General features: G+C 41.0%; 1 protein-coding gene and 1 non-coding gene across 2 annotated transcripts; one reads left to right on the top strand and one right to left on the bottom strand.

Moving 5' to 3' along the window:
- The first annotated feature begins 14,621 nt into the window (after window positions 1-14,621).
- Window positions 14,622-14,693, top strand: Trnae-uuc (transfer RNA glutamic acid (anticodon UUC)). Its single transcript has one exon. It is a non-coding gene; the product is annotated as a tRNA-Glu (tRNA).
- A 1,771-nt stretch (window positions 14,694-16,464) lies between these two features.
- LOC131285245 (nephrin-like) lies at window positions 16,465-101,167 on the bottom strand. The gene is made up of 23 exons (XM_058314099.1): window positions 101,146-101,167; window positions 100,073-100,234; window positions 99,516-99,695; window positions 63,022-63,174; window positions 55,076-55,249; window positions 49,791-50,081; window positions 49,548-49,715; window positions 49,324-49,455; window positions 45,230-45,366; window positions 39,911-40,064; window positions 39,671-39,808; window positions 37,502-37,666; window positions 37,154-37,297; window positions 36,691-36,825; window positions 30,093-30,173; window positions 26,295-26,495; window positions 24,085-24,675; window positions 23,207-23,455; window positions 19,140-19,288; window positions 18,939-19,066; window positions 17,984-18,021; window positions 17,160-17,218; window positions 16,465-17,043 (listed from the first exon to the last, which is right to left on the bottom strand). Exons 1-23 carry the CDS (start codon window positions 101,165-101,167, stop codon window positions 16,465-16,467), a joined length of 4,230 nt encoding a protein of 1,409 aa, XP_058170082.1.
- Window positions 101,168-144,179: the final 43,012 nt, after the last annotated feature.

Genomic DNA, 144,179 nt, shown 5'->3' on the forward strand with positions numbered 1-144,179 from the left:
GTCTTTTCGCAGCTTCACTTTTTCTTCTTCTCAGTCCTAAACGTGTCCGCACTTCACCGTCACCGTAGTTTCTTCACCTAGACTAGATCGTGCTTTCACCGACGGCCATGCTCGATGCACACTATTGGAAGCCTTTCCGTGGAAGCTTGTTTGGGTAGAGTTATGTAGTACAAAAAGAAAACTTTCGCGTTTTATGTGGTCAAGTTCGGGTTCGAATCGGGTCGGGTCGTAGCAGCTTGCAGCACGTTGTCGTGAACGCCGTCGTTGTATGATCCTGCAAGGGCGAAGAGATGGTATGGGATTAAAGTGTGTGAGCCAGACGATATGACGATTTCTCGTCACTTCGATCCATTCGATGAAAAACAAAGGAAAGCTTTCGAAGGTCACTCGGCGAACGTAGAAAGAAAGTAGCTGTATGTTTGTGTTGGGCAACTGAGGCTGAAAATAAAAGACAGAAGGAAGATTTATGTTAGTAATCCAGAATTTATTTGTCGTATATTAATTATGTTTCACTAAATTAATTTGTGCTAGTCAATGATTGATTACCAATTGTAGTCGCAGTCGAAAAGTTTCAAAAAAAAATGTTTACAGGACATAAAATGAATTTTATATCAAAAAGTTATTTATATTGAATTTCATTTAAATCCTCTAGTAAACCAAATCAAAGCTGGTGTTGTCCAAGTTATAACAATGCAAAACATGATTGTATTTGTAGGTTGTATTATTTTTGAAGAAATATAGAAATATTCCTTTAATTGATGCTTGTATTTATACATGTAGTAAAATAAGACGCAAAGAGTAGGAAATCACTTTAAATAATCAAATGATTGCACCGGTTACTTAAGTTATCACCAGATACAAAACACCATAACTTCCAGTATGGACCTCCTAAATATGGTCAGAAAGTACGAACTTCATACCTACAAACTAAATCAAGATATTTGTGGTTCTCTTCGCTGCACCTTCACTTTTGGGAGCAACTTTGTGCTAATCTTAATGATAAAACATTACTTTAAATGCTTATCGAAATTGAAGTAAACCCGTTTGGAGAATGTTTTTATCCGTTTAACCGCAGATGGCTTTCAAATAACTTTTTTTTTGGTTCAACACCTATGAGGACTAATAATCGATAATGATAATTTAAATGTGATTCTTTTTCATTTGTAAAACATTATAATTGTCATGCCTTTTTGAATAAACTAAAAGACAGATTGAGGCACTTGCTGTTTTACTTTAAATCGTCCTGTCGCTTCTTTGATTGAAACAAACTAATAATACACCACAAGTGTACGCCACATGGCAAACACAGGTAATTTTAAAAGTATTTGAGTTGATCAAATGCGTTTGAAAAAGTGCTGCCTCATTATTTGCGAGTTTATACCTCCCATATATTTCATGGTTCGCTAGCTTAGCTGTAACGAACATGCAGCGAATAATTTATCCCTGTGTTCAAAGCCATATTTTCCACTCGCCACATTTTCCATCACGAGCTGCTAAACAGAGCAACAGCTGTTGCGGCCAACCGTGCGGCCAAGTCGGCGAGGGGACGCAAAAAACGACCTCCCTAATCTTTTCCGGTGTTTGGGTATTCAACCCGGCTCCGGCGGTCCAATGAACCGAGCAACAGTTTTCCGGTGGTCCGTTTATGCGGAGGCTTTTCCAGGCTTTTCGCTAGCGCCTTGCTTTTGTTAGGGTTTTGTTGGCCTTTTTTTCGTTTCTTCCGTATTGGTTTGGAGGTGGTAGAAGCATCAGCAGCCGAAGCTCGCCGGTCGAAAAGAAAGCGATAGTTTAGGTACCATTCCACATGTGTCGATGGTGGGAAGGTCGTTTATTTCCGACAGATAACGGTGGAAATGCTTTCTTTCGCTTTTGGACATAAAATTCCACCGGTTGCGTTTATGCGAGACCCGGCGTTGAAGCCGTAAAAGCCACCCATAACCATCAGTTTGGCCGTTTCGATAAAGATGTAGGCGATGGCAGATGAGGCTGCTTGGTGCCGAGTTTCCAAAGTAGTGTTTTTTTTTTGGTAAAATGGTTCCATACATTGGAAGAATTGTTTGAATGTCTTTGCTTATATCGATTGTTCGGAATGATGATTGAAAACTACTGAACCCAACAGAATTCATTAAATCCGCTCTTTATCAATTATTTAAGGGTTGTAAAAGTAAACATATACCGAATATCCTTTTATCCTACAAAATTGTCGGAGAACCACATGGGGCGCCATTTTCTGTGATAAAAGTCCGCATTGTCCTGTAAACGCCCCTCGCAATGCGGTCAAGGTTGCAAACGACAATGCAAAGTTGCCTTCCTCGCAGAAAACGCTATCAAGATTTGGAGTATCCGCCGTTTTTTCCATTAGCGACGGTCTTTTCTCTTACGTCGTGCATGTCAAGGGACCGTAAGTTGTACAGTTTTTGTTTTTCATTTTGTTTTGGAGGAAGGTTTTCGTCTACAGCATGACAGGCACCCACAGCCGAGGAAAGCCCGAGGATAAGACTTTGGAAAATGTCACGCAATGTCTGTAACAGGAATGTATTGGATAATCGGAAGAAAAAACCTTTCAAATCTAATCATAACAATTCAATCTGAAGGGAAAAGTACTTGCGTTTGACTTTATGCAATCAGGTTGCTATTTTTATTTTCTCGAGTTTTTCTAAGGATTTGAGGCAACCGATAAAGTTGGTATTCCACTATATAGTAGTTTGAAATAGAGACGCACATAAATTCATCACATTTTAATTACGATTATGGTAGAGGTTGTCCAAATTCAAGCCACTTTAAATGCCAACCTTTACGTACACTTTACGAGGACAAAAGTCACGCCTAACAAAAGGCGAACAAAACTCAAACCATGGTTGATGAAAAATGCTTTTCAATCGATTTTACCCTCTGGTGCCGGCTAAAGGAAAGTTGCTCTGGGAAATGGTAGAGATAAAATGAAGGCTTCATCTCCCCTCCTTTCAATATCGTACCTCATGCCGACGGTTCCGTTGTGTTCTAATCCGATTATCCGGAAAATCGATGCTGCAAAGATGCGAGCGATGTCTGCTGGGGGTAGAATCGCTGCCATTTGTCGGTGGGTAGGGTTTTGCTTTGCTTTCAGCAAGGTTTAGAGCACGCTAAAGGGAAACAAAAGACGGCAATGCTCGCTTGCGAGAAAGGTAGCAGCAGAAAGTGACGAATTGTTTACATAGGCGTGTTTTAACATAGACCACTCAGCTGTTTATTGTGCGACTGTCTCTGAATTTGAATGCGATCTGATAAGTCTCGATGGAACCTTACTCAAACATGTTCGTTACTTCAATAATATTAACAACAAAACGATAAAGAGACACATCAGAAAGCATCTGTTTTGTGGTTGTTCTTTTGAAGGTAAGTAAACAATAATGTTTCTAACCGCAACCCTTGTAGATTGACGTGAGTTATGTTTTAAAGTCCTTTTTTGCGGTTAACTAATCTTTTCTGTGAAGAATTGTACCACCAAGGTCAAATAAGACGTTAAACAAAATAAATACCTTTCAGATAAAATATTTTATAAGCAAATCTTATGAGAAGTTTTGCAACTCCACGTTCAATTTCTGAATCTTAGTTAGTTAGTTAGGCTTCTCTACATTCATTCGAGGAAATTATGTGGCTTTCTTCTTCTGCCGTTTGCTTACCACAAACCAGACCCCACGTGAAATCGAACAGCTTCGTCAAGTAAAATCCGTTTTCAGCTATCGCCAGCGAGGCAAACGTATCAAGAGTCTCATCAAATGGAAGCAATTAGTGAGTCGTTCCATTTCCTTTCATTAGTTGGTGTTCCTTAGTAACAGGAAGCACGGTTTTGATTGCCCTTGAGTGCTTTCGGCTAGGAGTGGAACACAACGAGCACTGGGTGGAATGGATTGAGTTGTCTGATGGATAAACATTATTGTGAACTAAAAGTGACTATTTTATTAACTTTTAAGCGATCTGTTTCATGATTGTTTTGGTGATGATAATGTAAGTTTAGATTTATTACTATATTATATTGTGTGCTTAGCACCAAATTGGAGAATATTTCTTTTGAACAAAGTTATTTTAACTTCACTGAATGCTGAAATAGGCCTAAGATAAACCGGTGTAGTTTGAAAATTAAATTCAATAATTTCATATAGAAATAATCGATGCAAACCATCCATTAAATTACCAGTAACATTGCAGATTAATTTACTTCATCTGGAATCCGTAAAGCCCTTTGTTTACAATAATTTGTGAAATTGTTTCCATTATGCTGGAAACGTCATAAATTTCTCCTCGCCGCATCCTACGGCCAAACCGCCCTACCATCTGATCCAACGTAAAGGAAAACAATCACCGCATAAGTGTTGGTTCAATTAATTATTGTTCTCCGACACGGGACGTGCTTGAAATGCTTGCATATGGGAGCGGAAAATGCAAGGGTTCGGGAAATGGGAGAAAGTGAGCCGAAGTTGATAAACATAATGAACAGTGGGAAAATTTCCCTTTGAGGTCTTTGCGCACCAAAAAGTACACTCACATCGTTCCCATGCCGTTGTGGTTTGAAATTAGTTTTGGATGTCGGGTGAGGCGCAGAGCGTAATGAAAATGCTTTGAAATTTACCTTCCCATCCCAGCCCCGTTGGTGATGGGAAAGGTTTTTGCTCAAGGGGAGCATCAAGATAAAACGCGAGTAGGAAGTAGCATCGGATTGGTTTGCCAGATCGCACTAGTCTATCTCAATTTTGCCTCGCGGCGAGCGGAGAAAAGGAAGACGCTTATACGCTTTATTAACCGCCTGTGGATCTGTGATCAGCGAACCGAAAATATATTCTTGCAACATGAAACAAACCCCGGCTGTGGGGTGAGTTAGCAAAAGGAAGCCATTAAAAAGAAAATTTAAATTGTGAGCACGTATAAAAAATAGCGGTTTCAAAAGAAATACATTTATCCAATTTAAAATTTGTGCTAACGTGGAAAATAGAATAGTTTAAAATGTTAGAACTATAATAATTAAAATAATGATTTATTAGTGCCATTTTAGAGGGTTGTTTTTTAATCTTGGTCTATTCAAATAAAATCAATAAAATCCAAATTCTACTATCAAACCGTAGAAAACTGTTAGGGTTTAGCAAAAGAAAAGTTCCAAACTACACAAACTAAAAAACATGTCCAGAAAAAAAATGCTAAGAAAAGCGTGCGCCAGCAGCGAACAACAATGTTGAGCAAGACTAAAAGATTACTTCATCATACTGAACACGCTCAAACTGTTATGTTATACTCCAACACAAGCACAGCGTTAGCGCTGGTGCGTATATGAAACTACCTATCGGGTTCATCCGTTGGAAGTGGCTCTAGTTCACCGTTAAAAATAGCTCACCATCCCGTGTCGGCCACCGGGAGCTAGGTTTGGTCGACATGGCGACCAGTTGAGAGGAAACAGGTCGCGCGACAATGAACCGTGAAAGCTGAGATCGTGGCAACGTCCTCGAGGGTTGCGAATTATTTCACGAAACAGGGAAACAGCGCAGCGGTTGCAAGACATTACGAAATATCGAACGAGAACTGTGTGAAAATTTCATAACAAAAGTGAGTAACTATAATTAACGTGCGTTACAGTTGACATATCCGTGATTTGCTGCCAAAACTTGTGGTAAGTATGAATGAATGAGTCCTATTCCTCAATGAGTAAAGCGTTGCTCGGTAAAGGATGAGTAATTCATGCACACTTAAAGCTCCAAAAAATCTAGTGGCAAAGAACTCATTGTGTAGTTAATCGAGAAACAACCAATCACCATTTTGCGCAGTTTAATTTTAAAGTAAGGGTTTTTATCCCACATACTCGTAAACATCACATACTTGACTACATTAATCTTATACTTCACATCGATTGCATATGCTCATCATTGTCAGTGAAAAATACTGGCTTGTAGATATCAAGTCTTTAAAAAACTTATCCCTGCATCTTTGGTTAAGCAAGCTCCCCGGGCTGAATCCAATCCTGCCCGCGTAATACGAGTAGTAAGAATACCGAGAAGAACTTCCTTTTCGACATAACCCGTAAGACGGTGGTGACATGTGAAATGATTTGGCGGTCGTAAATAAATCTACCGCTAAGAATAGAGATGTGTTGTGGAAGCCACGGCGGTGCTGGGATACGGTGACGTTGACGACTATTGAAAAGTATGCGAAGAGCAGCGATGAGTGTTTGCCTTCTTTGTAGTCAGAAATTAGTTTATATCTTTCAATTAACTATGTAATTATATAGCAAAGGAAGTTAGTTAGGATTTATAATCAATTATTTATAAGCTGTAGATAATTTAATATCCCTTTCCGTAGAAAGCTACACAAGCTCAAGAAATTTGAAAAAAAAAAATTGTTAGAAAAATTTCGAATACAAGCCTTGTGAATATTCTAATAAATTTGTTTGTTACAAGATCTGAATGAACTTGGTAGATAATTCTGATCGATTCGATTAATTTGTTTTTAAAGCCAAAACGATAGGTTTAGGCACATGAATATGACCGAAAGCTTGATTTTGACTCACTTTGGTCGTAAACAACTAGAGCGTCAGATCAGCAGATGGATCCGGTATTGTCCATTGAAATCCAAAACATAAATTATCGATGATCGTAAAATAGGGGAGTGAAAAAGTTTTCAAACATTATTAGAACGGCTCCCAAACAAGGAATATACAGTTTGTTTTCAGTGGATATTTAACTGTGATAGTTAGATAATACATTACTTCTTGACGTTAGGTTTTTGAGACAATTTCATTTTCAATTGACGAGACTTGCTAGCATTTAATTCTTTAAATTTTCACACATCAAACGGGAAGAAATATTGAATGAAATGTTCAGAGGCACAATATTTTACAAACTATTTTCATACCATTATTTTTATTAAATCTTATCTTATCTACTGAACAATATGTGATGTATAAAAAAAAGCAACAATTTCATATAAAAAGAATCATACACATTGTTTCATAAACATATGTACAGAAAACAGTTAAAATACACCATGTCTATAATTTAATGTATCCTTTATCATTCGGCTTATGTAAATTTAGCATGTTCACAAAAAACAGTTTGAAAAAAAATTACCATAGATGATCACAATACTTAGATATAAAAATATTAAACTCTTCAAAGAATAAGACAACATAAATTTGCTGTAAATTTGCTGAACAAAATAATATTGTGAACAAAGAATCAATTAATATCTACTATTTTATTCAATGAGCAAACTACATGATACCATGGTGTGGTAGAACCAGCAATTGTCCTCACATGTTGACATATTTCAAAGAAAAATGCTTCGCGGTAATTGTCATTTTTTTCAGACTCAGTCAGCTTGTTTAGCATGTTTGGAAGAGTTCAAATGGAATCGTTCAAGAATTGATAAAAACTTTGTCTGTGTCTTTTCCTTTACTACTTAATGTATATCATTGAATATTTTGACGAGGGATTTCTAGAGTTTACATTTTAACAAATTTTATTGTTTCATATTGAAAGAATACTATTACTTACTTAAAGATAACTTTATTGTTGTTTATGTTGGAGCAACACTGCTTTGCATTGCTTCAAATGAAGAAAATCATGAAACTGCACAAAACATACAGCACTTTCTTTCACGTTCCACAATGAAGTTGAAATCTGAACGAGTAGGGCAACTACCAATCACATCAATCTTTTTCGTTTTCACTTGCTTCAATTCATGGATTTGCTGTACTTTCTACTTTTTGCAACACGCACGTATAATCTGTTGTATTTACACAAACAAATATACACAATCATACGTTAATGTACACCAACATACTATCTGGTTCTCATCAGCAATATCGCAAAAATGCGAGAGAACCAACCCTGTGTGTAGTATCAACATGAAGCCGAGGTTTCTCTTGGAGCTTTTTTTTCACACACATCACAGAACATTTCCATACACCGAAGGTAGCATTACCAACGTGGGCGCTCCCCAAATAAAAACAAACACCTGCACTCTTGCATACACGCATTTGGTGCATTTCTGCTTCAAACAAAATAACATCCAAACAGCAGAAACCGGAAACACATCGAAATACCCGGCAGGGACCGGTAGGACAAATACTACGACCAACAGGCGGCAAATGAGCGCCCGTTTCACAACCGATTCGGAACGAGCGAGCGACAATCTGCGCGCGCACATTCAACACATTTTCTCGAGTGGAATCACACCGTTGAGCAGCATCCAAGTACACTCTTCCCCTTCAAGAGAGCTTCAATGCCAACTTTGACCCGGCCCAACTGACGGGGCCACGCTGGGTTGGCTGAAGTTGCCGTTGCGGGCCGTTTTCGTTGCACTGCTGGCGATGACCGTATGCCGGGGCCCCCGCCGATGGTACGAAGAAGAAAAAACACGGCAGAAGATCGGCCGGTTCGCGCTCTCGTTGCTCGAGGTATTTTAAAAATAAAACTTTTCACTAGCCACTTTTTCGTCGGTCACTGCTTCACGCAGGGCAACATTACTTCACTTCAGCGACACTGCTGGTGGAATTGGTTTTTTTGCTTAAATTCTGGGACGGAAAAGCTGGGATTTCACTGCGGGATTGGTTTAATTATATCCACCCTTCCGATACCTGATGAGCTCAGGTCGGATGGATTTTTCACACCTCGCAAACTTTGCTGCTTATCAATTCTGCACGATTATCTAACGAAAATTGGACTCCTTTTTAGCTTCACTCGGCACTTTTCACGGTCAAAAAACGCTGCCCTGCTATCCTTCGGCCACGGCTCGCAGTGAATCTCAATTATTTATAGCACCGGACACTGTGCACTGCGTGCCCGAACTCTGACGAAATGGAGCTGGAGCGAAACAGTGACGACGGCGGACAAAACCCGTAATCCACGGTTCGGTTTTTGCGCCAGTCAGACTACCTGTGCCACACATCAGCTCCTAAACTGACAGATCCACAACCGTGCCTCGGCACACTGTACACGGGCAGAGAGAGAAGCTGCGGTGTTCACTCTTCCACGGCTCGACTACGAATGGGTGCGTTGGTTGGGGTCGATATTTTAAGATCGGCCGCGAGCCAGCGCCGCGAACACAGCGACGACCTGTCCGACGGGTACGGTGGACTACAAAAATATCACCCAGCAAAAAGGCCCCCGGGGGCAGCACGGATGCCGCCGCAATGATGGGTGCTTGTCGTCCGATGGACGTTTCTCCCTTTTCGCCGCCAGAAATTGACTCTGTTTGCCGCTGGTCGGAGTTTTCGATACGTTGGTTGGAAGGAATTTTCCTTCGAACGGGCCGGTTTGTAACGCTTGTGCAAATTGGTTGAGATGAAAATGTACCGGCCGTCTCCGAATTGAATTTTAATGCTGCCGTTTGAAGACGTGAAGAGAGCAGGTTGTTTTTCTTTTGTTGTCTGCTTTATACGAGGTTGAGTTTATAATTTGTTCAGAATGTGCATTAATTTGCGTAATAATTTGTAATTAACATACAATCCGACAATCTGTGACGTAACGAGCCCTGCTTTTCAAATGTTTACCGATATTGTTGTAGCCATGAAAAATTATATTTATTTTTTCCTTCTTAATCCTCCTTGTTACCTATGATTGTGAATATACATTTCTTTCTTTTTGGTATGTTGTCAAAACAACTTCTTTTAGGAGTCAAACATGCATTAGCTTATTTGTTTCTCGTGTGCATAATAAATATACCTTAGAGTTATTTATCATAATGATACTATGTTAAGTAAAATAAATATCCCCTGTCTGATAAAAACTCACGAAATATAAATAACTACGTATTTTGGTTATATTCTACTTTACTTGTATTTGTTCCGCAGTTGAAGGCCATACTCATCTTTAACTTGATTCAATAATTGAACAATTAAAAACTATCCAAGCAAAACAAATTAATGCAAATGGTTGTTGGTTAGTCAATAAAGGAAGTAATAAAATTTGAAAGTTTTTTTGAATAACGACCATAAAATAGAAACCAAAGTAGTTTTTGAAGAATGAGATTAAGTGTATAATATTGACCATGGCATCGTTAACATGAATTACAGTTAGCTTAAGTGGTTCAAATAAAATAAAGAAAATCTATTGAAACCACTTTTCCACTTTCATTTCAAATTTCAAAGAAACAATTTTTTTTTCATTTAAAGTATAAAAATATATGTTCTACTTTTATGGGGTTACTATCTCAAAAGCAATCATAAGATATATTAAATTTTCTTCTTAATCAATAAATATTTTGAATATTTTATTAAATTTCTAAACATGGATATCTACTATGAAATGCTTTTATGCTTGATTAACTCTTCTTCTTCTTCTTCTTCTTCTTCTTTTTTTCTCTTCTTTATCTTCTTCTTGGCATAACGACCTTGTTGGTCATGCCTGCTCCCTGAAGGGCTTGCGAGATTTGTTTTGTGTTTTGTACGTGGATAGTCAATCCTCTCGTACAGGGGAGGGTCTGGTCTCGGTTGGGATTCGAACCCACGCCGCTGAGATGGTGAGCATCGGCGCTCATGGGCCGATTTTCTAACCGGCGCTACCACCCGGCTGTCACGGACCTCCGGATTAATTCAAATATATAAAATTCGCGGGTCAAAATTGAATGTTTCTACACAAACTATGCTTTGAACACACGAAGAAGGGATTTTATTCCATATTTATAATTTTGTTACGATTAATCTATTAGATGGCTGGCTATTTATTAAAAAATAGATAGTGCCAAGGCTAAAAAAAAGCTTTCAAAATTGTATATACATGTTATAATAAATAAAAAAATATTATTTACACTACCTATACTTCGAAGGAAATTTTACGCTTTTTTCCACATGATTGAACTATACAAAGTAAACTTATTGTTTGCACACTTAATGGGTACCTAAGGTACAATTCGTTTCAGCTTTTGTAATATCTGAGCATCCATGGATTTTTTTATTCCCATATTTTTCGTGTCACCCTAGTCGATTCGATTAGAGTGGCAAGCAGAAAGCAACTTTTCAACAATCATTTTTCAGCTCCCACTCCACCTTCGCTTTGGGACTAGCGGGCCATCGCAGAGTTTCCGGGGAGCCATCCATTCCACCGTTTGGCCACCGTCAACTCAGTGAGATTCGTGAGCTAATTTTATTTATGCGCGCAAAAATATTCACGCACCTCCACGCATACACACGTCGACGAGCTCCGTATGTCTGAAGGGGGCAAAGCGGAGAGTAGTAATAGTCGCACGGAACGGATATTTTTCTTTTCACTCTTTTCTTTTATCGTGGGCCGATTTAGAACGGACGTTTGTACAGCAGACCAGCAACAGGAAGTGAGTTAAAAATGTAGTAAAAACGGATGAAAACTTTCGGCCAGCAGGCCATAGAAACGGTCATAGATCTCTTTTTTCTGATAACATTGTTACTTGTTGGACAACAAGCAAAACTTTAATTAAAACTAGTAGATAGAACCTAAATAGATATACATAAACACACGGACATACATCTACTACAACCTTGAAGTATTGCACATAAGCGATTCAATATTTTATATCACACGTATTTTATATTGGCACAGAAAAATAAAACATGAAAAATCATTGTACCGTTTGACTAAAGCACAATAAATGCTCCCGCCTAAAAAAAGATCACTCGCGGAAGAATAATGGCACACCCGTCGCGCACGGCGATTCGACCTCGACTGAGGCTTCAACTTGCAACTCTCGTGAGAACCACGATTCTTGTGTGCAGATTGCGGTATCGGCTGAGCAGGGTTGAGCCAAACCCTACAAAGAGGTAACGGTTTTCATTTATTTATGTTTCTTATGAGCACACTTTACTTTACCGTTGAGTAGCAAACAAACATATTGAGCGAAACTAGAAACAATCGTGTAAATTGCACACTCCTGCACAGTTTATCTCCATGCTTTACAATAGTTTTTAGCTGAGTTTTCCTTTGGGCCTCTATGATTCATGGGAAAACATCACCTTACAGTTTTATCATAACGAGCTGTTACTTGGGTTTTGCCTTTCACTACTACACTTCAGGCCAGGTTAGGTTGTGTGTAGCTCGGCTATCGGCTCGGTAACGTTCGGGCCGCTTGGTTGGGTTTCGTTACTGCAGGATTCGACCATAACAAACGCTTGTAGCACCTCAGCATGCCCGCCTGCACCAAGCCAAGCACTGAAACAGCTGGGTTGCGGTTAGGTTGACAGCATGCGCAACAGCTTCCGTCGCTTGCCGAGTAGTGGAGTACCGGCTAGAAAAGTTCACCAATACATGCATAAATGCCTGTTTTTTTCTCTTTGTTTTCCCGTCTGTTTTGCTAGGTAACGATGGGTGAGTATTTGCTACCAATGTTGTTTTTATACTTTTTCGAGCTTCCTGGTTCGAGCATATCACGGCTTCGCGAGAATGTAAAAACGAAATCTCCGACATGAGAAGGCCGTTCTGGTGATGGTGTGAGTTTAAGAAGCAATGTTTATGTGTCTGATGAACGTGCGTTGGGATGTTGCTTGGAAACGAAGTGAACATTGTCACGTTTATTACCAGAGTGCTGCATACAACTTTCCTAGAACAAGCTATCGATCAGCTGTTTATTCAGCCGCCAAGCTAATTTATTTTTAACACAAGCATGAGTAGCGTACGCTAACGATTTATACCGCAGTAAAAGTTTCGTTAGTCTTCGTGTTTGTTGAAATAAAAGAAAACACATTGTGCTTCACCAGTTTTTTCTCATTTCTCATGCAATGTGCTGATTGACGTGATGTTGCAATTGAATGATGAGATGATATGGTAAACATATGGCTTGAAATAGTGAATCAAAGCTACAAAAAAATCAAGGAGAGGTTTTGTTAAACACAAAAAACTATCGAATTAAACACTCCTTTTTGAAACACTTTTGACTGGCTTTCCCTTTTGACAAACCAGCATGAGCTAGAACGAATGTATCGTAAAACACCAGGCGTCTCCATAAATTTATTATGATTTTTATTCTTAAATATAGTCTTTACGTTTCGCCTTCCTAGGTGACACATAATATTTTTTCATCTTCCGGAGCAGTTGAAGTATGAGTTTATTAAGCCTTCGTTTCATGCTCTTGAACAACCATGTAAGAGATTTGCACCTGGTGGTAGTGGACGTGGTATCTATCGCCTTTTCTGGTTTCTCTAAATAAATTTTATTAAAAAGGATTGTACTAAAAATGAGTGCTAAAAACGCTTGGCAGTCAACGTAGTATTAAAATTTGTTAAAAACATTTGTTAAACCGACGGTTTTCGAAGGCCAAGCAAAGACTTAGCTTCCAAAATAACTTGTTTTTTCATATTACTATAGTTTTTATGTAGCATATTGATTTATTAATGGGTCAAAAACATTTTGGAACTAATTGCTGCTGTCACCCACTTTTGTGTGGCATGGCAGTCAACGTGTTAAATAAAAAAATGTATCCGCCAACGGATAGTAAATAATGTACGAGTTTTTAAGATATGAAACACCAGGCGCCTCCATTTTATTAGCGAGAATATAATTTGAATTGTTTGAATGTGTAAAAGCTGTTCTCATGAAGTAAAATGATTTGGAAAGTGTTTACTTTAATTTTTTTTATTAAGCTTGCGTATGGTCCATGTATTTTATCCTATGTTATGGTCATATTTATTTTGCGTCATAAACCACCAGGCGTCTCCATTTTGTTGGTAAAATACGTTACCCCAAATGCGGCTTTAAAAACTGCATCATTATTATCACTTACATTTTACATAGCAACATAGTCTTCGTTCAATTATACCCAAACGTCTGAACAATATGACTAGAAAAAAAGGCTTGTTTTGTTGGATAAGAGAAAGAGAAATCTGTAATCATCACATTGTTGAATTGTTTATTTATACATCACATTGCTGGCCACTAGGGCTACGCAAATACAGCTTAAGATTAACACAGATATAATAAAAACAAAAACTTAACTACACAGACCTAGGCAGATTGAAAACAGTCAGAATGGAGCTAGATTCGATATTGCAAGTCAGCCAAAAGATGAATGGGGTGTAGGAGTAAAGGGATGGGAAACCTCTAGGAGGGAAGTACATGTGCTGCAAGGAAAGAACGGAAGACAGAATGGGGTGCTAAAAATCGAAGTGGTCAGAGCAAGCATTGAACTGTCGCAGACACTGAAGCAAGGGATGACACAAACAAATCTTATTCCACCGGACAAGATTATTGTAACCATTAACCCCTTCACAGTTTTGCCCGAGCCTGACTCGAACGTAAGTCCTTATTTTTTCACACGTTTTGTTTCTATTTTCGTTGCGTGAAGCTTATTTCGAGTGCATTTACTTCAAAACATGTTGTTATGTGTTTGTAAATGTTTGTTCATTTGTGTGACACTAATCGATACAATTGAACTAAATTTTTGCTTACTGTTGCCATATTATTGTTGATCACAATTATGATAGAACAAAACTACTTGGATAATTTTTTGAAAGACCATCATTTAACGATTAAAACCCTAAATCTTTAAGGAAAATATTTTTTTTTCGGTTTTAGACCTAAACCCACACAAGAAACTAGTGTGAGATTTTTTGAGACATTTTCTCAACTTGCTGGGACAGTGAAGACAAGAACTAGGACAAAATGTTTTATACTTTGTTGTTAGTCATCGCATCCCATATGGTCTAGTGGCTAGGATATCTGGCTTTCACCCAGACGGCCCGGGTTCGATTCCCGGTATGGGAAGACCAATATTTTTGTTTTGCTTATTTGATTGAGTTTTGAGAAAACCAAATATTTCATCCCTTTCATTCACTTTAAAACGATCTTGATTTATTTATCTTCAAACGAAAACCAATACAATGATAATCCTCAAGTTTTTTTGACAGCAATTATGTATTTCTTTCATGATGAAATAGTGAAAAGATGTTCATATAAGGTTTATTATCTATCTAATTTGTTTTTATTTACATGTATGGTAAAAGAAGGTTGTATGCGTAGGTTGGTAATGATACTTAATTTGTTTGTTCGATTAAAACATGCTAGGCTGCGAAACAACCTCGCCCACTATAACCTGTTTTAAAAATACAATAGATTTGTTTTCCACGGATGAGATCATACGGTAGAGGTATGAAAATATGGTAGACCATGACAAAAGTATCTTTTACACCGTGTATACTATGTGCTTTTCAGAAGAGGATTTGAAAAGTAAGAATAGCAAAGACTACATCTGTCTTAAAAAAGAATCCGAGAAGATTTCTATTAAAAATTGGCAGTGTTATACCCCCACTATACTGTATTCAAATTCATTACAAAAACAAATCTTCCTGATAAATTATCTTACATCGATTTGTAGAGTAGCTGGCAAATGACTTTACTATTAAATTCGATAAAATGATCCAATGTTCATTGATTGGTTCTGCTTTGCGTGTTAACTTCTACGACTGCCATTATAACTCTCTTTGGCCAACAGTTTCATTACGCTTATTGTTGCTCCTTCGTTAATGTACACAATATTCTTTCGGCGTTAGCTATGCTTTGCTCTGGACTTGATAATAGCGTGCACGCGCTTTGTTCTTATTCTTGCCAGGTTATAGAGTATCTCTTAACCGAGGCCATTTTTGAAGAATCTGAGGTAAGTTGCATGAGAGCCAACGCCATGGGAGGTAAACATTATTACATGTGTTTTGGTAAAACTAAGCTAACATAACGGCTGACGAATAAATTCGATTTTGAATTATTGTCTAGTTGTCTATTCTAAACTAGGAGTTTCTAGAACTACGCTTTTTTGAACGTGTAAAGATAGCTGATATAAGACAGAGCAGTTCTATTTAGAGAGAATTTGCTAACAATATCTTGATTAATTGACTCATGTGTTTTCCATGTGAAGTACGTCCTTCAATCTTTGTGTTGAAAAGAAGCTTCACAACCTTCCATAAGAAGAATCAATCAATGCCGCTTCACTTCAGCCATAAATTGATCAAATGTGAATTGAGATTAGATTCAAAATTGGGTTTCACTCCATTTGCTCAATTATTGTACTAACATAAACTTTTCACTGTTGGATAAGTAAGCTTTAGGAAATTATAGTAAGTCAACCATATACTTCTACGAATGCTTTCCCACTCAATAGTTTTCAGAAAGCGATTAGTAAGAGGTAAATTCCTTAAGATAAATCTTACTCAATCGTTGTAAAATGTAGCCTAACAAGAGCCTGGTTTTGACAAAATTAAATGAGCCTTTGTTTTTAAACATGATACTTTGCACTCTTTGGAGTTTTTTGTGGCTATCAAATAAAACAATCGAAAAATCGTGGGACTTAAAGAAAGATTTAACGACTTAACACTATCGAATTCTAACGTTAGAAGAAAACTGTAAAAGGGCGTTGCTTGATTAACATTTCATTGGCATGTCGGAAATATAATATTGAATATTATATTCTCCCTGGGGCATAGCTTATGCATTGGAGCTTTACAAATAACTATTTCCAGTCGAGGACAGTCAAGTGTGGATTGCACTATACCAGATGACCATCAGCGTCAGTGTACCCAAGAGACACGTTGTACGACGCTAGGCTCGAGCTGGACGGAGGTTCATAGGCTCCAAGCAGCAGCCCGTTGCCCAAACTCGGGGCATCGTGTGGTGCCGGGATTAGGAGCCCATTCAATCCGCTAGGGTACTGGTCCAGCGGTGGTTGCTGTTGATACACGAGTGAGGGACTTTGCATGGGGAAGGTAACCTGCTGCTGGTGCGGATGATGGTGCTGGGTTGGCAGGAGAGCAAACGAAAGGCTCGTGCCGCTGGCCGAGCTGTTGCTGCGTTTGGGATCCTTCAGAATTCCCTGCGGTTGCTTCGGTGTTGACTGGGCGGCATGGGAAATGCTGCCATTAAGGTTGCTGGACGGATTCGAAACGTTTAAGCTTCCGTCGTGGGGAAGTCCGTGCGTGTGATTTCGGTTCAGGGTGTGATGCGTCACGTCCGGTGGTGGTACCATTGTGCGGGCGACTCGTCGTAGCGTTTCCGAGGCAGATTCCATGTGCGGCATGGATGGAAGTATTGGCAGTGGTGGCGTTCCAAGCTCGACCCCGGGATAGTCCTGCAAAGCATTTGAAAGAAATCGTTTGAAGCGATTGAAAGTGGGATTTGAACGCTAGAGAAGAGCTTTTTAGCAGCTAAAGCTCTGAAAAGTTTTTTGAAAGAGGCGTTACTCACCATCGGAGGATAAGAAAGGTACCGCTCGCTGTTCATGTTGTAGTACGAACCGTCGTTGGGTGGACCGGGGGATGCACAATGCACTAACAAGGATGAATTATGGAGAAGTACATAAAATAGAATATTTCGTACATGTTTTCATACTATCGTATTTTTCATACTATCATATGTTTTAGTGCTACAAGTGTTAATCATAATTAAAAAATTTGATGATTGATGTATTATTAAGAAAACTGTCGCTCAGTTCAAATTCAAAGGAAAGTGTTATATTTTATGAAATCGTGGAAACAAATAAAAATTTTAAAACTGATTTGGAATGCCAAAAATATTTTCATCTTCACCGTTGTATGTAGTGCACCCCGGATAAGATGACAGTGTTTGTACCGTAAAAGCACCAAACTTGGCACGGCTCCAAACATGGCGCTCTTTCTAACATTTTTTTCGTTATTAGACTATTTCCAAAACATTTCGACTTGGAATGTTTGCTGTCATATATTTGTTTATGTTTGTACAATACATCCGCATTAAAACATGTTATTGGTTTTTTGTTATCGAATGTATAAAATAAACAATTATTAGTGATTTTTTATCAGAAACTGTTAAATTGTAAGTCATTCCAATAAATCGTTTTATACAAATTTTGAAGCCACAATATTTTGCGCCAAATTTGGCTCACAGTGTTCCTAATTATTCACCGTGGAGACTATGACTGTTTGCACTGCTTGTAACGAATGGTAACAAATTTGCTAGAGATTATATTTTTGAATCATAGAAGGCTTTGATGAATGAAATTGTAAAGCGAAAGTCCGCTGCAAAAAAGCCAAATTTATTTTTTAATTGTTTTTGAAAAGTGTTTCTATCGCTTTCCAATTCTAATAGATCCAATTTGTTTTAAGTGCGCCAAGTAAGGAACATTGCAAAAACAATGCGCCAAGTTAGGAACAAAACGTGCCACTAAAAGAGTTTCTGAAACTTGAACAACTATTAAGTTAAGATTTTCTCACTTATTTTATTTATATTCTATGGTAATTAGGCTAGCTTTGTGCAAAAAATGATATGATTTAACCTAACATTGATTTTGTTATTTAACTTTTTATGCACAATTTCCTGAACTGCGCCAAGTATGGTACATCTACGGTAGTAGTTACCAATTACAATCCGGGGGTTCTATTTTTTCTCCGTTTATTATTTCAAAACTCAACGAATCGTTAATTCGAGGACAAAAAACGCAGCGTTACCAAAGGAGTGTGTCTGGGGAGAGTATGGTTCGTGTATTAGCTGAAGGAAATGCTTGGTGAAATATTTCATGTTATTTCGTGAAATGATTCACACCCTGGTGAAAAAAAGTTAAATCTGTTTTGTCAGGTAAAAGGATATTTCAGTATGATTCGTTCATTAATTAAATGGTTTTGAGTTCATAAATTAATCGTCACTAATCTTATTGCTCCTGATTTTTTTATTCATGCATCATTTTTACTCCAGTTCCTAAGAGATATTGTTTTAGAATGCGCAAAGATTTAAACTAAAAGTAGTTTGGAGATGAATAATTTTTGGCAAAAAACCTACCGAGTCTGATTTTGTTAAAAAGTATCAACAACATCATAAGATATTTTAACTAGAGTTGTTGATTATCCAAAGTATGAGTAAGATCAGTTTTTTCACTCATTTTTTTATGTGTTAGATTTTAATTCTAAACATGTCTATGCTTTCTAAAGAAAAACGTGAATTAAAAAAATTACAACAACCAAATGTTGGTCAACGCATCTTTGAACAAGTAACTTACCATCCCCGTTGCCTACGTTGGTTATGTAGCGCGGCATGGATCCATCCTGCTGATACATCGGCGGTGGCAAATCGACCCCATCAACCAAATAAGTCGATGCAGCCTTTTTCCGCGTCTCGTCCGGCTGATTGGTTACGAAAGAATAGTATGTCAATAGTTGAAACCTCCACAGAATGCAAAATAAACGTAGAACGTACCATAAAATCCGGTTGGCTGCCGTCGTTCGAGTACGCGTCACTCTTCTCCGAAACACTGGACAGCGTTTCACCGGTGACGGTGTCATTGTACGAGCTCGGTGCGTACATCTCAATCGTCGCCGTCTTGCTGCCATTGGTGTTGGACGCATCTATGACCGGAGCGAAAAGGGCAAACATTAATAACTGCCACTGGAATGGCCGACTCGGGCCGGTTTCCGGTTAATTTTCCCATCTACCAAATCATCGGTAACGATCGGCCGGTTATGCAGCCCGGTTTGACCGAGTGCGCTTCGGGTGGCCGGGACGTTAAGTGCCTTGGTTCATTTTTGTCCGCCAAATCATAAATCAATCTAACCAATCCCATTCATCGATGCCATTTTATGGATTGTGCGGAAAATTTCTACAGCCCCATGATGGATTATAAAAGATGGCTTTATCCGCGATTGCGAGCGAGCGAGACAATGAGAGGGAGAGGAACGGAAAGCACAGAGAAAGAAAAATAAAACAACAAGCAACACATAAACGTGATTATCTTGCACTCCTTGGGCACACAGATTAGCCCACAGAAGGTGGCTGATTTGGGTATTGTTTCACGCTGATGACATCGTCGATGAGAAGTTATAATCATGATTGATGTTACTGGTGACACCTGCGGTCGCCGGGCTTTGTTTCGCTGGTTCCGGTTCGGGACGAAATGTTTGTACATTGCAATCAATCCGGGCCCCCGGGTTGTTTCTACGACTGCCGATGGCTGATTTGCGGTGCGATTGCAGGGATTAGCCGACGGAGCAATCGACACATTATGAATTATTACACCGCAGCTGAGCTCAACTGGTCTTTGGAGTGCATTTTGTACGGCGTGTTAGGTGACGAGTCCTGTTAGCCTTTTCTAAGGTTAATTCAAACCGAGATTTGTATTAAAGATAATTAGCTTTACGACAGTGAAATGAATAAGATTGTGGTATGGTTTTTTTTCACACCACAGAAAGCTGATTGCTAACGAATCAACTCAAATAAATCAAACTTCTGGTTAAGTCCACCTTTAAAATCGTAAGAATGGGAACCGCACATCGACTTGTTCAATGGCCTTCAAATAGGAATAACTTGGCTTTATTTCAGAACCATGTAATGTTTCCTTTATTCTAGATAAAACTAAGAAGATTTGACGTTATATTAGGAATGCGAGTTTTCATGTGAAATGTTATTGAATGTGTTGAAAATAAAATATTATTTCCTGTGTTAAGAGTTTTTAAAGTCTTTAAATCATTTGAAGCGCATTTTGAGTGTGAAAATAATTTAGAGAACAAGTGAAACTGAACTAAAATCAACTGTGGCATGTAAGAAAGTCTATTTGTCAGGCCATTAATAAAAATAAAAATAGTTGAGAGGCTTAAATTGTCAGAAAATTACTTTACGTCAAATAATGATTATGCTATTGTTGCTGCTAATAACAGCAACGGATTTGTTATTCAGTTTTTGTTCGAATCATTAGAATGATGTGTAGTACTGAAGTGGTTTAAAAAAGCTTTTAATAAGTATTGCGAAACCATTGAAATAATATTTCTTCATGTGTTCAGCTAAGAACTGATCGGAAGAATTTTTCACATATGGAATATGACTCATCCCGGAATACAGCGTTTTATTTAAAAAAATGGGCTACCGATTCGAACACGCTTCTGGTAGCGTTTTTAAGCCGATGTTAGAAAACATTCGTTTGATCTATCGTCGAGCTGGTTGGTGGTGGAGTGCAGAACCCAAACCGGCCCATTTGCGCCGCTGCACGGCACAGGAAGGGTACGAGAAAAAGTGAGTTTACCTTTTGCCCGCTTTTTCATGATAAACCACGCGACCAGCCCGGCGTTCACGATCAGCAAACAGAGGCCGGCGAGGGCGATGCAGAATATCACGAAGCTGGGCAGTTCTGCCTTTTCGCTGAGCTCCGGCGGTACCGTTGCTTCCGATCCTGTGAGAGTTGGAATATGTTTTTCCATATATTTTTGTTGTTGTGTTTTGTTTTTTTGCATGTCGTTTTGTTCCGTGCGGTTTCCCGGTTACGCCAGAGTAGTGTTCGTTATATTGGTGTTGTTTTTTTTGGGCCGGGTTTTTACAAACGTTGCAATGCGTTCGGCATCGGGCAAGACGGTGGCGTTGAGTTTTCCGATGCGTAAATGTCCGGACGTCCGTGCGATGTCCACACGCGCGCGCGTTCGAGTGGCCAGAGCCCGCGCCGTGTTTTATCGTCGAGCCGGAATGCCGCAGAGCGCGTCAGCAAATGAAACGAAACAGAAATAAATGCAAACGGAAGGTAAAGTTAAACAAAGCTGAACGAATGTTTAATGAAACTGAGCGAAAACCCCGAAGCGAAACACAAAAAAAGGAATGTCGTAAGAAGCAGCTCTGAGCGTCGGCGGAACACGATGGAAGTTATATGTGTTTGTTGTGGCTGTTTGGTTCACGGAATGTTTCGTCAAAAGTTGTCAGTACAAGTGAAAAGCGACCATCATGGAATGCACGATGGTGGAAAATGCTTTGTCAATGCTTTATCTGGACAAGATTTTATGTCCAAACAGGTACAACATTGGTGAAACTCGCATTAGCAAACGACAGGTTCTGTTTAATGGTCCAGTTCTCTTCTTGCGAGGTTTTTTTTTCAAAGGTATATTGGAATATATTGGGTGCGTGACGAGTTTTTGCTGTAAATTTGAACAAATTTTTCCTCACGTTTGGGTACAAATATTTAGATAAATAGAACGATCATTATTTTAGGTATCAGTGAAAAATACCCAGTGATTGCTTAACGGATTAATCTTCGGATTCGTAACGATATCGAATTAAACGAGCAATCCGTTGGCCACCACCGAGGGTTGAAACATAAAGTATATAAGAATGAACATTTCACAAAGGTTTTTATAAAAAGGGCAAGACGAAAAGCAATCCGCCGTCTAGTAACTTTGAAAACAAGTTGATATCCACAATAGCGGTACAGTGACACCCAACAGGACATTCGGAACCGAATCGATAATTTCGATTCGTTATCTTTAAACTTTTTATACATAATATGTGCCAATAAAAATCAAGACATATCGGTTTCCTAAATACAATTCGATAATGAAGTTCAAAAACACACCATCCGAGTTTCGTTATCGTTTGGCATCGAGGTTTCTGGATGCCCTTGTAGGTTTAACGGTGGCTTTATAAGGTTTAAAATGTTTTTGTTCAAAGTTTATGAGTACACTCACGTAGTTAAACCTTGTATACTGATCTTTTTTACATGTTTTCCGGCGCATCATAAAATGACGGTGGCCAATCGATTGCTCCTGATCGATTGTAGATACCTATTGGAATAGCCTTTTCGAGTTTAGTCAATTTTATCTGAATATTGTGACATAAAGATGAAAAACAGTTCGTGCTAATTTAATGCAAAAATCGCTTCTTATCTTTTCTATAAACGAAAAAAAAATTGTTTATGTTATATCCGTGTTATAAATACTTTTTGTAGTCGTTATTTAAAATATAATTTGAGGCTTCCCATTCGAATAAAATCAATGAATTGTTGAAGGTTGAAAAGCATTTTAAATATAACGAAACGCCGGTAAGCTTTGTGAAAGGTAAATTTTGAAAAAAATCAAAAATCGCATTTGAGAAAACACTTCCTATCGGTCTATGACGCACAGCTTCACAAACAACAGGTTGTAGCGTTGTGCTGTTGTTCCATCCCGGTCCTGTCGGAAAGGATAAGTGAAAGCTAAACCCAAGAAAGCGGCGAGATATTAAAAAATAATTAACAACAAATCCATCCAACCGAAGAGAGGGAGCGGGAAACGGAGGGCGGATTGGATTTTAACGACGATCCGATGGACGATGAACTGGCGCAACGGGACGATGGACGATGGACTAACCAAGACACTCTACGCGAAAACGGCCCCCCCCCTCCCTCCCCCCCGCGCACCCGACCGCATCGGAGCCCACGAAAGCGTCGAAAAGAAAATCGTGCCGCCCTGATCAACGGGAAAACCGGAAACGAGCTGTAAGTCGGTTCGGGGAGCGTGCTCTCGGGAGCCACTAACCGTTACCGCCGCCATGATGCTTGCGGCCGGCGCAGGCCCGCAGCGTTCCGACCCGCGGACTGCCGCTCGGGCTGCTGCCGAGGCGCCGGTGCAGGCAGAAGACGAGCAGCAGGATGTTGAGCAGCACCAGGCAGATGCCAGCTGCGACGCCGAACCCGAGCAGCAGCAAACCGGAAGCGCCGATCGGTGACGAGGACGCCAGGAAGGACGAAAACTCCAGCGGCGGTTTGCCCGGATATGCGGGCGGGTCTGCTCGAAGGATATATTTAAGGACACAATTTAGGCCACGTTTCGCTGGTGCGTGTGTATGGGTGAGTGCTTGATGGAAGGAAAGGAATTAAGACAGAGGGCAGGCGCGTGCGGGAACGAACGACGGTGGAAATGAACTCCGCAAAGGTTCACAGTTTGTTTTTTTCTTATCGCAGGATAGTGAGTGAGTAAACCGTCATCCGCGGTAAACGGATTTGTATTGTCTCGCAGGGACGTACGTCCCGGTCGGTGGGAAGGGAGGGAAAAAAGGAAATCTTCAGCCTTCAGCCAACCACGGAGTGGACGATTGCGGGGTGGCGGTCGGCAACGACTTGGATTAATTTCAGTTTTAATTAAAAACCGTTGTAATTTGTGCGAGCTTCGGGAAGACGGTCGGTTGTGTTTCCTTCGTTTTCTCTTCTACTTTCGTTTTGTGATGATGTCCTAGATTTTTTGTCAGAGCCCGTTTGTGTTTGTGTGTGTGTGTGTGTGTTTGTTTGCAGGGTGAGTGTTGATTTTCCATCGCTCACAATTGGGACAGGTCAGACGACCATTTGCATGCTTCCGTTGTTGTACTCTCTCCTAGGGCTGAAACTGAGTTTCCATTAAATGAAAGCGAAGGGCATTACCTTTGGTTTGGGCGCGGGTTAGATCGGGCAGGTAGTTGCTCGCCCCGAGCACGTTGGCGGCCATCACCGAGAACAGGTAGTGCGTGTTGCTGCGCAGCCCGGTCAGCGTGAGCTGGTGTGCGTTCGGCGGGCTGTCCTCGTACCGGTAGCGCTCGCTGGCCGCCTCCCGGTACCGGACGCGGTAGCTCGCCCGGTGTCCACCGTCGAAGCCGGGCGCCCAGCCGAGCGTGACGCTGTCGTGCGTGACGTTTAGCACCGTCAGTGCGACCGGCGGTTCCGGGGCGGATTTGACGTCCAGCCGACCGACGCCGCTGCCGACACCGAGCTCATTTTCCGCCCGACACTCGTACTCGCCGTAGTCGGACGTCGCGATGCGCTCGATCAGCAGGACGGACTCGTGCGTAAGCGCGTCCGGCTGGCTCTGGATGACGTAGTACTTGGAGGTTTCGTTCGCGTGCAGCTCCTGGCCGGAGCGGATCCAGCGGAAGGTGGGCGCCGGGGCGGCCTGGGCGCGACACGGAAGTCGGGCTCGTTCGCCGGTTCCGGCCGCCGCGCGCAACATCGCCGGCGATTTGTCGATCTCGGGTGCAACTGCGTATTTCGATTGGTGGAATTTTTGTCCAATCGAGCACGGAGCGAGTGGAAAAGAGGAAAATTTAGTCCGATGCTACATGAGGATGTTGACGTTCGACGATCTAAAAACCCTTAGTTTCGTTTGATAAGTTCAAAGAATCGAAAACAACAGATTTAATCTGTCGATTCCGCTACTTTTCTTGCAACACAAAAAACTTTACCAATCCAATTGACTGCATACTGTACTAAAAAATACATTAAATATAGATCTGTTATGAACTCTATTGTAAGTAGTGCGTTTTAAAAGGCTTGATGCCTTAGGGGAATAGGGTTGGAAAAGAAGATTGTGGCATTTTCTGACGATCCACATGCGTGTAAGGCCTGTGTAATGTTGAGTACTCGACCTGATCCTGCACCTTTATCTTTCTTTTTTAAATCTTGTAGGACATTGATTACGGTTTCTACTCATGGTAAGTGTAATCTGGCAAATGGAACTTTTACCTCTTTTTCGATATTCGTCATAAAACTTAACGAAAAAATTACGTCAAAATTAAGCAAGTAGTGAGAAGCTCTAGAAAACACGCAAAAACCACAAGTCCAACCTGATCTGCAGACAAGGTGCAATTACTCTAAGCTTTATCAGTTCCTCGACTTGCGAACTTGCTTGGTTAAATGGGAAATGATCTATCAAGAACAACAAGTCATAGATGTACTTCTTTAACATCTGATCGTGCAAACTATTCATTAACATCTTACCGTTGAACTTAGGGGTAAAAACTTAAGTTTTGTTTTTAATACCGCGTACCGTAAAACTAGAAATAAATTTTGAAAAGATCTTCTAAAAAGATCAAGTGGAGATCTACTTTCAAAAGGTTGTTAACCAATTTTGTTATTGTTGTTATATGTAGTTGTTACACAGTAGAAACTAATCGGAGATATTTAACAAAACAAGCTTAAGTCAATTCTTTGAACTTATTGCATGGCTCTACGCAACGATAGTTGCTTTAGTTTAGTTTAGACTAATTTAAAAAATTATATGTAAAACCACTATCATACATCGTACTTTTTTGAAACTGGGAAAAATCAAGTGCCTATCTTATAAGTTACTTGTTAAATTTCAGTTTCAGAACTTGCAATTAAACTAATAGCTTAAATTGAAATCTATCAAGAAGTCTTAATTGTCTGGAGAGATCAACAAAATTGTTGAATTGCAAACTGTTTGTCCTTCAAGAAAGAGCACTACCATTCAAACATACTTGCTGAAGTTATGCTCTCCATTTATTTAAGGGTATAAGAAATCAAACAATTTCTCACTTTTAACTGGTTTCTATAACATTGATAAATAAATTGAATATTTTTAATATGTTTTTAAAATATATTACAGAAACAGACATAACAAGTCTCAAATTTACTGCAAAACAGTGACAAGAAGATCCCGGATGACTTTGTAGTAACTAAACAAAACAAATTATAGTTAAATAAATTTGAGGCACACTAAGTGTTGGAACATTTCCAAGTTAGTGGAATATTTTGTCAGAGTCTCCCATCTCCATTCCGTAGACCTATCAGTCCGGATGGAACCGGGCAAGAATAGCACTACATATAAACCCCGCTGGCACTTTCGTGCAGATACCTACATTTGACAATCAAAAGGACATCGCGGCTGGCCGGACCCGCGACACGATTATCGGCGATGCACCGGAAATGGCCCACATCCTCCCGCTGGGCGTCCCTCAGCACTAGCTGGCTGGTCCCGTTGGCGTAGGCTGTTGACGTTTTCGCCTTCAGGTCGTAGCCAGCGCGTTCCCAGCGTACGTGTTCCGGCGTTAATGGTTTTCCTGTGGGGTGTACACAAAAAAAAGAGAAACGGGTGGAAAAACACATCTTAGATCCGCTGCACTTACACAACACCGGTAAGGTGACCGATAAGAGCGACGAACGCTCAGGTTCGGCGTGTGGTTTGGATGTTTGTAGTTAGTGGCGGTTTGCAAGGCTACCTGCTTTTTTGGTTTAAGGTTATGTTAACCGTGGTCATGCCGGGACCACCATGTTGGGGACATTTAATCCCGCCACGACCACGAGTGTTTGTGCATTCCATTTGCGTTAGGAACTGTATTGTTCGCTGGCTGAAGGGCTTTTTTTTTATCCTCGATTGGCTTGGGGTTTGTTTTTACTTCTTCCGAGGCTAGAATTTGAGTTATTCGTGGGGGCAATTTCAGATCTTGCATGCATATCTTTTGGCGCCAGGATGGGCAGTTAAAAATAGGCCGGTCCTATGTACCGTCCGCGAACGTTACTACGCATTCCACGCAAGAGTCCAGCGCTACCGACGGAAGCTTCCACCATCACTCTATGATTTTTTTTTTTTTTGCTCGACTGCCCACTTCTGTCTGTTCTGAATGTATGTTTGAGTTTGCCATCAGTCCACATCCCAGGTTGGAAAAAAAAACCTTACTGACCCAGCGCAAACGTTAGCAAGGGTTAGCAAACCATGTCATATCTTCGCGGGCGTCGCCATTCCGAATGAAACGAAAACAGGCGCCGGCTATCGGTAGGAATGCAAATGGCCCTGTGAGTGTGAGTGCCAATGGCATGGCAGATGGGAACAAAAAACAAAAAACAAACTGTGCACTTCACCAAATCATGCAGCCCAGAGCAAAACGATGCGGTGTTGCGAACGCCATACACGACTCCAAAGAGTGCGAAGTCGAGTCTGCATCTGAACCGATAGATAACACACCCATACACAGTGCACTGTATGGAACATTGAAAAAAAGGGAAATGCTGATTCCACCATTTCGTGCACGCGATCCATTTCGTTGAATTGTTCTTCTCAATATGGCTGCCATATTGGCCTCACCGTACCGGGTGGGTTTCTTTGGCCATAGAAAGGGCCACGAAGAAGAAAAACGCAGGGTTCATCAACCAAGTGACGAAAACCAGGTTCGGAGAGTGAGAGATGGAGGAAAGTGGCCAGCAATCTAAAACAGCGCAACAGAAATGAACTTTTTCGTTCCTGTTGGCAGACAGCACTTCAAATGATGTTAGATGCAAGTCCATTAGATTGTGAACAGGATGAGAGTTAGGTTCCAAAATACGCCAGCTTTAAGGTTTAAAAATAAGGTTCAAAATTTCAAACTTGCCAAAATAGACAAAAGGAATATACAGGATTTGTGTCGAATTTTTAAGATAACTTTTATAAAATTATTTCTTGTGCTTGCTTAATAATACTGAGATTGTGTAAGGTATCTAAAAAATTATCAAAAATTAATAAACGTGACAATGTTATCTTAAGAGGTTTCTTCTTTTTATCGCACACCGAATTTTGAAACATAAAGGATATTAAAAGATCGATAAATGTGTAGGAATGTGAGAGAGAATGTGAAAGTTTTTTATATCGAGAGCATCCTAAACGTGTCAAACGAGACCTTCAATGTCGAAAACTTAAACTTCATTTGAAAATCGTCAAATCCAAGGCCGGTGGTGGTTTCTTACGCAGCATAAATAAAAAGAAAACCAACCGATTTTCAATCTGATAACTTACTGATAAAGTTCAAAAATACTATGTCGGTGTTTACCAACTCGGTACAGATGTTTAAAGATGCCTTGATGGGCTTTAGAACTTTTAAAACAACTTTACTGTCAGGTTTAACAACTCTTTTTGAAGTTAAAGGGACGCTGTACGATTGGTCTATCCATTTATATACCTTGTGTATAAATATTGAATCAAAAATAAACATCACTATTATTTTCATTGAAAATTTAACAAAATTTCATTTCATTGCAATTAATTTAAGATTTATATACGATTGTTTACCATTTAAATGTTTGTTTTTACATATGGCTTATTTCATGCAACATGATTAATAAATTTCATTTTTTACCTATTAACTAAACAAATTTCCAGTTACTTTAAAACTTAAAAAGATCTTTTGAAATGTATGAACAAGAAAAAGTACAATTTTCTGCAATAGTTTTGGTTTTGAAATAAGCAGGACACAATTTATATATGCGTTAATTCATATAAATCCATTATCCTCACACTATTCTAACAATGTTCCTCTGCTTCAATCAAATTTTTAAACTAATCCCTTTATTTACTTTGTTTCTATAATAAATTCACAAACTGCTTACGCGTTTGATGTGACAAGCCACTGTTTGCAAAATAATTTCCACATTGAAATTTTAAAAACTAATTGCAAAAAGTACTTTTAAGGCTTTTGACAACTCGGGCCCCAAACAGCTACTTGATTGGCTTACTCCATGATCCAGCTATGGATCTTTATGATAATTTTACCTTTACACTTGGCTCGGCGTGAAATAAAATGAAAGTGGCTGAACGATTGCTCTTCTGTTTCGACATCGTCACGTTTTTTTCTGTCTAGTTACATTTTTTGGTACCTAATGATCCGGTACTACGAACGGCTGACCACCGATCTAGAATATACCGTGTTTTGGTCACACAAACTCTCTTCGGAGAGAGGCCTTGGCCACTAGGGGATGTCGTGCCACATAAAAAAAAATTATCCAGATTTATCCTAATATTGTAATCAAAACATGAGGTATGATTTTCTTAAATTTATTGTGAAAATTTGTCACTGTCACTCTGTCGCTGTAAACTTATCAAGCAGAAAACCGTGTGTATTTTGTTGGAATACATCTTTTGGATGTTTTCTTGAATTTTGATTAACTGACGAGCAGAGCATCTAAAGAACACAATGAGCAAACAAAGCAATTTTATGAATTGATTGATTAGCAGCGCATCCTGTGTACATCGAGTAAGCAATTGTGTGCAGTTATATTTCATCGTACTGTTACCACCCGGCAAACCAACCGTAGTAAGTAGTGATGAGTCTTACGATTCTTTTCACGGATCGACCCGGAATCGAGTCCGTCCCTAGAAGAATCGATTCCGACCCGTAGGTGCAACGAGTTCGGGTCGACCCGAACCAACGGGTCGAACTCGCATATGGGCAGCTGCACCTACCGGTCGACCCGGAGTCGTTGCACCTACGGGTCGACCCGAACTCGTTGCACCTACGGGTCGACCCGAACCAACGGGTCGAACTCGCATATGGGCAGCTGCACCTACCGGTCGACCCGGAGTCGTTGCACCTACGGGTCGACCCGAACTCGTTGCACCTACGGGTCGACCCGAACCAACGGGTCGAACTCGCATATGGGCAGCTGCACCTACCGGTCGACCCGGAGTCGTTGCACCTACGGGTCGACCCGAACTCGTTGCACCCACGGGTCGACCCGGAGTCGTTGGAATCGAGAGTACGACTCGGAGCGCTCCGGGTCGGTTACGGATCGCTCCGACCCGATAGGTTCGGGTCGACCCGCTCATCACTAGTAGTAAGGCGTTACTGACGCAGCAAAAAATGGCAAACGGAAGCAACTCCAACGGGCAGGGCATTCCCACATTTACTTACCGTCGACGGTGCAGTTTAGTACTGCATCCTCGCCAGGGTTTACGATAACGTTCTCGGAGGCGGATTTTATCGTCGCAGCATCTGTGGATGACAGATAAAGATAAGACATAAAGTTTTGGCACCGAGTTGAGCATGGCTTCGATGTAATGTAGTTCGATAAAACTCCGTGAAAGCTGCAGAGCAGAGTTTTTCTCCTTTTGAAAGAAACATAATGTCTACTTCCCTGATAAAAAGACATGTTCAACTTAGACCTATTGTAAACAAAAGAATCAATAAATTATGTGGCATATGATGGTTTTGTTGTGTAATTGTTTATGAATTGTTTATGACAAATTTTCGGAATTCTGTAAAAAAGTTATCTGACTATAGGAAAATTCAATAGACTATAAGCTATGTCGTTAATTGAAGGGCAATTAATGAATTTTCTACTCTGCAAATACTTTAAAAGTACTTGCACCGTCTTGAAAACATAGCGCCGATATAATTCTTTTCAAAAGTCAGCTAACTCGCATCTTCTTAAGATGTACTTGGTACAACATTGTTCGATCGTTTTACAAATCGTATTAAAATTAATCAATCGTTCAGAAAACTACACTAAGCATCGTTTCGCACACTGAAAGAGCATAGAAGAGAACTTTCCGAGTGGTGGATCGCCACGTTCTTGTTTCATTTCCGGTGAACAAACTTTCCGCTGAAATGTGAAACTTTTATAAAATTGATCACTTCGTTGGCGGAGAAACGTGAAACGGAACAAGTTCGCCCGAAGAAAAAGAGGAAGCCAATGTGCACAGGATCAACTGTGGCTCCTCTAGGGCACTTGTAAGGTGAAGTCTTTTTGGTGTAGCAAGAAAAAAAAACCCCTTAAGCGAACGTATCGAGGGGACTTCGTTTGTGCATCGTCGTTTGTCTTTGATTCTTTCGGTTCGGATATCGCACTATACGGTGCATCCGACACCCAGCTGACACGATGTACTGTGTTTCGCGCAAAGACCATCGCAATCAGTCAGGAAGTGCATCGTCTGATTACGTCGAACTCGGCAGCGATTGAAAAGTTTCCCCTTTTTTGCAGGCACGGAAAGGTACGAAGTATTTTTCTTTGGCCAGTTCCTGCAAGAAACTCTGCCCGGGATACGTGCGAGGAGCCGGGTTGGCTCGTTGGGCGAAAGTTTTCGCGTGCCACACTGGCCGTAAGCAGTTCGAAGGCCGAAACCCAACCTTGGGCGACACAATATGTCGAAAAGTTGCTCCAGCTTGCTCGAGCGTCGAACATCGTCGTCGGATGTTAAATAGAGAACTTCCGGATAATTGAAATACGTTTGAGTTTTGACTTCCCCGACACCGACCGACCGATCGCGATGGGTTGCAATAAAATCTTATTTTATTGGAAGGTCGTATGTGCCACCTCCCCCTGGTATGATAATGGTTCTGGTACGTACGAGACAAATACACTTCCCTTACGGTACACCTTCCCGAGCAAGGGGCGAGGTGGAGTTCGTTTTGATGGACAACTTTTGACCTTTTATGGAAGACTCTGCCGAGATCCAGCGAGGGTAAGGGATAGAGAAAGGTCACCTTAAGAGCTAGGCACAACTTCCACAACCAGATTGCTTTCCCGGACCGTCTTCTGTACTTTAGTCCGAATGAAGTCACCAACGGGCGGGAAGGGTCGGGTCCGCATTACTTTCATTGTTTACGAGACACTGGTCCCGAGTGGTTTGGGGCATTGGAGGCTCTCCGAAATTCCAACGTTCCGGGACGTTTTCATTGTGCGCCATACGGAGCTGTGTGTTGGGAGGTAATATGGTTTTATTATAGCTATGGGTGTGTGTGTGTGCCGGTACAATGATGTCACACCACCCGCCGGGTGCCAATTCGGCCCTGGACTCCCGCTGGCTAAGTTATCCCCGAGCTGATGGCGCAACCCCCTTGCAACCTGGTACCTGCGCACCGGACCGGCCAGACTCATGAAGACACTCGTTGTTCTCCTGCCGACTAGCCGGTGGTTTATTGGTCCCCTCGATGACCCCTCCCCCGCCCGTAACAGCCGAGTGAAATTTCTATTCCAACTGCGAACACGTGGCACAGGGACCAAATCGTCTTGTCATTGACCGTGTACTACTAGCGCCCCCCCCCCCCCCCCCCCCCCCCTTTTTATAGGGGCTTTTATAACATATTAAGATAATTGTATTTACTTGGAAATCATCTTCAGCTCCTTTATTAACTGTTTACTTTTGAATGTAATTAACTTTTGTAGATGCATTATTTAATGAAATCTAAAAAACGACTTGACCTGAGTTAGCAATACAACTAATGATAAAATAATAGAGGAAAAAATATGCGGCCACAAGAGCGCTTAAAGTGAAAAAAGCATATATTTGAACTCTTTTTTTCCTTTTCTGATTACATTTTTAAATCAAGCGGAGAAACATGCTCGAAGCTTCAGAAATTTCGCTCTACAAACAAAACAAATGTGAAACTCCATTACATTGAACTTTTATACACGTCTTACAAAGAAATTTGTAACGTTATTGATTTCAAACATTCTGTCGAAGCTTCATTGTTCTTACCACCACTCAAAATGTTAAGTACTGAAAAACTTTTTCTTTTAAAACTTTTTTCTTCGTACTTACTTTATTAGCCACAATTAATTGTTATGATTTTGAGCATTTTTTGTTAAAGTCACATAACGTTCAATTTTCAGACCTGATTTGTCGAAAACAAGTTTTACAGAATTACAAAAATAAATAACAAAATAATCAATGCTTATACTGTCTCGAAAAAATATGAGAATTTCATTAAAATAATAAAGTGTTTCGTGATTTTCTGATTTGTGTTATAAAACTCTATAAAATTAATAGTTTACTACAGTTTAGTCAATTGTTTGAAACTATCTGTAACTTCTAACACTAATGCATCCTCATTTCATTTCAACATATACACAAACATTTATTGTCGATAAACAAAACAAGGGCAACTGAAATGAGCAATTGCTCGTTTAGCTTAAAATGCCATTGTCATTGAATATCTAAAGCAATCTGAAAAAGGACCTTTTTTTGTGCGGCTGTATTGTTTTGTAGGAAAACTCCACCCCATTCGAGCAAACACCTTCCGTGTTTTATGTTTTGGTCGTTTGACGAAATCTTTCCACGTGACTGCTTGTTCCACCCTTTTCCAGACACGTTTTTATCCACTGTGCACATCCCATCATTTCGATTGATTACCCATTGTCCCTTGCCGTGTGTTTTTATAAAAAGAATTTCCTTATCCCACCACAAGGCAAACGAACGGTAGAGCCGAAGGCGTTAACTTGACTAATTTAGGATACATTTCGGGGTGCGCACAATTGCGTTTGATGGGATTACGTTTTTGTCCGAACCGCAGACAAGTGGTTCTTGAAAGGGGGGGGCGAAAAAATTGAAGGATTCTCTGCCTTGTTATCGCCGACACGGTCGATAATGAAGATGACGACGGTAAAAACACTATGATTGATAGGATCACAACGAATCAAACAAGTGACGCTTGTCGTAGTGCGGTGTCAAAATTAACCCCATCAAGCGTCGGTTACGATTTGTAGGTGAGACCGCAAGTGAGCAGAAGGGAGGACGTGTGATGGAGTGTCGTTCGTTAGAAGTTGGAAGAAGCTTTAGAATAGGCACACGTCCCCCTTGCCCCCCTCTGCGTCGTTCTATTTACGTTTTATTAGAGAAACGCGTGCAGGCGACCGTCCGGTCGATTCGGCTTCGGAAAACGAACCACAATGATGGCGGTGACGAGTAGGAACACTTTTAATCCATTATTTACGCACCATTTACGCCGATTCCGACGGGTCATTACCGTTAACATAAACGTCAAGTTGACAACAGTTGACAGCGTTAGGCCTCCCAAAAGACCGAGCGCACCGAATGCTAATGGCTCACCCGGCCCGAGGGGGGAAGGATAGTTAGCCCTCGGGGGATCGGGGATCCGAAAGGGACGGGAAAGGTCCGGCACACCAGTTCAGTCATCAAAAGTTTCCATCTAATGCCGATTCTCGTGCACCACTCAAGCACCGCAGCGGGCTTTCAAATCAAATGGAAAAGGATAAATTTCCTCCCAACCCCCGGGCCGTCTCGCACTCTTCAATCTCCTCTTGGCGTGTGTGTTAACCACACGTGTTCCCACGCCTCGGAGGAAGGGAGCTTTGCGTTGCCTGATGTCTTCATTCCCTATTCCAAAATCACTTCCGAACGAGCGGTACAGTATCGCATCGGTACACTCGGAGTAAGGCGCCAGGGGTTTTACCATGAGTTTTAGCACACGGGGCGAGTCCTTTTCGGTGGTGTGTGCTACAGTGCGAGGCGCCGACCGCGGCACCGATAGCAGCACCTTCCGGTGATTGATGACCGGATATAAAACACTAATTTTATCAAATAAATCACACATTATATCTTCCGAGCGGGCGCTCGCTGGTCGGTGCGCAAAGTGGCAACGTCGGTGGCGTTACACCCCATTCCGAAACTATGCTGAACGTCGACACCGGCGGTTGTCCTGTCTTGCAAAGCCCCCCGACAGTGCGGCTATTCCCACGTTCAGGCCGTTCCGGAGCAGCTTACTGTAGAAGGCAGCGAAGGAGAACCATCCGAAGCACGCTACATTAGTTACTGTGCGCTCACTGCTTCAACTATTTTTGGTCGCGTTGTTCGGCGAATAGTTTTCGCTCCGACCGGCTGCTTAAGTGCCGTCGAAGGTAGTGGTCTGAAACGTGGCGTACGAGCGGAAGCCCAGCCTCAACCGTTTGCAACCGGTGCAACCTCGGCGAGGAGGCAAATAAAAAGCGTACCCGGACGGAATGAATACGTGTAGGGTAAATTTATGACTTATGCTAGCTGCCAAGTGCGTCGCCAGCCGTGCTGTGCTACTGAGTATAGCGTAGCCCGTTGGAAGTAAGCCATGCTTTTTTTTTTTTTTTATGAGGAATGCGTGCGGCGATGCGAGAGTTAGTCTCTTGGATGTCCTTTTTCCTTGGGAGGTTTTTTTGTACGCTCGGTTATTCTTCCCCAGGCGTGATGTATGTATCTCACGAGACAGTCGGAGATGAAAGGCGTTAGCTAGCTTATCAATTAGTTCAGCGTTTTGCTTTGTACTTTATACGTTTGAAACGTACGAGTGGATGCGAACGAGCGGTATGAGTATGTGCGAAGGATTTTGTAGGTCAAAAGCACGAATGTTACTACCTGGGTGTTTATCAAACAACTTTGCAAAGTGAAGCGGCAGAGGTTTTGAATATGCAATATCTGCTCATATGTACAATTAGTAAAACATTTGATTTATAGATGACTTTATGGAAAAAAATGAAAAAGAACGTTGAGTGTATAATTTTTAAAATAAAAAACAACAAGGAAGAACGCTGCGCTACGTGTTATTTACTAAACATGTATAGCTTTCGTTTCTTTACTTCTCTCCTGAAAACAGACGTTGTACAAACAAGTAACTGGATAACGCGAATTCCACAATTTTGAATGTTTACATTTCTTGAACAATACAGCTTAACAAAAAAACGTTTGAAGACATTACAAAGAAGTTTTCTTATCTTTGGGAAATATTAGTTATATTGTTATTCACGCTACGTGTTGGTGCCATACTGAAGTATTCGAGAAAGGTAATACTTCTGTTTTAGTTTTGCAATTGTATAAGTTTAACATTTTTTCCTTTTTCTGCACAAAGGTTTATGAGAAAACAGTCATCTATTATCATGTTTGTTGTCGTATGTCGAGATTACAAAACATGTTTGGTTGATATTTTGAATAAAAGCAACGCTATTTTCTTACACATTTCGAATGCTGAGCATCAACAATAAACCATCTTTTGATCGATTAAAATAATTTCGGAATCACGAATTATTGGATTGATATAAACCTAATATTTAGAAGCTTTTCTGCGTTCAGTTCAGTTCGGTTTTCTTTAAAAGGTTTTGTTGGTGCTGTTAAAATAGTTAATGGTCTGTAACAACTGCTGTTAAATAAGGTTGTGAAGGATAGTAATTTTTCTAGAAAAAAAAGTGTCCACTCATGATGAATACTTATGCCTTTCATATTTTAAGGTTTAAAATGCGGACAAATGAAAAACTATACCAACAAAAAAAATAGTAAACTAGTATTTAAAATTCGCTACTCAGCGATTGATAATTTATCAAACCAATGTGGCGTTGTTTTGAATAAAACGGAGTAAAAGTAGATCATTGGGTTTACCCATAGCGTGGAGCGCAGTAAGTAAAACATATGTTTATTAATTGTTTGCGCATGATGAAAAAGAGGTACGCTTCAACGATATGGTAGTTATCGTTAGGACATACTCCATATTTTGTAAAAGCCTTATTTCTTTTTATCGTCCACCATGATGCAGGACTAAGAAAAACAGGCCTCCCAAAGGGAAACCGTTGCTTCATATCTCGACTTCTTCCCTACATTTCAGGCGCAATTTGGCTGATGGCCAACGAGCGACGAAATCGTCGCACCGAACCGTAACGCTGCAATTTCAAGCTCACCCGAAGCAGCAGCAGTAACCAACCAACCAGGTCCTTCCCTCATCCATAAATAGTTTATCTATTGCGGTTACTTACACTTGACCTGCACGGTGATATTAATCATCGCTGACCCCTGGGAGTTGACGGCTTCGCACGTGTAGACGGCGGCATCGGATCGCTTCAGCTTGGTGATGTTCAGGATCGGTCCCTCGGAGACGATTCTCGGTACGCCTGCGGTTGTTGTGCGCACGATTGGTGTGTCGAGGTAGGGTTTTTAAGGGATGGGATTTGAGGTTCCGACGTACCACGGTTCGTGCCGACCCAGCCCAGATGGTTCCAGGAATTGCCGTTGAAAAATGTGGAATGCGAGGTAGGAAAAATAAACCGAACAGATTTAGGATTAATCCAACTGATTATCTTAATGGACCGGGGTGGGGTTCCACGAGTGCCGCATCGGATTGTGGCACCCGGATGAAGATGAACTGCAGAGTGCGATGCTGCGGAGTTCCCAGAAGACACTTCAGGGACGAGACGGACGGCGAATTGAGGTGGAACCTACCGGACTGCGTTATCGGAAGCCCATCCCTCGTCCAGGTGTAGGCAATGGCTGCTGGATTGCCTGTCGCGACCAGGGCAACGGTCAGAGCCTCGCCCTCCACACCGGTGACGTTTGTTGCCGCAGGAGGCAAAAACTGTGGCTCATCTGCAAGTAAAAACCGTTACGCGTTAGCATCCGCTCGTTTGGCCACCGGCTACACCGGGTTCTGCTCCGGTGATTGAATGTTCGGCAATTGAGTTTTCTCCTGCCAAACGGTGCCCGCAGGCTTCAGCTCTGGATCTGGTTTAGTCGGTTAGTTTTTTAGCTCTTTCCTTTCCTTTTTTTTGAGGGCTCCCATAGCATACGTACATAGGACTTGCAAATTGACAGCCACATTGATGCTCCGTTGTAATACCTCGTTCGTACTCTGGCATATGTACGCGTGGCCGTCCATATCCTTCGTGATGTTCAGCTTGAGCTCTTGCGAGGACACGGTGCCGCCCCATAAGCCGGGCTTCGACATATTGTTGGAACCTGCAGCAAAGCATACCGCAAACCGAAGGGAGCGAAACATGCAGAGAGAAGAGAGAATAAAAAAAAGTAGAGTCAGTAAGTATTTCGTAAGGTGGTTGGAAAACCCACTATTGAAAGTAAAACCCATATCCGGTTCGTCGGTCGTTGCGAGTTGCGATGTGATTTCACATGCATGTTCACTGAAAATGAGTTCTGTAAATTCTTGTCCAATTCCATTACCGTCACCGTACGGACGGTACATAATCCAGTACAGGTGAGCAAAAAAGAAATGGATCATGTTTTGAAAAAGGGTAGAGCGAGAGTCGAATGCACGCACGTCGGAATCTGTTGCATCGTTCTCTGATGGTAACGGGCTCTGCATTCACCAGTCATACTTAGGATTCTATGGATGAAGACTTCGGTTTCCATTAAGATGAAAGGCATTAATTTTGCCTTCGAGAGGATCAGCGTCCCTCGTGTTAGTGTTCCTTTTTATGACACATGATTGGAATCTGTTCAAATCCATCGAATTTTTCCATTTTAGATTATCCTTTGCAAGACAATATGCAACGCTGGCAAACAGTAATTGAACAAACAGAGAGGGATATTTGAAGTCTTTTCTTTTCAAAGCTTGAATACTGTCATTTAAACCTCAATTAAAAGTCATATTTCATTACAATATAGCGAAAAAAAACTTACACAAAAAAGCTTGCTTGATCGAAAAGCTCCCTTTTCTTTTTTTGTCGATTTGTGATTACACTCGATCCTATGAACATTTTTATTCTACCAGAAAAATTTGACAAAGAATCCTTCTTTGACAAAAAAACAAAGCAACGCTTAGTTCGCGTTGGTATCATTTATGTTCCGTCTTGATACTTTCATTAGAAAAATGTTATTTTTTATGATCTCTAGTATTTTAACTGGGCAAGTTGCATCAATTAAATGTTGACTACGCACAACCTTTAGGTCTAGTTTTATCTGAGTAAAAACATTAAATTTTGAAGTCAAATTGAAGTAAGTCATTTCACATTGCTGAATAGATTTTGAGACACTTTATATTCACAATGTGGTGGCATGCAATTCAACATCGATAAATCTATTTTTAAGTTAATTACCAACTACTTATCAATATTATTTTATTATTTTTTCGTATATAACGATTAAGGGGGTCGTTATCCACGGGTAGTAACTTTTTGATTCGATCATAGTTTGGAGGTTAAAACACGTGTAACATTGTTATAACTGATGAAAATAGGAAAATAATTATTTCATTTTTTTCATAAAAATTGAATAATGTTTGTTGGAGGGTCGTTATACACGAAAAATACGGTACTTGTTTCAACAGCTGAAAGAGAAAAGTTTTAATACTTTGTTGATAGAAGGCGAATGTTGATAGAAGATCTTTGTCTGCATTTGACTGAACAGTGGCGCACCGATGCACGGCTACCATTGTATATTTGAGCATTTCGTATTTTCAATAATTTCATTAACCATTTTCTTTGTTCGATTATTTCGTCGTTTAATATCTCATTGTTATTGATTTATATAACTTGGGTTAGATTACTTTCAATGAATTGACTTGGTTTAAAGAACTCGTGCATAAATGTGCCACTTTCGGTATATGACCATTGTTTAGGTGATTCTGAAGAAGATGAAAACAATATCAAACCAACTAAGCTTGATAACCAATTGCTTGGCTTTAGTTTTTCGTCTCCGAGCAGTAGAAATAATATTAAGATCATTTGCTAACTGTTTTCTAAATATTCATTCGCGCTAATCTAAGCTCTTTTTCTGCCATACCTAGTATTTGTTTTCATAGCCTAATCTGGACTAGAGTCGTTATAATACCGATCCAATCAAACGTAGTATCACCGGGCAATATCGACGTGCTGTGATGTGCTCGCGATCGGATCGAAATTTCACGCATATCGAGCTGGGAGTATGCAAAACCCCGCCATTAAGATGCGCATTGCTGCGAGAAAAAGAATTTCCCATTTCCCACACGTACACGTTCGGCCTGCTTACCTTCCAGGACGGTGCCTTCGTGCCGCCAGGAGATTTTCGCCGGCGGATTACTGGAGCTGGAGTCACATATCAGTGTGGCCTCGGTGCCGGGTCGCAGTTCATTCGGTTCGATCCGGATTTTGGCCGTCTCGGGAGCGACTGGGTGGGGGGAAAAGAAACGGACGAAGAAGAAAGGCAAGGAAACCCGTTATGAACTGCACAGCAAAGCTTGCGTCGAACCCAACCAATGGCTGTCCTTACAGTGCACGGTTAAAACTTTCGTCTCGAGCAGCGGAATCTCGGTGGCTGAGTTGTGGGCCTCGCACCGGTACCGGGCCTGGTTGTCGGTGACGTTTGCCAGTATCGACAGTTCGGCGGAAACCGATTGGTTCGCCGTTTTGCTTACGGATTTGATCTGAAAGTAATGCAAAAAGATCCCCGGAGGATAACGGTGAGAAAAGTGAACGACAGAAAGAATGTATCACACCGGCGCGAGCAGGAAACAACGGGCGGTACCTCCCGGGTCGGAGTTCATATAGGAGCTGGCGGTTCATAAAAATTCATGACGTTCACGAAGTGCGACTTTACATACACCTTTCTGCTGGAGGGAATACACTTAGAGAGGAATATCGATAAGGCAACGCACCGAGCGGGTAGGCTAAGAATGGAGTAGTTTTTGCCGGTTTCTTTCTTCAACGAACAGCAAACACATACATACGACAAGTAACCGAGTTACGGGACGGATAAGGGACCGGGGATGAGTTAAAAAATAAATAAACCAGTAAAAACTTTCCTCGCGAGAACGCTGAACCGGCTCCGGTGAGCAATGAATTTTGAATTAGTTATGAACATATGAGATGATATTAATAAAGGCCGTGGAGAAGGAGCTGGTGGAAATAATGCCGGGGCATGTCAAGCAAGCAGCGCGAGATGATAAGAAAAATGTATGACGGAGCAGAGCAGAAGTGATATGAAGTGGAGTAGGATGCTTGTTTTCCCTTTTTCAGTATTGAAAAGCACGCTAGCACACTACGGGAGAATTGAAAATTCGCGTAAGCCAACGATATCAACACTAGCAGTTGACAGCCTTTGCAATGTGTCAGTTTTTCACACGGTAGACACTGGGACGGTTAGAAAATTGTATATCAGAAAAGGCGTGATGTGACACGAGAATTTAGATCAATGATATGCATGTTTCATACTTTTCCAACATGCTACACGCCGTAAGTTGCATGAATGTCTGAGTTACATGTTGGAAAACGTCTTAAGGTTACAGCATCATGAAATGAGCAAAAATTAGACGTCTTAAAATATGCTCTATTTTTTCTAAGAATCTGCTATCTCCTGAGTATAGAACAAAAAACATTTTTTTAAACGAAAATACGAGACAACTTACTAATATGTAAATTTGTTTGCTTATGTTTATAAATGTTTGGTTATGCCTGAAGAAAATGATAAAAGGGACTGTATCTGAAATTTCATCTTAAATAACCTTGCGAGCTACCTCACTCTATACTTAATGTATTAATTTGTACTGCTTTTATATATCAATTTGTACTCAATAAGCTAACATTAAGATAGAGATAAAAAAAGAATCTCATGCACCGAATCAGAATTATGAAACAAAAGTAAAAACAGATATTTAGGAGTCATATGTTGATGCGTTATGTTAAAATATGAAATCTTAACGACGGTCTATGCTTCATTTATACAAAAGCTTTTTTTTAGAGTAACTAGAAATGCGAATTATAGATTAAAAATTGATGCCATAGAATAACAAATTATAATCGAAAAGTTTAAAAAATGTAATTGAGTTTGTGACATGGACCATTTAACTACGCACTGCATGATAGCTTTCCATTTATATCTCTCCCAATGACGGGGTACATGGTTATCCTGACACACACAACAAATTAATTCTAACTTATTTGCTCCTCAGGCATCATACGTACTATTTAGATTGTCAGATAATAATAGAAGAAGACTTAACCTCATATTAATAAAAACTGGGGTGGTTTATACGAAGCCTCAAATGTGATACAATGCAACGCCGTGTGCTTAACAAGCTCTTCGTTAACGCTGCCTTGGCCGTTTCCGGGCGGACAGACCATTGTTGCAAGAAATCGTCCGCTACATTGCCGGCTTCATTTTACGCCTCCTTATCCGCCATAAAAAAGAGGACACATTTTATTTTATCGTCACCGAAGCGAGCGGATGCGCGCTGTCCCGCTTCATCCCGCGCCCGGAGTTCAAGTGTCAGATTCCCTGGCGGACGTTGCCGGCAACTTTGCAGTTAGCAAATTTAATACCATTCAATCACACGCGCCCGGTTCACGCACACAAACACTCGGTATTAGGATGACTTTTTGGCTTTCAAGTAAAATGGAGTGGGGTGAAAAATGAAAAAAAAGACGAAGGAAAATAAACAATGGTGGGCCAAAATCGTACGCACCAGGGCTGCGGGGATGCGTCCGAGCAGACTCAGTAAAGCTCCGGCGAAGGACCTTGAAAGTCCTTCGAGCCCATCTTCCCCCGGAGGGCGAGCCTTACCCTGACGGCGCTAAATCTCGGAGAGTATATCGATTATGAATCGGTAGCGTCGGTACGTCGGTGTAGGAATAGCGCTTTCCACTTCCCAAGAAGCGACCCGAACGAAACCGTAAGTCTTTACGCACGAAAAGGATATCAAATTTTCGCTTTTATCAATCACGGACCGGGAGGGTTATTCCCATTCCCGATGGCGCCCGCTACCCTGCAGTTCCTCTCCCCGCCCGTAAAGCAGACCCAAGCGCCGTTATGCTGGCTCTTTAACCGTCGTAAAGCCACGGCGTGCCATGGGACAGCGGCAATGGGGGTTGGAGGAATATTCAAAGCCCCGACCGTGATGGTTTTCGGAAAAGCTTTACAGAAAGTAAAACCGTGACAACGCCCGGGCGTAAGCATTTCGGGTTCCCAAAGGAGTAGGAAGTGCTGAGGGAAAAAATGAGCCTTCTCAGCTCAGTCACTGTACCGACGTTTAAAAGGAGCGCGAAGGAGCGAGAAAGCGGGGAGCCGAAGAGGGAAGAAAAACAATCCGATAGCTTTTATGCGCCACACTTCCACGGGGGTGTGGGGTCGGTTGGGCCGCAGGCGTCTCGGGCGTCTTGTTACGATGCCTTTAAAACCATCAACACGCTCTCGTATATTGAAAGGCAATAATAACGAGATATTGTTTATTTTATTGTTATAAATATTTATGGATCAAATGATATAAATTAAAATTTAATGTCCTTCTGCCATCCGTTCCGTGCCCGGTTGGTTGCGTGGCTCGGGCCTTCCGGTGGCCCATCATCTTTTTCGCCGCTTCCTTTCCACGAAAAAGCCGATTCCGTGCCGGGGAGGAGCAGGGCAGGGTAAAACCCGAGGGTACCCACGGGTGGCTTAGTCTTATCTTATTATCGACGGCTTTCATGGATGTTTTCGTTCGAGTGCTCGAGAGGTTTTTTTTCTTCTTATTTATACAATCTTTCTGGGGTTTCTTTGCTCGCGAAATTTGTGTGGTCTATTGTTTGCGAATTGGCCATCTTGGTTGCGGGAGATAGCGGCACCATCCCAGCCAATTCCTATAAAGCATTCATATCTTTTGTGCAGCTGTGTAGCGCATACCGAAGCGTTCGGTTTAGTACCGTTTGCCTCCACCAGCGAGTTTTCTTTGTGGTTCGGGGTCGCCGCGGCTCGCATGATGCTGACCAGTTTGTTGCCTTTAGTCGGAAAATACGTGCGGCAAAGGTGAACCGATCAACGAACGACGAGCGGCGCACAGGAGAAAATCCAATAAAATTTGTCGGTTCCGCCGGACATCGTGCGCGCTACCGAGCAAGAAGCATTTTTCAACCATTTAAAACAAACGAAAGAAAAAGGCCGCGGGAGTTTTGACCGGTTCGGTTTAGCGTTCGAAACCGTTCGGTTGTTCCAAAGATTCCTTCCCGGTGTCTCACCCTCTTTCGAACAGATCATTCCTGCGGTTTCACTCTGGATGAGACTCTCGACCAGATGCCGGACATTGGGACATTCTTCGCCGGCGACCGGCACCCCTGGCGGACGCTCTGTCCTCTCCTGTCCTTCCCGCCCAACGTTTCCCTTTTTAAACCTTTTCTCGGGTGCCTTTTCATGCGGACCGTCAACAGAGTCCTTCCGGAGCAGGGACGGAAGATGCGAAGGAATTCAATTAAAGCGTTTATTATCGGGGATATTATTCTTTTTCGAGTGTGTGACTTTGATTGTCGCCGGGCATCGGCGGTCCTTCTGCTCCCTTTGGGGTTCGAACAAGAACATCGTCATCTGGTTCGGTCGTTCGGACGCTGTGCACAATATGGATCGAAGATGAGCATACCTTATGTGGTCCGAGAGGGAAATGTGTGCTTAGCTTTTTTTTTTTATTGTGGTTTTGCCGCAGTTCAGGCAATCTGATTGCTCTTACACTTTTATTTATAACGACACTTTTTACTATGCATATTGTGTTAGTGTCTGCGTACTCAATGACGTATGGTAGTAAGGATCAGATTCCCTTCGATTGTTGTGGTTATAGTAGAAAGAGAGAGAGCTATTTCTTTGATTTTTCAATCATATCTCTTTGCTTTGGTGAGAAATGTTCTACCGCAAATAGAAACTCGGCATATGAAATATTTCAGCAATTTGTTGTTTAATTTAATAATGTTTCCTTCTGTTTTGTTTCTGGTCAATGTAAATGATGTTGTACACTGAAAAACCCAAGCAATCCCCGTCGTTTGATGTTCAACTCCTAGGAATTTTTATTTAATATACAAAACCTTGATATTCACAAGTAAATACAGTCGACTCTCGATAATTCGAAGTTGGAGGGACCACGAAAAAAGTTCGATTTATCGAGAGTTCGAATTATTTATTTTGCAATCCGTCAGATTGTAAGCCTCGGGTTCTCAACGAATTCATTCTTTTTAGGATATTCAAAAAAAATATATGGATTGTGTGAACTAAACATCTTGTGAGTAAAATTATTTTTCAATGATTCGAAATAATTATTTCCCAGCCATGAAAGATTATCACAATATCAATATCACAATATCAATATCGTGAACATTGTGTGTAGTATGAAAGATATTTTAGTTTTTTATATTTCATGTGCTTTTATGGACTATTGAATCAAAACGTTCGAGCAAATTCATAAACTTTTGTTCAAACTAATTATTTTGATAAAAGAATTTTTCAGAACAAAATTACTTTGCATTATTTTAATTGATTTATCATTAGTTTTTAACGATCACCAGATTAGTAAACGAATAAGTATACACGCCAAAGAATCGCTTAGCACGTGTGGTATAAATGTATACGGCATTCATCTTGACCTGGAGTTTTCTATAATGTATGTTATTTCATATGTTAACGATTTGTTTTATTACATCAGAACATTTCAATGGGAATGGAGAATGAAGGAGAGCATGTAAAAACAGTCGGTAACACACGAAGTGACAAAACAAAAGCTGAGGCTGGAGAATGGTGCTAATAATTTTGATTCGTTGATATGATAAGGTATTTGATGTATCTAAAATTGTCATTACTTACTTTTTTATCATTTTTATACCATGTCAGCGTAGCTAATGGGTTTCCACCCGAGGAAACACACATGAGCTTCTGCTTTGATCCAGTCGGTATTATGGAACCTTCAGTGTATCCTGAAATTATCGGTGGACCAGGAGGGACTGTGAACAAAGAATGAAGTAAAAGTAGATTATGTGTCAACACTCCGATTTATAATTAAATAAACATAAGCTAATTGCATGTAGGTATTTATGTCAAACTGATGGAAATTACTGACTTCAGTAACATATTTATGGCTATCTTACTGTATAGATATTCTAAGAAAACATGTGAAGACATTATAAATGCAAAGGGGCGACCAGACAAATAAACTTTGATATGAGAAAATGTAGAAAAAGTATAAGTTGAACAAATAACCATACGCTACGATTGAAAAGACCACTTTCTCGATGCAAAAGGAAGACTTTGTGAGCTTACGGTTAAACTTAATGGAATGAAAGAAAGTTTGGGAGAAAAATAAACTTTGTAATGAACAGTTGCTTCGCTCGACGCTATGGTTCCATTTGGATTAATTATTGCCATTTTCTTTTGCAAGCGCTCACCGAGCGGCCTGTTTTATTCGTATTCAGGTTTTGATGGGAGTGCGATTAAATGATAACTAAAATTTTAATCAGCTTATCCGTTTTTTCATCACACCAACCGCGCGCACTATCGCGAGCCTGTACCAGGATGTGCCCATTATGCTGACACTGAAAGTCTGCGTCGGTGAGACTGTTAGCTGACTCTCCGTCTTGAGCCAATCACAGTTGCCGGTTTTACGGATTTAAGCAAATTGAAACCGAACTTCGGGCAGAACTATTTTAATTAAACAGGCAAACCGAACTGCACGGCAGTAAACTTTGGGAATTGAATTCCGTTTGGATGTCGTAGAAGCGAACGATCCACCAACGGGATATCGAATGCTGTATGAATTAATCGTGTGGATAGCGGCAAGCGGTAGATCCAACTGAAGGCAGTAAATGAGCTGATATAGCTTTCGTGGCAAGAGATTTGTGGTACGGGTTACCAGGCGCCTCCATCGTAGACGCTGCTTCGATAGGGTCGATTTCGTTTACTTTTGTAGATTGGGATAGTTTTCTACAGATTGCTTGAATCTTGAACATAAATCTTTCTCCATTCGAACAACGCTGTTATTTGATTTGTTTTTGTTACTCCAACACTTAGCGCCAAGTGCATTTATTGCATTTGGGAATGAATTGAAGGGTGGCCGGTAAACAGATCTTATTTATTAATTTCATATAGTATTGAATGTGATGTTAAAACTTTAAATGAAAAATAGCTTTTCAGATTCAAAAAAACTGAACCTAGAACGAGGTTTTGTAATACTATTAGAATAAACATGTACAACTGGTTGAACACATAGCTTCTGAAAGTAAAAATCAAGTTTGTAATTTGATTATCCACTTCAACTTACTTCAGGTAATTCAAATCATGTTGTATTATAAAAAAGGGCTACGTAAAAAAGCTACATTATCCGAAAATCCATGTAACCGTTCGGGATCTTTTACGAACAAGTAACTTTAGAATCATAACTATGAACAAGGGTTTTGCATGACCAATTTTGACATGAAAAATAAACCTAAAAGGCACCAGAAATTGCTATTAAACATACCAAAAAAGGGTGCTACCGGCAACGCGCTCACTTATTGATGTTTATTTGTGTGTTCAAACATTCCAAACCCGATACCCTGGAAATCCCGAAGCTATGGTTCAAAATTGTTTTCATATTTTACTCGTCAGTTAAGTAATGAATCCATTATTGGGCTTCAGTTTTCACTAGATCTATTGTAAAATGTATCTGATATGCCGGTCAGCGCTATAAAGGTGCTTAATATTGGAAAATTATCGAGTTGCAGAGCTAAAGGTCTGAAACGCAATCGTTTCCCATCGCTCCCTGTACATATTTATGCCATGGAAATGGAGATCGCCATTTTTGAAGAGGTTCTGTTCCAGGCATTTTCATTGTGTTGGAAGTACACATAAAATGCGGGTCGTAATGTTCATGGAAGCTGGGTTAATGAAAACTTCTCCGGTGTGTTCGGTAAAGGTATTCGATGAAGTGATCGACATTAATTAGAACAAGTGCTTCGCCAATAATCAAACCAGACCACTGAATGAAAGCTGATATAATTACCTTACAGGTATATTTACATTTACATTTACATTTGTTTAGTACAAACTGTTTGCCTCAGGAGCTATACATTACTAAACTTAATACTAGCTTGAAAGGGATTGAGGGGAAAGGGAGGGGATACGGGAACGGAATTGGGAGATGGGGATATTGAAGTCTAATATCACCGCTCACTGTATTGCGCATTATTGTACATCAGGTCAGGTGTAGATGAGAGTGGAATAATTTATGGTGCTTCATTTGTTCGTCAGACCAAATAGTATGCTTTAGGCCAGTTGAAGGTTTGAAGAATGATTTTCATATCATTTAAATCGATTATTAACTGAAATTTTCATTTAATAAAGAGCTTTTTCGTTCATCTTCATTGCTTACGTCTGAAGTTAGCGTATAGTCATATGTTTTGGTTGAATAAGTTAAAGATAGAGGAACGTCATAAATTAAAGCAAACAATAGAACTCTTTTTTTTCCTTATCGCAGCTCTTCTCATGAAATTAGGTCTCTTTTTGTCTGAAATAATCTTAAATTGTCGTGAAATATAACTGTATCATCATTCGAAAAAACCTAGCGTTGAAACATCAACTCAAAGGGTAGAAATTTCTTGCGCATCGTTTAACAAAATCGTTACATTTGCGTTCCTTGCTAGCTTAAGAAATTCATCAGACTCGGCAAAATAATCTTTATCGTTGATCGTTGCCTATAACTTCACTATCGACTCCGGAGAGAGTAAATTAAGCAGCGAAACGTAATGATGAAACGAACGACAGAGAAGGGATGGGACGTCTTAAGATTTGCCATAAAATCAAAATTCAAGAAGTCCGATACTTAGCCGAAATGATCCGTCGTTCGTCCGAAGCAGTGGGAAGGGATTGCTTCTGTCATGTTCTTCTTTCTGACTGAACATGCACAACGATAGTTAAAACTCTTTTCACCTGCTTTAGCTGGGGATTGGGGACTTTATACCTTCCGGCTAAGATTGTAGGTAATGTTCATCATCAGAATATTTTATAATCCTCATTTTTCCTGCCTTCGCTATTGTTTTAGGATTGGTTAGAATGTATCACCCGGGAACATCAGCATCGCACCTGGTAGCTGTCGGATTCTCAGAACACAAACGAGTTGATCTACATACAAATTAAAACCGTTGTCGTTTACATCCTGGTGCATTGGAATTTCTTTAAATATCTGGTGGTCCTCAAGCTTTAAGTTTTTAAAAATATTATGTGCTACGGAAAAATCATCTTTTGGTGATTTATCAATTGAAATTTAATTAATATGTTAGAAAAATTTCAAGTGGATTATGAACTCTTTTACACAAAAAATGACAAACTGAGTAAAATAGTAAAGAGTTTATATTGTGAACTTTAACTAAGGTTTGGTTCATTTAGAAATGGGGCATTTTCCATTACGTGTATCTTTTCTACCATTAATCCAATTGAAAAACTTTGTTTGAATAAATCGTAGGTCTTGATATAATATATTTTACAAAAAAAAATCACGCTTCAGGTTTTGTGAAGAAATTCTCGAACTTTTTTGTTGATACCACCCACCAACCGGCGTGCAACAGCTTCAGTCACTGTTCTAGCCAGTAAATTAAACCAATTCTTCATTTGTATTATGCCCTTAGTTACTACTCTTTTCTTCTTTCCTTTTGTTTCGTGTAGCAATATTCGGATTCTTTCCTAATAAGAACGCGCGTGTGGCTAGTGCTAAGTTACACTTTTTATGGAGCGCCACTGCCATTCAAACAAAGTGCCCTAAATTCTTTCTAAATTAACCAAGCCTTATCTGTTTGATCTTGAAAAGCGGAAAATTATATACTTTTGTGCTATGAATAAGCAATAACATAATTTTCAATCAGTTTGACAGACAGGGTTTTCAACTTCATGACGAAAATAGATTCAGAAAAAGAATTATTCAATTTACTTACGTAGTACGTTCACTGTGTGTGTTGATTGTACATTTTCTGGCAGTTGCATGTTGACTCCGTGGCAGATAGCAACCAATGATCTTTTGTTAGACTCCACGGTAGCAGTAATGTTGGACGTTGTCACCCAGCCTCCTGTATGTCGCGAAAATTGACTCATTGAGCACAGCTTTCTTATTATGATCGTCGATAATATCGTTTAATCCAACCATCAAATCTGATCTTACCTTCGGGACTGGGAACAATCTTGGAGGTGGCATTCGACATTTGTCTTCCATTAATCACCCATTTGATGTCCGCGGCCGGATTTGATGCAGTTGTTTGACATTGCAGCGCAACCGAGTCTCCGGTACGAGCCTCCGATGGTCCTGAGACGATGACTTGTGTTGGAGCAACTGTGAAATAAAATATTAAAAAAAAATATATAAACATACGTTTCCCTTTCATCGCATGGCATCGCGAAGACTTACAGAGCACATTAAGTGTAACTTCCGTCTTAAGAATTTTTGTCGCCATTATGTTGTTTGCCTCGCAGCGCAACCGAGCCTTGTTGTCGGTGGCCTCAGCCACGAACGCATACACGTTCTCCGATAGGCGATCCGTCGTCCGGTACGCCATCCGGGCTTGGTTGCCATTCTTGTACCAGATTAGTTGGGCCGGTGGATTACCACCCCGGCTTCGACACACCAGCTCTACATGTTGGCCACGACGAATAGCCTCACCGTGGATGTATCCTTCGATATACGGAGCACCAGGAGGATCTGTGTGAGGATAAGAGATTTATGAGGAAAAACTAGAATTAAACTTTGCATTCAATCAGTAGGAAAAATTATGACTCAACAGATGGAATGAACCTGAACATCATGATATCTATCACAAAACTGATAAGTTCAATTTGATATTTAATTAGCTTAATTTCCGGTAAACAAATAATAGAGGTTAGATTTTTTTCAATAATATCTCTCGATTTTTATCTGCTTAAAAAACCCAATAAACAACAATTGAGCATTTATCTACTTTTTTTTTTTTTTTTTAAGTGGCACGACATCCCCTAGTGGGACAAGGCCTCTCTCCGAAGAGAGTTTGTGTGACCGAAAGACGGTATATTATAGAACGGTGGTCAGCCGTTCGTAATACCGGAGGGTGCCAGACTCGAGATTCGATCCCACACCTGTGGTGTGGTGTTTCCTCGCGCTACCGCTGCGCCATGGGCACTCCCTTTTATCTACTTTAATCCTACTTAATTCGCGACAGTTATACGATTTTTCAATATTAGTAAACAAAGGTACAAATAAGCAAAAAATTATGCCGAAAAGCAGCAGTCTTTAATTTTTAATTTTGACGATGCTTAGGGTAAGTGCACCCATAGTGGAGCTAGTACCAATAGTGGTTGTAGTGGAATAAAATCCTAGCTCTACGCCGATATATATACAATGGAGTAATTTGTTCTTCTATGAAATGTTCTTTGATCTTCTGCGGAGTGTTAAAAAGATGAACCATCTGATTCCGTAATATAGAAGCTCCAAAATTCATATTTTCTAAACAGGTTGTCCCAACATGCTACATTCCTTAAGAATCTATAACGAATAGCATGATTTCCTTAAGGCTATAAATCACTGCAAAATCATTAAAACTATATGATTTTGCTTCTGACATACCCCAATATAGTTGATTTATACGAACTTAGTGCATTTTAGCATAATTTTATTATATTTTCATAGTTTTTACTATAGTGCCACTATAGGCACAAAAACTCAATTTGTTCCTATAGTAGCCATAGATTTTTTCACAAGTATATTTTAGTTTTATTCCGGTTTTGGCCAATATAATCAGGTAAATTTAGTGATTTTATTCTGTTTCTACAAAATAAAAAAACCGGAACTGGAGAGAAGGCTCAGCAGAAGAAGCAGAGAAAAGAAAAAAGAAAGCGGGCGCAGGATACACTATAAAGTATATACTACAGTTTAAGCTGTAATATTCAGAGCATTTTTTAATGAATTAAAATTGGACATATTTCGGTGAATCAATACAGTCTTTTCAATGACAACGCATTGGCCAAGGAGTATTTTACCGTTCTGTTTGAAATATGCTTCAAAACTAAGTAATAGTCAAAATATATTCAAGTTTTTCGTACTACCACTACTATAGGAACACGATACCACAACTATAAGAACCATACCACCATAATAGGAGTAACCGACTAGGAAGAAAAATACGCTTTTTTTCGGGTATTTTGTATGGTTTACGGTGAAAATAGATGTTTTTCAGAAGAAAATTCATGTTTCGATCATAATTGATTCAAATATGTAGAATATAGTGTTCTTAACACTCATAAATTACACCTAATTGGTATTTATATTACTAAGTGCACCACTATTGGTACAGTTACCCTATGTGTGTTCGATTTCGTTGTAGTGTGACGGACCAGTATACTGTTATTTTTTTTAACAAGGGCTCGTTTCTCCTAATTTGAATAGCCATGAGCTGAAGCTGGGGGCATGATGTATATGCAGAATATGCAGAAAAGGTAGACATTGATTCACCAATATAATGAAAGTACGAGGGCCAGATTTATGAAAAGACGATGCTTGGAAAAGGATGCGGCGTCCTTTGTATTCTATTCATCCTTTCTTATCCTCACATCCCACAGTTGTCTTCAAACGTTTCTTTGACCTTACCCAAACATTTTCACGCAAGTGATACCCACCCTTTCGTGGGTTGGTGAAATTAATTTCTTATCATATTGTGTTTGACTTTCGTGGCTGAAATTTACATGTTCGCTGTATTTTGTCAGCATTTTGCGCGCGTGTGAGATTCGTGTGTGCTCTTGTCATTAGGGAAGGGAATGGGAAGGTCTTGTCGCCGGGCTCCAGCGGATCCGTCGGGTACGTTCCGGGAAAGTTTTCTTCGCTGCGCATAAATAATGCCAGAAATGCTAATTTTCTTAGATAATGTGCGCGATGTGCGGCACCCGCCATTACGGAGGTGTACCGGGTGGCGATAAGTAGATTGAATTTTAATGCCAACATTGTCGTCATTTTCCGTGCACTGCGCTATCGTTAATGTGCAGTTTTTCGCTCTCTCAGTTTCGGGCTCGCGTGCTCTGCGGCAAAACCGCAAGTTCGAGATAAGATGAGGTGCGGCCTTCACCTTTTTGAAGCCCGAGCGCCAAGGCACGTAGCGCCGGGTCATGTTTATCGCTTCGTTTCGGTGCAGGATGGACCAGGATCGGAGTTTCGGTCTGCTGGCGAGCGCGACTCGCGATAGATCTTGCGCTTTGTGCAGAAATGGCTAAAATGTAGCATAAAATTGCTTTCTTGGCGTTTTGCGTTCTCCGCCTTACATGCTGGGGCTGCTGCATATGATGAAAAATCGAAGCGGATAGCTATTGAAATGCCAGCCGCGAAGTGCTGGCCTAACGGACGGGGCACTTGCAAACCATAATCCGTTTAATGTGATGTCATTTCCCGGCTGCCAGCTGCAAGGATGCCCTGTCGCGTCGTGAAGTTTCCCGACAGCTAATCCCGGGAGTGCATTTTAGAGGACGTTTTTCGTGTGCATTCTGGGTAGAATACATACATCAAGGGTTGTGAGAATATGTGCCCTCCGCATGCTACACAAAACGGGTGCCGAACCGAAAGGAAGGGTTGAATGTGAGAGACGAGAGGAAGAATAAACAAGCATTACGTGTCACCCCGAGGTACGTTCGGGGGCTTGGTGATGGAGGTATTTTGATGGATACTTTCATATTTTACGTGTGGGAAAACAGAAAATCGTCTATTAAAATGGATGCATTTTCGATAAGAAAGATGCATGTAAACGGTACGCTACAGATATTTTCCGTTTCTACAAAATCAGCTTCTAAAATTGATATGCCAAATTCTACCAAAAAAGGGTTGAAAATGTTCAAATTTATGGTTATATTTTCTCGCTTAAAAAAGATTTTAGAAATATGTGTTACCACAGATTCCTCGGTGTTTTATTCACATGATTCTCACAAATTTGAAACAACTTTAAACTTTTTCAAACCGTTTTTAATGTTATGCAAAGTAGTTTTCTATTATCCTCACTGCATGGCAAAATTTTTGCAATATTGATTGCTTCCTTAGTCAAATTTATATTTTAAAGCACCTTCTTTTCAAGCAATAAAAGTTCCCTGTGTTTGGAACGAATTTAATAATACTCAAAAACATTTTATCGACCCCCCTTTTAACATTTATTTTTAACCCCCCTTTTTTATGTTCGATTATCGATAAACGATTTTAACAGGTTGTGATTATACAGCTGAATTGATTCAAACGATTCAAGTTATGAAGTTTACAAGCATCTTCCACCATGTGTCAAATTATTGTGTTTTTACATTTTACTTTACTTTTTATGGTGCATCTGGAAAAATCATTTTCTCTAAAACTACTGGCATTCATTCATGTTAAATCAAAAATGCACAAAATGAAAAATTCATTGATGATAATATATTAAATTTATGTAAAACATTTTTTATTAAACGATTTTTGTATTACAATAATAATAATAGTAACAAAGAATGTTATAATGAAACAAAGTTATTGAACAAGTTTAAATCGTCAACCAGCATTATTACATATACTTTTATATATCTCTTTAAGCCATTTTAACGTACATCACCTCTAAACTTTACCAGAGGAATTCTATACTATTTGCCAGAGGAAAACATTATGGTGGAGCTACAAATCTGCGTCCCTAGCAAGTGATCCAACGATGATGCTGTTGACTCTTGAAATATTACACTTCTTCCTTTCCTTACTTAATACCGAGCAAGGATTCCTCCGTTGTGAACCCTTTGTTGTGCTGTTATTGCGAATAGTTGGAATTTTCTTACCATGTCGTCTTGGCATCGGACGCGGTGCAGCTTCGCATTTACACTCACTCGTGTCCCACGCCATGGGTTACGTTTTCATTTTCATCATCTAAACGCGACGCTATTTGAGCCTTCGCACTTGTCCAGTTGTTTTCCAGAAATCGGCGCGCCTCGCATTACTCGAAATGAAAAGTTATTTTGCTACGTTGTAATGGAAGCTGGCGCCTTTCTTCACGAGTTCGCCATTTTATTTGCTTCGTACCCCCCTCTTTCGACAAACTCCCTCTCTAGCCTAGCTCCATCGATGGTATTAACATTCTTCCCGCGCACCGAACTCCGAGCAATGACAGGCACGCTCTGCCCTCGGGAGGTGAAAAGTTTCCCCGATTCGTTCCTTCCGGGTTGTTCACTGTTGCTCGGTTTCCTTTCGCTTCCGGTCGGAAGGGGGATTGCTTATTGCTGCGGTCTGCAGTTTTAAAATCATACCCACGCGCTCCGACTACAAAGATTTCCAAACCCACAGTCCAGCAACAACAGGCCCCTCCGGGCGATCCTCTATTGATTGAGAAATCATACACTCCGCGCAATTTTCAATTGGCCTTGGCTTGGTCGACACCGAGTCATCGATGGGAAGGAACCATAGGCGAGGGGGTAAGTAAAATGAAACCAAAAAACACAGGAATCCCTTCACTCGCCATGCTCTATTGGCTGCGAGGTACGTGACTAGGAACCCATTCCCGCGGTACCAATCAAACGAGCTCGGCTCTTTCGTCTCACTTGCCCCTTCTCCAAGGCACCTCGGCCGATGAGCGTATAAGTAGCCATTAGTACACTTCCAGCGGTGCGGAAAAAGGGTTTCAAGAACGATCCCACTCAGCCGCAACGAACGGAAAGAAGAAGCAGGTCGGAGGTACTTACACAGCACTGACAGTTGGACGGTCGCTTGCATTGGACGGTCCTCCAGGATCGCTTGGTGTCGGGCCTGACACGTATAATCGACGTAGTCATCGTCGGCTGTCGGTCGGAGTCGCAGCTTGGAAGTGACCGTGTATCTCCGCTCGTCGGTTTCGGTGATCTTGGTGTCGATGGTTTCTGTGGCAAAGAGGAAGAGCAAGAAGAAGAAAAAAATAATAAGAAAGACAAAACATTATAGAGTACAACTGACAAGTTGGTTTCGAAAAACTGGGACATTTTGCTGCTCACTTGAGCACGCGTCAGAATCATTGACTTGAATCTGTAAAGCCGATATGTACATTTTCTCAGGAAATATGGATGCCTCCAATCAACACATGCTTAACACACTGTTTAAGGGTTACTTTTACGACTATCATAAAGCAACCAAGAAGTATTTAAAGAGCATTAAGTTAAAGCACCAAATAGATAAACATGAAATTGTATTCTATTTTGAACTAGCTTGACGCCCCGGCGTTGCTCGGTGACGAAGGGGTTGAGAAAAGAAGTTAAGTTAGCAATTGTAAAATTTAGATGATTTTATCAAAAAACAGTGATCAAACAAACCTTCAACAACATCTGTAGTATTTAAACTTAATGTGTGAAAAGTTTCAGAAGCGACGGTTCAGGATTGGTCGAGTTTTTAGTGTACACAGAACTCCATACATAAAAAAAGCTAAAATATGTAGTAGATTTCCTTTAAAGTAGGAACCCTATTATAATATGACCATACACCTCAAATGAAGAAAAACTGCTAGTCTAGTAAAACTGACTTTTAATTGACTGGTATTTTCTTTAGATCCTATCTGACATGACGTGCTTTAGGCAATTGAGGGAAAAATATTTGTCCATTAAGGGAATGATGCTCTCGAAAAGACTCAAGAGAAGTAAAAACATCCAAAAATGTATGACCCTTGTTTGCAGAAGGTACCGATAACAGGTAGTCTTTAAAAACTAACATTCAATTAAGCTCGCCCGAACATTCCATCCCGATAGAGCCGGGATCAAAAGAGCCTGATTGTTCAAAAATTGAACGTGCCCTTGCCACGACCCCGCATGATGCACACGTGCCGTTTCCGGAAAGAAAATAGCTCGGTAGTATTTCACCGAAACGCTGAAGCAGCACGGCATGCCTTTCTTGCTTTACTGTCGGTTTCATTCTTTCCGCTTCCAGCTTTCGATGTTTTTCTTCTCCAGCACAGAGCTTAAAAATTGGAACATTGTTGCAACGACCATGGGGATGGCCATGAAAGCCCCAACATCGACTTATTTGTTCAGTAATATCGTCATCATCGAGCCCGCATGCCGGCCCGCTCTGCTTGTTACAGTTATTGATTTTTATTGTCAGAACACCAGCAGGGTTACCGCACTGCTCCGTGAAAGGGCGTCTCTGGTGTCCGTTTTGGAACCGCCGGCCCTGGGGTAAGGATGTTGCTGCAGCTGTCTGTCTTGGTCATCCGGTTCCTATCATCATTGTTTAACAAACGCAACTACTATCAACTACGGATCCTTCGAGAGCATGAGCGAAGGGACAAGACTGCCGGGCGTGGGGCAGAATCACTGATAAAAAGCTCATTTTCCTTATCCCAAATCTCGGCGATGGCCGACGATGCTGGGATGAAACGTACGGGCAATCTGCTTTTGTTCTTCCATCACGGCAAGCTTCCATGTAACGGCAGGCTGCAGTGCACGTATGTTATGGTAGCATCATCAAGTGCTCTTTCCTGCTGCAGATGGTGATAATTTTAAGTGCTGTTTATTTTAGACCAACCAACCCTCAGGATCGGGTGAATCGGTTGGGTTAGTGGTTGCTTGTACTACCAGCGTAATATTACTTCCGTCACTGCTCGTTCCATCAGAGGGCAACGAGCATGTCGTTGGAGCTTGGCATTGGAGTAACGAACACTTGCGTTAAACTGGATAACACAACGATGATACATGTCGATCACGTTTTCGAGTCGTATGTTTACCTACGCGGAGTCAGTTGGTCCGGTCTGCGCTATTCAGTTTTTGCAATCTTTGCGGAGTTTGTAAAATAGTCGAATAGCCTGCAAAATTTGACGTAGTGTGAGTCATGTTCAGAGCATATTTTGCATGAGATGAAAGATATGGTTCGGTTGAAAACCCCATCTTTTTTGCGTTTTCAGACAAATTATGCAGCGTTTGTTATGAATTCCATTATCTCAAGAACAGCCACCATTCGTTTTGAAATCATCGTTTGGTTTCTAAGTTGTCGTAACTCGTTATTCATTATTATTGCACAGTTCAATTTACTTTTCAATTCACCACTTTATTTATATTAAATACAAAATTTTCTCCTAAATGTGTTTATATATTATTAAAAAGATAAGAAAAGACAAGTTTTAAAAACAAGTGTTGCGCCTTATGCACCTTTAGGCTAGATTCATTCATATGAATCTTTGACCTAAGAGTAATCCAGATAGATTCCCAAATCTTTTGACATTCGAATCATGAATCTTTAGAAACCTTAACGAATCTTCATGTTTTGGTCATTGTTGTGACTCCAGTGACAAAAACGGATGTCGATTCCTGTTCCCAAATCAACAAATAGCACCGCATACTAAGTACTTAACAGTAAATTATATGGCATTTGCAGACAACGTGTTAAGGACGCATATAAGGTCTCTGTTAAAGATGTCTCCGATTCTCATCATCTTCAGCACTGCCTCACTCGTTTCAGCGCGTGGTGTTCAGCTAATGGGTTGCGAATTAATGTTAAGAAGTGTTCTGTGATAAGCTTTTCGCCTAAGAAGTCTCCTATAAGTTTTAATTATCATGCTGAAGGCTTCTCGATCCCACGTTTGGAGGTTGTCAGGGACCTAGGTGTTCTGCTAGACAGTAAATTGACGCTCTCTGACCATTTAAACTCTACGATTGCCAAAGCTCTACGTCAATTAGGTTTTAGTTTTCGTTTTTCTAAGAGCTTTAAGTCCGCGTTTACGTTAAAATCCCTGTATTGTTCGTTGGTAAGACCAATTTTTTAGTTTGCGTGTACTGTCTGGTCACCAGTTCAAATTACGTGGATTAATAAATTGGAAAATGTTCAGAAGAGGCCCACACGTGTCTTGTTTTATTGTTTACCATGATCAAATCGTATGTGCCGTCCTCCTTAGAAGACTCGCTGTTTATTGTTTGGTCCCGATTCTCTCGGAAGTGGGAGAAAAGTTTCCCAATGTCTTCTTGTTTAGAAACTTTTCTCAGGTTCGGTTGACGCTCCTGATCTCTTAGAAAAAAATAATCTCCATGCACCGTCGAGAATCTAGAGAAGCGCAAACGCTTTACAGCCGGAGTTTCGCCGAACTGTACCCAGGACCCGGTTTTCCAAATGTGCCTGCTTTATAATGAATGTAGTGCGTTGTTAGATTTAAATATGTCGCTAGGTGAGGCAAGGTCCACAATCAGAAACCTATTTTCCAATGCTTAATGTGAATAGTTAGGAATAAGCGTTATGTAGGCCAGCGGCCAGATAACCTTGTATTAAATAGTAATAATAAATAATAAATATCCCAAAAGCTATAAATTAAATTAGTCTTCTTCCGCTTGGCATAATGATTGCCTTGGTCATGCCAGCCTGCTAAGAGTTAGAATTTAAACCCACGCCATCGAGGGCGCTCGTGGGCCGATTTTCTAATCGCTCGGCTGTCACCGACCCTCTCCTCAAAGTAATGTTGTTAAAATGTTTTACAAAGACTTAGAATATTATGATAATAAGCATATTTTAGGTAGCATTGAAGTTTCAAGAAAATATTCAGAACTTAATTTAAAATGGTTTTGAAAGCAAGACGTATTGGCAATGTTAATATAAATACAAATAAATATTAAACCAAGCTCCATTTAACACCACCCCACTGAGTATGCAAATTGTATGTTTAAGAACCGAGAACGTGACCTCAAAAAAGTTGGAACACAAAGCATTTGCTCAACCCACAACTTGTCGGTGTGGTTTGTTCGATCATAGCTTAATGAGACGGCGTTTCACTTTTGATAAATCTTTTGCGGTATTTCAAGTTTTGTAATTGGCCGTAAAACCTCAAAACTCTTTCATCGGACCGGAAGTTTCGGTCGATACCGGATAGCGATTGATGAACGCAACTCGGTCGACCCAAAGCAAAGCCGGGAAGCTTCACTGGACATAAACGTGACTCGCATCAGAGATCAGTTGAACCGACCGTGCTTCGCTTGGTTGTGCCACAACGACGGGCCGTATTTAATTGTTCTGGAAGTGGATTCTTTTGATCAACATCATAAAACGTTGTGTGCTTGACAGGGAGAGAGAAAGGTTAAAGCGACATGCTCCCCGGAAGTACTGAGAATCGAAGTATCCTTTGATTCCAGCGGTGACTAGAAAGTAAGTACCGGTTGGGGGCATAATTGTAATTGGGTTTGGTTAATAATATTGCCTACCCAAATTTAATTTGCGATATTTTTTATAAGCGTTATGGGCGCTTATAGACGGCTTTATAGACGAAGCTGATATTACAATAAGTATAATAAAAATCATCTTTCGTAAAACATTATGTGCATGACCCTCTTCAAATTGAACTGTTTCAGTACATTTCAGACAATTGGTGAGCATAGGAGTTGTCAAATCCTAAAAAACTACCAAGTAAACTATAAATACCACTAATAAGAGCATATATTCTTATTACCAAAATTGTATGTATTTTAAAAAAATTGAGTTCTTTAAAAATAACATTTATCATATAAATTAGCTATTGAGCGATTTTGAACAGCAGGATGTTTTGATAACTCTGTCAATGCTCTGGGTTTTAGATCAGAAATTTATCGTTCAAGCATCAAATGAAAAATTCTTTACCATTTTTTCCACCGACCTTTGACTTCTTTGTCTTTCGGACTCCAACGAACAGTACTCTACAAAAGCCCCATCACTTTGCGGACCTCGATTTTGTCTTTCAACGCCCGGACACTAAAGGCATTTCCATTTTGTCTTTATGTATTCTGATGGGACTACTCTTAATTTGTGCGTCAATATCGACTTTCATGGCCGGCGAAACAAGTGGCACCGCTGCGGAATGTCACCAAAGACAATCGAGATCTTGTGTTTGTGTGTGTATATACATGTGTGTGTGTGTGTGTTGGTATATTCTCGCTGTACTGACCCAGTCACAACCACGAGGGCGGGGTCATGTTCGAAGGGGGTCTTCAGCTAGCCATTTTTTGTCGTCTTCTTCTTCTTCTTCTTAACTTCGTCGAGGATTTACTCCAGTACGGCTATTGAATCCAGCTTCCTGGGCCTTCGCAAGCTAACCTGGAGACATAGACCTCTTTAGGTTAAGGACTGGCAACTAAAGGCCATATGTCCTGATTTTCTGTGGTTTTCGATTTTCTGTAGGCGTCGCCTTTTGACTGCCACCATGCGGCCAGGAGCACTGCTAGCCAACCACGCTAGTGCGCAGTCAAAATGCGGCTGTTCACCCGCCGTAACGAAAGGAAAATTTCCTTCCGTTTGTCAGATCGCACGAAACTCGTGATCCGCTTGATTACTCAAACAGCACGAGATGTGCGTCGGCTAGGATTTCTCTGACTTGAGCTCCAGCTCGGCGGCACCACGCGGCCGTGCCTAAGATAACCTTACTTTTCAGCTAACCCTTTCAGGAACCTCGTGCACTGCTAACCATCCGCTCTGATGCGACGCCGAACTGGAACTGATTTTTTTGTCGTCAAGGCACAAGGCTCGGCCGAAGGAGGCTGTAGCATATTTATGACATAATTACAGTTCATTTTTATGCCCACCAGCTCCGGGTCGGGTCGTGGCTCCGGGACGACGGAAAGTCCAACCGTTCCAAAAGCTCCCATGCTCGGCTCGGTCCCGCACGGCTCCGGAAAGCGGTCATCGGGGAGAAATTAATTGAGCCTGGGATTTTTCCACTTGAACGATTCGTTGCCCCGCACGACGGGCGCAACGGGAAAGGGTACAAAGGGTGGCAAACCTTTCGGATGTGATGAAACTTGTCATAATTTGTTCTCATTATTTCCGGGGCGGTCCCGGCAATGCGGCAGTCACCAAATTCCAAGAAGTCAACGATTATTAAAGGAGGCAACACTTTTTTCACTGATCTTTTCATGCAACAATGCAAAGGATAGGGACCGGTGAAATTGAAAAGAAAAATGATAAAATACAGTCTTTACCCTGTGGAAGGGTTGTCCTGCTCCCGCATGTGCATTAAGTTTCAAGAAGTTTTAAATACCAAAAAACGAAACGATTTAAACTTGCTGGTGGCTACTACCACACCGATTACCCTTTTGACCCGGGTGTCCTTTTTTCACTTTTATTTTTACGACCTATTTGAGAAGTTATTTGATATGGGCATAATACGCTGCACATAAATGTTTTACAACATCGAAACAGGTGCACCTTTTTCACCAGCTCGATATGTTAAATTATTGTCTTTGAGACTGTCAACTTCCCTGAGATTAAAAACTAGCTTAAAAAGTATGCACACATGCGCTAAAATTATATTTAATCAATTTAATTCCAAAATAATGCCGGTAAAACTATTTCAAAATTTTGTGAGTAGAGTGATTTATGGCCGGATAATTCTTGGTTTTTTGTTTGTGATTCTCGAAAGCTCGTCTTAAAATATTATCTCTATACTCGATCTTGTACAATCAAACATAAAATCGATTCCGATAAACGAATGAAAACTGACCTCATCATACTAGTAGGGAAATTGGGAGAAACCGGTGTCAGTGTGTACGAGATAATAGTGGACAATTCGTGGCAACGCTACTATTTACCGTACAGAACAGCTACGATTGCTGTAGAGTGGACTAGTGAATAGTGGTTTTTGTGGTTACGTCTTTGGGTACAACTTTGGGCAGCAACTAATTTAGTCCTGCGTGAATTGTGGAGTTAGATGGACCATTTGCGACAATGTTGCCATTGCTGAATGTATTATTATAGTGGTTAGGCTTATTTGATGGTGTTGAATGGTTACCTAGCATGGTGCAGATCTGTAACTGGACGTGGGTGGTTCAAAGGGTCAATTGTGGGATTTTTGGTAAGAATAATTAAAATAACTGAATGTCATTCAACTAATTGAGCCTTTAGAAATTTAAATTTCCTTTTAAAATAATGGAACTAATTGGAATTTTCATCAAACAGTTAGATCACATTTTATGTTGAATAACTTCCTCTGTTGTAATTATTAGTTTAACTCAAAAAATGCTGCAAATTTGTACAATTGTGATTGGGTTTTTCATCATGCTCTTCATGTTTTATGTTTGTAAAGAGGGTTAGCAGGGTTCGTTTAACCTGTATTTAGTTTTTAAAATTTACAATTATAAATATCTGGTACCAGACATACCACATCAATGCTTTTTGGAGGCAAATTATTTCTAATAAGCGTAATGGGTCACATGTCCTCATATGGTTGTTTCCATATTATATAAATACAAGTGCTAGCAAACGTTTTTGAGAAAATAGAGAATTTTCGATCACGATTAGACAGTGTTCCTTAAAAGACGTCTCCTATTAAACAACCCCAAATTATTGCAGCACAAGCTTCATGTCGAAATACTTCGGTCGTATCTTGGTTGCTAAAGTATTGTTTGAAAATCGTTTGAATTGAAGAAATTGGAGAATGTTTTGTATCAGTTTAAATTTGTTATTGATGTGAATTTGTTAGTGTTTTGCTTTTATAACAAAACATTGAATTAAACGTTGAACCTTGCTCAACTCGAAGGCATGACGTCTAACGGAACGTATTAAACTCCACTTTCCGAACGGCAGGCAATTGCTTTCTGGCATTAATTTTCAAACCTTACGTGTGTCACGTGCCAAAACAGATTTGGCGTCTGGAAAACGGGGAACCGCAAGCCGAGCGAACGCGATGCTGGAATGGAAAATGTAGGAACAATCTCTAGCTTACCTGATTTGTACTCCACATTCGCCCGGTACCAAACGATCTGGGCGGCAGGCTTGGCGTTGGGTACGATGCAAGTCAACGACAGGTCTTGGCCTTCCCGTACCTCGGCCTTTGCATGCTGGCTGTAGCCTTGGATTTTAATCGACGACGGTGGAGCTGCCGGCGGGGCAATGGTAGTTGTGGAAGTGGATACCCACCGGAAAAGAAAAGAATCGGACAGATGAATTAAAACGATGCCAAATTTTTCCCACCGTAACGGCGTCCCCTAGTGCGATCCCTCATGTCCCTCGTTCTACACCCCTGTCCAACATATTAGCTTCTCCGATACGCGAAAGTTGGTCGTCAACGAACTGCGAAACTGTGACCGTGAGGAACAGCCCGATGCGGAGCGTTTCGAACGTGATTGCGAGCTGGAAAAGTTTTTTCCGGTCGCGCTGCAGACGACCCGTGCACCTGTGTGTGTATGTGACTTGGGTGTCGTTCCGTTCCGTTAGCAGGTTAGGTGACCGTTTGGAAAATCCCACCAGCCGTAACTTTCCCACAACTTGTAGCTCCGCAGTCGCAGCAAAACGCAAGCGTACTTTAATTGAATGAAATATTGGTCTGCGTATTGTCGACCTGTCTGGCGAGCAGGATGGGGTGCCCATGGGAATGGATGGGGAGTGCTATAAAAATCTAATTTTATAGTGATTTGTTTCCCTGTGTTCTGCGAGCTGGCGCTTTAATATTTTATTTCTGCCCTGACGCTCGATTCTGATTCAGTTCCTCTACGGTATTGTGTGCAGGTGTGTTCTGGAGTGGTGGTGTTGGTGGATTTTTAATTCCGTCCCTGGCAACCCGGAAAAGGCTTGCGCATGGCAATTTTCGAACGCGATGGTGTACACCTTAGGAGTAGAACGCTTTGGCAGAAACAACATGTTCGTTGGTAATAAAAATTCATTAAATATAACCTTCTCAAATGGCATTTATTTCATGCACTCATTAAAAGCAACTCCATATCGCGTCTGTATCGAATATAACCAGCCTGTTTGGAAGAAACTCGAGACTTTCTTTCAGACTTTAGAATGTCTTACCAAAAACCCTCAAGCACACATACATTTTTTAACAACTAAACGCTGCGTGTAAATACCTAACACCGCTTACGTTTCTTTTTTTTTTTTTGTAGACTAAATGACTCTTGGTGACCTTTTCACACAATCCGTAATTTGTGTGTAAATAAAAAGTATTGTAGGAGTTTTCATACTTATGCAAATTGTATATTTTCATCGATTCTAGAAGAAAATTAAAATTGAAACCTTTTTTAAAAATGTTTGCAGACGGAGAAAGTTAATGTGATTATATGACATTTTCTATCAAACATAGATATTTCGATATAATAAGAAATGTACGCTAAGCCGAGTCTTTAATATAATTTAATTTTAGTAGAGTATTTCCTCCACTATTTAAACTATTTTATTTAGATTTGGTATGCTTGGGGTGAGGATAAATTTTACAAGCAATTGAAAATACGTGTCTCTTGCAGGTTTTCCAACTTAAGTTTTTCACGATCGTGAGAAAACTAAAGTTAATTTATTTTGATGTTTAAAACGCTCACGTAATCGTGTTAATGGATCACATTGCTTTTCTATGTTTGAAAATAAAAAAAAGATGGATTTTGGTACGGTTATTCCAATTTTTTTAGTGTGAATCCAGTTTTGTAAGCCTATTTATTAAATTCTATTTTCACGACTCGGTTTTATCTTAAATTTGATTTAGCTTAAATTTGGTATTTTTGCTCGATTGGTTTTGGAATTGAGTTAGCTTGTTTCAATTTAATAAAGCTTGAATATTGCTGAAGAGTTGCTTTTCTTTTATATTTGATTTGAAATTGGAGTGTACGTATGTATGGAATATGTATGGAAAAATAGAATTACATAATCAAGCTTGCCCAAATACTAAATAGTCAAATGACTAAGAACACGGACGTCAAAGAAATGGACTCGAGTCCCCTTTAAGATCATAGCTCGCCACGATGTCACCATCATTTCATTAAATGACTTCAACTGAACACAACTTTTTCGTGTTATATACTGATGTGAGTTGCACTTCATTTGATGAAAATCAGTTGATGTAAACGTTCCCTACATGATGGTTGCATGTGAGTGTATGTGTTGAATGAATGCTGGTCAGACTCAATTTACATATCGCCCCTTTAGCGAACAGGCGACCACTTGCACGAATGTTCAACCATCCACCACCCATTGGGTGCTTTATTCCATTTCGAACCCCCCGTGCTGCGTTCGGAAACTACTTCTACGGTGAATTTTCTTCTGCAGCGAACTCGAAACCATTGGTGACACAGGACCGAAATTGAAAAATTACCAGTTAGCTCGAGGATGTGCGAAGGTAAAATTTTGCACCCGATTGAATTTCAATGAGCATGCGGCAGGGAAAACTTTTCCCACTAAACGATTTTTCTGTCCATGCACCGCGGAGAGCGCGGTTGATGCAAAGGGGTGGAAAAGTGACTGCATCGGCGGAACCTGTATCCCGGTAAGACGAGACAAATCAAGAGCGCGCGTGTGTGTGTGTGAGTATGCTTTCTTTTTCCTACGTCGAACGGACAGAAGAAGACTAGAATGGCACTTGCGGCTCAAGCGACCGAAAGGTGTTGTTTCAGAGTGTTCTTTTTCGGCTAAAATATAGGGTAAGTGCAGTTGTGTTTCTGTCTTCTTTTTCTTACGAGTGCGCGGAGAACTGAGAAGCAGAAGTTCTTCGCAGGCAGTTCAAAAGTGCACGGCGAATCTTCAGTCGATTCTTCAGCTGGTCGGAAGTTGGCAGCCATTTGTGGGATTCGCAAAGCAGCAATGGATAGCAACGGGCCGACGGAACGGTGGAATGGAGCCTGCTGTCTTTTTATGCAAACCGTCCAATACTGCTGGGATGGTGCACTTTTCTCCACACTCACATACATCAGCATTTCTTGCGGTGCTGCTTTCCATTTCTTTCCGCAAATGTGTGGGCATGAAGAAAGCGCACGCTTGCACGCTGCAACACGACGGAAAAGGAAAATGCTCCTCGAGCCACTGAAAGTCCGTGCCATAAGCTCTCGGTTTTTGGTTTGCAGGGTGGGAAAATCCTTCGCTTCGTCCGCTTTTTCCACCCTTTCACATCCCATTGGGGCTGAGGTGCGGGAAAGCCTTATGCAATCGCTGTAAAAATACATCGCAAAGGAGGCAAGAATGGAGGGAAAAGCGAGTCCATTTTGGGAACCCGTGAGTGCCGGGAGGTGAAAATATAAAACACACGCTCCGAGGGATGCGCGCGCGGTGCGGGGACGTAGGGTGGAAAATAAATCTCGTATGGGTGCCGTTTCCGTGGCGTTCGGTGTTTCGGAGCGGAGGCATAGGGCCGGGATGGGCGCAAACATCCCCTCTTCAACGACAGACCGGGGTGGATTCGTTTTCAGGGAGGAAAAATTTTCCCTACCCCAAAAGTGCCAGATGTGAAATGTGCGCCGATAAGTTCCGCCGAAAGCCCTCTCGAAACGGGCGGTGGCCTCCGCTTTGCGGTGGGGTGGGTTCCCGGGCGGATGCTGTTGCCAGCATTCGGCCATCGGCTTGAGGCTCGTGGGAAAAAAGATGTTTAGTACAGTACTATTTGTATGTGTGGGTGTGTGGGTGTATGGAAGGGGTAGGGGTCTGCGGTGGTGTGTATGCCGAAAAACGGAAACCCCCGTCGGCGGAGGGAAGGCTTGGTGAACTTTTCTAAAGTCGTTTTCATGGATAAAAATTTTATGATGAATTCTCAGTACAGACATCGAGAGACTCGAATATGGGACCAACCATCATAAAAAAGGCGGAGAAGCTCACGGGTATGCGGGAAGGCACACCCGAAATCGGTGCGAGGAAATGGCTGTTGGATCAGTGTGGATTAGATTGACTTTCTTTTTCGCATGCCTTACACACACACACACACACACAGACACCCACAAAAGCACACACATTTATGTGAACACTTTATTTCTCTGCCCTGGTGTGCCTTTCGCTACGGGAAAACGGAAAGGATAAAGTTGATTTCTCGCGAAAGGGTGTTCCCAAATCCGCAGCACGTGGTATTCGGCAAACGTTCCATTAGATTGGATGCCCCGCCGTCGGGGTGAAGGCTTGAAGGCGTGCTTTTAACGAAATGTGGCATATTTTCCAAGACGCAGAAGGCGGTGAATGGTAAAAGTTTGTTAATTTGAGTCAATATTAGCGTTCGGTATATAATGCAATTGGGAAATATATACACCATTACAAACGGCGGGTACTTTGGGAGATGTTAAAATGAAATGCAAGTGATATTTTTAACCTTTCGTAGACGTAAGTGATTCCCTGTGTACTGTTTGCCTTTTAGCAAATGTATTGCTATTTGCAATGATTCTCGACCAGGTTTATAACGAAACAGGTTAATAAAAAATGTAGTTAGAAATGCTAGAAACTTTAAACAATTAAATCTTAGAATACCACACACAATGTTTATTGTAAAATGTTTGTCTGTGTAAAACATCAGCTCATGAAATACTCATGCAATACTTATGAAGTTATAAATCTCAAGTTAGTTTAGCACAGCTTCAATTAATTAAATTATAATTTTTTTAAGATGAAGTGCAAATAATTTATTATTGTTTTATTTGCTTATTTAGAAATATCATCTTCTCGTGTCAAAAAATGATGAATTTAAAAATATTTCTACCAGCCAGTATGAACAATGTTGCTTGACTGAATATTCAGAGATGTTTCAAGTTGAATGTGCCAAAAACGTGTGAAATCATAAATTACCGATTTATGGCAACAGACGCAGATTAACAGACAACAGGGGGTTTAGATGTTCGACAGTTTAGCTTAATTATGAAAAAGTACATGTCATTGAAAATAAGTTCAAATTGTTATTACGTTGAACCAGTGTTTTAGATGACGAGAAAGCATCTATACTAATTTGTTTAAATAATTTGGTTATTACGAAAGTGTTTCAATTGAGCATAAGCCGTTGTCGGATAAAGCAATGACTTCAATAGAACTGAAATTTTGCGTGTAAAATAACAGTTTTTATACCATACTTCAGATTCAAAAACCTAGGGTGAACTAGACTAGTCTTACATGTATTTTTATAACTCGTGTTGGCATTGGTACGAGATGCAGCTTTTTGGAAGGTGTTTACATAATGTAAACATCAAATGTTGGTAAAAAAGAAGGCACAATTTAAAGGCCTATATTTAATCCTATATTGATTATAGATAATGAATTGATTGTGGTAAAAGTGATGGTAAGTATTAAATGATGTTAAAAAATAAATTATAAGTAAGCTGGTATGAAGCTAAGTCATATACCGGGTTGAAACGGTTTTATTTTTTAACATGCTGGTAGTTCTATGCTAAAATCTAGAACATTTACTACTCTTTGGCTTCGAAGAATTTTCCACTTCATCGACCTCCGGATCACCTTTCAACAGCGAATACCCAACACGTGTCGTGCAACTACTGAAGTGTCCAAATGGTGATGGAATAAAGAAGACAGTCCACACAAAATAAAATATAACAGATTCGTTTTGCAGCGTTTGTTTTTATTTTGCACTGGAAGGGTATCGGTATTTTTGGTTTATTTTGGGATGTTGTTTTGTTCGTGGCAAACATATGGGAAACAACGAATCTCATATGTATGTAAATGGAGCACAAGTTTGGCAGTGATGGAATTGCGTCATCTCGTTACGGTCCCAGGGGTCAATCCGGTTCGATTGGAAATTTTTCCACTTTTGTGAGGCATATTTGCATCCTCCTTCTTAGTAGCATAGCAATGATGCATTTTTTCACAAATTCAACCATACAGTTAGTGAAAAAAAGTCATTTCCCTTTTAGATTATTGCGAGACTAACATAATTTATTGTTTGCTCATATTTACTGCATTTCTGACATTTGATAATTTCTTAAAGCAACGAGCCCCTTTCACATTTCTTTACCATCATATCTACTTTAGTTTGAACTATCGCACACAAAGCCAACAAAGACAAGTTCGCTTTGAGTTAGCCAATACATTTTTAATATCCAGAAAGGTCTGTCCGGTTTCTCCGAAAAAACGAAAGTTTTCCGGATGGATGCGATCGGATCCTGATTCCATTTTAGTTTGACCCTTTGGGACTTCCTAATGCGATGGAAACTGCAACGAAAAGTGTGTGACCCCGAAAAAGGCACTTCTGTTTTAGATCGGACAAGAACATACAAAACAAAAAACAACTAAATTGAATCCAAAATGGCACCAACTCGGCCATACATACAGGCTACACCTTCTGGAAACTTTTTAATAAGAACCCTATCCAGCGGACCTTGGGTACTGGGCATTTCCATATTTTCAATAAACTTTTGCGCCTGCCTATCGATGGTGCCATGTGTTCGATGGGCAAACAAAATAGAAAGAAAGTGACATGATGGATAAATGGTTAAAAAAAAGACAACATATACTTAAACTCTTGCAGTTACCCTTGAAACACAAGCACTCCAATGACCGGACTCCCGTGGGACACGATAAAAAACCGATATCAACCAAACGGATCGGAACATTCGGGTCCAAAACGGTCGTCTCCAGGGCAATACAGGGACATCTGGAGTGCAACGGATGGGCGGCTCGTGTACTGGCGAACATCGATCGACCTTTTTGTGAAGGTTCTTTATCCCCCCTGGCAACCTTCCCCTGCGTTTCATTGCGCAGTTTAATGGTTTCATTTTCTGGTCCGTCGCAACCGAAGGCCCTCTCAAAACCGCACAACGCGGCCTTGTTCCGACGGTCCGAGCTCGTGCCGAGATCAGCCAGCGTTGCTGAAGGACCAAAAGCAACGAATCGTCCAGAACGAGCCAAGGTAAGTCTATTAAATTCAATTACGTAATGATTTTATCCATTGCGCTCAATGGTTTATACGTTTGTCAAGCTCAGAACCGTCGAGTTCGGGTCACGTCCTGAAGGCGGGCTGCATTCTCCGAGTTCTACGGCAGTGGAATTGCTTGTCGTCTAACTACCGGCTAGTACGGTTCGTCGGTAGCGACAAAAATGTCGTGTCCCTACCATTACCAATGCGTGTTTTCTTTGCTTTGTTGCAGCGGGATCGCTGCTGTCGCTAACGCTAACGGTTTTCCTGATTCTGTTCGTTGGATTACGATTTCCTTCCAAAGAACGAGATGGCCCGTCTTCGCCTTGTAAGAAGCGGTTGAAGCGCTGGACGACACGGCGGAGTTCCTGTCGGTAGGCTGGAATGGTAATTGCACCGGCGTGGACTGAATGCATGTACCGGAACATGATCAGCATCGTTGAATGTTGGATGCAATCCGCAACGCAATTGAATCACGTTGTGGCAAAACATTAGCGATCGATTGCGGTTGACTATTTTTTGTTCGTTGGTATGCAACTGCCGCAAAGCAACCAAGGTGGGAATACTGAATCGGGAGGGATTTCTTTTCGCTACAAAATGTAATCTTTCGCAAGAGTGCAAGCAATCGCGTTTTTTTTTTGCTTCCATTTTGGACGCGGTATCATCGATTGGGTTTATGCTTCGTTGACATTTCGTTGGCTCGTCTTGTAGATAGAAACATCCAACGAAAAAATCTCATCAATGTATGTCAATATAGGTTTCCAAGAAGGGCTCTGATGTCGTTTTCGTAAAAGTCGCGTTTCGCTTCTCATCATTAGGGCAAGTGTCACATGTCACATTAATAACCACAAGAATTTAAGGAAGTGCAATCACCCTAAAGCTTGAATGAAAATTAGTTTAATAATCCATGTGATATGAACAAAGAGATTAAAAAAAACTCGTTTTGTTACATCTAACCGCGCAAAAGGGAACTTTTCATATTTAGTACATTTGTTTTGTTTTTTTTTTTTTAATGCGAATTCATGTTACACACACAAAGATGCACGTTTGATTATATTCAGTTTAATTTTTGGGTAAAATCCCAAATGAGGAAGTTTCTTAAAAGTTATTCATAGCATTTCTAACGACAATAATGTCTGTTCAACAATCAGAAACAATGTCAAAATAGTTTTTGGAACTATTATAAGAATATGGAAAAATCAAGGGTGTGACTTTCGAAAAGCTATTATTTAAGATTTGACTTTCTTACTCATATTGTATAAACGAACTCAATAAAGATTCCGAATATTAGAACTATCTACAACTTATCGCTCGTTGAAAGTAACTCATCGCCCTCTGGTGTAAGTTCACCATTTCATAAATCAAGTAATTCAATCAATATGAAGTATAAAAAAAAAAAATGTACAATACGGCCTGGCCGTCCAAATATATATAAAAAAAGTATAAAAAAACCTTTTTTACATTATATTATTCCAACCAAGAGAGTATAATACTGCTTTCAATTTCCTTTTGGTTCCTTCTGATCATCTGAGGGTCAGTGGAAGGTCAGTATAGTTATTTTGAGATAGCATTCCGGGCACCAGTCCAGCGCCGTTGGGACGGCGACCATATCCCGACGCAATGAACCAAATGTTGAAAAACACGACCAACTTACGAGCAAGATAGAAAAAATACGCCTTAAGTTTAAAGTGCATGCACAGAAATCACTGCACTGCGGATGAAGCAAGTGTATATTGATGCAGCTAGCACGGGCGTCCAAAAGCGTTCGGTCAACCGATAGACGGGCTAATATTCTGGAAGGGCAGGTCACGATCAACTGGAGCTCGAAAGGAAATAAAAGCACAAATGGAACTGTACTAAACGGAGAAAACATCGAACTAAAATGCAGCATTGCCAGCCAATGCCTTCTACCCTCCCTAAAGTTGGAAAATCTGTGATATGATGATAAATGCTATTGACCTTGGCTTAACAGGTTCAATGAAGGTTTTATTTTTTCAATTTGCTGATAGTGTATTTTTTAAATGTCCTTCTTGTAACCGTTTTCAGTGTGGATTCCTGTGTAAGGAATTTATTCAAGTCACGAAAATAGGGAACAAACAAGTTTTTCGCACTGATTAATTTATTATGTATGTTTAATTGCTTTTCCAAATGATTGATTTATTGCCAAATTTAATATTTTCTAGTAGTAGGGAAATCAACTACAAATCAGATTTGCACTATATTCTTAACCCTCAGCGAAATTAATCAGACATGCAAGAATAATCTTGACAAACGTCACTTGCAAAGTGAATGTGCATGGATAAATTGTAAGGAACTGGACTTTCTTTATACTTTTCTGAGAACTTCCTCTTTTATTGGTCAGACTACACTCAGGCATACGTTCATTGTTACGAACGGTTCGTATAAACCGTGTAACGACGCAGATTGGTGTAACGGGCTGAGAACCCAGATGTTTTGCGGAACTCTCATTAAACTCTTTGAGTTTCAATTTTCTCACTCCCGTTTCACTTATGGTGTTGAAATTATTAGTACAAAATTTTACAATGTAGTAGAAGCTTGGGTTCTATCGTAACATTTTGTTTTTCATTTAATAAATGTTTTCTCCGTTAATTTGAATCAAATTAATGAATTATTAATTAGATTCACGGATTTCAAAGTATTTTAGAATAAATATAAATGCCAGACTATTAACTATTTTTAAAAGTTTGGTTATGTCTGAAATGAACATAGGGGTTGTATAGTTTGAATGAACCTTTATAGTACGCATAGTGATATCCTCAGGTTCGTCTTTTTCGTCTCGAAAACTTCTCTTAGACTTAATATTCGTATGCTGAATGATCACGGAACCTCTTATCAACGCTTCTCACCATTTTTCTCTAGGCTCTGACCAGGATCATTGAAACTGCTTCGAGCACCGGCTCTTAGAAAAATGTGAAAAACGGAATGGAGCCCGGTTGCCAGCATTGGAAAAGCCGACGCCAATCACCGGCCTTTGTGTGGGATGAAAAATGCCCGCTGCGTTTGTTTGTGCTTCTCGTCGGTGACAATAGCTTAACAACGGTTGAATAACACATACCCGACAGTGCGCTCCGATTTGCGAGCCCTAAACCTTGAGGCTGCCTCTTTGCAAACGCTAGCCATGTGACACATCGGCTGTGTTAGTGTGTATAATACGATGTGAGTGTGAGCGAAGCTTCTTGACTATTGGTTCGGCAGGGTTTGGGTCGAAGGAGGGACAATTTTCATCCACCATAGTTGCCAACAAACGACAGCAGGCGTACGAAGCCGGCTTAAGGGTCGGCTTTACGAGGGGCTTACGGTTCGTCATGTGAAACCTCAACCCGTTCGTGCGCTCTGCACAACGAGATTTATTATAGCATCCATCATTGATTGCGTTTGCTTTCATTCGTCGCCGGGCCTGCATTGGGCGTTGTCGTGACAACTGGGAAAAAATTGGCCAAGTTCCTCCCGAGGCGACATCGGTGGAAAGATGTGAACCATGGGCGTCCACAGCTGGCGAAATCGAGTAGAGGAAAACGTTTTCTGGGTCAGAGAAATGTTCCACTCATAAAATGGTGTGGTGAAGGTGAACGGAGCAGGAAAGTATCTCTATCGAAGAAAATCTTCCCTCGACACTGAACTTCAAACGGTGCAATTTTCTTGCCTTCCACTGCTTCTCATGCTATATGTGCCGTGAAGTTCAAGTGCAGTTTACCCGTTCGGCCAGCTCCGTACGTCAAAGGAAGAGGTAACAATCCAGAACAGCATCTGGAGGTTTCCGGTTGAAATCGCTCTTTCTCGGTAGATTTCATTTCATTTTCCTACTGTCGTAGGTTCTACCGCTACAATGCCGGCTGAATGAACGAATACTTTCGGTTGATCATACCGTGATCGAAAGTGCCCGAAAGGATCGAGAGGATGGCAACAAGATTGAACGGATGCAGAGCTTTCTTTCGTGAGCCTTCAATTCCGTTTCTCACGAAAGATGTATTCATCGTCTCGAGGACTTTGTTCATCACAAGCAGGACGTCCGATCACCATTGTTGATACATACAGTGTCAAGATAGGATATGTTGAGCTTCGCAAAGCGATGAAAAAATAAACGGATAAAGAAATGAATATTCATATGAACAAATGCATGGCAGTAAAGTTTTACATAGGAAACAAAAGTACACCGTCCTATTTTGTAATCACAATTTATAAATTGAAACATTGTCAAGTAATACTACATTATGATGATAAACGTTTGTGCTGTCCCCAACAATCAACTTGTGATCGAGACAGAGAATGCGAAACCACGCTCTGTTTTCAAAATTATATAAAATGACTTGTGGTAATTTACAGTTAACATCAATTAAAATTATTGTATGTCTTAATGCCACATATTTATGAGCATAAATTACAGACCAAACTTTAAAAATTCATCGCACTTTTATTTGTGGTTTAGTTTTTAAAGGATTGTTAAATTTGTTGTTCACGTATACGAACGTACATATTCTTTTTTTTTCTATTTTTGTCCAACTTTGTTTTCTATTTTTGTCCAAAAAAATTGTGAGTGAGTGTTGTTGACAAGTTCAAAAAACTGTAGATGCATACTTTTAAGTTAGATAATAACTATTTCTATTATTTGTCTTGACTATCTAATTCTTTGGTGGAGGCGCCTGGTACTTGACTATAGTTTGATGGGGTTGGTCGCATTGCAGACTCCTATTTGAGACGTCCTATTTCTGAGTGGCTTTCATTTCTCAGGTAATGCGATAATGAAACAATTGCAGGTATATTACATAGAAAATGAAATAATACTACTGAATATAACCCACGTGAATGTTATAGCACGCTTGACGGGTGGGGGGGGGTATGATGTACCTAGACTATTTGATGCCATTCTTGATGGTAATAAAACAATAAGTAGCACAAAATGATGAAGAATTTCGAATTTTTATCAATCACACTTAAAAACATGTATTGGTCGACAAAAACAAAAGCAATCAAAAACTCAAGTCGAGTGCATGCTTTTTATATCTAAGGGTACTCCCTCGCTCTCTCACTATCTTAATCTCTCTCCATATCTATCTCTCAATTTCTCTCTATCTCTCTCCCTCTCTCCATGTCTTCGAGAAAAACAAAAATACAACCAAATAATTCATCACTTCAACAACGTTGGAACACTTTGCAGCAATAAAAAAAATCAAATAAACCCGTGGGGGGAAAGTGGCGTGCTTTACTTCGGTTGTTCGATGTTCTCGGGAACCATTGAATTTGTGACAAAAACTTTGTTGAAAAATTGACGCCTTAAGCGATTGATGCGTAGGAAAATGGGTCGCGAAAACTTTCCGATGAAGTCACCATGTTAGGTATGGTTGGAATATTGACTGCCAGTTTTCACGACTAACGTAAAATCAATAGACTCTTAAGTGGAAAACCATTTGCCAGATCATGTTTTGTCAGCAACAAATGGATGCAGATTCCCATGTTTTTTTTCTGTCGCTGGGAAGTAAATGTAAAAGTGATTGAAAAGTTGTTTTTTTACAATTTCCATGCGGCTTTTGATGAATTACTTCATCTTCTTCGGAAGGCAAAGTTGTACATGTAAATCAACTTGCTTCAAAAAATGGTACTAGTTGGTAAAAGATATGATTAATTAAGTAATTAAATTATTGACAGTACGCCAGTGCAAATTTTTAAGCAGAAGCTCATGTTGAGGTCCTATCTTTACATTTGGTGCGTCAACTCAGCTTCATGCATGGTGCATAATTTATGTTCAGATCAATATTTAGCCGCGCACGACTGACGGATAAAGATATCTTCATAGTGGCTGAGGATACGACGACGGCGGCAATAGAATGTTGTTGGTCATGGCTTTGGCGTCAATTGGATTTATGTTAGATACACCCATTCCCACCGTGTCCTTTATCTACTCTCTGTCACTGACCTCTCGCCGCTACAGTCGCTATAACTAGCAGGAAAATGGAGACACGAAGGACTACCACCGACAACACGGACGTAATCATATTCATGTCGCGTGTTGTATGTTTTCTGTTGTTCGCATGCAATCGTTTCCGCCCCGCAATTCTCTTCGCATCGTTCCATTTTCCTTTCGTTTGGCGATTGTTTGTTTTCAATTTTAGTAATTGCTTTCCTTTTCTCGAATCCAAAGTTCCGTCCACGGGCTTCAAATCCAAGCCGATTGGTTGTGGAAGGATGTGATCTGATTTCTAATCAACGGCTCTCGCTTGATTTTATGTTGAGAATGTCACAGAGCGTGGAGCGGAACTGTGGCTTCATTTTTGTCACTCGCCCCAGAAAAGACCGAACAAGGGGGATAGTTTTTGTAAAAGAGTTTCCCCGTTGTCAGTTACGATTTGCACAACGTGTCCGTCGCAAATCGTACGCAGTTGTGTGCAAAGTGACGTCAGTGCCCCCGGGGCACTCCATCTAAGCTACTAATTTGAGGTGAATTCGTTTGCCTCCGGGAGATTCACAGCAGGATAGCGAAGAAAATAGGACTACATTGAGCTGGCCAGTTGAAACGCAGCATCTGCTCGGAGCATCGATTGTGCTGAGAGTTTGAAGGCTCCGTTCGGCATCGCTGATAAGGGAAAAGATAATTTCCAATTCAACAATGTGTTGGTAATTACCTATACGAACATCGGTTGCACCGAGTGCGCAGCTGCACACCACACATCCAGTCGGTATCGTCCGCATCGGAAAAACTGACCGTAAGGCAATAAAAGTGACTCGCGATCGCGATGCACCTTCGTAGTTTATCCCTTGGGGCAACCGTTTGGAAGCTGCCCGAATGCGATTGCAATTAAATGAAATGCATGTATGGAGAATTTGCGCACCGAAGCCCGCGGATATGAGACCGTATTGGATTTAAATTCTGCTTTGGGGGAACTTGCACAAACCTCGTGCTCGAATACAGTAGAGCAGGTGGTCAAGGGTCGAACACTTTTCACGGAATTGATCATGGGAAATGGATCTAGGGCGCTGGCAAGTGGCGCTTGTTTGGCTGAGCCGGTTGATGTTAAAAGACCACGGGCAAAGATGGGTTTGCCAAGCTTCGGAGAATGGAGTTCACGCAGGGGTTGATAATTGTAATTTGATTGCGCTTTGTGTATTCTAGAGGGGAGTAGTTTGGCTGAGTATGATTTTTGAAACTCTGGCGGGCTGTGTGGGTTTTGTTTGCGACAAGTTGTCGATCAAGCAAATGAAAAATGTTTTGCTGTTGAAAAAGATAAGGAATCCAATCAGATAACTCCCTTGTACTTCTAATGGATTAAATTGGTTTCTGCATTCATATTGATTTTTTAAAATTCATTATTCCAATCTAGATGATTAACTTTCACTGTGTACACTAATTGAATTTAATCTAGGGATCATCTTACAAGTTGTAATCAAACTTAAAAAAAGTAAATAAATTATTTTCTACAAATGAATAACCGCTTGAATTTTAAATTGGTTTGTTTTGAAATAAGTTAAAAAATTCGTTAATATTAGGCCCCATAAAGAACTATCCATTACTAAATATTGAAAAGTATACTCGTTAGTAGTAAATGGTTCTGTTTTGAAAATTTCGAAATTGAAGTTAATCAATTTCCAGCAAGCAAAAATTGTTCAAATACTATAATTTGACATTTTCCATTAAAAAACAAAAACTCACTTGTACCACGGTTGCCTATACCTTGCGTGTGTTCCTGTTTAACAACCATTTTCTTAACCTCCGCATTAGTCATCAAGAAGAATTGTTGGTTAGTGAAAATGCGACCCAACGAAGAAACTGTGAAAACTGGAAACAACAAACCTTTACTCTTACACATTGCATAGTACGTCGAATGTTCCTGCTGCTGCCTTACACTCAGCCCCAACCGTATGCATTTTTCATAACCAAGTAGTTCAATACTTTTCGGATGAAAAATGGACTACCGAAAGAATGTAAATCTATTTTGCATACCATCGCTGCCGGAAGGAAAACAAAGATAGAGTGAACAAGAATGAAAATGTAAAAAATATCAAACAAACAAACAAGCACGGGGAAAGGAAATGGAACTTCCCGGATGCACGATTTATGTATCGACTGCAATGCAGCGAAAACTATGCTGTGATAAATGGTGATTCGCTGCCATTTGATTTGCGAGTTTATCAAAAAACGATAACGGATGGTAGCGTACCGATACTCGAGGGGGGTCTCGAGCGTTTCGGTGGCAAGCTGTACACAAATGCTGCATGAAGATCTCGCCACTCTGTTCTGCTTTTTTTATTATTATTACTTTTATTCTTACTTTCGGTTGGTACTGGGTGATCTAAAAAAAAGTCCCCTCCCCCCTGGGACTAGGGTGCGCTGAAAAATTGCCAATCTGGCACCCTGGAAAACGGTTGTCGACAGTCCAATCGAGGAATATCTCCTGCCTTGCCTTACCGAAGTACCGATGCGAAACTCAGCGGGCGCAAAGATTACGCTATTTTCTTCAACCGTACGTTGTGTCGCTCAAAGTGTGCGTGCGCTGTGCCCGAATTTCCCTGTGCTCAAGGCTCTCGTCTTCAGGACGGAAGGAAAGTGACGAGACACCCGAGACAACAAACCAAAGCAAACCAGCTGGCATTGTGAGTGTATTTCCGGAAGTCGGAAAAATGGTCTTGTTGTTATCGCCCAGTTTTTCCCCGGGGTGGAGCGGGGTTTTGAAGGAGGCAACAAATACTGTTTTTCTACTTTTTCGGCAACGCTTTGCGTCAGGGAAGGGGATGAAATATTTCTATAAATAAAAAATCCACCATCTCAAATGGTTTTCAGTTATACTTCTTGAAAGTTGAGCCAGTCGGTAGTTGCCGGATTATTGTCAGCAGTCGCAAAACAAACCCCACCAACTGGAGGAACTTTCTGCCTTTGTTGATGTATATAGAAATCTCTTCTTTCCCTTCTCATCTTTGGAACGTAGTTTTTTTTTCAGTGACGAAGACAAGACTCACTAGTGAGAAGAATATGTATCGCTTGTAAATATTCTGACGGAATAAATTGTAAAGGACAGCGAAGGCAACACATGGCAGTGATTTAAACCAGTATGAAATAATGTATTCTTATTTATTAAACAAATGGATATACGCTGATTTATTTATTAAACAGGTGAAACAACGATAATCTTCCCTAGAAAGCAAATCAAGTGCATTTAGTTTTTGGTTCTTGGTAATTTATGAGTTTATAAGTTTTATGAGAAAGATTTGTAAAGAAGGCGGTTTTTTCTATGTTATCTTTTTAATTTGTCATTTTTATTTCAAAAAGTAAATTTTTTAAGATATATAACAAATTTATGAAAATCCCTTCTGTTTTAAACAAACGGCATGAAATCTCTTTTTATAAACGTCGATACGAAATTTAGAATTGACATAGATTGTTCATATAACGGCAAAAGCATTGCTGAAAATTGTACCCCAATATTGTTCGAGCTCACGTACCAGCTCCGTAGGTAAGCGGGTAAAGTGTGGAACACCATGCAACCCAAATGACTATAAGAAATCACATTTTATGCTAACGATGCGAATAATAACAATACAATCAGATATCAAACACGGTGCTTCCGTATTTCCCGCTGTTCCGTGCTGGCGCTTTCGAAGGCGCTCGATGGTGACAAGCGTATACGGTAACCGCTTTGGAAGATGTGTGCTGGAGCAGCCAAACGAAGTAGGGCCAGGACGACGACAGATTTTGTCTCGACCAACACCATGTACGCTTTGTGCTGCGCCATTAAGTGCTTTTGGGAACAGATCCTTCGCATGGTGTGGCTGCGTTGTGAACAGTGGAGCATATAAGGAAGTTCCAGCCTCGTCGCTCGATGGCTAGTGGTTCCACTTTTATTTCTCAGCAGCAGCGTCATAAGAAACAGGAATGGAGGAAGCTGTGGTACTTTTCGTCGCCTTTAAACTATCCGAAGACATGCCCGTTACGAGCTAGACTCGCTATTCGTGGCCCACTCAAAAGCCGTTTTACGGAAGGGGTTTGCTTCCTGCGATCGTTTTCTTCATCTTGGTGCTAGCAGTCAGGTCAGTTTCTACGAGCACCAAGTAGTATGTACACACGATGTTTATTATTGTGCGCATCGCAGGAAGTTGACAAGGGTGTCGCTTCGACAAAGGTTTTCATTGATTTTCCATCCCTTCGTTAATGTGTAACCAGTTTAAAGAAATGGAAAACCAAATGCGACGAACAGTAGATAAACCGCACAGTGCGAACTGAAACTGCCATCGACAATAAGTGAAACGGGCGTCTGATTTGTGGTACTTTTACATGTGGTGCTATGCGTTAAGTATAATTTGTACTTTCAATGCAAATCATAATCAATGAAGTCAAAATAAAATCTATAAATTAAAATAATAATAACTAAAATACTAGCCATTTCAATAATACACGTGTAGAACACATTACAACATTTGTAGAAGGAGGACTGGGCGCCTCCATTAAATGAATTTAATTAAACTGAAAGAATCTTACATAAAGTTTATGAATCTTACATCCACTATATATTTGAAATGATTATTGCAGCCGTTCCCAGTAAAATGTGACTCTTAAGTAGATCTAATACACTAAGATTTGATAAAGCTAATCGAATTCTGTCCCTAACACATCTGAATTTGTTACACGAGACAAAAGCTATTGCGTTAGAGACAGACATTGCGAAGAGTCTTTTCATCATTGATGAGTTAGAGCTAACGCCGATAATATTGGTATACAAAACAGGTAAATTTTAAAAACAAATATAGTCGAAGACTAAAACAAACAATTTTTATAATTTGTTCAAAGGCCACGTTATAATTCACAATATAGTAAATTTAGAACTATAATTAGTGATCCTTCCTTTTGATTATAAAATCAAAATATAAGATATACATAATTTTGGAATGTATGACATCTTATCAATTTTAAGCGTCTCAGGTTGAAAAAGGTCATGCTGAATGTAAACAGTATTCCTACTTTCTCTTACGTGCAACAGTAAATTTGTGTGAGATGAGTGCTAAAGATTGATATTCTTATCATTACTCTGGAAGCCATAATCTAGGAAGTCTATCCTGTTACAAGATATCTTTTACAGCTATCCATACACATTCCATTCTACTTTCATTTGCCATAGTTCAACGTGAACTCCATAGCAAATATTTAAAACTCACTACAAGTCACGCTTAATTATTCTCGGCTTTCATCAAAACCGCTCCCATCATCATCACATTTCGGCATCGATAGCACCGGCAGAACCACTGTACGCCTGCCAGCGCAAAGGACGTCTTAAGGTTATTTAATGAACGATAATTTATAGTCCACCGCCAGGTTTCGAAGTGAGAAAAAGTGCTCTCCTGCGCCATATAGCTTTCGCTCTGCTCCGCGAAGTTACACCGAATAAGCCCCTTGGGGGTTGTAAAACTGCGAAACTCAACCTCGTGACCGGAGCGAAACGGTAAATCTGCCGAGCGAAAGCTCATGCCCGTCGTCTGTTTTTTGTTTGTTTTGTTTTCTACTCTGCTGCACGGTTTCTCTTGTTTTTGGGTGAAATTTTAGGAAAAGTAGACAGCACTGGAATGGATGTCGCAAATTTGCTCCACTTCGTGCACCTCTTCGAGCAACGCCTGCTCCTCCGAGAGATCTCTTGCCTTTAATGTGGCACCAATTTTCGAGTGCCTTTTGTGTCGGTGATCTATTGCATCTAAGTTTTCCTGATAGCTGTCCTTATCAAACCCGGTACAAAAACAGTACAGTACCCGTGGCAAGGTTGGGTTAGCAAAATGGTATACTTCTCCAGTGGGATGGCGAATGGATGTGATTAATAGGACGGGCTGGTGAACAGGGAAGGTGAACTAGGTCGCCGTTTGGGCACTGTTGACTAGGGACTTTCGAATCTGACTGGCAAGAATCGGGTGAACAGAGAGGAGCACAAAAGGTTACAGAGGTATAAAATGAAGCACGAAATAAAAGGTTTTTAAATAAATGTAAGTTATAATCGGCAGAAGTCAGTGGGAAAGTCTGTGCAGTTCTTCATCCTGAATAATGAGAGGCAAATGTTATACGTAGATGAAGAAAGTGAAACAAGTGTTCCATAATTCTAACTTTATTGGAAAGTAAAAAATGTTACGAGTTGAATACAGCAAAACGAACCATTTTTATATGTTCAAAAAATGCTTTTGCTCCATTAATGTGTTTTCAAAGTAATCGATTGGAAATAGACGTCTTTTTCTCACGTACGCTAAGATGAAGAAACACAACAATGCAATCTAGCTAGGTGATGCGATTTCACAGCTCGCTGAGTTCCTTCGCATAATGGCCTGAAAGATTTCCTATCTTTCTAGCCGACCTGCCAGTTGTATTTCCCAACGGCACCCAAGGAGGAAAGTAATCGTCTTAGAAAAATTAAGCTGCTCTCGAAAGCGTCGACCGTCGTGAACTCCGTCGGGCGTAGCTATCTCCGGTCCGAACGGAAATTAGTCCTGGTTTTGGGGAAACCGAGCGCACCTGCACATAGGGGAAAGGTGGCTCACTATAGGTAATGTTTAATCAACTTTTATTGAAGCATCGGGTGCATGATAAGATCGAGTCGGTAGCAGTTGATCGACAGGACCATCTCTGGTGTTCTTAAAAGAGCTGCCGAGTGAGCTCGGCCAGCGAGCGTCTGGTAAAAAAAAACACACATTCCTGTAGAAAATTGAAAGAATAGAAACATCGTTAAACTTAATCACAGATAGGACCCTCCAGATAGTGGCTCCGTTCGGTTCACAAATTTCCAACACCTTACCAAATCGGACTCAAATTTAAAATTATTTCCCTTCCTCACACTGAGCATCAAGGGAAAACCTAGGTTAAACTGTAGGCGAATGATAAGTTTCCGTTTTATGACCCCACGCCTGCGGTGCAGGCCAATACCGAACGACCGTCTTCGGATGCAGCCACATCGTAGGGCGAGTCGGCCGAATCGATGGAAAGGATGAACGTCCGGTCGGTTTTTATGACGCCGCTAAGACGCTTAAGTAGCATCCTACCTCTTATTGCATTCGAGCGAAAATCAAAGCACCTTAACGGAAAAGCTTTTACGAGCTTGCGGAAACGTTCGATTTAGTTCCTCATTTCCTCGCCTATCGAGGAGCGAAACTATTTTATCCTCCGTGTGCCGAAAGTAAGAAGCTAGGATTCCACGGAAAAGGACTGTCAGGATTTGTTTTTCCTTTTATTCATTTCGTTATCGAAAGTTGATTGCTTCGAGAAATATACCGTACAAGATAATTTGTTCCACAAAATTAATAGGAATTGAGAAGTAGAAATTTAGATTTGTGTATGCAACCAATTTTTCAAATTGGTTTTCTTGCATACACGTTGCATAGTTTTGAAAGTAAAAATGTCTACATTCTTAAATCTATACGGTGTAACACAAATGTTATTCGATAATGAGTGTTCCATTAACATCTGCACCACACATTGAGGAACAATATAATCCTTAATTTTATGACTTAAAAAACATCTTTGCAGTGTTGCAAACTGCGAAAGCACATAATTTCCTCACTATTATGCCTGCGCCAGTTTTGTCGGACTATTATTGAAACAATTTACGTGTTTCCGCGTTGTTCGAAACGTGGCAGAATTTCTGCACCCCAACTCAATACCGTCTGCCAAGTTCGTTGTCTGTGAGTTTCGTATCATTAAACACACCATACTGACTTTAATAACATGGCGTTTCTCACATCGTACACGCCTAAAAACCCAGTCTGTTGGGCCCTCGCAAGACAAAAAGCATCGACGAATAGTTCATAGATTATCGATGAAATTTTGCGTTCATCGGTAGGCAACCTATTATGCTACCCAAATGAGGGTTAAATGGAGCGGATAATCTATGCGGCACTTGGCCCTCCAGGGTAACTTCCGAAAGTCGTCCCACGTAGAATGTGGCTGTCAAGGAATTAGTGTGGTGAGGCCAAGGCCAGGGAAGCTGCAGAGTGAACGTCTTCCAGAGTGGCTCCACGCCCTGGGTTGGTGAGCTGGCTGGCTGGCTGGACAGCCTTCCTAGAGGCGGTTTTAGCTGTGGCACAAAGATTTTCCAAAGAAATGCACAAACAGGAAGACCGGAACGGATGAAGCGAAGGTTCAGCATATTTGCAAGTTTTATGCTAAGCTCGAGTTGAAGAAATTCCACCATGAATATGTCTAAGATGTACCGTTTTCTTGGTTGCTCGCTGGCCAACTTCGGAAAACTTCTTGTTTCTAGCCCTGAAATTACCGCTCTTTCCGCAACAACATGCCATGCCCACGCTTAAACCCACACACATATGGGCATCTAAGTGGATATGTATGGTAGAACTGGAAGGCTCGTTGGATGCTAGAAGAGCTCATTTGGATCAACCATACACACACGTACGCATATTGCCACGAAGGCGAAAGTCAGTCCTTTTGCGAAAACACATGCGAAACAGAAAAATGTACAATCTGTAGATAACAACGGCAACCGGCTGGAGAAAATGCCATAACATTTGCATATACTGGAACTTTTATGCTTCATTCCTAATCCTCGTGACATTTAAACTTTACTTTTATCCTGCACGGCCCATGCCCTGTTTTTTTTGTGGGAACATCTCTTTCGCAGGGCGTCTCATTTTGGCTCCGGTTCGCCAGGCTCGTACTGTCATTTAAAACATCTTTAGATTTCATGCAAAGCATGGCTTTCTATTTTGGCGATGCTTAGGCGCTGTTGAAGACTATGATCAAATTTATTTTTGTGCACAATTTTTCGGCAAGCAGGGGTTTACTTATTATTTTCAGCACATGCTTCATAGAAGCCATTTTTAATTATAAATTCAAATCATATTTATACTTTTGTAGCTTACTCTGGCAGGTAAGAAATATAATTTTATTTTATTTTATTTAGAACAAGAAATTAATAAGGTTAGAACTTTGACATGGTTATTTTTGGATGTCGTACGTTTTGCATCTTGATTATATCTTGAATCATTTACTGACACTAACAGGAACCATCTGTAGACTCGATGAAAGTGACTCACAAGCCGCTCATTAAATGAACAATAATTTTACCTGTTTAGAATCTTCGACTCTTTTGCAACATGTTTGTCATGTTAACTGGTCGATTTCGTCGAATGAATAACCCAGAGGAGAATATGTGCTACGTAAAATGTGACTTCACGCTTGAGATGAAAAATGGAATCGTCAACGAGACGCGCACCAAATTTACCGGTTTGACATCGCCTGAGGCGAGTTGTATCGCGTTGAATCGGCCTTTAGCACCACAGGGAACATTCTTTATCGGTGTGTTTTCCATCGCGTTTGCATGTCTCGTGTTTCATATATAGTGTTAATATTCATGGTCTAAATTCTGTTTAGCACAAACGGCACATGGTACAAGTCAAAAAAAAAACAGGCGTATTAAGTATGCTTGATCTACTGCAGGAAACTATATCGAACCAGTAGAAAGCTAAAATTCTCATGATGAAATGTTGTTAAACATATTTAATAATTGGTTTTAAACTACACTCATTTTCAATAAAATTTGTTTATAAAACTTATCAAACAAACATTTTTCAACTACCTTGTTTGATTCATTTTTAGTGCAACAATGGTGCCTTAAATAGTGATTGATAAATATCTTGTTTTATATTCCCTAAAATATAAACTATTTTCGCTTTACTCGCTTCTCGGGTTCGGGTTTTATATTGTACTTTCTTATAAGGTGCGAGCGAGGAAAGAGAAGAAAATTCACTTTTGTATTTCTTTAATCTTTCGTTCCAAGGAACCAAATTCTCCGTAGAATAATGGTTAGATATAACCCGCAACAGGACCACATGAAAATGTGTTTTTGTGCCATTCTTTCTTATGCGACGTTTGCAAAACGTCTACATCATTCCGTTCATTTCAATTTGCAAACCATTTGTCTGTGTTTAGATTCTTTTTTGTTGGCGCTAGGTTCCTCAGCATAGACGCTGTTACCCCCATCTATTTGCGTCGGCTTCGGTGAAAAGAAATATTTCTTTTCACATTTCTGCTCTTCATTTTCAGTTTTTTCGTTTTTTTCGGAGCCTGACTTTGTAGTTGTACCGGTTTTGGATCCGACAACCGAAACCAACACCGAACAATGGAATTCTAGGCCAATGGTGACCGGGTAACTCCTTTTGGTAACAATTCTTGGGCCGGCATCTGGAAGAGAAATGGCTGAAGGTTGAAAGAAACTAAACTTTTAGTAAAAAGAGACAAACCAGACTGGTTGGAATTGCGGTTGGGCTCAAGCGACTTCCGGGATGTATTGCGTGAAAAATAAGCTTATCTCCTGCTCAGCACTTCCCGAGCCAGGAAACAATACACTTCCGTGAGTCTTGAAAAGGCGATAAAATAGGGTCAAAATAAAAAAAAATAAAAACAAAACAAAAACTCTTCGAAACGAACCGGATTATGTGCAAAAATGGATAAATTTAGCAAAAACGATCAACCTGACAGCTTGAATTGCACAATTGGACCGGAAACCCTCTACAGGATGCTGTATGTGTGCCGACCAACCATGGGCATACACATAGGGAAGAAGTTTTTAACGCAGTTCAGAGCACATTTCGATTGTTGTTTGCATTTGAATGAATGTGTCTGTGCCGTGTGGAACAAGTGCGGCATGACCTCACGCCGAGGGTCACGAACGAGTCAAAACTGGTCAACCAAACTTCTTTTTCAGCAAGCTCTGGGAGGATTGCATTTATGCATCGTAGTTTTGCAGCCTGAATATCGAGGAAGTTCTTCCGGAGTGCATAGAGTCCAAAAGTGACCTAGAACGATTTATGGTTTAGGGCATTACGTTTGTTTTGCATTTTGGGTTCCTCAGCTCACGGTCCTACTTTGAAACGTCTTGACAACGAATGGTACGATAATGACGTTAAAATATGAAGTTGATACAAAAACGCATTGAGATTTAAACGAAACTTTTGGTATACGAATTAATTTAAAGATGTCTGATCAGACTCTCGAATTTCTGGAAAATAGTCATGCTGTGATTATGGAACCCACACTGAATTAACTCTAAAATAAGTCGAATTGGTCATTTGACAAAATCATGGCCTTGATATTTTATTTTGTTATATTTATTATCGAACAAAATTTACACCAATCGTGATATATATTCGTTTTGTTTTATTTAAAAAAAAAATCTTCTTTATCGTAGAAACAACTTGAATCCACATAAATTAAGTGTTTAGAAAGATAAAAAGATAAAAATTCCCACTTCGTAATAAATTAAGGCCCGAAAATTAATATTTTCCAAACAGGTTGTACTGATATGCAGTAGTCTTACAAAATATGTCAGTTATGCCATGATTTATTTAACACTAGAATCCAAATTGGGGTCATTTTGACCCCAACGCAATTTTCGATTTTAATATCTCGAAAACGGCTGAATATTTTTACAAAAAAAAATATGGCTTTTCTTAAAATCCAAAGCTATATCTAAAACAAAAATTTCAGATTTTTCTGTTCGACCAGTTCCGAGAACCAACTTGACTATACCTAGAATGCTTTTTAGGGGTCTTTTTGACCCCTACTTGTAAAACGCTATAACTTCACTTTTTTGAAGATTTTTCAAATCCGTAAACTGTTATTTTTTAGTATATTTGTTGATTATCTTTTGGCGTTTTTGGTTTTTCGATGCATTTCTTCATAATTCCGCAAGCTCGGTGTATAGCAAAAACGGTCGAAATTGCGTTTTTTTCAGCTTTTATTCATTCAAAATCTTTGAATTAAATCTAGAATAAAAGTGTGCGCTAGAAAGTTAGTATGTTGAGCAACATTTCAAAAATAAAATCATATTTTTGCCACTACAAATGACTCCATAAATTGGCCGCAAAGATTAAAAATAACGCCAATTCCCATAGTCACGCATCGCGCATAACGCTTCAAAACGCTCGCGTGCGGAATAACGGAACAAAGCGCAGAACGGAAACTTCCTATGGAAAATGTTAAAATCCACATCTTTAAGATCAATTTGTGGCGTTATTTGTTAATTTCAAAATATGATATTATTTTTCAAAGGTGGCCTAATATATCAACATCATAGCGCACACTTTTTTTCTAAATTTACATGATACATTTTGAAAGAATAAAAGTTGAAAAGGATTAAAATTCGACTCATATCGATCTTTTTTGCTATACACCGAGCCAGCGGAATGGTGAAGTGGTACATCAAAAAATTAAAAACGCCAAAAGATAGTCAATAAATATACTAAAACGTAACAGTTTACGGATTTGAAAAATCTTCAAAAATAGTGAAGTTAAAGCGTTTTCAAAAAAGGGGTCAAAATGACCCCTAAAAAGCATTCGGGCGAGTTTCCAAAGCAATGTATTCTAGTGTTAAGACTATACAACTATAGGAACCATTATAGGAACAACGAGCATTATAGGAACAAATTTACATTAGCATCGGCATTATAGGAACAAAATTAGCATACATTATAGAAACAAATTCATAAATTACACCATATTGTTAAATGCCTCAATATTGATACCATAACCCACAGTTCCATGTACACATAGGAAAAAAAGTCTAGTAAGCCCTTCAAGGACAGGCATGGCCAAAGCCGGTCGTCACACCAAGAAGAAGACGCTCAGTTAGATGTTTTAAGAAAATATAAATGTTTACCAATCTCCACTGCAACGCTGGGAAGTTGGATCGCATCGTTTTGTATCCGTAATCATAGAAACATGATTCGGTCGTTAGAGAAATTGTTGCCATCGAATTCGTCTAGACAGAGCCAGCAGGTGTTTACTAGCAATTCCAAAGAATGTAATGGAAACTTTTCTCATGGCCGCCGTTTATAGTTCACATGATTTTTGTCTGGGCAGTTGTCGATAGTAACCATTGGTCGTGAATTTTAGTTTGGTTCTCGGCAAATTAGTTGATTATTACAATTTTATTCAATAACTAACGAAACAAACATGAAATCCACTTTCATGTTTGTTAGCCCAATAAGTGAAAGTTATTACAAATATAGTAATAATTGATGAATTTTTGCGAATGTTTTCTTAGTCAGCAAGTAAAGGTGAAGAAATCAATGTAAAAAAAATCAATTTAAACCCCCCGACTAATTGAATGTGTTCAAAACGCATTTTATCTAGTTTTGGTTAGTGAAACCATTCACATTGTACCTATACCCACACACATTGATTTACATATATTCATTCTTTCATTCCATCATTAATGCCACCTCAATCGTGTAGAATCAAAATATGGTCGGTACTTTACGAAGAAGACGTGTCCGGAACTAATGGTCATACGATGGAGACATTCCTGCCGTGGTGGAATTCCGCTTAGGGATGAAGTTATGAAAGACAGTTCCCGTGCTAACCATCCTTTATGTGCAGGCAGTTGGCTTTTGGCCTACGAGTGCGGTGTTGTCTGCCACCCCGAATGTCAGTTCGATTTATTAGCCTTCTAGGTGAAATCCTGTCTCATTTAGTTTGGTTGCAAATACATCTCTAGTATGCGGACGTAGCCGTGCGTTGCATCAATTGTGAGCAGTTATACTTTCCCATTCCTCGTCATTCCTTGGAAGCATGAGATCCCATTTTATCCGGGCACCCTTAGACGAAACGTTGCATCCTATTGGATGGGACGTCATTACTGCCCAGCAAAGATTGCGGCAAGCATTACTTCCAACGATCCATAGACTCACGTGGTCGGCTAAACATGCCTGTAGAGCCATCTGACAACTGGACGGGAATGGTGTTTCTCGACCGGGGAAGTATGATGCATGCCTGAAGTTCATGGGCGATGCACCGGAACTCATCCGATTGGTACGCTGCCTGCGTAATGAAGATAAGCATTCGATCCATTACGGGTTGTATCTTACGGTGGGCCAACTTGGGTGCATTTACCCGGGCGAACAGCCCAAATGGGCAACTAATTAGTGGAAACCTTACCAAACGGCAGCCAATTTCACTGGCACGATGAACAAACCCGTTGGCCGCAACCGGCGACATAAATGTCCGCCAATTTGGCTCCGGGGACAGGTTTTAGGGGAAGATTTATAAGCATTTGTGTAGCTGATTGAGGAAGAGCATTTCTGCGAAAGTTAAATGGTTACGCTAAATGTAAGCGTAAAGGAAATACTAGCAGGGAAATTATGAAGTAAATAATTTTGTGAAAGTCAACTAAAATAAAATGTGTTTACTAACAACCAGAAAATAGTTTGAAATGTACCAAATGAAAACAACATCTTTCAAATGAAAAGCGTTTACTATCATTTGAAATTTACTTTCCTCAAAATAGTCATGAAGTAGTAAAAAGCAGAAAATCTGTATCATATATTCTTAAGTGTGGAATTGTCTATAAGTAAATTTTATGTAAATCAATTAAACGACCCAATGTACGCTAATTATTAATCTGTAATCGAATTTTACAACTCTGCCATCCTTAATAACGTGAAAGGGTAAGAATGAAAACGTATAACCTAAACAGTCCATTGTTTATAACTTCCACACTTGACCATTAAAAAGCACCAAGGGATTATTCGTCGAGCCGAAGTCCCAGGGATTCTCTTGATTATTGTTTTCGGTCGGAAAATCTCAACCCTTCTGCTCGGCTTTCTGATGCGTTTCCCGGCCCGGAAGCATTGGGTAGTTGCTTCATAGCTTCCAAACCGCCGACCGGTACGGATGCAGTAAATTATCGAGTCTCGAACCCTGGTTGGTGGCCTTTTTCCGCCGGAAGTATGTTCCTGTTCGCAGCGAAAAAGGCGGAAGTCCCATCCGAAGAGGTCGGCAGCTAACCGGGATAGCCACCTTGAAATGACCATCCTTAAGGATAGGACTTCGCAGGGACGAGCTGAAGTGCTACTGCGTGGCGAACCGTGGTATGTACATACGGTGCACCGGTCGTCTGTAATTTTCGGGACATGGTTTTTTTTTGGGTCGAGAAGGAGCTTGCTTCGCTTTTCCAGCCCGAATCGGTAACAGTCCACAGCATTCCAGGACCAGATGAATGTGTTCACCGCACACCATGCCTAGACCGCACACGGGAGTCCACAGATTGTAGGAAGTCGGTCGAGCTTGCTGTTAGCACACAAATTTGCACGACCCGAAAATACACCCGGTACTGGCAGGGGATGGTACCCAGCACCAAGCGCTCCACTCTTACTCTAGGGCAGCGATGTGGCGAATTCGGAGAAAATAATGTTTATTCACATAACGCACCGGATCGGCTGGGATGGCGCGAACACTCACACCCACGCGGTAGGCACGAGCGTGCGTAGCTGCAGGACACACCCAGGACACACACGCGTCGAGCGGTAGGAGAGACGTTACAGTTGTGGGAATAAGGCAGCGGCATTCCAGTGCTTAAAAACAATTGCCCTTCCAATAAAAAGCCATGTTTTATTTTCCCGATGGGAAAGCTTGGCTTTCCCGTTCACAAACAAGCAACACAGATACACATACCAGCACGCACACACAGCTGTAACACGCCTCGCCACATGTTTGTAAGACAGAAGGTAAAGCATAATTTCTCCACCGGCCTATTTCCCCGAGTGGCTTTTCATTTGGTTAGGAAATAATGCTATTCTTTGCGTTGTGTCCCGAGCCCTGGTAACCATTTGCCAGATGCTGCTTGTGCTCCTGCTGGGTGTTCAAACGCACCTAGTCCGCTCGGAATGTCGGACTTTGCTGCAAAGGATCCTCATGACTCATTCGACACCAACGCGTAATGAACTGCTAGGCATTAGCAGAGCCCTGGTTCGGTGCTTGCAACATTTATCGTACAAATGACATAATAACAGCCTGCAAAGCATTCACCTTCTAATCAATCGAATCACAGACAAATTTTGAATGACTGGCTATGTTGCATTTTGCAAAATAGTTCTAACATGAGATTATTTCATGTTATCCTTGATAGAATGCTTAAAGCCTAATGGTGTTGTATAATACTTCATTTAGTGATTTGAAAATCAGATGAATGCTACAACGGCAATACTACACGACAATTAACAATACCGTAACAACGACAATACTACACAGCAATAATTTTCAATGGAACTATTTGAATCATTTGTGTTCAAATTGACTCCTATTTTAATTCATATAACACCTGTTTCTCCGTCATTTGGATCTTTTTTGCCATTATCATACGATTACAAAATTCTTCAAACAATGGATTGCTAAGTAAATTGCCAATTGTTATTTGGGTTCTGTGTGGACAAAACAAAACAATTCATGACATTATTTGTGGTTTTCTACAACAGGATTGTAATCGTTTTTTTGATGATCATCACTGGGCTAAACTGTTTGTAATTCCTAGACCATGTTTAACTCTAAATAAAACATTCAAAACAAATCCGCACAGTCCCATTACATGGAACGATACTTGAAGTCTAAAATAGGTGCAAATTCCTTTTTTCTCGGCAGAATGCCAACAACTTATTTTTCGTGTTATTATAATATTTTAAAACTGATATTGCAACCTGATATTGCAATGTCCAGCTAGCACCTGTTACCGGAATTCAGACGGATGATTTGCCCGTCTGTTTCACGGTAATTTGAAAACCTCATATTTTACTTAAAATCTTATACATTTTAAATTGATTATTCTTATGTTGTTAAACTCTTTGCTCGTGATGATGAATGTTTTGGTCTATATTTAATTTTACAGTTTTTAAAAAGTTTTAACTTATGTCCTCAGTAGTTTCAAACGGCATATTTACATTTAAAAAAAGAGAATATACACCATATAGCAACTGGCAACCAGATAGAAATAAGGGCCGCAAAATTTCAATCCGATATATGTTGTTTTAGTTCAATGAATTGTTTGTTACTATTTTGCAGATAGGGTCACTTTATCTATCATTTTGATTAAACAATCCCTAAAAGTTAACGTCCATGTTGGGCCGTTTTGTGCCTGTAGCTTGTTTGATTAATGCACGAACATTTACACGGCTTTTGACAAATTTGCACCATCCGAGTACCGAAATCAGATATCCGGCGAAGGATTGAATTCTGTTCCGTCGCCCACCAACGCCACCATTCCCCTGCCATGCACCGTCGTACCGTTCGCAAGACCATTTTACGAGCCGTTGTTTTCATTTCTTCCAGCACGAGCCGGTGTTCGTTACTAGGTTTAATGGGGAATGGAGTGTTTATCGAGTCGAGTAACGAATGTCGAGCTGGGCTCGGGCTGGACGAAGGGAAAGGTGCGCGGTGGAGCTGGATCCGACTCGCACATGTCGCATCCGGGCTGACGTAGGGTAGTGGACAGAAAAGTAAAAAAGGCGTCATGATTTATGGTGCTTTCGTGCAGCGTACGCACCAGGGCAGCAGACTTTCGAGAAGCTTCACTAGGCGTTAGTATGCGTGTGTGTGTATGTGTGCGGCATTGGTTTTGACAGTGAAACAAAAAAACAAAACGCCCATAGTTGCTGCCTTCGCCCCCGTTGAATGGCCTCAAGAAGCGAGTGTCAAATGGGCGCCAATCCAAGATGGCGGCGGAAAGAAAATTCCACACTGCTAGACGCCCGGAGCGTAACGGTGATTAATGCTGTCCCGGCTTTGTTCTCTTCCGGAGCGAACCTGAAGCTCATGTTTGCCTTTCCGGTAAGTGAATTGCGGCGTGCTGCGCCGGGAAACTTTGCCCTACAGCAAACGCTGCCGGGAGCAGGACACTGACACTACTTTTAGAACGCGCATAGAGCATGTACCAGTGGGATCAACAACATAACTGGCCGAGCAGAAACAAAGCACGTCCCTCTGTGCGGACGTAAGGAGCACCGTGTCACCGTACACTCACTCACTCATATCGGACTCATGAAAGGTGGCAAATTACCACCCTCTACATAGATGCTCCTCCGAAGAAGGAAAAAACATCCCCGGGAGTCGGCAGGTTAGGTGTTCTCGTACGCAGACCAACCAAGGGCCATCCACCGGAGGAACGAACGGTAGCTAGCAAAAAAAAATTGTTAGAGGGCCATCGACAGCGTGGAGCCGGCGTCTCGCTGGGACACGGTTCTCATTAGCAGGTGGGCCCGGCAGTAATTGTGATTCCCAGACACAGTCTCGCGTCGGGTGCAACATTGTACGAGCCTCAAACGAGCCACAGATGAGCGAATGGTTAAGTGGTAGTCGACTCCTTCGGCGGTGGATGTGTTTTGGAGTACCAGTGAAAAATTACCATCCAGACTCGGCGGGGTGCTTATGAAAACCGGATTCTTTTGTGCCATTGCGACGAAAATCACCGGCTTTTCAGTGTTGTCGTCTCATTATACTATCATTTTTTTTGCGTTCTACAGTAACACATTCGGTAAAGAGGTTCCGTGTAATGCACAAAAACGCCTATAAAACTTGATCTTTATAGACATTTTGTGAAAATTTTTTTTAAGGGCTTCATTTATAGTTCGAAAAACCAACCAAAGAACGAAGTTGATGATCGTTATACGATAAACAGTAAACGTATCCATTCAACCCAGAAAAAAAATCTGCCAGTACATAGAACCGCACTGGTTCAATATATGCTTTTAATTTACTTAAGTGACGTAAAACCATAAAAACTTCATAAATCATTAATATGGATTTGATTGAAATAAGTTTATATTTTAAAAATTGATCTGATATGAATATGATACGATTGACAGAATAGAAAACATTCGAATGCATGCTAACAAGTTTTTATTCCTAAGAATAAGTTATGGCAACATGAACTACAAATCGGAAACCAGACACTGTGTTAGAATAGATCATTAGAAACATCAAATTGACCAAAAACAATAAGAATATAAGACAGTTATCTAAAATAAGGAAAATATATTGAAGTTTGATAGCAGCTTGTACAACCATAATCTATTTCTATCAAACTATTGACAGATGATAAAAACGTGCCTACGAGAAACCCCGACAGTATCATATTTTTTTTCAATTACAGTATCAAGATATAAAATTTGTACATTGCAGATAGAAACCTGGAATGGTGTAGAGAAGATATAAAATTGTAGAAAATGAAATCTCAATGAGTTTGATCATGATTAAAAGGAGTAAGTGCTCATAAGGACCGTAGAACGAAGCTCATACATTTCGGTAATTTCAGGTAAACAAATGTGTTTGTTTGTTTATTTATTTTGAATGTGATAACATTTTATATATTTTGAGGTTCTGTTTGTTTGTTTGCGATTGTTTGTATACTAAGGTTAAAATTTCTAAGTGGTTGCTAAAAGATCTGTCTTTTAAATAATAAGTGAATTCTATTTTGCTTAAAATGAGCAAAAGGAGTAACAAAACAACTGAGGAAACGTTTCCCTGGAGGTAACAAAAAGGGAAATAAAATTTAACTTTTTTCAATTAACTAACTTGTTTTAAACAAAAGTGTTTGTATTTTTGTATTGAAAGCTCCTGCTTTTTTCGTTCAACGGCCGCTTGTTTGTTTCGTAGATTTTACTGTACTGATTTGAGCGTGCTTTGCAATAATTTTTTTTTATTCCAGTATTCTTTGGCTAGGGCAAAAGCATTACCGAAGTTTCATTTTATTCAGACTGTTTTCTGTTTTTTATGGTTTTTAAAATTGAGACATTCTTCACCGCCAAGAAGCTCAACTACAGCTTGTGCGAAGAAATGTTCATCAGCCAAGCCTTTTGGCGATTCCTTTCATCGCCGAACGAAACAAACACGCAGCCGGGCTTGTCACATAAAAGAACGGCGGCAACATCTGTATCAACATCTTTGTCCGTGCGAGTGCTGATTTGTATCATCCCTGCGCCCCTGCGCGACACCGAACCGAGCCCGGAGAACGAAGTGTTTTGTTCAATCTTGTGGTCTTTGGTTGAAGTGTTTACAGTACGTCTCAAGAGGTGACGTGTTACCGTATCTCTTTGTTCTGGCTGGCCGAGCTAGGGGGGCAGATGTGTGTGGAAGCCCGTCAGCCGGTGCGTTGATGACACCCACATCATCACCCGCCTTCCGTCCCATCCACCCCTTTATTTGTCCTCTCTTGGCTCTCCCTGCTATGCCTGAAGAGTCGTTCTGTCCCACAGAAAACCGCCGTAGTAATCCGAACCGCTGACATCCGGCCCCAACTCCGCATTATCGCCCCTCCACTGCTACTCGTGTAACCGCGACATCACCGTCGGTGGCGCACGCGTGCGCAAATTTGTGACCACTGTCGCTGTACGGCGAGGAGCTAATGTGAAAACTTTTACGGAGTACCAGAAGATTGCTAGCATCCTGGAACGGGGGATGGGAATGTATCAAGAAGGAGCAAAAAAGAAACACAAACATACACACGCCTGGAATGCGGTATGTTCCCGCGGGCACAACGATGGATCTGGGTATGAGCGTGTGTGTGTGCCTAAATATGTAGGAAATAATACACTCATTTCGTTCGTGCAAACAACCGTGTAAACACGGAGACAAAAGGACTCCCGGGCTTGTCTGAACCTCTTTCAGTGTTTCACGAGGACGAGAATAGTTCAGGGAGTTCTGAAAAGAAGTTTTGCGAGACTAAAAGAGAAGAAAAAAGGCACCGGATCCCGGAACACCCGAGTAGGGTTGGGTATGGGGTTGTCCTTTTGCGCGTAAAAAACTAGTCCCTCACCCGTTTCCCTCCCCAACCCACCGCTTTCTTTTACTCTTCGTGAGATGCATTATCGCGTCGCGAGGAGGAGGTCTTCGACATCGACACCCTTTCCACCTCCTCCCGGTTGTAAGAACTCCCTCACCTTCCTCCGTGTTCCATTCCAACTGTGTGTTTGAATGTGCAGCTTTTCCATTTTCCAACTCATTTTTCCGACTGTACGGCTTCCGAAGGAGCGTGGCAGCTAAGTGAAGAACGATGGAAAAAAGCTCCACCATTGCTGTGAAGGGTTCACTTTTTCGTTATCTGGCACTACGAGACCACACCGAACGTCGCTCTTCCCCACCTCGCCCCATAGCCGTATCATTATCAACTCAAAACGGGAAAGGCGCCGGGTGCCGGGGTGGAGGAGCATTTTTGTTGGAGTTTGATAATGAAACGAGACGCGACTGGAGCACCCAACTGGGGTGTTGATAAAAAAGTCGACATAAAATTTTTAATAAAAGTGCACCAACCCATCCCAGCGCGACGGATAAAGGGTTAGATCCAGGCTCGGGTGGTTACGCGCCGGGAGACGATTTTTAGTAGACGCCAGGCGATGTGTTTTCCTTTCTGTTCTCTCACCTCCGACTCCGTTAGCTACTCTTACTCAGTCTTTTTTTTTAATCCAGTTTCCCGAAGCCGGTTGGAAATGGGTACTCGACAGGGACGCTTGGTTCTTTTTCCTACCACGTTTTCCGACCAGCTTTCCTTTGTGGCACGGGCCCAGCGAATGAGCTGCAGTAGTTGCATCAGTGAAAAGAGTTGAATGAATTTTTGAAGAGCGTTGGCTCGCACAAATGGAACGACGAAGGACTCACAACGATTTCGCTGTACAGCGCCAGCATGAGGCCGGGTAGGTGAAGGAGCGGTGAGGGAACAAAAACAGAAAAATTCAAACAAGCAGTAGAATCCAAAACGATGAACACGAGGATGACGCTTAATTACAATAATTGCATGTCTGGATCATCTCGGCGCATGGAGCTCCATGGCGCAACGGTGGCCACGGAGGGGGACCTCCGGTGAGATTTCAAGCCCAATCCTAAACCTGCCAGCTACGCCTTACACCGCCACAAAAAAAGCGACTACAGATGTCAAACGGAAAGCGATTTGCAAAGGAGTAAGGACCTACGCTTGAAGTTTGAATTCGAAACTGTGAATCGTCCACGCGCCGCATGACGGCAGAATGCGGAGTGCGGGTGCTTTGCGGTCGAGTGTTTCCATGGCAGCCGGATCCTGTGAAGTGCCGACGCTTTTTTTCACTCCACACACAACGATGCACCGAACGTGGCAAAAAGAATAGCACTCCATGATGATTTATGCTGCCATTCGTTAACCGGGGCCGGTTTTGAATTTCTCCCGTTGAATATGCAAAAGGTTATTGACATGTCACCTCTGGCGGTGCATGATAGTTTGTTTGACACGATCAGTAACGATATAGTCAAGTGACAAGGCAACGGCACCTATTCGTTGACGGAAAACAAAAGCTTTTCGTGATGCAAGAGGGAATGGTGTGTTCAGGAGCTGCAATTATGTTTATCGCACAGAGTTACTGCGCTTTAGATTTCAAAGCAAAGGCAGATTTATGTCATCGGGTTTTACACTTTGTCTATGAATCCATTTGAAATCATTGATAACAAAGTGAATGTGAAGTTCACAATAAGTTTAAATGGAGGTGTGATCTATTTTTAATTTTTTTTAAATCATATTTTTGTTGAAATTTATTTAGCTAATTGGTATTTATGTTATTTGGTTATTTTTGTTGAAAATAATGAGAAAATCAGTTCCGATTAACCAATTGATCATAGATAATTTCAATAAAATTTTCTTTGAACGACAAGCTTGGAAAACAAACTAATATTCGGAGAATTAATAAGTTTGCAACAATAAGCTGTTAAATGTTTGTTTAGTCATACAAAACTCTTATTTTTAGGTGGTAGCATTAGGACTTTTTTTCCACTATGTGGCATTCTGGAAGCTCCTAAAATGACCACTTTTGTACCGAACAATGCGTTTTTGCGGCTTCATGTTAACAGTATGTAGAAAACCGCTGCCGATATTGTAGTCTAACATGAGCTGCTACAACTAAGCGAAACCATCACAGGCAAGGTTTACTTAGCAAAATTGAAATGGAAAATCCTAATCCACCCACCGTACGGTTCGGATCTATGGAGCATTATTTGGCCAGCACTTCTCCAATTACGATAAAGTCAAAAATTGATCAATACATAAGTAGCGGCCTAAAGGCCGTCTTATTTTTCGTGACGAGAACAAAAAAACACCTTAAAATAGGGTAATCAGTAGTGGGAAGCGATGGAAAATATTTTAAACTATCGATATACAACAACAAGCTTTTGCAAAAAATCCTAAGAATTGATCAAAAACGCTTTGATCACTTTTGGTTCTCCCCAACAAATAAAACTGCAGTTAAAAATCACTTACAAGAAGGTGGATTAAAAAGTGGTTGACCTATAGCGTCCATATATTCCAGAATCAGACAATTTAAACTATTATTATTCTATGTTGTATCACATACATTCTAACACAAGTTAATCAGCCAAAAACTTGATATTCATTATATGAGTGAAAATTTTGCACAGAAATTAAGCTTTACAATTTCTCAAAACAAAAACAAAAACAATGCTAATTTAATCGTAAAAGGAGGGAAACTTTACGAGAAGAGCCAATTAAAATAAATTTAATCCGGATGATCGCACCTGCATCATGTGGATAAAATAAGAAACAGCTCTAATGAATGACACTAGACGGTCTTTATTTAGGGTGAGGAAATGCAATTGCTTTCCTGGAAAAGATTCGCCTTATGCTCTTCGTTGAATGCCTGCTCTTAAACTTGTTGATTAACACCATCTGGTGTGGCTGTGGGAAGCAGTTGTATAAAAAAGACGGTCTCACCTATAACGTGTTTGGGAATTGGACGTTCATGGGTAGGGTCTTAAACACAAACACCATGGATAAAGTTTTCTAGTTCAGCTCCTGGAAAATTGCTTCCACTAAAACTAGTTTGGACGCACTTACCTATCACACTCAGCGTCGCGTTGGCTCGAATCAGGACGTGGGGCATTTTAGGCCCCACTTGGCACTGGTAGTCGGCGTCATCGTCGAGGGTGACGTTCGCTATATGCAGATTGTAGATGCCTTGACTACTGTCACCGAGGACGGAGTATCGCGGATATCCAGGTATGCTCTGCGTAAACCCTGCAATACGATGCGGAAGTTTCAACGCAATCAGATGGATGTGTGTTACACATTTTTGCTGTTTGTTTCATATTATTCTATTTACTCTTTGTCTTCTGCTATACTTTTACACGGACTTGTCCATTAAAGGTTTCTGGTTCTTAATTTGTGCTTTTCTTTAACAATCATAAAATAATTTTCACTAGTTTAGTATTTTGCTGAGTATTCTGCTTATATTGCAGGTGATGCTTACAACCTCTTCAAATGTTGATACTCTAGCAGTCAACGGTATCGTTCTGAAGCGACTATGGAACGAGATTCCATTCATTATGCCACACGCCTTTCGTGGAAAGCTGTGTGGGGATGGGAAATGGAAATTTTATGAAATTATTACTCACCCAACGCAAAACCATCCTTGGTCCACTGCACCGAGCCGGCAGCGTTCTGAATTTCGCATCGCAACAATGCGTCAGAGCCCTCCGAAACCACCAGATTCACCGGCTTGGTGCGGAATTTTTGCAGTTGCTGCTGCGCATCGCATGACAGAAGCAGTGACAGTGCTGTGAAAGGGAAGAACAAAACGATAGTTACCATTAGTTCCAGTACTCCAACGACGGTCACTGGTGAGACAGAGCGGGCGAGATGCGATCATATGGCGAGCGAGGCGAAATCTGCCCCGGTACGGGGGAAAAAAGGAGGTGGCGGCCGGTTCCGGGACTGGAGCATAATTAGAAGATTCTTTCGGACCAAGTATTCTAGTGTACGGTCTAGTGAGCTCACTGCTCCGACTCGGTCCCAGCTAGTGCCGATGGTGTAATTGAATGAGTACAAAAACATCGTTACGCCTGCTCGGAACTATTTGATGTATCAGCTGGAAAACAGTCACCGAGTTGTAATCGGTTTTGCTTATAATTAAATAACAATTATCTTGGCCTACGCACGAGAAAATATTATGACCATAGTTGTCAACCTGGAAACCTGATGACCACATTTGACGGTGGTACTAGATTTATTTTGCCGATCAAACTGTTGAATAATGATTTTGCTTGCCAAAAATAACAAGTACTTAACCATGTCATGAGTGTAAATAATTTCAAGAAGTAATCAAAATCTAAAGAAGTTAAATTATTGCTTACTATAAAGTTTCCTCAAGTCTTATTCTTGGTTTCGAAACAAAACTAGTATCATTATGACATCCCAAGCCGAAAGTAATTAAAAGTTGGGCGACAATACCGTTTGGTAAATGAAGTAACTATATCCAGAAACAACAGATCTTCAGAAAAACATCTTTCTTTAGGGGTCGCACAGGTCTCAAAAGTTGTTTGCACCTACTTGCAATGCATAATTGTGTAATTATTCCCTCGTTGAAAATCACTTTCACAGTGTACAAAAAATGTGTGCATTTTTATTCCTCTGTTAGAACTGCAACGGGACTACAAAAAAGAAGAGGTAGCATACCATCGACACATACATTCCTGAATCGGGCAGGGCATGGCGTTTTAAGGATCTTGTGAAATGAGACCAGTTAAAACAAAAACAGAGGAAAACCCCTAACAACAAGGCTCCACCGTTCAGAATGTAAACTACGAAGCTGACACGTACAGCAGAGCAAAACTGTTCCAAAGTGCCACCGGCACAGTTGGCAGCCAGAGGGCCGGGAAAGGGAAAGCTAGAGGGCCGGGAAAAGTTAAAATTGAATTCAAACTTTTCAGTCTGCGTCGCTCGCTTTGCGCAAAGGCCATTCGTGCCACCAGTGAACGGACAAATAAGTAGTTGCACGAGCGGACGAAAGAGAAAGATAAAAAAATAAATAAAACAGCTAAAACAGACCAGAAACCGAGGCCGAGGAAAAACGCGGCCAGGTGGAAAAATGACCGAACATAAAGGAATAACATCCTCGCGGGCAGCGATGGCCCAAGAGACGCCGAGTGGTATGATTGGTCGAAGCAGGTAGCGCAAATGGCTACTGTTCCCTGGTTTACCCCTTTTTTTTATCCAAACTGTTGTCAGGTTGCCAGCCGGTGAACAATTAGTAAAATCGCAGAGCCATGCGACTGCCTGCGGGTACTAAACAACGGCCGGGAACGACATCGGCAACGAGCGCGATGGCGGTCAACCTGGGTGTAGGCAAAATAAAATGAGCCAAGAAGTTTACCAAACACCATCCGGCTGACCGGATACCGGGGTGTTGATGCAAGGACGCTCGTTGCAAACAGCCAAAAGAGGTTTAATTGGATGTGAAGGCGGAAGGATGAGAAACAAATAATAAACAAACGAAAAACACGATAGAAGTGAACAGTTCGGTCAGATTCGTAAATGCATAATGTATGAGTAAGGTGGCAGGAGTTTTCAAGTCAAAGAAAAACCGAACCGACGAAGGAAAGTGCATGAGATCCATCGACAGCAGCATGAGGACAAGTCAGATCTGGATTCAATTGAAAACAACTACGCTCCGAATGTGCGTCGTGCTTCGTCGTCTACCGACAATCTTTAAATCGAAATAATTATGTATTCCGATAGAGATTGGCCCGCCTGACAAGCGATGGTGTTAAAGATAGTCATACGCATGGTACGACCCACCCTCTTAAAGTGCTAGAGAAATGAAAGACAAAGAGCTTTACCGACGCACAGCAGCTTCAGGCAACCGCTCCAACAAACAGTCGTCTGTTGCCCTAGCTGGCGAAGGATAAAGTTCATTTGATCAAATCAGAACTATTTGGCGAGTACACACCGAACCGTACAAAAATCTATTGACGAATGTAAATAAGCTTGCAGGCAGCTGGGCAAAACATCAAAGACCGTTGAACACTATGTAAAGTTGCCAATACGGCAAACACGTCTTCGGTGAAAACAGGGTAGCACAACATTACGTTCGACAATGTTTTTTCTTCCAACCGCTTCGAAACGCTCTGTGGATGATGGCGAATATCGATTACATCTTTTACGGATTCGTGAGATTATTGAATCGATTCTGAGGAAAGGATAAAGAAAAATTGTTTTTGAGCTTTGATGCATTTAGATGAGAGAATCAACGTAAAGCATTGTTGAATTCTTTCAATTCGTGTGGCTAGATGACAGGAAAAGTTGTGAAATGTACACATCACAAGAAATATTAAGTATGAAGCTCCCATGTACGGATTAATATAGTAAATTAAAGATGTATAGCAAAATCATACTATTTATTTGAAAATTGAAAAGTTTTAGTTCAGTCTTACTTTTAAGTATTTTGAGTTGTTCGAAAAATAATGTCCAATTGAAGTTGAATAAACAACCACCATTTTTCGTAGTTTTAGTAAAATTAAGAAATTGTTAGTTGAAAACAAATTTTGTTCCTCTAATATACCGGTAAGCTTATTGTTATAGCTTTGAGTCGTTACCCAAACTCTTTTGATGTTTAAGTAGAACCGGTCCCAAATATTTCTTGTTTATGAGATTTACTTCAATAAGCTTCTCACGAACGACACCAAATTGTGGGCACTTTGTCTCAACTGCTCACCCAGCCAGAAGCATTTATTTTGAAGCTGCATAATATGCTCCAGAATGCAGTGCACCGAGATAAAGCGCATTGTTTCCTTTCCTTCCCGATGCCCATTTGCGTCCCTTCCGGATGCCAGTCCGACTCAGCTGGATAAATTTGAATGGAAGGATTTGAAAGCCAATGAGCGATAAGACTTTCCGACTTGTCCGGGAAGTGCACGAGGTGCATCCGTTGTGTTTCCGTTCGTTGTAGTAGCCATTGTACCGCTGGGGGGAAAATGCAACCCAATGGTTGCCGATGTTGCTGATTCACTCACGTTTTAGATGGTATTTCGTTCGTTTTGCTTTCTTTCCTACCAGCTTCTGGACCCTTTTTTGGGGATGTGCTGGAGAATCATGCGATGGAATAGAGGAGTCTAATGATGCATGAAAACTGCGAAGCTTAAGAAACTCCCAGACTTGCCCAGACTTACAGGGATGGTTATGGCAGCAGAATGACTGAAGAAACCCGGTTGGTGTTTGGTGAAGGATGAAACGAGCAAGGTAACCGTTTTATGCAGCATCCGTCTTTGTTTCCGGTCTGGAGAAGCGAAGAAGGGAATAAAATCCTTACAGTAAGCTTCAAGAGAAAAATGCCAAACAACAAAATAGTCCTTCTTTCGTTGGTGAAGCATGGACAAACATAATTGAAAATCCAACTTAAACCGTGTATGTAAACAATGTTTACTTACTATGCATTTAAAAAACAACATCAAATAAGTTTGATGAAACAAATTAAGAATAACGTAACGTAAACTAACTAGAAACAACTTTCTTGGTTTTAGTTCATAAACTTAGTTAAACTTCAAGTGTATTAGCTTCTTTTTGTCATTTCTCTATGCGTGACAGTTAGGCATCCTACCGATCAATTCAAACTTTTACCTTTGTTCTTATCCTATTTCATTTTTTGCTAAATCTTGTGGCAACAATAATAATGTTTGTAAAGTGCCTCAAGCGATCGTCGAGAAAAATGTGTTACTGTACGAAGCACTTTTCCATAACAAGCTATCCTGCTTCAAAATAAAAATTCCTGGATTAAGGTACTCGCATATGGTGCCTTGCAAAACATCTGTAGGTCACACAAAGCTCTACTTCCAACGCTTCATTATGTATTACAATGTTCCCATGCCGGAGGCTGTTTTCCCAAATCGCCTTACTCCAGAGCGTATGGTCTTACACTGTTTTGTGACATGGTTTCGGATGGTCTAGCCTTTTTCTCTATTCCTACCAGCTTCCAAAACAGGCACATCGAACGAGACGGAATCAGACAACACAAGGAAGCTGGTTGAAGACTTTTATCTGGAAAACACAACCTTAACCAAATGTGATCGTTCGAATACTTCGAGCGATGTCGAGAGGAGGCGTTTGTAAAGATTTTTCGTGTTCATAAAAATCCTGAACACATAATGGATGTTTTGCTAGCGTCGCTGACAAGAGGAATTTGGCCTAGAGCAGCGTGGATGATAATTTATACTTTTTAAGTGTCTGCAAATTTTATTCCTTCGTAAAATTCTAATAAAAAACGTGTCCACCGTTATGAAAAACGCTTCGTAAAATCCCACTCGACGTACGTAGCATCCCCTTCGTCGCGGATAAAACGAAAAGACGACGTTGGAACGGAAGACTCTGGACCCGCGTGCGCCGTTGCCATAACGAATTCGAGCTGATATGATAACGACCCCCGGGAAAGGGTTGAGTTCGGAGTTCACTCGAATTCATTACCCACGTGAGCTGCGTCTCCAATCCCCTGCGGGAGTCGGAGCTTGTTTTCCCCTTTTTCCACAATGCAATTGTGCGAGTAGGAAAAATCGCCCCATAAGAACATGTCCTCTGGCGCGGGCTGCTTGAATTATTGTTTTAATTACTAAGATTTAACATGCGATAAACATCGTTCTTAATTTTATGCTCCACCGACCCTTTTCCCACCGTCGTCGCCTTAGCGACCCCTGACACGGCGCCTCAGTTCATTTGGATTTGTCTCGGCCCCTTTTGTGAGTTTGTGTTTTTTTTTTTTTGTTGCTTGTTGTATCAAGCCTACATTGCACATTCTGCCCTTCGATCTCATAGACGGTTTACGACCGACGCTTCGCCAAGACGCGTCTCCCTTTCGGGTTCGTCAGTTTCGTACTTATCAAGTGACTGTGTCTTAATTCGTCTTAATTGCGGTGTCTTGTTTCATGACGCATTTTTGCCTCCTAATTGCACGGTTTATTGTTGTAAGCTTATTTTTTCTTTCAATTCCTAACATCCGTCATCTCATCAAGTGGCAGTTTCAATTCAATTGCTTTTTGCCTTTTTCGCGTTATAAAAATGCTCACTTGATTAAGTTTAGTTGTTTACTGTGCGGTCAGAGGTGCATGTTATATTTATAAGTTGATAACACTTTGATAACACACTAAGTTAATGGAACATACTGTAGAGACAAATTTTGTAATAAAAATTTTCGGGTTTGTAAGGGTTCGATGGCCTTATTTGTATCTTTGTCAAAAAATAAGCTGTTTGTGTAATATGAAAAATGCTAGAAACATCATTAATGTTGTTTTATCCATGCAAATCCATGTCATTCTCATTACATCGACCATCCTGGGAAGCATAAAGCATCCAGTTTGAATTGCAATAGATGGACAATTCAACAAGCCTTGCCCTGACTGTAACACTGACGGGTCTATCGATTGGTAACAGGTTTCATCGATGATACACATACAAAGTCACGACACTACAAAACCGGGAAAAATAAAGTGCCGCTTACAATGTAAGCTGTATAAAGGCGTATGTCCTTCAGGCAATCGACAAACAGAGGGAAACCGTTTCCAGTGAATCAAGGCTACATTCTCTCCTATGTTCCATATTATGTTGTCTGAGATACAGGGCCGGGCCATTTCAGAAGCTTCTGGTCGGGCTAACGATACTATCTGCACTGAGCTGGAATTGTCTGGAGTCGGCCAACAGTGATGGAATTGAACATTTACTTTCTCTAGTTGTAATATACAAAGCTTCTTTTTTAAATTGAATAATTGAACAGATAATTGACGATTGAAATTAACATCTTCCATCCATCTAGCAACTATGATTGTTAAAAACAATGTTCAGGTTCAAATGTTTTTGGTTTACTCCTTTTTTATTAAAGTATTCTCTTTTCATAAAAAGAATTAATCGTTTTATTTTTTCAAGATGGCAAAGACAGTTTGGCGCCTTAAAAATGTTCTGTTGTTTCTGTAAAAATGTGTTTATGATTCATTGAATTTCTTGATAAAACTAGCAACCCACGCATTAAGAAATATTCCCCATTTATTAAATAAAGTAATGCGAATGAGTAATATGCACTGTTTCAAAACAAAAAAAACAATAACCGTACCTTCTCCCATTGCACTGACATGTTGCCATCTTCGAATGGTGCTATCATTATCTTTCCCTCTTGGATGGTTACGACAAAACTTTGCGCCTTCAGAAAAGCCCTTCAGCTTTGAACTTTCGCACACACAACCCATAATGCGCAATGTGCATCACGTGCACGTGACAAACTTCGCCCCTTGGAAGTTTGGCCGGGTGAAAACTAAAGTTTTCACATGAGCTCATGACGGGTTGTTGTCTTGCCTCTGTTCCTTTCCCGAGCGTCGGAGACTTTTGAGGGAAAATCAGGTACATCAGCAAAGTATTTGCAACTTTCCTTTCGCAGTTGTTTTTCCCGGTAACGATTGTTTGCCGGTGCTGGCGGTTTCAAAACTGCCGAAGGTCTCGTCTGGTAGCGTCTCGGCCAACGCCATCATCTTATGATCGTGAACTTTTTCACTTACCATTTACGACGAGGTTTATTTTGCTTTCCTCTTCATCGTCTTATTTACCGAACGGCTTCTCTGTCGCTCCATCTCCCCTCTCATCAGGCATCCCATACGAGGCCACTTACTACCAAGGACATCCCCCGGTCGGATCGCGTTGGTCGAGTTTGATGTTCGCTGACCGAGCTTTTCTTAGCCGAGGGTAAAGTGAAATTGTGTGTAACTTGCTTATTTTATGGCATTTAGATTTGGCCGTTTCCCCATTGCTGCCATCATTCGACTGTTTCTCAGGATATTTTTGGCCAATGTTGATATTGGTATTACTTTTTTCTGCCACGCTATTTGCTGAGCACCTCTAACGACGCCGCGAGCCTCACAGAATGAGATGAATCCTGCTATAAGAGCCCGAGGGATTATACCCGGAAGCGCGCTGAACGGAACGGTTATGGCTGGGATGTCGTGTATTTTTATGTTGGAGGTATTTCGACCGTCGGAGGTAACTGCTTTCGTCTAAAGGCCCAACGGTGGTGGTTTAACGAGTGTCTCCGGAGTCCGGTGAGGAAAATTGTACCATTCAAATATGGCGTAAGCTTCCGCAAGCGTTCGCCTTTTTCGGTATGAATTATCCACCAGCTAACAGGTTGTTGCGGGAGCACACATGAAACGAGTTCGAATATAGCCGAAATTCAAATCTTTGTTCATCACTCCCACAAGAAAGCATATTGTGAGCTAAGGGTATGGAATCATCGGAAAGTTAAGCCAACATTAGTCTCACCATATCACTGTGGTGGATTTAACCATGCGCACGAGAAAACCTATCCTGTTACTGGGCGGACATAATCCCCTTCTGATTATTGATTCCACCACCGGGAATCGTCGTGGATTTCTACCGGGAAACGATTGGCGTAGACGACCGACACAAGCAGTAGTACAGTGGCTTACTTCAGATTTGCATTTGGTTAATCTTTAGTAAAAAGTTGCGTGATATGTAAAATGGGTAAATTAAGGTCTGGGATATCGTTGCAATTGTAATCGAAACACAAAATTGGTGTTGGCCAGAATCTCAGCCATGATCGGAGACGTTCTCTGAACGCACGCTAAGCGAGAAAGTTCTGTCATTACACCAGAGTAGATGAAAGTAGGATAAAAGTGAAATAATATGGAATCAAATAAAATTACTTCAATACAGTTATCTATAATCCATAGAACAGTGTTCTAATTTTTGAAAAATCAATCGTTTACAGTATCATGTTTGACGTAAGTACAACTTTTGTCTCTTTACCTTTACATTTCCCAATGTTTACTCTTCTTGTTTCAACAGTCACTTTTATTGTTTCAACAGTAGTTTTTCGTACAATTTGAATAACTTCTTGTTACCTTCTGTTGAGTAGCAATAAACTATATCTATGGAATAAACTCAAAATAATACCCATTTATTTCATTTTCAACATATATGTCCTTAATTAAACAATGTGATGCTTGCTGAACCTGCAAACCTCACTAAACAAACTGATATAATGTAATGGTTATACAACACTTTATATAATGGATATACAACATTTTATAATGTTCTAGTTTTTCGTACTTATTTTTAAATTGCAGACGTTCTGACCAAAACTATTGATAAAACGTATGATAAATCAATTTCAACTGTTGAAAAGAGCTCAAATCTGTATGTCTGGACTAAAGCAAATAGCACTTGTCAACCTAAAGCTTCCGTTGAGTTTCGACAGGAAGGATGCGAAAAGAAACTGAAAATTAATATTATCTTTCTACAAGCGTAGGATTGTTCCACTGATCAACTTGGTGTATATCAATTAGCATATAAGTAAATTCGAATAAATTCTTTATTCTTCTTCTTGGCGTAACGACCTCTTGGTCATGCCTACCCGTTAAGGGCTTACGAGACTTGTTTCCCTGTTGTACGTGGATAGTCAGTCCTAATTCTTTATTAGTAGGAATGAATAAAAGGTGTATTTGGTACCACACTGTACGCTAGATATTGCCGCCTTATCTTCTCAGCTGCACTTATCATAACCACAGACCTGTGGCTGACTGTTGCGAAAGTTGGAAGTTCTATTTGACCGGGAAATCCACGAGGAACCCTCAACCGATAACGTTGGGATGCGGCAATTAATCTTCAATTAGTATGTTTATCTTTCAGCTTTCCAGATCGATAATGAAGCCGCGTTTTTTTTTTGTGGAATCGAAGAATTCAAAGGTTATAGCTCATTTTAGTGCTGGTGAAAGGGCTAACCCATAGGGTGTTGACTAATTTGCATCGTTTGCGATCGGTTTGTCGTGGTTGTGGTTCGATCGGCCTATGGATTTTCAATTGACGGGCCCGAGAAGGCGAAGGTCAACCAAGGTGAGTGTGAAGTTTCTCATTTGAATCAGATTATTTGTGCCCTGGAAAGGTCGGCCTGGAAGATACAAAAATAGAGGTTTACCAGACGTAAAATTTAAGTCTGACCGTCCAAACTGCGCCTAGAAAAGGCGGACATTATACTTGTGGCAACGATCTGCTGAGAGAAACGGTGGACAAGTATCGGAGCAGGGTGAAATTTGGGACCCGCATTCGTTTCGAGGAAGCCGGAATGATGAAGATATGAACTACGCCCGCTTGCTACCGGGATCGGTCAGTGCGTAAGCCGGTTCGATATCAATCAAATTGTCGTTTTGGCAGAGAATTTGAATATATTTGAATAATTCTCGATTAGAGGACCGAAGGTTCCGAAGCGGTCCGGTCGATTCCAATACCGCACGCCAACCAGCGCAGATAGGAAAGAAAACACACATAGCAAAACTCCAATCCTGGGAACAGATTACCGGTCCCTTGTCAGGATTAGTGACAGTTTACTGGTGTTTACTTGGTTCTAACTTTGTCCTCGCATCCAGCGCAGACGGGCCTTTTCCCATCCGATTGAAAGTTTCCCGGCCGGCAAGGGATGGGTCGCTCGGGCTGCTTTGGGGTCTTTTCTTCCGATTTTCCCGTTTTTTCCCCACGAACTATTCTTTTCTTCTGCAGGATCCATCAAATTGACCCTTTGGGGTTATCACTTGCCATGTGAACTCTCCGGAAAACCAATCTCGATTTCCATAGACCATGGCCGTGGGTCCTGCCGCTGCTACCATCGATGCGTGTTGTGGGTTATTCCCGTACGAGGAAATAATTATCTATCCCTTCAGCTCATCCTTTGTCCCCGGTGGGACTTTCTTCTTTTGCAAAGCTTTGTTTTATTATCAGATCCATCTTCTAGGCTGAGTTGGTGAAAAGTTTATTCGATATTCTATCCGCAGAACCAAGGCTCAGCGACGCAGAACCGTACGTGGAAACCAGAATCAACTTTTCTGACATAACAATTACTCAGCAATATTGGCACGGATGGGTTGTAAGCTACCCCCTAGCGTCACTCACTGTCCCGGCCTTGAAGTGGAGCAGGAAAAATTAGGGCCAAAAGAAGCTTCCAACTGATTACTAGTATATCGCCTTGCCATCGGCGGCGCCCACCCTGCTGTTCGTGCTGATAAACTCGTTTTCTCATCACTTCCCACACGAATCGGAAACGCGTTTCATTATTCAGTGTTCTCTACCACCGTCGCCAGCCTGTTCAGAGATTGTGGAACTTTCCGGAGTTCAGAAAACTACCAAACTTCTCACGAGCGCCATATTGAATAACGTTGACAAGATGAAGGTTATGGTTTCGTGACCATCTGCGGGGAGTTTCCGCTTCTTCGATTGCGCTACTGTTTATTCACGATACAAGCAACGCGCCCCACGGATGGATACGGCTGTGTTTGATAATTTCGCACTCCAGTGGAAGACTTCACCACGTGTGACATCTTGCGGTATGGCGAAGTTAGCGAGTGATAAAACTGCACTTCCGGGTTATTTTTATCGCGAAACTTTACTGGAGATGTATGGATGTGCGATAGTTTTATAGCGCATCGAACGCGCTGTTCTGTTGATTACAGCAGAAGTTAACCCTGTATGGGTGAAGCGATAATATCTTAATATACAAGAATAAGTTTGTAGAAAAGAACAACAGCAGTCCTTTCTTAAAAATTGAAGGTCCAGCAAGCTCTAGCAGGTGGTGTGGAAACTTTCTATGGTTTTATTTTAACCACGATTATAACATGGAAAAATCTTTTTTCATTAATTATGTTAAAAATATGTGCTTTGATTTACTGTGCTTAGTACTAGCTATAATTTTAAAATTATTTTGTGCTGTCATACCAACTATAATGATGAACATTTCAAATTTTTCTTATGTTACGAGAAACTGTGTTTTAATCATTTCCTTCCTACTAAAGCTGTATGAATCCGATGAATTGCCTCTCAAATTTACGATGAAAGGATGCGACACAAAACGAGCATGAACCATTTTCTATTTTTTTTCACTCCACAGCTTTCCACCCAAACCGATCGGCAGCAGCGGCGAGCACAATCGAAATCAGATTAAATTTCCACTCGGAAGGAGCTTCTACTTCTTTAAATCGCTGCCTACAATCGAGCCCTTCCGGCTTTTGGCTCTGCCCATGACGGTCATTTTGGGAGATTTGAAGCTGGCTTGATTGAACGGAACGGAACGAAATTGGAGCATAGGAATCAATCATTTTCCGGCTGCTTTAGACGGTCAGGAATCCTCTTTGTGAGGTTTTTCGAGCAGGAAGCAAATAAAAAAACGACACTGCCGGCCACTGTGATCCGGGCAAGTACAGTTCGCCGGAAGATGGGAAGCCAAGCCGGAATATGATCGATTTTTTAATCTGCCAAAACGGAAGATTGCGACCGGATTGCACAGGATTCAACTGATTTTAGAAGAAACGGTGCACCTACTCCTTCTGGATATGATTGATTTTTTTAAATTATGGCACGATCAGACTTCCAACGAATCCTTTCGGTTTTGGAATTGATAGCAGGTTTCATAAAAAAATATGAACATTTATAAATTTGGTCAAATACAATTTTGGAATATTATAAGCATAATTTATGTGGGAGTAGGGCACGAATAAGTGAAACGAAATAGTCAGTCGTCGTACGAATTATACTACTTCTACATTTATATGTAGACACTTCCGTTATAATTTTTAATGAACATTTGAAAAGTTTATGAAGAACGGAAAGAGCTTTACGATATGACTTGAGTGTGGAAAAGGAAAATACAAGAAATTTTTTCGCTGAATTCGTTTTGTTTTAATAATAAATTTGATTGATCTCAATCTTATGTTAGTACTAGCTCGAAGCCCCGGCGAAGCTCGGGGAGGAAAAATGTGACTAAAGTTTTTATTCTTGGTTCATTTTCTATGCTACATTCAGATTGCCTACAGACATATAAGTAGCTGTGATATCACTCGGAAATTTTCTTTCATCAATAGTCTAGGGGGCAAAGTGCATGGGTGTTGTTCCGGAGGATCGGAGTTCGAATCTAGGCTAGGAAAAACTTTTTTGTTGACGGTTGTAAAATTTTTTTTTTCATGATTTTTTTTAGATATTTAAATTACTTTTTCAAATCTGATCATATTTTGTTACATAGATTTCAAATTTTCATAACCATTATTAAATTAACAGCTTGGTGGATCAATTTATTCACATAGCCATATATACCTGTATTTTCCCTATACTATCCACTTGTACAACTGGTATACTGGTAGTGGTGCTCGAGTCTTGTATCAGAAGTTTGGTGTTCGAATCCCGAATGGGAAAATCTTTTATAGTACGAAATAAAATTTTTCTTCAAAATCTACGTTTGCCATTCAAGTAGCGATATTTCCTCACAATTTTTAACTTGTGCTATGGTTCCTCGGCAAGACTACGGCTTCGCTCTTGGTAAACCCGTGTTCGAGTCCCGTTTCCACTTAGAGTCAGATTGTAAAAAGCATGCTTCACGTGCACTGTAAAAATGTAGGGTTTATTATTGCCTCATGTCATCACGGGACTTTGAAACTGAGATTTATAAAAATAAAGATTATTTGTTAGATTTAAGAGTTTCAACAATTGTTGTCAGAACCAACATGCTTACTTCTTCTTTAGGTTATTGAAAACAGTTTTCCATGAATATATGATCAACAAACAAATAACTAAATAAATAATGAGTTCGTTGATCTTGCCTCGGAATATTAAACTCTTATTATAGCCTTCTATCTAGGTAGTAAAATGAAACATGACGGCTGTAAATGCATTGGAATATGGTTGGGCGAAATGTATCCGACTTCTAATCATTCGTTTAGCGTGTCCATCTTAGCCTAGGGCTAGTAGACGCGGTCGTCCATGCGATGTCTGTAAGAAACAGCTAACCATTGCTCGACGAGAGCCAAATGCAACATGAGTTCACGTCCTCGAGCGACTCTTATCACAATTCGACGTCCGTGAAGACCCTTCAGGGTGCGAGCGATAGCGTAGATTGGCAGGTCGAAAGTTTTTCCGATCATTATCGAAACGATCCGCAGAAAGCCCGCCGGGGCTCGGTAGAGCCTACCGTAGGTCACGTGTGTGGGGCCCAGGCCAGCACCAAATTATATCAGTGTCCCCACTCCCGAGCGATTCGGTGAGTGCTGGCGGCATTCGCGTGCTCGTCAGAATTGCGCTCTTCATTAACGTTTGCTACACGTCCTGCGAAAGATGGAACCAACGGCGATACACTTTACCCGTGATAATGGGTTGCTGCCGGGGGGATGGACGGCGGTTGTAGCTTGAGGCGAAACGGGATAAAACTCCATCACTTTATGGAAAAGCACATACGCCAGTCGTGGAACCCGCATCGGATGGGCAGACCGAGGCTGCGAGAACTCGTACATTCGATCAATATTGACTGTCAATTTGGAGCGTTCAGGAAAATCGAATCTTGCCCCATCGTAATGCCAATATTGGAGCACTTTGGAGCCCTCTCGCACCCATCCAAACTACCCCCGGACAAAAAATGGGAACAGGGTACGGCCATTTTGTACTTTGCCTCTAAGAAAGGAAACGTTCACGGGGCTTCGTTGAGGCCTATTGAACGTGCCCTTGTCCCGGGCCGGTGTGTGCGTCACGTGATTTACGGACGGTGGATTGTCTTTTCTATTTAAACAGCCCATTTGCCCGATTGGAAGCACAATGTATGATTTTTAACGACTGCTGTTTGCGCGTACCATCCATTGTGTTCAGCGAAACGCGAAGGCGAAAGACGCAGCCATTTTGTCGGATGCGCAGAGCAATCAATTTGGACAACCATTATCGTTGCACATACCTTTAGCCCTCCATACGTCGGGTTTCAGAACGGAAAACAAAAAAAGTCTATCCATTATTTTCCCTCACGCAGAAAAATGGCAAAAGTTATCAAATTGTTGCACACCCACACCCGACTTCCACCGACTTCTTCCGCCAACGAGTGAGCCAAAGCTGCCCGTAATTAACTTATGTAAACTCGATTGATGAACTGGCGTGGTTTTGTTGTACGCCCCCACCTATCCTTGTCACCGTAGAAGTGCCAAAAAGGTGCCTTGGAACCTTTTAGGATAATTCACCGTCACGCAGAATCGAACGTGCGCTTATCACAGCGTCGAAAGCCTCACTAATTGGGCATCTTGATTGATTGGTTGATTGATTGAACGTTGCTGGGAGTTTGCTCCCGGCGGCAAATTACTGATGATAAAGTACGCGTAACTTTGGTTTAGTTTGGCGATTTGATAACATCGCGCAAGTACACATAGTTTATACTTTATTACTTGAGGAGATGTTGTGTTTAAGGGGAATTAGGTTTGTAAAAATGGGATTATACTAAAACTCACAATTCTATAAATATTTCTGAAATACGCAAGAAAATGTTGAAAAATAAAACAAAACATCAATGCAGCTAAAACAGGAAAGTATTACAAAGATTCTTAAAAGTTATATCGTATCGCGATTTCCTAATGAGTATAAACTGACGATTTTCTCAATTTTTGTTGTGTTTCATACTTTTATGTTTCATACTTTTTTTAAGTACTACCTTGTTTAAACCTTGCTAAACAAACTAACTTTTTATCGACGGTTGGCTCACTTAATTTTGAACGGGTTTCTTCTTAAGTTCATCGTATTTGTTTTAGGTGGACTTTCTTCTACAATATTTTCAGTATAATCAGTTTGTTTTAAAAATAAAAAAAAATATGTAGAGGATAATGCACAACAAGTAAAAAAATATAAACTCAACAATTGCTTTTAATGCGTTTTATAAATATAGTCTCTATACAAATTTATAATCGAGATAGTCTTTATCGTTATAAAATCTTTATCATTCGATTATGTGAAGCAATTTCACTTTTTGACAGGATTTGGTTAATGCATTTAAAAAGCAATCAACACATAGTTAAAGCCTTCCAATCCTGTCACTTCAGGTCTGCCCTAGCTCTCCTCCTGTTGCATATCGTACTGCTCTCCCAGAATCCTACAATTCCCTGATTTCTATAGACACCTCATTCAAGGAGGAAACCAAGGAAATCCCAGATTCCCTACGCAGGATGTCCATTCCCAGCATTTTTGTGAATAAGTTTGGCCACCTTCCGACGGCCAACACGTTTTACACAGACGGCTCATCCTCGCACGAAGGCACGGGTTTCGGAGTGTTTAACCTCACCTCCGAGATCTTCCATAAACTGCGCCAGCCATGCTCCGTCTACATTGCAGAACTGGTAGCTATCTTTCATGCACTGATGATCATCAGCGCGAGACCACCTGACACCTTTCACATTTTCACAGACAGTCTAAGTGCTGTGGAAGCGCTAAGCTCAGCCAAGTCTCTTAAGAGCAAAGATACCATTATTCATAAAATACACGACGTCTTGTGCTCAATGTTTGATAAAGCGTTCAGAATATCGCTAATATGGGTTCCAGCGCATTGCGGCATTGTGGGCAACGAAATGGCCGACATTCTAGCCAAACGCGGTGCCCACGAGGGCAGCTTCTTTGAGAGGCCGATTCCGCCTCACGAGTTCCTTTCCATGCCACAACACCTCTGCTTATCTAGGTGGCAGAGGATGTGGGATGACGATGAGCTCGGGAGGTTTCTGCATTCGATCACACCCCAGGTAACTTTGCGCCCCTGGTTCAAAGGATTCGGAGTGGGTCGTGCGTTCATCCGCATGATGTCTAGACTTATGTCAAACCATTTTGCGATGAATGCACACCTGCAACGTGTAGGCTTGGTTGGCTCCAAAGCATGCGGCTGCGGCGAAGGATTCCACGACATTGACCACATCCTCTGGTCATGCGTGGATTTCGACGCCTCACGTCCCGAACTATTAGCCGAGCTCCAGGTATTGGGGAGGCCCCCGGCGACCCCCATCCGTGACATCCTGGGGCAAAAGGATTTCAAATACGCGTGGATAATCTTTAAATATGCCAGAGAATATGGAATCGCACTGTAAATAAATCCTCCTCCCATCCAAATTCCCTGTCTTCCTTTTGTTGTGTGAATTAATGTGTAGGTATGGATGCAATGGACTTCGGGGAGGGGATAGCGTGTGGTGGGGGGCTGCATCGCTGCGTCTGCCGAGCACCACACATGCGATCTCCAGCCACCTCGCACCATACATGAGACCCAACTCACCGACCGCCCGCACCGACCACAGCACAACCCGCCCGCACCGACCACAGCAAAACCCGCCCGCACAAGCCACAGCCAATCCGCCAACAACAACCGAGTTAACCCGGGATAAGGTTACAGCCGCTGTTAGCTGGAGGAAATGCCACGCTACAATTAGTTTTAAGCAGTAGGTTAAGAAAAATGTTATATTTTCGGTACAACAAGTACAATACGGCCTGGCCGTCCAAATATATATAAAAAAAAAAAAAAAACACATAGTTAAAGCCTTCCAATCCTGCCGTCCTCATCTAAGCATGAAAAAGCACCAGTGTATATTCTATACTCTTCCATTGTTTACATGCATCCATTGATGAAAAATCGATTTTTATTCAAAACTTTTCCCTCTGCAATTACAAGGGTCAGTATAAAAAGTCGTATTAATAATGTTAATTGTTACTGTTCGCCCTCCGGCATTCCCTTGGGGAAAGCGGCCAAAAGACGTACCGTGCGTCGATGGCCTGACGAAGGGTATAAATAATACTCTGAAAGATTTCTTACCCGTCGTCAGAAAACCCCCTTTAGAGAGAAGGGACTACGCTGTCGGCATTTTGTTATCACCAGTTTCGCAGCCGATGGATTCCCGGCCAGAAACCGGTCCCGAAAGGATTGCACTTGACTCCGAACAATCATAAAGAGTATCCTCGCTGCCGGTCTCCCGGGCAGGTGATTTGTCAGCACTTTTGCGAATGCCCTCCGGTGGGATCGAATGCGCTCCTGGCCGTTTTGACCCTCGAGGGATCAACCCTTCGGGATGCGTAATATCCCTTCGAGCTTAATGGGCAGGCTGCATGCTCGGGGTTAGGCGCTCCGGGGAGGTGTTCAGATTAATGATAATTATGAATACTACACCTGACCTTTCAACGATTGCCTTGCTCATTACTTGAAGGACTCATTACAATTTTTTTTGATATATTATGCAATGAGATAAACGAGAAAGGTCCGAAAAAGTGCTTACAAAGTAATCATTGTTAAAGTTAAATTATGCAGGAGTTTCGTGTTGTGAAACGGAGGAAAAGTGTCACACAAATCAAGATGAAAAGTGAACTGAAATAAAGAAACATTGTTAGAACGAAACTGTGGAATGGAAAAATTAGAGCACCCACGATTAGACTACTTTGCAGTTATTAGTTTAGTTACTGACAAGTAAAAATGTGTCCTTTTTAAAGTGAGCCATAAAAAATGAACTTTAAATCGGGGTTTAAACTGGAAATCAAAGACTATGATTTTTAAATACACCATAATAAAAAAACGTTCGCAATCACTTACCAAGAGGTGGTTAGCTTGTTGACATGTCGACCAACCACGACTAGGCGTTATTAATTTTTCAAACTTTTTCAATCAAACCGTTCCCGACAACGAGCCCTGGCGTTCAGGCGGGTTGGAAAAAATATTCCTCATCACTGTCACCTGAACAAACAGCATCGCAAATCTGCGCACGGACGTGCCGCCAACACTGCTGAGAACTTATGGCCCGAGTACCGTCCGTCAAACGGGCGTCACGACTGCCGCAGGCAATTAGTTTGGCTGGAAAAACCAACAATATGATCACCGACGACGGTCGACGCGATGCGATGCCGGGCAATGCGCCGTGAGCGTGGAAAGCGTTGGGAAAGTTTATCACCTTTGCGCGTCTACGCTGCGTCACTCGGCCTACTTGGCTATGGCGATGGCAAGATTGGTGTGGCAAACAATTAATTTGATGTCTACCGAATGTAGTGAAGTTTGTTTATCAAATAATGAAACCTTTCAACCACGCGCGGCCCAGACGATGACCGATGGCTGCAGGAGTTCTTCGGTTCGGAAAGTTTCGTCTGGGCAAGCAACATTAGTGGTCCGTTCTTATCATTATTATTGTTTTAATTATTACGATTTTTTGTTTAAAAAGTCTGGCACGAATTTCGGAGCACATCGGTCGAAAGTTTGAAGGGCAAAAGTTCGGCGAAAGCTTCAACACTGTTGCATTAATTGACTTTGATTGTACTGTTATCGCAAGGAGTTTCTATTGCGGTGCCCCAAAGCGATCAGCTCCCCCTCTCGCTCCCGTTGGTTCTTTTCCAACAAAAAACAACTTTTAACGAAATTACACCCCGTTAGCAACTCGTACTACATTTAACTGATTTGGCAACGGACGCGGGTGGCCAAATAAATTCCTCAGAATTGTTCTGATAGCAACTGGATATTGGCGCTAAACGGATGGAATCAAAGTTATAATCATGCGTCCAAGTTTGGTCAAGGCAAATGTAGAAAAACATATCTGATGATGAACATCTGATGATAGTAAAATCAAAATCTATTTTTATGCAATGATTAATAAATAAAACGATACCAAATTTTAGCAAGTTTGCAGAGTCAATGCCAGCGCACCAATATAATACCTGTATTATAAGGTATGCTACTTTCTTGTTTATCGTAATATTTAATTATCATGTTTTTTTTCTACTTCGCCGGCAATTTAATATAAAGATCAGGTATATCTCTTTCATATACAGGTTGGCCCCGGTTTTCGTCAGCCTCGGTTTTCGTCGTTTGACAAATCGTGCGAAGCTGGTTTATAGTAGCGTGCTTTGTACTTTACTCATATGATTCAATGCATTTTGTATGACAGAAGATTCGAACATGGACTCATAAACAGGTGGTGCAGGTTTTGCACTTCAGACTACTTTGCTCAATCAAAATTATCTTCCAATTGAAGCACTGAATGTATTATTGTAAACCCACGCGGCATGGAAACCAAAGAAGTAAAACGGAATATAAACCGGTTGATGGCCATTGATTTGATGATAAAATACACAAACTTTGTAATAGTTTGAAGAACACCTTCATATCAACCACTGAAAATTCAGACGAGAAGAATGTACATATCCAACGTTTGTTTTGTGTCAGTCAAGTCTTGAGTAGGTATTATAAACGCAAGAACTACAGTCCGCTAGCCTCGGTTTTCGTCAGTGTCAAAGTCCCGTTTGGTGACGAAAACCGGGGCCAGCCTGTATTACATTTTTTCACATCCAAAATGGCAACCATTTTCCCAATTCTTCACTTTTCAAATGAGTTTAGAGTTTCCATTGAAGCTAGTATTAAAACACAGTTATCAGATTTTCATTGATTTTAGTTTAAATAGTATTTTAAGGTATGAAACTTTAATATCCTTAAAAATATAAGAACACAAATATATCTGTTTGTTGTAGAATGACTTTGACGGCATTCTAGGGTTTTTCTTAGGTATGTAAATTACGTAAAATTAAAACAAGCATTTAAATAAGTAACAAATTGATGGCTAAAACAATAAGTTAGGTGTAGTCTGTAAACTAAAGCAATCCTATTTTTAAAGCAATCCACATTAGTTTGGACACAGTGGGCCGTGTTTTTTCATACGAATACGGATAACACACGTGCTATAATTGGTAAATGGATGTCCAAGGATGCAGAAAAGTGCGCTATATGTTTGCTTTGAATTATGCATCTCCAAACAAAACGACGAAGAACCGTCCGATGTTTTGAGCAATAGGGAAGAGAAATGTCTGAAATGAGATTGCTATGCGAACTGATTGCTTTCATCATCAGCTGGCAAATGATGCTCAAACGAGGACATAAATAAACACTCCGAACCGATACTCGAACACTCAACCAAACAAACAAACGTTCCGCGTAAAACAAACAGTCGGCGTGCAAAAACGAGAGGGACCAAGAACATACGTTAACTTTGGAGTTTTGGTGCTGTTTGATGAATGGGTAAAAATCAGTTTTTAAACCCGCTAGTGTTGCTTGCTACCTGTGAGAAAGGGCTTATGCACCGGCATGCGGGAGTCGCCAGGAACGTACGTCAACATCGATGGGCCACGAAGAAAGTGCACTTCGAAAGGGGTGTCAGCACGACGGTTCACCTAGACGGAGCCCTCGTTTAGACGTCTTGAGGTGGAGGTTGTTTATAGAACGGCTAGAAAACCATAACACCGGGACTTCCGAAACCGAGGACCACGCGTGCCGGTGAAAAACATTCGTTCCTCCCCGCTCCCTCCCTTGTCCAGGCGGAGGAATGCGGCCAGCGCAGTACAGGGCTGTTGCTCATAATTGACGTGTTTATGGACGTGTTGTGCTACTTAAACCTTATGGCACGTTGTTGTGGGCGGTCAGCGTCGACCGCAGGAAGTATCCCCTTTTCCGGGCCCGTCACGTCCTGTCTTCAAACTAAGGCACGACTAAATTGCACTACACACAATGTTTGGGGCTGTAGCTGGCAGGAGTTTCCAATGTGCTGGAAAACCCCATCAATCCATCAATTAGTGGTTTAAACAACGGGGTGAGCATTGTTTGTTCAGCTGTTTGGGAGCAAAAGTGAAACAAACTTTGCAAAATTTTCACAATTATGCTTGGGCATACATTTTTTTTTCAACTTGGTTTGAGGGCTACATGGTTTTTGAAAAAAGCATTTTCTTCACTTTAAAGAGGTGGTTTTTTAAAAGCATATCAAACTGTAACAAATTGTTCATATTTATACTTTCGACTTAGACTTTCCAATGCTGAGGTAAATCCTTTTATTTGAAAAGTCCTCCCGCGACTAATGAGATCGGTATACGTTACATACAAAACGGAACCGCAAATAAAATCAGGAATTATTTTCATCTCCAAAATAATTGCTTTTTGTGAAAGCGCTACCGTGGATGGCTTTTCGGCAAGCATACTCCAACGGCAAGGAGAGGGGGAAGAAAATCGCTTTGATTTACTGCAAAGCATTAACAGGCCCACCACGAAAGGCGTTAGTGGAAATAGAATTTACGGATGCCTCGGTTGTATCGGGCGGGATCAAATCGCTACCGTTCGATTTACGGGCGATCTTGAAGCCATGCTTCGGTTCCCGGTAGCTTTTTCTGGTACTTTTTGCGAGGGAAAACAGTATACCCTTGATCCGGGGGTTTCACTTGGTACGGAAAGTGCTGGAGCTACGATTGGGAAACCGTGTTTACCGACACGTAACCGAGTGGAAAGTGTGGGCTGCGTGGGAGACGGCACACACCAACACCTCGCGATCTCCCACGGTGATCACCCGGGACACGAGACGGGCAGCTGAGCCAGCGCTAACCGAAGGCACGTACGTTCCATTAGATTTCTGTTATCGAGCAGATCCGTGTCACCGGCAGTGTGTATGTAAACGAGCATCCATTTTCCGGGATCAGCGAGTGGAAATCCATCGCATCAAGTCAACGGGGATGGAATCTAAATTTCCACCCATCGAATTTTGGGAGTTCGAATGTGAGGGGGCGCAGTGGCTGGGATGGGATGGTTGGTGGTTGGTGGAGGGATGGTGGTAGCTAAATTATAGCTCATGATTTTCTATAGCCTCGCCTTAAGTGATTCACGACATTGAAAATGTTGCGCCCGCTAAGAGCTTGTCTCGACGTTCCGCACATCCTTGAAAAATCCTCAAAGACAAAAACGTAAAGCGTAGAAGAGCAAGTATCTGAAGTTTTTGCCGAGATAGAGAGAGAAAAAGAGAGAGATAGAAACATAGAGACGGAATAAAATGTGGAAAATGAGAAATAAGAATGAAACGAATACCATAGGGTGCGAAAAACTGCTCTTTCTGAACAAACTCGCAAGTGTCAAAGTCGACGGATGGAACTAATCGATGTGTAGCGGAGCGTTTTTCAGCAATCTTTCTTTGGCCGGAGGAAAATGTATAGGGAAGTCCTGATGTAAATGTCGCCGCGTCGGACCACATTGCAAAAAGCAAATGCCGTCTAATGTGGTGGAACTAATCGGTGCGACAGAAATCATGTGCCAGGTTCCGTATGATTCGCTACCGGTTTCGCATCTCTCCACGAGTATATGCGGTTGATTGGAGTTGAAAACACTCTACTAGATAGTTAAGACGACACTTCAATGTTTCATCAAATTTGCGTTTACTAACAGATTTTAAAGGTATATTTTCAATTAAAAGGAATGTGACAGTACCATATGAACTTTTTTGCTTGATTTGGAATAGTATGAGTATTCCCATTCTCAGTTATTTTAGTTATTTATATGAAAAAGGGTATAACATTGATTATGAAAGTGATAATCAAAGAAAATTAAACATACTATAAAAAACAGGAGAGAACGGATCTATTTTAGTACATCACAGTAAAAAATAACAATGTTACCGAAGATAATTGAATGAAGTTAATTTTATTGGTAAGTTACATCAGTTTAGTAATTTGAAAAAGTATTCTGGTGGCCGCTAAAGCGGCCTTACGGAATTTTTTGCAAAGCCGAATTATTGGAATAGATCGTAACATACAGAGTTTTCAATGTTTTTTTCTACAAGTTGTAGTTGAGAGACATTTCGTGGTTGGTAGTGCTAGGTATATCAATGATATTTGACAGGTTCAACTCTTCCAATGGTTTGGTAGTATTTTCCGTTTTTGCATAAAAAATAGTTAAATTTTGTTAATTTTTATAATGGAAACGTTAAGAATACAAAAAAATAAAAATAAATTGATTGTTAAATGCCTGGTAATTTACCTGGTAATGTTTGTTTTGAACAACGGATTTACCTAAAACGAAAAAGAAACAAATGCAAATAACGTTAGACTATCATATCACAATGTTTGTGCTCGTTTTTGTGCTCGTGATGCATTGCTTTGAACGGATTATGGCAGGACCTTGATTTGAATTTTAATTTGCCATTTAATTCTCTAAATCGACTTTAACGCTACATGAGGAATTCATTTTGACACACTTCATAACATTTATGCAGGAGAAATGGTTAAATATGTAACAATATTGAAATTGAAACATATCGATAAACAACGAACGATATTGAAAATGTTTAACGATAAATATACAGCTAGATTATTTTGATAATGTTACCGATGGACAGTCACTATTATTAATATTAGCAAAGGCAAATGAAACTAGCATGGAAGTACTTTCTAGGTATTACTTTCGTTCCATATACCGCTATGAGGGGTAGACCAGAAAATCTCCTATTCAAAGCATGGTAAACAAAATAATGATTCAAGTTCTACCTTTAATGATTACTTGCTACGGGGTATCCTCAACCGAGAACATGCTGCCAATGTTGCCGCATTCTGTCGAAGTTCCTACCACGTGGATAAAGACATACAGCTATCGAAAGTAAGAGGATCCACCGAGAAAATAACCAGCGTTGTTATCTGTCCAAGCAACATTGTAACGTGTTAATTAATATGGCAAGATTCTGCAGGATGAAGGTGGGTTAGTCACAGTAAAACAATTGTTGCTGTGAAGCTTAACTGCCTTTTAAACTTTTTCAGACTTGAGAATTTGAAAAAAAGATTATTGTTGACGGTAGCTTCAAATGTTACTACTTGTTTCAATACATCTGACGAAAAAGTGGAAAATCGTTATGCAAGTAAACTTTAAACATTTAAATCATTTTAAATATATTAAAGTCCATCGCTTGTTCCCGATGGTACATCTAACAACATTAACCATGCCGTGTACTGGAATACGACGCAAACACTCTTATTTTTATTTCGGCACACTTCGCCTTCATGAATAGGTTAATTTTCGATGGCCAGACGTTGCAAAATTTCAAATTATTTTCGCTCTCTTAAATGCCTTGCTCCTCAGCCGAAACGGCAAATTAATCTCCATCAGCTGCAGAAATGTGTCTCTTTTAATGAGCCCATATTTCTATCAACATTTGATCCATCTTTCTCCAGATTAGCCGATGATAACTGCCAGCAGTTGTGGGTGGCAAAATCCTGGCACAGCATCGTCCAAAGCTTTTCAACCGGCTAATGAGGACGGATTATTTTCTTTTCACTATGTACGGTGTTTCCTTCTCCATGCCGAGTTGTTAGGACATTTACACCGTTGACCACATCGGCCGCTCCGTCAGCTGAAGGTGCGTTTTAGCTTTTGCACTGGGAGTGCTTGACTGGCTCGGCTCTTTTTCGCCATTTTGAATGAAACATTTCAAAGCATAAGGCCTAGAGTTACGGTTCATGCGAGGGTGCAAATTCACTTAATTTATTTAATTTTCTCTGTATCTGGATGGAGCTCACGCGGCTGAGGAGGATGGGGTGAGCTCCATCCACAAAACTTTGAAGTGTCCTGGACTTCGGCCGCCTGTCCTGAACTGCGGAGCGGCCAGACTTGACGCTGAGGAATGAAGATTAATGTCGATGCTGCGCACACCGAGGCACAAATTAGTGTTTCAACCATTCCGCCGGCCGGAATAATGTCATTCGGGTGCTTTTGGAACGCTAATTTTCTCAACAACCACGCTCGGGAGATGACTTTCGTGATGGAATGGATCCTGCCAGGAATTGGTACGGTTTTGTACGAACTTTGGATGTGGGGTTTTCATTTTCATTCATCCGCTCATTCCACGAATGCCAGGGAGGCGAAAAAATTGCAAATTCAAGAAACTGCCTGCGTTGCTTATCAAAAAAGTTCCTAGGCCTCGACAGCGGGATTTGCTTTCCCTCGGTGGACTCAGGTTGTTGGACAGCTCGGTCCAAACGCTCATCTCTTATCACAAAATCGCACCTTATCGCGCATCTTGCCCGTTTAAGGCTCGTGTCGGTTCGGAGCTGGTAGTCGGTTAGATGGGCAGGAGGTGTCTGAACCTTGTGCAGAGATCTCGGTTGTTTCCCACCCCTGGGGGAGATCATCGCCGCGAGTTTCCGCAACCGTTTGTGGCATTAGCTATTTGGAAGTTAATTAAAATTAATTCCCTGAATTGAAAATTCTGCCACTGGACCCGCCGGCCGGTAATTGCTATGCAGTAGAAAATTAAGTTCACCAAAAACGGATCCTGCTTCAATTCGGTGCTGTCGGTTTGGTTCGGTAGTGCGTTAGAAAAGTCGCCCTTTTTCGTCCTTCATTTGGCATACCAAGAAGTAAACTCTCTATACTAGCTCATTTGTGGCATAAACCCAGGAAGATAGAGCTTTTCATTAATATCGAGTAGCATCAGTAAATTTTTCCTTTCGTAACGCTGTTCGCGTAAGATTAGAATATTCACCATATCGCTGCGCATTATCGTTTCCCTCAATTCGGGGCAGGGAAGACTGGCATGAATTTTCAAACTTCATTGTTTGAAGGGCCGCCGACAAGGGTTTATATGCATGCCGAAAAGTTAGTTCATATTCATGAAACCAAGCATAAACGTACAACATGCAGAGTAAAACCGAAAATGCCCTGCGAGATCCCACGAGTTGCGCTCGTTCCGGAAACATTATCGGTGCACCGCTTGTTGCATACCTCAAGGCGCGAAAGCTATGATGCACACGATGCACAGGATGAAGTGTTTATAAAAACATGAAGAACCTTTCGCAACATGGAAGGGTGAATCGGGGAGGAGAATGTGGAGGAACCGGTATGCTCTCCATTCATATATGCAATTATAAAAATTACTGCAGTCTTCAGGCGGTTCTTTTCTGCATACGAATTTGAATTACTGTATGTTGTTTCACTGCACTGTTTCAGGTTTCGCATACGATCTTATGCTGTGTCTGGTTGTGTAGTTTAGCTTTCGACCCATTTTTCATTCATGCTCCGGTTGTGCCATTAACCAGACGCCCACCGATGCATCTGTGCGTGTTTCGATGTGCTTCGGGTTTTCGGATTGCAAAAGCTTCCTCGTAATCATCCCGGTGAGGGTTGCTGATTTCTTCCAGATATGTTTTTGCCTCTACCCTTCTTGTCCCAGCAACTGTCATACCTCTCATTTTACGCTACCCTTTGGTTACAGATCGTGCACCTTCCGATCGTCAAACATACCGGGAAGATAGGGCCTTGAGTTTCACCCCAGCCTCGGAAAGAACTGGCGTCGTCGAGGAACCCTCTGGGGAGTCTGAGCCGGTTGACTGGTCACGTCCGTGGACCCACACGTCAAGAAACGCTTCTGCTGGCTGGGGTTTCCGGTCTGGTGTTATTCATTTAACACTAGAATCCAAACTGGGGTCATTTTGACCCCAACGCAGTTTTCGATTTTAATATCTCGAAAACGGCTGAATATTTTTACAAAAAAAAATAAGGCTTTTCTTAAAATCCAAAGCTATATCTAAAACAAAAATTTCAGATTTTTCTGTTCGACCAGTTCCGAGAACCAACTTGACTATACCTAGAATGCTTTTTAGGGGTCATTTTGACCCCTACTTGTAAAACGCTATAACTTCACCATTTTTGAAAATTTTTCAAATCCGTAAACTGGTACTTTTTAGTATATTTGTTAACTATCTTTTGACGTTTTTGGTTTTTCGATGAATTTCTTCATAATTCCGCTAGCTCGGTGTATAGCAAAAAAGGTCGAAATTGCGTTTTTTTCAACTTTTATTCATTCAAAATCTTTGATTTCAATCTAGAAAAAAAGTGTGCGCTAGAAAGTTAGTATGTTGAGCAACATTTCAAAAATAAAATCGTATTTTTGCCATTACAAATGACTCCATAAATTGGCCGCAAAGATTAAAAATAACGCCAATTCCCATAGTAACGCATCGCGCATAACGCTTCGAAACGCTCGCGTACGGAATAACGGAACAAAGCGCAGAACGAAAACTTCCTATGGAAAATTTTAAAATCCACATCTTCAAGATCAATTTGTGGCGTTATTTGTTAATTTAAAAATATGAAATTATTTTTCAAAGGTGGCCTAATATATCAACATTATAGCGCACACTTTTCGGAATTTACATGATACGTTTTCAAAGAATAAAAGTTGAAAAGAATTAAAATTCGACTCATAACGATCTTTTTTGCTATACACCGAGCTAGCGGAATGGTGAAGTGGTACATCAAAAAATTAAAAACGCCAAAAGATCGTCAATAAATATACTAAAACGCAACAGTTTACGGATTTGAAAAATCTTCAAAAATAGTGAAGTTATAGCGTTTTCAAAATTAGGGGTCAAAATGACCCCTAAAAAGCATTCGGGCAAGTTTCCAAAGCAATGTATTCTAGTGTTAAATAGTTATTTTTTATTCTCCACCTTGCAATGATTATGGTGGGTAAAAATCCGGTAGCTATGTTTCAAGCCATTGAAATGAAAAACAACTCTCCATTCCACACTGAGCAACACTTGTTCATTGAGCAGTAACCAGCGACATTGCAGAGTTGCAATAGCTTTGAAAACTTGCTTGCCATATGTTTAAAATCTATTGTTACACTGCTTCACCTTAACGGTAAGATTGTGTGCTAGCGTCCTTACAGATCTTTTCACCTGGAACAAAAAATCTTACCAACAATAATCGCAACCGCGAACCCAACCGCGAAACATGAGCTCGTGGGAGTTCTGCATATTCCGATGATTCATTCGCACAGAACCTTTCCGCTGACGTAAGCTTTCGTCTCGTTTTGAATCAGGTTCGGTAGAGATGTGTCACAATAATTCTTTTTTGTCCCCTTCGCCATGTTCCCTTGATGTTCTATTTTTTGCGTGCTTGTTTTTCCTCCCCAATAGAATCGCGATGTGCTGTTCTTCGAAAGCTCTTTTATAGCTTTTGCTATTGTTGAATCTCCAACGAAGTGGTTCGAAGGCCACCTTACAACATAATCGGGTGGTTCGTGAATCTATGAATATTTTTATTAGCCCATGTTTCAAATGCTACAAATGACCCCGGGGGAGAAGAAAAGACCACGATGAGTCCGGGCTACGTGGAATGGTTGTCCCGCGAGCAAGTATCATTGGCTTGGCGATGGAACATGGCGTCGACGGTTCATTGTTTCGTGTGCTTTCCCTCGATGTCGTTCCTAGACAGATTAGCCGTTTTGTTCTGCAGAGTGAGGGTCGTATACTGAGTTTCATAGACAACAAGAAGAACAAATGTAAGAAACAACACCGTTGTAGCATTTTCTCCGAGGTCATGTACTTGCATTAGAAATGGTATCGTAAGGGAATGAAAATGTATCCCGTCACGTGTAGCGCAATATTAATGCATATTTATGAAAAATAAAACTCCTCCAATACGACATGTTTCAAGGATGTGCTTTTGTGTACACTCAATTATTTAATTCATTTGATTACTTTTAAGGCAAAAAGGTGAAACGTGCAAGTACCGGACTGGAAACAACTCAATGATAGAAAATGTAACTTAATTAAATTTACTGTAACTAACTGTAATTAACTAAATTACTAAACTGTAATTAACTAATAAACATGTAAATCCTAAAAATAATCTTTGTTATTCTGTCAAAAAAGATAACTACTGAATATTGTTAAACAAAAAGATCGGGTCACGATAGAGGAAACAGTAGTTGTTAGAAAATGACGAACGATTTATTTAAGTAAAAAGTCAATTGTTTTAAAATTCAGATTAAATTTTGAATTTTTAATTTTTTTATAGAAAACTATTATTCTACTTTTTATAAGTTTTATTCTGCTCAACGTTTCACAACAATTTTCAAAAAATAGTTGGATGTTTTCTCCTTTTGCAACCGAATGAGAAAGGGAATATTTATCATCATTACTATAAATTCCATCTTAAGCTAGAACAGAACTTGACGCTTCACTAATAAAAGACGGCATATCTACTAAATATTTCTCTTTGATCAATCAATACCAAACCAATTGTAGCAAGGCGTAAGGCTGATAAACCATGATTTTTGGTCCTTTTCAAGACCGACCCTTTAGGTTCTAGCTTCCTCTTTTCGCAAATACTACGGATGACGGTGGTACGATTTTCGCTTCTGGTTTGCGTCCAATTTGTCCAATGGGTGTGTCGTATCCCGCGACAATCGTTGCAAATCCTCGCATGACCGCACCAGTCGATAATATCATTCGATTTGACGTGAGCAGAATTGATGAATCCTTTTTTAATTCGCACCATTCTGCGAACCACTGCCGGCGAGCGATGTTTCGAGCTATTAGACCGGATGGTTTCGGTTTGCACTGTTTTTCTCCTGCCTTGTGGAACGGTTGGAAAGAAGGCTTGAATTAGCGACTGTTGCGTTCATAGTTGTCGAAGCCCGGGCGGCGCTTTCATCCCCGACGGTCGGCGAAAGGCTTCAACGCTGTCGATCAGCTGCAAAACAATCGCACGAAGCTTTTCAATTTTAAATCGCAATCTATCACTACTATCAGTGCGGCTTAAGATTCCTCGGTCGCTTTCCCCAGCTGCTTGATGTCAGGGGATCTTTCCGGAATTGATTTTCCTTTTCCCGAGCGCGCCACGAGGCTGTCGTTCGTCCGTCGTCTGACGTCTGTCGCGGGACGTTGGAACAATATCAATCCCGAAAAAGCGAATCCAACCAGGGCACAACTATGGTTGGGTTTTTCGATTGGAGTTTAATTGCTTTTCATGTCAGACGGGTGTTGTCATGAATGGGGTTTCCGGTGGTGTAGATATTTTCCTCCTTTTTCAGGATATCTTTTCTCTTTACAAGAGCAAGAAAATCTGCAGCGTTTAGCGAAAAGGACGTGCGAGAGCCAGAGAAGAATTTTTTGACGAGGGGCCAATGTTTTCCACTTCCGTCTGGATTGATTATTTCCCAGCCTAGCCCTTCTGACCCGTGACAATTCTTTGTCGATTCTGTGATCTATCACATTGCTTGTTTGAATTGTACTTTGCTCTCGGGCACATCCGGTAGCGTCCGATTTTCCCGTCCTTTTTGTGACAATGATTGAGTGCTAATTGATGGAATGTTGCATCGTCATCTGTTTGAAGTCTAACCTCCCTCAGTAGCAGGACAATTCTTGTGCTTTAATATAGATTTGCAATCCAAAAGACTTATTATTTTGATAATACATTTAGCGTTTCTCTGTAATTTTGTTAAATTTATGTTTCTGGGGTCTAAGAACATTCAATGGGATTATATTTTAAATGCTATACCCTCAATTCTTACTATTAACAAAACGATTTAATTTTTTGAACAACAAATACAACAAAAATGTGTTTTGAAAGAAAATGAAAAGATATGAAATGAAAACTTAAGAATCTTGCCATACTATAGTATTCAACATCATCTTTTATGTATTCATGAATAAAGTGTTGTAATCGAAATTGTCTTAAAAATGTTTCATTTTAACGATTACTTGTTTTATTCTCTACATTTCTGTCGTATTCCAGGTTATTTGTGGGTTTCAACAACTTGCTGCCTTAGATTTTATATATATATTTTTTTTTAATGTGGCACGACATCCCCTAGTGGGACAAGGCCTCTCTCCGAAGAGAGTTTGTGTGACCGAAAGACGGTATATTATAGAACGGTGGTCAGCCGTTCGTAATACCGGAGGGTGCCAGACTCGAGATTCGATCCCACACCTGTGGTGTGGTGTTTCCTCGCGCTACCGCTGCGCCATGGGCACCCCCCAGATTTCATATTATATAATTTAAAAAGTTTTGCTTTGCGAATGCATATCCCATTGAAGCGAAAGACACGTTATCTGATTGAGCCAAGGATAGGAAGGATCCTCAGTTGATGATTTTTGTCTGGTTCCCCACGGATTTGGCAGACCTCAGAACCATAAGGTATTGCAGTGTGTGTGGCACCCAATTTAAGAGCTGCTAAAAATATATCTAAAAAAAAATTAATAAATAAATAAATATTAAAACGGAGATGATTCTCGGAAACACCAACCTATGCTTTTTTACTGAAGCCCAATAAGTGAAGAATCGATCACGGGGACTTTTACCCCACATTCGGGGTAAAAGTTGTACAATCAAAGCGAAAGTTTCTCTCTTTGACGGTCCGGCTTCAAAAGCAATTAATATACACTACACTCGGGCTGGAAACGTTTTGCTAGAAGTGTTCCCAAGGCCAAAACGCCAGCTATTATCTTGAAAGCTCCATTTTCCCAGTTTTCTAGCACATTATAAATCGCTCGCCCTGTTAGAGCAAGCCCGCAATAAAATGATGAAGCATGGCTAAAAATAGCTTGGTTGAAATAGTGGACCTTTAAGAACAGATCATAGACCGCATTTATTCAAACAAAAGCATTCTTTAAATTTTTCCAAATTTCATATGAACTATCCAAACAATTCATTGATTGTCAATTTATCAATTGATACCTTTGCCTTTTGAACCATATCATATTGATAACGGTAAAAGAGTAAATGAGGCCCCGGCCGCCATGTTTTCGATCGTGGCTACACCTCTTGTGGACGTTTAAACTGAATGTATGCAATTGGTGATACATTAATTCGTTAAATTCATCCTACGAGTATTTGAACCGTAGTGTGTACCGTTAATTTCGGCTACGCAATCAACCTAGGGGTGCGGTATGAGGGGGGCCCACGGGCCCCCCTTATTTCTCAAAACTATAACAAACTCTCTTTTTCGGTAGACCTAGCGCAGTCCGCTCGCTTCGCTCGCTGCGGGCGCGCCGCCGTTTCCAAATCATTTCTTCGGCTTAACTCATTGTTTCATGCTGTCCACCATGTGTGGTATAGTGTACTTACTAGTAACTTAACATGTAAAAGTATATTAACCCGCATTCAACCTCCACTGGGTGATTAGTTTAAACCGTTATGTTCTTTTAAGCGAACCGTTAGCGTTCAAAAATTCGAAACGAATGCATGTGTCGCGCTTTGCATAGCTTCAGGCGCTTAATGTGAACCAGCAGGAAGAGGAGAATCTAGCCCGGGGCCTCATTTACTCTTTTACCCAGAATTCTTTTTACACTTCTTGTGCAGGAGATTTCCTATGCAATATAGGTGTAAACAGAATTCTGAAAAGAAGTGTAAAACAATTCTGTTTACACTTGCGGTACACCCAAAAAAAAGAACTCTTTTGACAACCAAGTCCATTTCCTACACTACACGCTTTTAACAAATAACAAATAACAAATTGAATGGAAAAATGGTGGGATGGAAAAACACAGCCTGCTAGTTGGCCAAACTTGCACCTTCACAGTAAACAAACAAAGGTTTGACAGCTAGTTCTTCTCAAAATACCAGTGCCCACCAAACAAACACCTTTGGTAATTTACGAGGTGTACCTGCCTACCAAAAATACACCTTTGGCAGGTTATGAGGTGTACATATAAAAAAAGCCAGCCAAAAATACACTTGGCAAGGTGTTTTTTGGTAGACATGTACACCTTTGGTAGGAAAGTGCAGCACGGTTCTCCTTGGGTTAATTACTGTACTTGTACTATTTGTTAAATTGATAATTCAAAATTCGTTAAACCGAATTCTGGGTACTATTATACAACAATGCATTCCAAATTCCCCCAGTACGCTTTCAAACGAATTTGTTGAAAACAACTGTAAACCTAAGCCTAATTCTGTGACACTTGGCTTCAGAGCCGAAAATGAAATCCGCAATACCGTTCCCCTATACAGCGTTGTCTAATTTTGTCCGATGCCATTAACAACTCTTATTCCCAGCTGCTACCAAAGTATTGCCGCCTGTAGATTCACTAATGAAAATCGCAGCTCGTGCAGTGTTTGGCTGCAACGCAGCGCAAAGAAGCTTACGCTACCGGAGCATCCCGAAACGAGCACGTGCCCATCGTGATGGGAAGCTCGAGTATGTTTTCCTTCCCGGAGGGGGTTGTACAAAAACGCGATTCGAAACCGAAGCGAACTTCGATTGTTCCAGAATGGAGTCCTGGTCACGTAGTTTCTGCCCCGTCTGCCCAGTCCTGAGGCAATGCTTTGGACTCGTTAATGACCACATAACGCGCCTAGCGGTCACAAGCATATGGCCATCGAGCCTGGCGGGTACCAATGTGGCACCAGATGTATTTAATCCCTTTTGATTTTCATAAGCAACTGGTCATAATTCATCCGGGACTGTTGTGTCGGGAGGTTGCAAATAAAACATCGCCCTGGTTGCAACTCTAATGTACGGAGGAAATTTGTTGACAAGCTGAACGCACGTTTGTGCTAAAAGAAAGATTTTTTTGTAACTAGATATTAAACTTAAAGTATGAACTTTTGATGATTTTAAAAATAATAATAATTTTTGTTTAAAGTATAGTTGCGAACGTAACGAGAGAAATCCGGTAAGCTTATTTTTAACTTTAAGATAAATGCCAGTAAAATTGAAGGATCATAAAAATTATAACAAAACATTAAACAACAGCAACATAGAATAGAAAACAATCAAAGCTCGTCGATGCATTTGAAACCATCACGAAATATATATACTTATATGTTGCTGGTATTAATTTTGCATCGGGCCTTAACGCACAACAACATTGCTTGTTCAGTGCCTTCAAATCGAAAGCAACAACCACGGATTGCTTCACGGTGTGGATGAATTTTTAAGGCCTCGTTATAAACTGGGGTTTTCTGAGAGGCGGCCTCGCACCCTTTCGGCTTGAGAAGTTGTTTAATGCCGTTCTAACTATAAACAGCATTTGTCTTCATCCGCTGATCAAAACCATGAGCACTCTCGTTTCAGTCGGGAGTTTCAAAAAGGGAGCCGAAGAATGGTGGGAACTTTGACCATTGTTTCTGAGCATGGCTGCTTCCGGTGGTGGTGCGGATTAATTCGGATCTAATGCGTACGATTTTGGTGCCTACCAAAAGCCAAGTGCTTAATCGGTCAGCCGTGTCAGGTGTTGGAAAAGATGAATCTGTACTTGGCCTCTGAACGTTGTGTTACACTTTACTGCTTTCTTTGTTTTATATAACAAGAAAATGAGTTTTATATACTTTTTCATGATTTCTGGAAGTGTTCATAGCCCGAAACAAGAATGACAACACGTGTTATTATCTTTCAAGTGCATATGTGTTTAGAACAGTCCTAGTAAAACCCAATTAAAAACCTCATATGTTTTATCATGACCCAAAAGCAACAGGCAACCTCATTGTCAATCTAATTCTTGTGGTGTTGGAAGCCTGGTGGAGTGTTGAAAAAAAGGAAGCTAATGTCGATCCTTCTAACTAGCTTGCAGTTATCCTCACATTTCGAAACATCACGATTTGGACTAAGGTGTTACCAAGCTGTCGAGGCTGAGGTCGGTGTTTAGCAATCACACAACCAGCAGGCTGCTGCCTCTCCACACTGTGGCCGCAGTGCGCATTAAATGGTCCACGACGGAAACGGTGGATCGCAACAAGATGTACAAAAAAGGAATGTGAAACAAAAATTCAACAACCAAATATAAAAGCAGGATAAACGTTGACGTCCGGGCTTTCAGTTACCGCACGGCAGCTAAAGTCATCCCGAACACCGGACACACACGGTCAGTCAGGTAGCGACACTTGTGCCGCAGATCTCCTGTTTTGCCGGGGTAAATACCGGAGAATAAATAGATGAAAAGTTTCGGAAATGAGCTAATCCCTTTCTCGACATTGTTGCTCGTTTCGAGTTGACACTGGCCCGAGCTCGACAGGTCGTACCTACTTGGCTGAAAAACGTCGCTGGAGCTTCTGGTACATCAACCGGTGCTCATTCCTAAAGGGAAATTCCTCCATTCGACTGCCAGTGCCGAACTGACGCAAGCTGGCCTGGGTTGCTTTTGTGTCGCCAAAATCGAACGGTACGAAGCCACCTCCAAACGGTCCAGTTCGTGGAACCAGCTGGCCACTACTCGTATTGGAGTGCTGTCGCTGCATCTAGCAACCGAGGCCGATCAAAAATGGATGGACATATTCATTTTCTACAGCCCGGGCCCAAGGTTTCCGACACGTTTGGGGACGTTCTACATCCAACGGTTCGAAAGTCCTGCCGGCTGCAATGAAAGGACGAATTTCCAGCTGAGTTCGTCGGAAAACTGAGAAAATGACTTGCTCATTAGGTGCTCCTTTGCCAGAGGGTAAGCTGCCCTGGATTTACCCTTTCGAAAAGTGAACCAGACAGCCAGGGTTAGGTTCGTTCATGGACAGTTTTTGAAACCTTTCATCTCTGTACGCGAATGTTGATGCCCTTAAATGGTGGCCCCTATGCTACCGAGTTATGCTTTCCTTCTTCAAATGTTCTCTTTGCCGAATGAAGGTACTAGAAGCACGCATCATTTGTAAGGATTAGGGTATCGTATGCTGAATAGCAAAAGATCGTTTCATTAACTTTAAGATGGTAGGCTATTTTGGAGTTTGTTCCCGTGAGAAAAACGCACCAAAAATAGTCCCGTCAATGATCATAAGTGAGCGCAGATCCAGGAAATTCGTTTCGTAAGCGCCTTTTGCGGTTGGTTTTGGAGTATTTCACAATTTTATCCTCTTGAATCGTGAGAACAAATCAACCGAATAACACGCATGTAGAAAAGCATCCATCATATGAATAAAGCCTTGAACATGGCATTGATGAAAAATAGTCAAATCCGATGGGAAATGATTAGAAAAAAAAAGTATGCTTCATCGCACAGATCGCATCGTATAAATGTGTTCACCATTTCCGATAGATAACGAGCTCTGATGATAATTGACGGAATACACTACAACTTCTATCCATTGCCAATTAGGGGCTTGATAAGCAGGCGACGTTTTCAAGTTTCTTCAGTCGACAGTTTCTCAAAAAATCAAGTCATCTTCAAGTGACAAGCCATCGGGCGGCTTGTATTGTATCGCATTTTGTTTTGCCTTCGTGAGAAAACCCATTTCCATTTCGGGCCAGGCGATCCGAAACGAAATCAGCCAAATCTGGGTTTCAAAAAAGTTAATCTACCCTTTGAAAAAACAATCCAACACCAGTGAGAAGAAAAAAACAGAAGCAATCCATCGTGTGCGGACTTCCGTCGCGCTGGTTCATCATCGAAAAGTTTCCCCCAGAAAACTGGAGAAAAACAAGCGCAATCACAAAATAACTGCGCCTGTTGGCCACTTGAGACGGTTCGCCTGCACCAGCGTGGCTCCACGCTATTCACGCCAGATGTAGTTCCTCTGTGCGAGGCGACGCACAGCCTGGACGGGCGTGGGGCGCGAACTGCTGTAAAATATTCATGCTTTCTCACAATAATAATTGGTCACAGTTGAGGGCGTACCGAGGCAATGACGGAAGCGTCGGTGCGTCTCACTCGTCCGCCTTGCAGACGACGACGACGACCTACGTCGACGTTAGAGCCAGCGAAGCTAGAACAGGGAAGCGTAACGCCTCTTTGCATAGTTGGCTTCGGTAGTTGCAGTTCGCGCGCACCCTCGAGAGTAAGACTTCGTCCGTCGGGAGCGCTGAAGAGCTGGATTGCTGGATTGCCGGTGGTGTCTGCTTTAGCTCAAACTGAAGTACGCGTTCCGGGCTCAGGAAGCCTCGTCATGGCCAGCCTTCCGGACGCTGCGCTGTTTCGGCTTCGTGTTTACACTCCCTAACAACCTGTTCCACTTGGAGGGTTTCGCAGTTCGGGCACCTTCCCACCGGGCTTGAATCGCAGCTCAGGGCCGGAAATCATCCCAAACACCATCACCTCGGCCACGGCCAGTGTTGGTCACGAGGTTTCCATGGTTTCCTGCTTCACCGTTTGCACGATGTTCCACCGGGTTGAGTTTTGCAGCTGGGATTATCTTTTATTTTAATGGATTAGACAGAGGAAAACATGCAGAGCTGCACTTTCCAGAACATTTAAATCTTAAGTGTCGACAGCCAAACTGGGGCCGTTCTGTTGAAATACCTCCGTCATTCATTGTTGGAATAAGAAATCAAAATAAAAACATAACAAGATTATGATCTTATCTCTTATGGCTTTGCATATATACTCTTTTTAAAGGTTTTTATTTACCGAATTTATTTCATTTATTTTTCAGTCTCGAAAAATAATACTTGGCTAATGCTAGGTATCCATGAAGCGCAAAAGACTGAAAATGCCAGTTCAAATGCCAGTATTGCCGTCATGTATCCGCGTTTTGTGACACAATACAAATGAAATCACAATCGCAGGTATCAACATACACAATTAAACATAACCGAAATCAGCACGCACTCAATACCAGGTGCACAAATTTTTCCAAATCTATTTTTCAGTCGCCAACCGAAAACAAATATGTGCAGATTTTGACAGTTGACTGAATAACTGACAGCATTTAACCGTTTGCAAAGGTTGCTTTGCGCTTCATGTGAACTAAACATAAAAGTTTTGTTAAAATCAAACATTATACTATAACAACATAAAAATAATGTTGGTAGTTTGCAAGGGTTAACTCATCTTTCGCGTTGCTAATAAGAAGGAAGCTGATACTAATGCATGCTTATGTAACATGACCAAATTTTGTCCAAAAAGCCAGTTTTAAAACAACCAACCTCCACAATAACTTTGTTTCACTCTTTTAACAACTTTGGCGGATTCAAGGAGTCCACGTGCAAGCGAAAAGCGTTGCAGCGGGAGGTTTTCGCACGAAAATGCTCTACACAAGACAACGTCGCGTGGTTCGGCAGACAGAATGGACCCGGCTCGTTCCGTGCAGGGTCAAACTGAAAAATGACGTCCCTGTGGGGACCCGGTTGATGAGCAGTCTAACACGCCTTTGCGTGAAATGGTTCCCACGATTTGGTGATGAATAAATTTAAATAAAAATTGATATATTAAGACGAAAACTGGTGCAGTTGGTCGTCACGAAGTAAGGAAAATTCTGACACACGAATTTGTGACGCAACGGCATCAAACCCGGCGAGGGGTGACCGTTTTGTTTTTGGTTTCTTGGATCCCTGCAACGAAGACCCTCGCTCTAGAGTGAAGCTTAAGGGAGATGGGAACTTTTAAATTATTTTGCATATCTTGCGCTGCCGGATTCACCGTCTTGCTACAAACGGCCGGACTCAATCTGAGGCCCGTCCTGTAAGTGTGCAGCCAGACATTGAAGGGGGGGTTGAATCGAATTTGCTTCACGGCTTTGAAGGTGTGCCCCAGAAGCGGCATGCTAATTAGAAAAGGGACTCTTCGAGAGGCCGGTATCGCGTGGTAAAATCACTGATTGGCCTTTAAAAAGCAGGTGGGAAAGGAAGTTTTTTCTTAAATCGGGTGGTTTAAATCGAGCCTTTTGGCAGTTTTGTTTTGTTATGAGTGAGCTCCACTGTTTTCAGAAAGGAAGAATATCACTTTCTTCACTATTTTAGCAAAAATGTGCCCAATTTAGCTCAAAAGGGATTTGAACGAATGTTCGTCCAACATCCAGAGCACTGTATGAATAAAGTGAATATATAAATATTGAATTTCTATCTATCCAGAAAATCGTAAATGCATTTATTTAACTATTTTCGAACCTTTATGTAAAGTGGTTACTTTATAATTGTTTAAGAAAAATAGACATTTTTATATCGTTAGTACTACGTACCGTTCTTGAGTGTAAAAAATGCTTGCATAATCAGTTACTAATTCTAAATTTTTTGTGTATGTTCCAAAATGCACTTTTTCCTTCTGTTGCAAAACTATGCTCGAAGTGCAGAACTCAAAGAATGTTATATTAATCATGGTTTCAATTGAATGTGAGGCAGCAAATGAGTTGATCCACTACACGGAGAAGAGGATTAGATGCATTTGAGTAAACGAGAATTACATCCTCTGCCTGTAAACCCGATCAATAAGACACTGGCAACATATTACTTCCTGCGTATTGAATGCTGCAAACAACCGAACTTCCGGATAATGCGGATACACTGGCCATTTCGTTCGGATCAGCAGTATCCAGCCGGGACCGGTGGTACTGTCGGAGCCGGTTTCACACTTGTACGGTGATAAATTAGTATTACATGCAGTATCCCGGCAGCAGCTTGCATTTATCGGGCCTCTCAAGTGGAGGTGAGAAAAAGTGGTACCCATTTGTCAGCTGGGTACGGTTCAAACCGGCAGGGTTCCTGCCGGCTCCGGAACTCGAAGGGCAAGGTCCCGATCCGGCGAAACAGGAAAACAGCCACGGTGGTACGGTTACAAATATATTCATTGCTACAAATGGCGCAGCATGATTCGAACCGACAGCAATAAACTCCACAATATGAGGTAAATCCGAGAGGTGATCATTATACAACCTCGGGAGCACGGGTAGGATTGATGCGTGGAAAGTGGGTGCGAACGGGGAGGCGGACCGGAGGACTACAACTGGCATCCGGTCTACGCGCGTTTTCCTGCCATTGAATGGTGCAGGCACCCGATCTCCAGTTTCATTCATGTATTCTTACTAATGACTGCAAAATCTGGTTGAGACCTTTAAGTGTTGCCTAGAAACTGGAATGAAGCGGCGTTCCAAACTCGCAAACACGCTTTTCAAGCCAATTATCTTATCGCCTCGATTCTATGAATGAATTCTTGAAATAACGAGTTGAAGCAAATTACTGCCTTTTTTGTTTTCCAAAGAAACCCAAGGAAGGCTAATCTAGAATAATTCTACATACAACCCATTTGCCGTATAGAAGTTATTAAGAATATAGTATAATATATGTAAAATCATAAACCTAAGACGTTGATTCATTAAATCCTTGAGCTTAAGAGCTAGTGAAACCACCTTGCTACCGACCCATCGAATGGAAATTCCCACGATGTGCCAAAGGAACAAAGGGCTGGTGAAGCTTAACCGGAGAAGAGGTAGATTTCTTTGGAAAAAGAAAAGCATCCAAAGAAGATATCACCAGGTGGGAGGCAATTTTCCCACCTTTCAAACCCCCACGCGAAGCACCCAACCGTGTCGACTGTTAAACATTAGTGAATTTTCGACCGTTTGCCCTCCTAATACATGCAGCAGAACTTACGTCTTCAATTCTGAAGATAGGGGGATAAGATGTACAGTTTTTGGTCTGATTCAAATATATGATTGAATCTTACCAAAACCTTGTTGGTTTCGGAAGTGTCAAACCAAGAGTAGACGCGGACTCGTATTAAAATCAAATCATATCGGTAAGCACCCTTACCCGGTGTACAGGGATATTTTCGTTCGTTTGATTTGTGACATTTATACCCAACGACAGAACCTTCAGGTTCAAGCCACTACCGCAAAATTTAAAATAACAAAAACCCACAGTCCCGGAAGGCGATTGTTCTAGCGCGCTCATTAAATCAAGTCCGATGATACTAAATCATAAATGGTTGTAATTTACCGGTGTTTATGGTCTCGAAGGCTAGTTATTAGGGGGAAGTCGAAAAGGTTCAGATTTTACGAGGTATTTATGAGTGTAAAACGCGTTGGGGGATAGGTTTTACGATTCCCGCTCAACCGGGGAAGGGCGAGAATTTGGCAGAATGGATCGGGAGTTCTGAAGTGGATCGTAGCAGAGCGTGAATAGTTCCGCCTCAGCTCTTTGGTGGCAACTTTACACGCTGAACTGCTGATGTTGTTGTGTTAATGTTTGTTTACACTATTAAGCGTTCGATTTTATCTCGAGATATTCATTAAAAATCGCTCTGCTTTCTAGGCTAGGTTATATTTTGTGAATTTATTTGTATATCGTAAACATTCGTTTAAAAAAGCGAGGAGCTTTGTGTGTTTTTAAATTATTCTAGACTTACTATCACGCCTACAGTCAATTTATTAAGCTCATACTCATTTGGAAATCCAAGAATATGATCTACTTCTCAACTTCCAAAAACTGAAAGGTTTAATCCACTATAAACATGCAAGGAGTCGATACTCCTAATGGAACCACTGAAGTGTAAGCTCCTCCGATCGTTCCGATGACGTTCGAATTTGATTGATTGAATATTGGCCAGCGAAGCCACGCTCCGGAATGCGGCCCGCAGCCAAAAGGCAGCTAAATTACCTTCATTCCAACCAATCTGCGATCTATCAGCAAGGCTGGCTCGAAAACCTGTTCCTCGGTGGAAAGCTAAGTGGATGAATCGTAGCTACCAGGTTCCACTCAGGAGTTGCAGCCTCTTTCCTACCGTGTGCGTGTGCCTTTCGGACGAACCGACGCGTAGGATAGTCAATTCGTGTTTCTTCTTTTAATAATCAATCAATGTAGAATTCGTCATCCTTCCAGCCGCACGCAACGAAACGCTCCGGAAGAGAGGCCTCGCCTAAAGGTCTCGCGAACGGCGGACCATCACCCGCTCCTGGGGCGAGAAAGCGTGGAACGTTGTCATTTTTGTTTTCCTTTGTTTCTTTCGGAGCTACCAAGACGACTCGTGGTGGGATTTCGTTGTCCCCTGGGCGTGTGCCTTCTGAAACTCCCGGTACAACTCGGCCAACCGAAGGTGGAGGAGAGAAAAGCTGCGCTAGAACACAATTAGGTGACCACACGGTGGAGCTTGTTCTTCTTTCCTGGCGGCAGGCCGCGGCCATTGCGAGTGAAGTAATTCGTTCGTTAGTGGGTAGCGTCGCGTGAGCTCTAGAATGAATCGAACGATGGACGAATGAAGCCGTCGCGGGTAGACGTCTTCTTTACCTTCACCACGGCCTGGGGGTTAGCTGAGGCTGCGAGGTTCCATGCTTCGGACGGAATCTTCCCATGGACACGAGAAGCGAACAAAACACCGACTGCGCTAATGGCATCGAGAAAGAAGTAGGTATAGATAGAGAGAGAAGAGAAAAGATAAAACTTGTGACCGCGACCGCAAGCGGTTCGGATCCGGCTGGTAAGAAGTAGAACCCCTCCGTGCCTTTGGATGGGTGCAACATAATAATTTAGTCTTCAAGAGGTTGGCCTTTTCCGCATCAGGTTGCTGGCGGATTCGCTCATTTCCCACCTTGTGCCGTCTCAGACGTTTAGCGTGGTGTGGGGAAGTAAGCACCTCCCCCCCTCTGATAGTGGGGTTGTTTTTGTGAAAGGGATCGGGTTATACCAAATCCCATTCCCCAGAACCCACGTCTTGGCCACTCTCTGAACACTGGTGCAGTTTGGCCGAGATTGAGTCTGGTGCGTACTCTGAAACTAGTTTTCTCGACTGCGTCGTGAAGGCGACCGTTTCGTGATTGTGTGGTTCCGATCTCAAGACTAAATTCGTATGTATGTAGCGCTGGGCGGCAAATGACTACAATTACAACATGTTGCAGTGCAGTGACCGTCCCCGGCGTCGAGAGGGAGGGATGGGAAAGAATGGAAACGAGACTAGATGTTTACCCCAAAGTTTAATGCCAGTTCGACAAACCGTTGCGCCTGAAGCGTGATAGAACAGCTTATATTACCCCGAAAATCAATTATCTCTGATGTCGGACCCACTTAAGGGTGTGCAGTTTCGGACCAAGAAGCAGAAGGAAAAGTTAAAGTTAATGCAGGGCCATTTATCGGAGAGTAACAAGTTGTTTTTTGGTGGTTCAGTTTTAAATAGTGTATTTTTGAATTAATTTAATGTATATTATCATTTTTTTCATAATAAAATAATAATAATTGTACTCTTTTAGAACTATTCTACCTATGTGGTGTTTCAAAACTGCTCCAAAACAGATTGTTCCAAATGTCTTCCAGCAAAACTCTCTGTCTCTGATTCTTTATTCACCACAGTCACCAACTCCCCAACTTTCTGTGTCGGCGATGACTCACAAAGAACTTATCTATCATCCGAAGCGACTCTTTCTCGTTCCCATAGATGTCTTCCTGCATTAAACATAAGGACGTTTTGTCTATCAACTGTCGCTATGTGGTTTGATGCCACAAATTTGGTAATCCTCTTTTATAATTTAAAGAGGTTTTATTTTTTTCAATGGTAACTCGTGTTACGTTCGGTGCTGTGTTCTTCCAGAGCTGTCTGTGATAGGGAAGACCAGGACGGGTGTCGGTTCGTTGGTTCCGCGGTCGGGAAATACCATTAACCTGTTCCGTGCGCAATCTTATCTAAATGAGAATAGTTTTCGGACATCTTACACTTGGCGTACGCTTGGCAGTGGTTTTCGGGGAGATCTTTCGAGGAGAAGAAAAGTTCGTCTTTCTACCGGTCTCTGAGTATCACTCTCTGCATGATGTCAGCATAACCGACCAAATCGTCTTTGGGTTTTGCTTCAATGAATAAATCTGATGGAAATAAACCGCAATTGTTAGTGCCATGAAATGATGTCAACATGGAAGTTAGAATTTACTCATTTTGTCGAATCGCGACAGGTATTTGAGAAAATGGTAAACAAGTATGGAAACTGCTCATCTATCTAACGTACTGAGGTGCTCAAATCTGATGTCCATCGATGAATGTCTTTTTGTGGCATCGTAAGTTCAACTTAGTCAACTTTCAATAAAAGCGACAGTAGAGTGTAAAAACACGCCCGAAAATAAACCGTAAAAACAATTTGTTTCTGGTGTACAATCACAGCACCAACAATGTGTCCAAAGTAAAACCATACACATAGGACTATCGAAAGGAGTGCATATTAGGGTCAGTCGGAGAGAAGAGGCTTTAATTAGCTTATGCCTCATTTCCTCGGTCTGACCGCGCGACATTCGCGGTTCACGCGGAAAAATCCCCCAAACGGAGGAACGGCACCCTTCCGGTCGGTTTCCCTTCAACACCAACCTCGCATTTTGCGCTAATGGAATTATTGCAGCCTTTTTCAATTAGTCTCGTGCACACGTTCGATTGAGCCGATCGGCGGGATGGAACAGACGGCCTTTCGGTAAAGCGGGTATGGGGACGTTGTTTGGGGAACCGGCAGGGGACCCCAATGAGTGCTACTTTTTGTCGTCTGTCAAACCGAAAGTGGTCATTAAGAGATGACCCGTTTTGTTTTTTGCTGTTTCCCTCAGCCAGCCCTGTGTGTCTTTGGATTTGTTTCATTTCGGAAAATGAGATGAATCTAACGTGAACTGGAAATGGTGAGAGGTTGCGACGAGGGAGAATCAAAATGGGCCCAAAAATGAAAGGAATGGTGCTACAGGGTGGTTGTCACTGTTCAGAATTAGGCGCTTGCTT

This window comes from Anopheles ziemanni, chromosome 3 (genome assembly GCF_943734765.1).
Source record: "Anopheles ziemanni chromosome 3, idAnoZiCoDA_A2_x.2, whole genome shotgun sequence".
Classification (NCBI taxonomy): Eukaryota; Metazoa; Arthropoda; class Insecta; order Diptera; family Culicidae; genus Anopheles; species Anopheles ziemanni.

Coding starts and splice junctions, on each gene's coding strand:
- LOC131285245 (XM_058314099.1), bottom strand. CDS start 101,167: ATGCCCTGCCCGATTCAGGAAT. Junction 100,235..101,145: donor GCCCTGCCCGATTCAGGAAT/GTATGTGTCGAT, acceptor TCCCTTTCACAG/CACTGTCACTGCTTCTGTCA. Junction 19,289..23,206: donor GCATCATGGCGGCGGTAACG/GTTAGTGGCTCC, acceptor CTCCGGTCATAG/ATGCGTCCAACACCAATGGC.